The following is a 144,179-nucleotide window of genomic DNA, read 5'->3' as shown; positions in this document are numbered from 1 at the left end:
AGTATCTAACGCAAACGATCGTTTCATTGTGTCAATGAGGTCAAAGGTTAAGGAGATTATCAGTCCTTCAGACTTAACCAGAATGTTCGAGATGGACTTCATTGAACATAAGAACTATGAGAGACCGCTCTCACACGATGACAGAAAGTTTCTAACAACCTTGCAAGAAGGAATTCATGTAAACGATTCACATTACGGAATGCCCTTACCGTTCAGAGCTGGTCCACCGAATTTGCCGAAAAACACGTGTATTGCTATACAGAGATTGACGTATTTGAAGAAAAGGCTCCGTAATGATGCAACGTACGCTGATCATTACCAAACCTTTATGAACAATAGAATCCGAAATGGGTTCGCGGAAAGAGTCCCGGAAAATGAACTGAATCAGGATAGCGGTCAGGAATGGTACATTCCACATCACGGAATCTATCACCCGCAAAAACCAGGAAAATTGCGAGTAGTCTACGACTGTAGTGCTAGATACATGGGACAGTCGTTAAATGATCATCTATTGCAAGGCCCAGACCTTACGAACTCTCTCATAGGCTTATTATGTCGATTTCGTAAAGAATCTATTGCGGTCGTTTGTGACATAGAACAAATGTTCCATCAATTTAAAGTAAATACTGAACATCGGAATTATCTGAAATTTCTGTGGTTCGAAGATGGAGATCTTACTCGGGACCCAGTAGAGTATCGTATGAGTGTTCATCTTTTCGGTGCAGTTTCGTCACCAGGGTGCGCGAACTTTGGACTTAAACAACTTGCGAACGATTATGAAGCTGACTTTGGACAGGAAGTAGCAAACTTCATTAAGCGTGATTTTTATGTTGACGACGGGTTGAAATCTCTGTCAAGTGTCGAAGAAGCTATAAGTCTTATCAAGGGAAGCATCGAAATGTGCAGTAAGCGTGGAATTAGACTACATAAGTTGTTGTCAAACTCGAAGGAAGTATTAGTTCAAATGCCCGAGAAGGATTGCGCCAAGGAATTGAATTTGAACCTCTCTTATGAAACGTTACCAACGACAAAGACTTTGGGAATTCAATGGTGTATCGAATTGGACGCTTTTCAATTTAGAATATCACTTAGTAGCAAACCACCTACACGTCGTGAAATGTTATCTACGCTAAGTTCAGTGTACGATCCTTTAGGTGTCATCTCACCAGTTATTCTCGTTGCGAAACAACTGCCACAAGAAATGTGCAAGGATCAAATTGAATGGGATAGCCCATTACCAGACAGTGTTCAGATGAAATGGGAAAGATGGAAACGCGAGTTGCTAGCCCTCGAATCTTTGAAAATAAACCGAAGCCTTAAACCCGTTGATTTTGGAGAAGTTAAGACAATTGAACTGCATCACTTTTCTGATGCGAGCTCAACAGGTTATGGACAGTGTTCCTGTGTTCGACTAGTCAACGCTCAGCAACAAGTACATTGCTCACTTGTTATAGGAAAGTCTCGTGTAGTTCCGTTAAAGTCCATTACTATTCCTAGGTTAGAACTTACTGCAGCTCTGACTTCCGTGAAGATCAGTACACTACTTCACAACGAACTTGACTATGCGAATGTTGTTGACTATTTCTGGACTGATAGTAACGTGGTCCTCGGGTACATTGCGAATGACTCGAAGCGTTTTCATGTTTTTGTTGCAAACAGAGTTCAACAGATCCGTAGCGTTACAGATCCCTCACAGTGGAACTACGTAAACTCTATTAAAAACCCAGCTGACATTGCGTCTCGAGGATCAACGCCAATCGAATTAGGTCGATCGAGTTGGTTTTCTGGACCAGATTTTCTATGGAAGACCGAAATCGATTTCAGAAAGGACAATCCGGATACTTCACACATTTTATTGAACGACCCGGAAGTTTGTTTGTTGGGGTTTAACGTCCGAGCAGCAATATTTCAGCTATATTCAGACGATGAACATGAAATGGATGATTAAATGAACATGAACATGAAATGAAAAAAAAAGGATGGGACACAAGGATAATAGGGTCGACAAATTTTGATTGCCACTGGAAAAAGGGGGGAAGGGTAAGGTCGGGCAATTTAGACTCCTGTGGCGGAGCGCAAAGGTCCCTACTCCGATCGAATACCACAGCAGGGTTATTTAACGTGCGAGGAACGTGGCATCTTTCCCAACACGGTGCACCACTATGGTTTGCGGTCAGGTTTTCCGTATTATAGCCTGACAACCCCAGCATGTAACACGCCAGGGGTACCCCATTCCACCACCTGGGGCACACATCCCAGTTGCTCTGTGGGCAGAGCGCCTAGCCCCCGGCTAGGTTTCGGAGCACTATTTAGTCGCCTTGTACGACAAGCTCAGCGCTGCTGCAGGCCTATTCTTTTAACACCCGGACCTGCACGGGGACCCGGAAGTGAGAAAGGCCAAAGTGTTTTCCGCAAGTACAAGCTTACCTAGTCACAGTTCGATACTGCAAAGTCTGGAATACTTTTCGAATTGGAGCAGAGCCAAACGTGTGATTGCAATGTGCCTTGATCAAAAGGATACGTTGCTTGCGAAACGTCCTAAAGTTGGTTGTGCTTCGATAACTGTGAATGACCTACACCGCGCTGAGATTGAAATTGTTAAACACGTTCAAAGCATTGCATTCAAAGATGAAAAGGAAACATTGCAATCATTGCGTTCAAACGGAGAGTTTAGTGATAAGGAGTCGGCTAGAAAGCGAAACGGTGTTATGAAAGGAACGTCGTCATTGTATAGACTTGACCCTTTCCTGGATCCGGATGGATTAATTCGCGTTGGTGGTCGCATACAACGTGCAGATCTCGACTCAAATTTGAAGCACCCAATTATCTTACCAAAACGTTCTCATATCACGGACCTTGTCATACGTCATTACCACGAGCAGTCACAGCACCAAGGACGTGGAATTACTACGATCACGATACGTTCGCATGGCTTTTGGATAATTGGATGCAGTTCTATCGTCTCATCCCTTTTGTCAAAGTGTGTTATATGCCGAAAGTTACGTAGTCAGACACAGATCCAAAAGATGGCAGATTTACCATCCGACAGACTTGAAGATGTACCGCCGTTCACATATTGCGGAGTTGACCTATTCGGGCCTTGGTACATTAAAGAATCTCGAAAAGTACTCAAGCGTTACGGAGTTTTGTTTACCTGTTTGTCATCACGCGCTATTCACCTCGAAACCGCCAACTCCCTAGACACAGACTCTTTCATCAATGCCTTGCGAAGGTTCGTTTCGTTGCGTGGACCTATACGGCATATTCGATGTGATCAAGGAACTAATTTCGTAGGTACTGAAACAGAATTCAGAAACGCCATGTCTGAATTAGACTTCGATCGAATTCGTCAATATCTACTCGATGGAAATTGCGATTTTGTACAGTTCAAAATGAACGTTCTCTCAGCTAGCCACATGGGTGGTATCTGGGAGAGGCAGATACGTACGGTGCGAAATATTCTTTCAACACTCCTGTCACAACTTGGAACCCAGTTAGATGATGAATCCTTGAGGACTTTAATGGCCGAAACTACAGCTATAGTGAACAGCCGACCACTAACAGTAGATAATCTAAACGACCCGCTTTCTCTCGAACCTCTCACACCGAATCATATATTGACTATGAAAACTAATGTTGTCTTACCACCACCCGGACAGTTCATGCGAAACGACATCTATTCAAGAAAGAGGTGGAGGCGAGTACAGTTTCTTGTTAACGAATTCTGGAATCGATGGAGGAAATAATTTCTTTCGAAAATTCAAGCTAGACAGAAGTGGATTGCTCCGAAACGAAATTTGCGTATTGGTGATATTGTCTTAATTAAAGATGACAACCTAGCGAGGAATTTGTGGCGCTTAGGTCGAGTGTGTGATGTGTATAAGGATAATGACTCTTTAGTTCGTAAAGTTAAACTGATCGTTGGTTCGCCAAAATTGGATCGTAGAGGTGCTCGTAAATTCAAACTATCGGAACTTGAAAGACCTATACACAAATTGGTGTTACTTCACGAGACCGAGGATGATTCCCAGCCGAGGAGCTAACTGATTGGCCCCGTGCAGGTCCGGGTGTTAAAAGAATAGACCTGCAGCAGCGCTAAGCTTGTCGTATAAGGCGACTAAATAGTGCTCAGAAACCTAGCCGGGGGCTAGGCGCTCTGCCCACAGAGCAACTGGGATGTGTGCCCCAGGTGGTGGAATGGGGTACCCCTGGCGTGTTGCATGCTGGGGTTGTCAGGCTATAATACGGAAAACCTGACCGCAAACCATAGTGGTGCACCGTGTTGGGAAAGATGCCACGTTCCTCGCACGTTAAAGAACCCTGCTGTGGTATTCGAGAAGAGTAGGAACCTTTGCGCTCCGCCACAGGAGGCTAAATTGCCCAACCTTACCCATCCCCCCCTTTTCCAGTGGCAATAAAAATTTGTCGACCCTATTATCCATGTGACCCCACTATTTTTTTTTTCATTTCATGTTCATTTTATCATCCATTTCATGTTCATTGTCTGAATATAGCTGAAATATTGCTGCTCGGACGTTAAACCCCAACAAACAAACAAACAAACAAGCTAACTGATTGACTCAGAGACTATGTATTGACGATAGTGAATTTAGATTATGCGAAAATGGACTTTGAGATCGTGCGTTAAGTGCTAGAATTTTCAGTGTTGGTAAATCTATTCAGACGTTCTTAGTTTATGATAATCATAGTCGAGAGTACTAGTATTTTTATATGCGTAGTTTTTGTATCTTTACTTTCGTGGGAAAATTAGTTAACTAATTTTAGGGAGCCATGTAACTGCCACGCTGCAGCAACTGTATTTTAATCGAGATTTCACCATTTCCGGTTAAATGATTTTGTAAATGGTCACTCGACACGTTCGACACGAGGCATCATAAATGACCCATAGAGGTAAATAATAATTGTTCTATACATTTTCCATATCATTCGAATTTGTTATATGAATCTTCGATAACTTTGATACATTTTCAAGAATTGTTAACAATGTTTCTTTGATCTTTTCAGGTTTTGCGTAACTTCAGTTCTGTAACTTTGTATGCGTACATGCGATGTAATGGTTTTGCAGAATAAAATCGGGTTTATCTAAGTAAAAGGTAAACCAATTTAATAAAAGAGAAATTAATCTGTTCTTTCACAACGTTAAACCGGAATCCGTTCCGGATGTATCCCGATTTTATATTTACGTCTAACGCTGCCATATTTTTTGAAACACCACATCAAAACAGATAATCAATCCAAGCCATCCTCCTTAAAACGCAGCATGAAACCTGCCAAAAGAAAACGAGCAGCCCCTAGAAGGAATCAACAAGACGGAGATGCTACAAAAAACCAGAAAAAGAAGAAGACTTTGCAGACTGCTCAGACGTCATCGTCGCCACGCCAATCCAGAAAAATACCCTCGACAGCTTCCACGTCGTCCAGCGAAATTGATGCCACTGATGCCCCTACTCAAGGTCCCTCGACCAGAAAGTCAACTTTATCTGTGAGCCATGGTCCGGTCGTCAATATCATAGCCGATGAAGCATTGCCTCCCATTCCTGATGAGTCTCGTATGCCTGTTCCTGTTACCGCACAAGAGGTCCCACCCCAGCAAAGCTCGAGTGGAATTGGTAGGTTTATCAATACTTCACAAACCTTAGCACGTCCATTTTACTCTGGGTCTCCTGTTCCCCCCTTTCCGATCCTGATACACAAAGGTGTGGCGATATGTCGTACATCAATCAATCGCCCGATTCTGTGTCTAGTGTCTTTACTCCTATATCATCTCACGTCCCAAGTAAAATAAAAGAGAAAGTATGGGCAGGTGAATTTGTAGATCTAAACTTGCTTCTCAAATCAGCTCGAGATTTAGCAGATAACTGTGAGTTAGATGGAGAGCTCACTATAAAAGGGGGTACCCTTGCCGTTGTAAAACAACAAAAAACACAGTTTAAAAACATTGAAACTTGGATTAATGCATTCATGATATATGCAAGCATTATTTTAGAGAAATGGCCCCAAAAAGGGTTAGAACTTTTCAAATATATGCAAACAATTCGACTTGCAGCCTCCAGGGGCTATTTTCGAGGTTGGGTTCACTATGATGAACAATACAGGTTGCGTAAAGCGGCGTCCCCAACTTCTTCTTGGGGAATAGTTGATATGGAACTTTGGATGATATGTGTTTCAACCCCTTATACACCCCCTTCTCAGTCAGTAGGTCATGGGTCGGTTCAAGACCCTTCAAATCATAGACCTGGACATTCCTCACCAACTTCGTCTGTTTCTGTGGTCAGTTGGGGGCAAAACAAGACTAGCGCTGGTCAAACAACAGGCCCATGTAGAATGTTTAATAAGGGTTATTGCAAGTTCGGGTCAAAATGTATTTTTACCCATCAATGTAAAAAATGTAGAAAATATCACCCAATAACAAAATGTCCACAGAATCAATAAATCGATTTGATTTCAAGTCTGACATTAATGACAATGTAATATTGTAAATATGTTGTGATTACAAATTTATAAATCGAACTTTTTCATTTCAGGATTGACCCGTTTATATACACTAGGTAATTCTCCTATCAGAGTGAGCGAAGTTAAAAAAGCTCTGAAAAAGTACCCATGTCAAGAAAAAGCATATGCTTTAATTAATGGATTACAATATGGCTTTGATATGAAATACTCAGGTCCCCGGAGACCCTTTGAAGCTAATGGCACATAAATTTTTGGCGAACGTTTACTCGCAGCCAGACAAAAAATTCAGAAAGAAATTTCAATGGGTAGAATAGCCGGTCCATTTATTAACCCCCCTTTCCCTACATTTCGAACTTCACCAATCTCTGTAATTCCAAAAAAATCAAGTTCAGAATTTCGTTTAATACATAATTTGTCATTCCCTTCCCAGAACTCAGTAAACGATTTTATTGAGAGAGAATTCTGTTCCGTATCCTACTCTTCGATCGACGATGCGGTGGACATGATTCAGAAGCTTGGCCCAAATTCCTTTCTTGCCAAATGTGATATAAAATCGGCTTTCCGACTGCTCAGAATTTCGCCACAGGATATTGATTTGTTTGGTTTTAAGTTCGAAAATTTGTATTACTTTGATAAGTGTTTACCTATGGGGGCCTCTATAAGTTGTGCCCTATTCGAATCTTTCTCCACTGCCCTTCATTGGTATGTAAAAAAAGAATCAAACTCTGAGAATATTCTTCACTATTTAGATGATTTTCTATTTGGGGGAGTGTCAGTTCCAGAATGTAAAGAGGTTTCAATTTGCTTCCAGGACTGCTGTAAGTTGTGGGGCGTTCCTTTAGCGGATGAAAAGACAGTTGAACCTACAGAAATATTAATTTTCTTAGGAGTAGAGTTTGACACTATCAATATGATTATGAGACTCCCTTTGGAGAAAATAACTGAACTTCGGGAAAAAATTCTGTACTGTCTTGGTTGTTCAAAAATTACGTTAAAAGAATTACAATCCTTATTAGGGTCCCTTAACTTCGCTTGCCAAGTTGTGGTTCCTGGTAGAGCATTTTGTCGTAGGCTCATTGATGCAACTTGTAACGTACAAAAAAGTTACTATAGAATAAGAGTCACCAAGGCTATGAAAGACGATTTAGAGGTTTGGTTACAATTCTTGTCGGAATACAATGGGACTACAGTAATTCTAGATAAATTTTGGTCTTCCAATTCTGATTTGAATCATTTTTCGGACAGTGCAGGAGGTAAAGAAAAGGGATTTGGTATTTTCTTTGATAACAGATGGGCTCAGGCCTGTTGGCCTAGTTCTTGGGTTAACTCTGACATTTTAACCGACATTACCTTTCTGAAATTATTCCCTGTTGTAGTAGCTCTGAACATCTGGGGAGAATTGTTAAGGAATAAACGAATTTTATTTCACGTCGACAATCAAGCAGTTGTTGCATCCCGTTCTCCACGAGTTATGCCCCAGGTGGTTGAATGGGGTACCCCTGGCGTGTTACATGCTGGGGTTGTCAGGCTATAATACGGAAAACCTGACCGCAAACCATAGTGGTGCACCGTGTTGGGAAAGATGCCACGTTCCTCTCACGTTAAAGAACCCTGCTGTGGTATTCGATAGGAGTAGGAACCTTTGCGCTCCGCCACAGGAGGCTAAATTGCCCGACCTTACCCATCCCCCCTTTTTCCAGTGGCAATCAAAATTTGTCGACCCTATTATCCTTGTGACCCATCCTTTCTTTTTTTCATTTCCTGTTCAATATATCATCCATTTTATGTTCACTGTCTGAATATAGCTGAAATATTGCTGCTCGGACGTTAAACCCCAACAAACAAACAAATCCACGAGTTATGTCATTAGTCAGGAAACTTGTTTTGGACTGTTTAAAATATAACATACTAATAAAATGTGAACACATCCCCGGAGTTATGAATAAAGTATGTGATGCTCTTTCTCGTTGTGATTTTCAGAAGTTCCAGACTCTTTGTCCGACTGCCGAACCACGTCCATGCGCCATTCCATCCCATCTTTGGAAAATTTAAAAGTCGAAACGAATTCTTTATTCGATAGTTCCATGGCTTCGAGTTCCTGGAAGACTTATAGAACAGCAGTCGCTTCTTTTCAAAATTTCTGCTCGCTTTATAATTTTGATGTTATTTGGCCAATCCCCGTAGAGTTATTGTCCCATTACATTGCATTCCTTTCTTGTGAGGGTAAATCTGTTTCAACGGTCTCTACTTACCTTTCAGCTCTGAGTTACGCTCACAAATTAAATAATGTTATTGACAACACTAAATCTTTTCTCGTTACAAAGTTGTTACAAGGTTTTCGCAGGAAAAATCCAACAAAACCCGACATAAGAATTCCGATTACTTTTGATCTACTAAAAAAGCTTATTTCCTCGTTACAATGGATCTGTCACTCCGATTACGAATCATACATGTTTGCCTCCACCTTTTCTCTAGCCTACTTTGCCTTATTAAGGGTAGGAGAATTTGCCGTAACAACAACTGACAATGAAAGTGGACACGCTCTCGATCTTCGAGATATCTCTTTTTTAGATAAAAATACAGTTTTGCATGCCAATATTCGCAGTTCTAAAACAGATCAAAAGCGATCCTCAATTAAGCTTATATTAACAAAGCAGGAAAATGTATCAGTTTGTCCAATTTTTCTGTTACATCGTTATTTGTCTATCCGTTTCTCGGGTCAAAATGGTTCTGAAAAACTTTTTGTTCATTTTAACGGCAAGCCTTTGACAAAATATCAGTTTTGTGCTATGCTGGAGAAATCTCTAAAGTTTTGCGAGATACCATTACACATTCGCTCACATTCTTTCAGAATAGGCCGTGCGTCCGATCTAGCTAAAGAGGACATAGACGACGAGGCAATTAAAAAATTGGGTCGCTGGAAATCTAGTTGTTTTGAGAGATATATTCGTCTTTAAATTCGATCTGTTTTGCGAGTTTACATGTACTTCTGACTGATTCATTTTTATTACAATTTCCTAATTTTTAGGTTCAAAATCTGTTTGGATTTTTGGCTCATCGATTGTTTATTGAGCCCGTAGACGAGCTGACTCTCGCACTGGGGGGATCTTCCTTGGACTGCAAAGGCTAGGATATGTTGTTAGATGGTTCGGGGAAAGAGGAATGAAATGGAGTGAGTTGTCGGCCACAGTCTCGCGTGCTAGAGAGAAATATCCACTTCCCGCTATGATCGTAATACACCTTGGGTCTAATGATATTGGTTTACGGCCTTGTTCTGATATAATAGATGATATCAAAACAGACACCCTTATATTTAAATTATTATTTCCTAATACCAGAGTCATTTGGAGTGAACTTCTGATGAGACGGTACTGGCATAGCGCAACAAAAAGTGGCACTCGCTTAGAGAAGGTCAGAAAACGCATAAACACTGCAATAAAAAATTTCTATTTAACTGAGGGCCTTGCCGAGATAAGACACCCGAATATTAGAGCATCTGAGATCGACCTCTACCGGTTTGATGGGGTTCACTTGACCGATCTCGGAAATGACGTACTTCTAAACAACTTTGAAGGTGCTTTGGAAACCTTTTTATCCTCACCCGATGTTCGTTCATTCCCTTAGGATTGTCACATTCGTTAATATATGTTATCAAATGTTGAAAGGAATATAAATGATTTATTATTTGAAGCGGTAGGGCCGCGGGGGGGGGGGGTAGATATTTGAACGTGTATAGACACGCCCATTTGGCGGAATCTGGCAAGATAAGGGGACACTATCCTTTCCTTAACTGTACGTCGGGTCATATCAATAAAACTTTCCTACGCTTTACCGTTGGAAGTTGGTCTAGACCATCTCATGCCTCCATGAGTGGTCGGTTCTTTTCTGATCACCAGATTGAATTTGGCCAGGGTATTCTAAATACAAATAAATAATCAAAATAAATAATAAACTCACTCCCATGTTTTTATAAATATTAAATGAAAAAAGTGGTTGCTACCATGGGGTGACAAATGGTATGGGCTGGCGTACTGGAAAATCGTGTCCCTCGTTCTCTCAAGGTACCTTGAGGAATGTGAGCATCCATTGTTTACCAATGGTGCACAGAGTTGTCCGTGTACCCCTGCGTTTGGCATTCTGTTTCCCTATCTTGTCAATTCCTCTCTTGCAGTGAGCTGTGGCCGTTATTAGCCATTTATATTGTTTCTTGAATTTTTATAAGCCAAACAATTGATTCTTTGATTAATCGGGTTTATCTAAGTAAAAGGTAAACCAATTTAATAAAAGAGAAATTAATCTGTTCTTTCACAACGTTAAACCGGAATCCGTTCCGGATGTATCCCGATTTTATATTTACGTCTAACGCTGCCATATTTTTTGAAACACCACATCAAAACCCCTCCATCCTCCCCTTCCACATTTACCACCTGTTGCTGCTGCTGTTTTATAATTTTTTCAGGGTCAAAACATTCGATCGACTTAAACTTCCGGGGATCTGAGAGTTTCGAGCAGAGTAGACTGTTAAATGAGGAAATCCACATGAACTTTTGTGAATACAGACTCTGGACACTCAAACTGGTTGTGAATCCGACAGATCAGCTCGGAGAATATGAACTCATGGACAACAACATTGGTTTGGAGACTGTTTCTTTAATTGGATTTGTTTAATGATTTTGATTTATTTTATGATGCACCAAAGACTGACTTAAAACGTTAAATTTTAGCTAATTTGATTTCATTTTTATTTTATTATTATATATATATATTTTCAGAATAACTTGTGTCATAAATATAATTAATAATAAACAGTTCTTGTCACAGTCTGTCTGGGCGGAATCTGGCAAGATAAGGGGACACTATCCTTTCCTTAATTGTACGTCGGGTCATATCAATAAAACTTTCCTACGCTTTACCGTTGGAAGTTGGTCTAGACCATCTCATGCCTCCATGAGTGGTCGGTTCTTTTCTGATCACCAGATTGAATTTGGCCAGGGTATTCTAAATACAAATAAATAATCAAAATAAATAATAAACTCACTCCCATGTTTTTATAAATATTAAATGAAAAAAGTGGTTGCTACCATGGGGTGACAAATGGTATGGGCTGGCGTACTGGAAAATCGTGTCCCTCGTTCTCTCAAGGTACCTTGAGGAATGTGAGCATCCATTGTTTACCAGTGGTGCACAGAGTTGTCCGTATACCCCTGCGTTTGGCATTCTGTTTCCCTATCTTGTCAATTCCTCTCTTGCAGTGAGCTGTGGCCGTTATTAGCCATTTATATTGTTTCTTGAATTTTTATAAGCCAAACAATTGATTCTTTGATTAATATGAACATTATTTGCGTCAATTTATAGCCACAGTGCAATGGCTGCTACATCTACTGTGATATTCTCCCGGTGTAGGAACCATAGGGGTCCGCCACAGGAGTCTGAATTCCCCGGCCCTACCTACCTCTCCCGATTTCAAGTGGCAATCAAAAATTTATCGACACCCATTATCCTTGTGTCCCATCACAATTTTCATTTCATCATCATTTCATGTTCATTTTATCATCCACTTCATGTTCATCGCCTGAATATAGCTGAAATATTGCTACTCGGGCGTTAAACCCCAACAAACAAACAAACGAAATATTCTTTTGGAACCCGCACAGGGCCTTTAAATTAGATTAATTGTTTGGGTTAATGGGATCGACAAATTTTAATTCCCACCGGAAAGCGGCAGAGGTGGGTAGGGTCGGGCAATTTAGACGGAGTCCAATGGTTTCTACTCCGAGTGAATACCACGGAACGGTTCTTTAACGTGCAAGGAATGTGGCATTTTTTCCAACACCGTGCATCACTACGGCTTGCAGTCAGGTTTTCCGTATAAAGGCAAGATGATCCCAGCATATAGCAAGCCAGGGTGCCCCATTTTTCACAACTGGGTTGTGTGCCCACTTATCATATTTACAACCGGAACCGCACGGGGTCTAAAGATTAAAAATAATTTCATATTTGTATAAAAAACTTTTGTACTTACCCATTTGTTTGTTCCTGGTCATCTTAAATTACAGGAGAAAACAATTTATATTGGCTATCATTAATATATATATATTTGAATTCGTGAAAGGCAGGCAGCTAAATACCTGTTTTGTAAGTGACAAATAACTCTTTTAAAATTTCAGATAAAGTACAAATTCATAAAGACAATTTTTGTTTGTTTGTTTGTTTGTTGGGGTTTAACGCCCGAGCAGTTATATTTAAGCTATATTAAGGCCATGAACATGAAGTGGATGATGAAATGAACATGAAATGATGAAATGAAAAATGGGATAGGACACAAGGATAATGGGATCGACAAATTTTGATTGCCACTGGAAATAGAGATTGATTAATTGTTATCTTTTAATGTCGTTTCGGCGACTAGGGCCATATTACGGCAAGAACATTGAATGAAGTGGAAAATATTAAAAGCAAGATCAAAGTCTCTTCATAAAATAACGAAATTAAAACAAACAGCTATTTACATATAAAAAGGTACATAAAAGTGGAATGCCACTGGAAAGAGGAAGAGGTGGGTAGGGTCGGGCAATTCAGCCTCCTGTGGCGGAACCCTGTGGTTCCTACTCCGGGACAATACCACAGTAGGGTTCTTTAACGTGGGAGGAACGTGGCATCTTTCCCAACACGGTGCACCACTATGGTTTGCGGTCAGGTTTTTCGTATTATAGCCTGACAACCCTAGCATGTAACACGCCAGGGGTACCCCATTCCACCACCTGGGACACACATCCCAGTTGCTCTGTAGCCATCGTCTGAATATAGCTGCTCGGACGTAAAACCCCAACCAACGAATTCAGTTAATGTACAAACAGTTCTTAATCGTATTAAACCTTTTTACGGGGATTCAAAAGACATTAAAGGTCGGGATAAGGCTCTAGAAAAACATGCTTTTATCAGCAAGATACCTGCTATTGAAATTCAACAATTACCTTTCTTGACTTCGAAGGGTTATGTAAGTGACACAATTCAACGTAGGCTTACGAATTTTCCAGAAGAAACTTGGGAAGGGTTAAAGAAAGAAAGATTGATTGATTGATTGTTACCTTTTAATGCCGTTTCGGCGACCAGGGCCATATCACGGCAAGAACATTGAATGAAATGGAAATATTAAAAGCAAGATCAAAGTCTCTTCATAAAAAAATGAAATTAAAACAAGCAGCTATTTACATATAAAAAGGTACATAAAAGGTGAACCCAAGGCATAAAATACATATAGAAACATAAATTCGATAAAACATTTAAAATATTGAAAAACTAAGGAAGGTATCCAATTTAGATTTTATTAAATAAACCGATGTCCCGCAAGAAATCGATAATGTTTTTAGATGAAACGGTCTTGAACAAATCAAACATATTGGCGCAGGCAAAATAATTTTGCCTGGTGTTGGCAAAATCCACACAATCTAGAAGAACATGTTTGATAGAGAAAGGGCAATCACATGGGATACACTCAGGTGGAGGATCACCAACAAGCAAATGGCCATGTGTAAATCTAGAATGTCCAATGCGGCATCTAGTCATGACCACTTGCTCTTTGCGATTCCCCGACCCGGATTGATGAACGCCTAGATCGGGTTTTATGGAATTGAGTTTGTTGTGTTCAAGACCGTCCCATCGGTCCTGCCACATCTTTAAAATATATTTCCTTATTAAAGGTTTAAAATCGGTGTATGGCAAACTAACGTCCTTTATTATTTCATTTAATGCCTTTTTGGCAACCCTGTCTACAACTGAATTCCCCTGAATACCAACATGACTGGGTACCCAGAGAAAAAACAATCTCTTTATCAAATACCCGAAGTCGATGAATAAAATACAAAATTTGTAAAATAAGAGTTTTTTCAGTTTGTGATTCTTAATTGCCGAAAGACAGCTCAAAGAGTCAGAACAAATAATAAACTGTGACAGATTAGATTGAGTAATCAATTTAAGTGCTAACAATATGGCTCGAGCTTCAGCTGTGAATATGGAAGCGCTCGATGGCAACCGTTCAGTTACAGTTCTGTTTTGTTTGTTTGTTTGTTGGGGTTTAACGTCCGAGCAGCAATATTTCAGCTATATTCAGACAATGAACATGAAATGGATGATAACATGAAATGAAAAAAAAGGATGGGTCAAAAGAATAATAGGGTCAACCAATTTTGACTGCCACTGGAAAAAGGGGGGATGGGTAAGGTCGGGCAATTTAGCCTCCTGTGGCGGAGCGCAAAGGTTCCTACTCCTATCGAATACCACAGCAGGGTTCTTTAGCGTGCGTGGAACGTGGCATCTTTCCCAACACGATGCACCACTATGGTTTGCGGTCAGGTTTTCCGTATTATAGCCTGACAACCCCAGCATGTAACACGCCAGGGGTACCCCATTCCACCACTTGGGGCAACATCCCAGTTGTTCTGTGGGCAGAGCGCCTAGCCCCCGGCTAGGGTTCTGAGCACTATTTAGTCGCCTTATACGACAAGCTTAGCGCTGCTGCAGGCCTATTCTTTTAACACCCGGACCTGCACGGGGCGTTACAGTTCTGTCACCATGGACAGCAGCACATGCAACGCTATCGTCATCTGTATACACCGTCAAAAAATCTGGATAATTTGCTTTAATTTCAGAAAATTTTTGTTGTAAAAATAAATGATTGGTATCGGACGTTTTATATTCACGCAGATCAAAAATGAAAGAAGGGTGTGGAAGCTCCCATCAAAAGTTAAATAAAAAAATTATCAAAAGTTGGAAATGTTTGACAAAACAGAGTAAATATAAGTACTCAAATCCCACGGAAACCGACTAGGAAAAGAAATATGTTCAAAAAATATCCTTCCATAAATGATATACTGGACGAAATGGAATCGACCAGTAGCATTATTGATTGGGCCGAACGAAACGAACTGCTCTATCATCCTCTAGTAATAAAGAAATTGAAACGAGAGACAAACATATGGGACATTGTAAATGCAATATCCGACCCAGACGTTCTTATAGAATGGGCCATAGACATTTGCTTTTACAACACGACAAAGTTTTGAAAAGACTAGAAACATTACTGACATGTGTGAAATGTAAAGCAAAAATGAATTCTTCCATAGATTTAAAACACCAACAAATGTGTCAGATGCAAAACACCCCTCAGGCATCTGGAAGTCTAACATGCTCGTGGTGTAGATGGCAACTACCTTCATACGCGCAGTTAAAAGAACACGAAGAATTTCACCAGTTTATAGAAGATTTAATTGCAAATGACAGTAGTGACACGACTAATACTGACTATTCAGCTTGCAACGGTGAAAGCAATAAAAAGTCGGACGACTTGTGCGACAAAGATCGCACTCCATTAGATACTGTGATCGATATCGTACAGTACGGAGGAGGAAAGGAGTATGAAGACTTACCATACATCTTTAATAAAAAAGGACAAAATTTGATTTAAACTTGATCAAAATTTGAAAAATTAAATTCTCTTTAATCATTTTTTTTTGATAGGTTATATGGTATGGGGTGTTCTTAGTACCCTTTTGATTGTTATTGGATTATTCATGTTCGTCTTCAAGAGGTATAGGAAGTATTACATAAGAAAGCATGGTGGACAAAATTACACTGCGATACCTGACACAGCACCTCATACACCCCCAGCTGAGTCACCTCATCGATTTCCTATAATGACACCCTCACCGTCACTTTCACCACCACAAACACCACCACCTGCACTGCCTTTAATAATACTATCACCACCCCCTCGCACTAGTACACCACCTAGAATGGCGATTTTAACCATGGAAGAGGACGAACCAATTGCCAAAAGGACTAGAAGTGCTCAGAAGAAGAAGAAATTGCAGGAAGAGATCAGTGAAGTGTAGATGAGCTAGACAAATTCTAATAACTCTACCTCACAATAAGTATTGTAAGTTTTAGAAAATGATAAAAGAGATCCATTAATTATACCCCCGCTTGATTGATTGATTGTTGGGGTTTAACGTCCGAGCAGCAATATTTCAGCTATAATCAGACGATGAACATGAAACGGATGATAAAATGAACATGAAATGATGATGAAATGAAAAACGGGATGGGACACAAGGACAGTAGGGTCGACAAATTTTGATTGCCACTAGAAAAAGGGAGGGATGGGTAAGGTCGGGCAATTTAGCCTCCTGTGGCGGAGCGCAAAGGTTCCTACTCCTATCGAATACCACAGCAGGGTTCTTTAACGTGCGAGGAACGTGGCATCTTTCCCATCACGGTGCACCACTATGGTTTGCGGTCAGGTTTTCCGTATTATAGCCTGACAACCCCAGCATGTAACATGCCGGGGGTACCCCATTCCACCACCTGGGGCATACATCCCAGTTGCTCTGTGGGCAGAGCGCCTAGCCCCCGGCCAGGTTTCTGGGCACTATTTAGCCGCCTTTTACGACAAGCTCAGCGCTGCTGCAGGCCTATTCTTTTGTCACCCGGACCTGCACGGGGCACCCCCGCTTGAAGAAGAGGGGGTATACTGTTTTACCCCCTTTCCGTCCGCCCGAACATAACTCCTAACAGTTTTCTTGCAATTGCTGATCAGTGACTTGAAATTTTGTAGTAGATTAGATTTATTTTCATTCCATCTATTTTGGTACTTAAATGTTGATTTTCTTCATTAAGTAAGAAAAAAAATGCCAGAAATTTTTAAATTGTAACTTCTATATTGATAAAATTACACTTTTATTATTGGTGATTTAGATTAAGGCCTTGTTTTTTTTTGATAAAATGTTTGTTTAAAAATAAAATTCTATTGGGTGATTCCCATTTCACAGTAGTGCCTTCCCCCCTGTGCCATCATGATCAACCCTTAGTGAATATTGATCTTTTAGAATTATCAATTATATAAATACTGTACATGATTTGTTATAGAAATAACACAAATATATGTTTAGTTGAGTTGTAGTACATTTGTTGCATGAAAATGTTACTTAGATTTCTTTTTTTATTTTGTTTGTTGGTGCAATATTACCTTCATTTAATTTATTTAATTTTTTTTGCATTTGTCATAAATACTCAGGTATTGATTTTAATATTGATATAGAGAAATTATTTCATGTTTATTTTATGAGTAAGACATATTCTAATAATTCTACCTCACAATAAGTATTATAAGTTTTAGAAAATGATAAAAGAAATCCATTAATTATACCCCCGCAACTGTTGATCAGTGACTTGAAATTTTGTAGAAGATTAGATTTATTTTCGTTCCATCTATTTTGGTACTTAAATGTTGATTTTCTTTATCAAGTAAGAAAAAAAAATGCCAGAAATTTTTAAATTGTAATTTATTACACTTGTATAATTGGTGATTTAGATTAAGGTCTTATTTTTTTTTTGGAGAAAAAAGGTATTTTTTTTTAAATTTAATTAAATTACCACTATGGGCAGGTATTAAAAAATTGTGTTAGGTTAATGAAAATAATGTTTGTTTAAACATTAAATTCTAGTGGGTTATTCCCATTTCACAGAAGTGCCTTTTATTTCGTTTGTTGGTGTAATATTACCTTTTGTTTATTTTTTTTAAATTGTTTATTGCATTTGTCAAATACTCAAGTATTGAGTTTGATATTGATATAGAGAAATTATTTCATGTTTTTTTTTCACATTAGGTAGGTGCTTAAATGTTTAATAGTTAGATTTCTTTTTTTTTTGTTGGTGCAATATTACCTACATGTATGTTTTAAATTTTTAAATGTTAATTGCATTTGTTATCAGATATTGATTTTATAATTGTTGTACATATTTGTTTTTTTTTGTTTTAAATAAAAAAAAACAAAAAAAACAGGGGGTATCTTTATGCTCAAGTTGTGAATATTACAGATTTGACATTTAGATGCCTCCATGTGGATTTTGTTAAATATCAACTTTTAGATGTATAAAGACTTTTCTCTATGTGATGACAACATGTTTGAAAACAAAGGGTGTTTAATTATTCATGCATGATGGATGTTTTTAAATGTATTTAATATGTCAAGTAGGTAGGCCATAAAATTAACATTGTTTATTTTATATAGTTAAACAAACCATTGAGTGGCATCTTTATGTTCAGGTTGTCAAGATTGCAGATTTGACATTTAGATGTTCTCATGTACATTAACATATTAAATGTTGGTTTCTGTCATAAATAAAATGTGTTAAAGTAATACTTGAAGTACTCCTATTAACCATTTAACAATACTTTGTCGCTTATCTATCATCGTTTGACAGTTCAGGCATAGTAATTTTATTATCTTCGATCTCTTCTTTGTCCTTATGTTCCTCAGATCTGCCTTTGGAGTAAGACATGTTAGCTAGATGGTGTTGGGATCTTTAATGAAAAAGTAAAACTGTAACACTAATATTATATTTACTGTTAAATGATTTAATAGGGATACCATATTTATTGAATAAAATGGGGGTATCCAAATCTGTAATAGGGGTCCATAGATTAAACGGGCGATACCGTAAAAGGGTTTTTCTTAAACGTATTACAAATGGAATGTGTTGAAATTATACTCAAGTGCCGATTTTTTTTTATCTTATTATAATATATGTTCTTTTAGATAATGAATAAGAATAACAATATGGTACAATTTTCTTCTCAAACAGGATGGTACTCAAGTTTATCAATGATTCCAAAACAATGTCTGTTTTTTTCCTCAGGTTTTCATTTAGGTAAAATTCCAACACAGCATATATGATGTTTGTTTGTTTGTTGGGGTTTAACGTCCGAGCAGCAATATTTCAGCTATATTCAGACGATGAACATGAAATGGATGATAAAATGAACATGAAATGAAAAAAAGGATGGGTCACAAGGAAAATAGGGTCGACAAATTTTGATTCCCACTGGAAAAAGGGGGAGATGGGTAAGGTCGGGCAAATTAGCCTCCTGTGGCGGAGCGCAAAGGTTCCTACTCCTATCGAATACCACAGCAGGGTTCTTTAACGTGCGAGGAACGTGGCTTCTTTCCCAACACGGTGCACCACTATGGTATGCGGTCAGGTTTTCCGTATTATAGCCTGACAACCCCAGCATGTAACACGCCAGGGGTACCCCATTCCAGTTGCTCTGTGGGCAGAGCGCCTAGCCCCCGGCTAGGTTTCTGAGCACTATTTAGTCGCCTTAAACGACAAGCTTTTATGATGTCCCATCCCATTTCACTGACTAGTATTTGTTGAAGTGGCGGCTCAATATTTTCATTTCTGTTTATTTTTGTGTATTTCATCTTTTGTTTACAAATTACATAATAATAATTCAAGAGTTTGTTTCTATACAGGTACACACTCGATTCTGTTAATGCATACAGAACATCCAGCTCTGCAGGTTGTTCAGCAATATATTTTTCCATTGTTGCATACACATTATCAAAATCTATTTCCTCATTAGACAGTTTTTCATAGAATTGTTGAACAAGATTCTTATTTTGATTCATGACTTTTTGGTTGAATTATTCAGATATCGTTCATAAATATATAGTAGTTTTAAGGTCACAGTTTATGATTTTAAAATGGTGTTGATTACAGGGTACTACATCAATTTAAAATCTGAGTATCTGACAAAGGATACCATTTGATATTTGTATAAAGAAACAATACAGTAAATAAATAGGGGTACTATGCATAAACATATCAATGGTATCCCTTGTTCAATAGAAGAAAAATGGAGATACAGATCGAGTCCTATTAATAGAGTTCTGTTGTGGGTACCGATAAGGTCCTATATGGGTACCCTATTGTGTTGTCCTATATGGATACCCTATTGTGTTGTTCTATATGAATACCCTATTGTGTTCTATAAATAGAAAAAGGATTCTGATTTATAAATAGATTAAAATAGGGATACCATATTTTATAGAATAAAATGGGGGTACCGATCACTCTTTGTCTTTATGTTCCTCACAACGATTTGTCTATAAATAGAACAGTACCCCCTTTTGTTCTATAAATAGATATGAATAGGGGGGAGACCCCGACTTTTGTTCTAAAAATACATATGAGGATTTTCTATATCTCTATAAATAGAACAGAACCCCCTTTTGTTCTATAAATAGATATGAAAAGGGGGTCCCCGATCAACCCCTTTTGTAGTGAGCCCTATGGTTCCTACTCCCGGAAAATACCACAGTAGGGTTCATTGTTTGTTTGGGTTTAACGTCCGAGGAGCAATATTTCAGCTATATTCAGACGATGAACATGAAATGGATGATAAAATGAACACGAAATGATAAAAAAAAGGATGGGACACAAGGATAATATGGTCGACAAATTTTGATTGCCACTGGAAAAAGGGGGTATGGGTAAGGTCGGGCAATGTAGCCTCCTGTGGCGGAGCGCAAAGGATTCTACTCCTATCGAATACCACAACAGGGTTCTTTAACGTGCGAGGAACGTGGCATCTTTCCCAACACGGTGCACCACTATGGTTTGCGGTCAGGTTTTCCGTTTTATAGCCTGACAACCCCAGCATGTAACACGCCAGGGGTACCCCAATCCACCACCTGGGGCACATATCCCAGTTGCTCTGTGGGCAGAGCGCCCTAGCCGCCGGCTAGGGTTCTGAGCACTATTTAGTCGCCTTTTACGACAAGCTTAGTGCTGCTGCAGGCCTATTCTTTTAACACCCGGACCTGCACGGGACCAGTAGGGTTCATTAACGTGCGAGGAACGTGGCCTCTTTCCCAACACGGTGCACCATTATGGTTTGCGGTCAGGTCTTCCGTATTGTAGCCCGACAACCCCAGCATATAACACACCAGAGTTGCTCTGTGGGCAGAGCGCCCTAGCCCCCGGTTAGGGTTCTGAGCACAGTTTAGTCGCCTTTTACGGGAAGCTTAGCGGTGCTACGGACCTATTCTGTTTAAACCCGGACATGCACGGGGCTAATATCTGAGTTGAAGAAGATTGAGAAGATTACATTCGAGTCAGAGCCCAAGCCATTGATTCCTTCTTGGGTTTCAATTATGTTAACTATTTTTATTACAATCCTTGTAGTTTATTTTATCTTGTTTGGGTAAGCACTGGTGAACCCTACACCTAGCAAGAACAAGCCGGACATCCGAACCTGCACGGGGCATTGTGTTTCCAAGATCCACGCTTGGATCCTCGCTTTAACATCTTAATTAAAGTCGCAGTTACAGGACTTTTCTTTTACCTTTCGGACCTGCATGGGGCGCATGATAAAATCATTATCAGTGAAGATGATAGATTGGAGCTTCCTAGGTCGGTACAGCATGATAAAGTTGTATTCAGTAAAGATGATGGGTTGGAGCTTCCTAGGTCTGTACAGCATGATAAAGTTGTGTTCAGTAAAGATGATGGGTTGTAACTTCCTAGGTATATACAGTGTAATAAAGTTGTCTGCAGTGAAAATAATTGGTTGTGAGTTCCCAGCGTAACAGTTGACAACCAGCTCACAAAAAGAAAGATAGAAATTTAAGGTAAAATCAAATCACGCTAAATTCATCTGATTAAATCATGTTTTACTCTTAATTCCAGTTAAAGTCTGACCGTTTGGTCGATCTGCAGTGCACGCTTTCATGCAGCGATATATTATGACTGATTGTTGGAGTTTAATTGTTTGTTTGTTTGTTTGTTTGTTGGGGTTTAACGTCCGAGCAGCAATATTTCAGCTATATTCAGACAATGAACATGAAATGGATGATAAAATGAACATGAAATGAAAAAAAGAAAGGATGGGTCACAAGGATAATAGGGTCGACAAATTTTGATTACCACTGGAAAAAGGGGGAGATGGGTAAGGTCGGGCAATTTAGCCTCCTGTGGCGGAGCGCAAAGGTTCCTACTCCTATCGAATACCACAGCAGGGTTCTTTAACGTGCGAGGAACGTGGCTTCTTTCCCAACACGGTGCACCACTATGGTTTGCGGTCAGGTTTTCCGTATTATAGCCTGACAACCTCAGCATGTAATACACCAGGGGTACCCTATTCCACCACCTGGGGCACACATCCCAGTTGCTCTGTGGTTGGTTTATTGGGATTTAACGTCCGAGCAGCAATATTTCAGCTATATTCAGACAATGAACATGAAATGGATGATAAAATGAACATGAAATGAAAAAAAGAAAAGGATGGGTCACAAGGATAATAGGGTCGATAAATTTTGATTGCCACTGGAAAAAGGGGGGATGGGTAAGGTCGGGCAATTTAGCCTCCTGTGGCGGAGCGCAAAGGTTCCTACTCCTATCGAATACCACAGTAGGGTTCTTTAACGTGCGAGGAACGTGGCTTCTTTCCCAACACGGTGCACCACTATGGTTTGCGATCAGGTTTTCCGTATTATAGCCTGAGAACCCCAGCATGTAACACGCCAGGGGTACCCCATTCCACCACCTGGGGCACACATCCCAGTTGCTCTGTGGGCAGAGCGCCTAGCCCCCGGCTAGATTTCTGAGCACTATTTAGTCGCCTTATACGACAAGCTTAGAGCTGCTGCAGGCCTATTCTTTTAACCCCCGGACCTGCACGGGGCAGTAGGCAGAGCGCCTAGCCCCCGGCATGTTTATTAATGTGCTAAATAGAAAATATTTTCATAAACAGAAACATAGGTACAGCTGCCAGACAGATTTATATTTTTATTTGTTTAGTCACAATTGAGTTTCAAATAAGAAAGCGGTGTCGTCCCCAACACATGTAAATGTAAATATATGTTCGTCCTTAATTTTGTAAATACGCATTTGACAAATATCGTAAATACATATGAAACTAAGAGGAAAGGCTAAGCTCCCCAACAGCAAGTAATAGTACTCAAATTACAAAGCGAGTAGCTCCCCTTTATATGAATTTAACAATATATGTGATTTATAAATTGTTTGTTTGTTGGGGTTTAACGTCCGAACAGCAATATTTCAGCTATATTCAGACGATGAACATGAAATGTATGATAAAATGAACATGAAACGAAAATAAAGGATGGGACACAAGGATAATATGGTCGACAAATTTTGATTGTCACTGGAAAAAGAGGGTATGGGTAATTTAGCCTCCTGTGGCGGAGCGCAAAGGTTCCTACTCCTATCGAATACCACAGCAGGGTTCTTTAACGTGCGAGGAACGTGGCATCTTTCCCAACACGGTGCACCACTATGGTTTGCGGTCAGGTTTACCGTATTATAGCCTGACAACCCCAGCATGTAACACGCCAGGAGTACCCCATTCCACCACCTGGGGCACACATCACAGTTGCTCTGTGGGCAGAGCGCCCTAGCCCCCGGCTAGGGTTCTGAGCACTATTTAGTCGCCTTTTACGACAAGCTTAGCGCTGCTCCAGGCCTATTCTTTTAACACCCGGACCTGCACGGGGCGATTTATAAATTGTGTATGAATATTGTTTATGTTATGTTAATATGTGAATTATTAATGTATTGTGTATATAATAACATTCGATCCTTGGTTGCTAATTAAAGAAGATCTAAAGAGAATTTCTGGTATCTTTTATAGACCCGAATAATCAGAATAAAAATTATATTAAAACCTCAAACCGCTAATTATTGGTATTTTATTTTTAGCGCCTAAATGCAGCACTATCGTAATGTTTCACTACGTTCTTCCTTTCCATCTACAGTGATTAAATTTTAGAATGGAATAGATTCAAAGAACGGTGAACAAAATATAATGATTGTTGCGGTTAAACGCCCGAGCAGCAATGTTTCAGCCATATTCAGGCGATGAACAGGATTGGTTGTTGGGGTATATCGCCCGAGCAGCAATATTTCAACTCTGTTTAGGCAATAAACATGAAATAATGATGAAATGAAAAATAGGATAAGACTCGCAGGATAATGGGGTTGACAAATTTTGATTGACACTGGAAAGAGGGAGAGGTGGGTAGGATCGGGCAATTTAGCCTCCTGTGCCGGAGCCCTATGGTTCCTACTCGGGAGAATACCACAGTGGGTTCTTTAACGTGCGAAGAACGTGGCATCTTCCCCAGCACGGTGCATGTCTTCCGTATTATAGCCTGACAACCCCACCATGCAACACGCTAGGGGTACCCCATTCAACCACCTGAGGCACACATCCCAGTTGCTCTATGGGCAAAACGCCCTAGCCCCGGCTAGGGTTCTGAGCACTATTGAGTCGCCTTTTACAAGCTTGGCGCTGCTGCAGGCCTATTTTTTTAACACCCGGACCTGCACGGGGCGTTTGAGGAAAGGTTTTTATTCATGTTTTGTTGACAACATTGCTACTATGCTATGAAACTGATTTGTTTCAAAAGATTAAGTTTTCTCCTGTGAAAATCGTGAATTGTGGGGCATCATTCAGGATATAAATTGGATATCCTAAGTGTGTACATTATAATAAAGGCACCAATCTTCTCACTGTAGTTGATAAGGAACTTTAATTTATATCGGATTGATATATCGTCATAACAACTAATTGGAGGTACCGGATTCATATTTGTATACCTCAGCTTCCCTGAATAAAACTAATATCTGATATATAAGAACCGGAAGTCTGACAATAACTATGTTTGAGAACCCATGCATCCTGAATTCCATACTGTGAAAGGTCTAAATGGCCTGGTACCACACAAGTATAACCACTTGAATATCAAGCGAAGTAACCTTTGTCACCCTATAAAGAACTAAAGAACTATACTTCACACGAACAGCATAGATTTCCATTTTATTACATCATTAACATATTCAAATTGTCGAACATGATTGATTGTTGGGGTTTAACGCCCGAACAGCAATATTTCAGCTATTTTCAGGCGATGAACATGAAAAGGATGACAAAATGAATATAATTGTTGATGAAATGAAAAAGGGATGGGACACAAGAATATTGGGTCGACAAATTTTCATGGCCACTAGAAAAAGGAAGGAGTGGGTAGGGTCGGGTAATTTAGCCTCCTATCGAATACCACAGAAGGGTTCATTGACGTGCGAGGAACGTGGCATCTTTCACAACACGGTGCACCACTATGGTCTGCAGTCAGGTTTTCCGTATTATAGGCTGACAACCCCAGCATGATACACGCCACGGGTACCCCATTCCACCATCTGGGGCACACATCCCAGTTACTCTGTGCGCTGAGCGTCTAGGCCCCAGGTAGATTTCTGAACACTATTTATTCGCCTTTTATGTCAAGCTGAGTGCTGCTGCAGGTCAATTCTTTTGACACTCGGACCAGCACGGAGCATGAGAGGAACCTGGCATCTATCCCAACACGGTGCATCACTATGGTTAGCGGTCAGATTTTCCCATATTATAGACCGACAACCCCAGCATGTTACACGCCACGGGTACCCCAATCCACCACCTGGGGGTAACAACCCAGTTGCTCTGTGGGCCCCGGCTAGGGTTCTGAACACAATTTAGTCGCCTTTCATGACAATCTTAGCGCTGCTGCATGCCTTTCCTTTAGTTTGTTTGTTTGGGTTTAACGTCCGAACAGCAATATTTCAGCTATATTCAGACAATGAACATGAAATGGATGATCATATGAACATGAAATGATAAAAAAAAGGATGGGTCACAAGGATAATAGGGTCGACAAATTTTGATTGCCACTGGAAAAAGGGGTGATGGGTAAGGTCGGGCAATTTAGCCTCCTGTGGCGGAGCGCAAAGGTTCCTACTCCTATCGAATACCACAGCAGGGTTCTTTTACGTGCGAGGAACGTGGCATCTTTCCCAACACGGTGCACCACTATGGTTTGCGGTCAGGTTTTTAACACCCGGACCTGCACGGGGCGAATTTGTTATTAAAATATTTATCAAAATGTTATACTTATTTTTGATAGCATTACTAGAAATGAAAGACAAATGTACACTTTAAATAAAACACGCTATCAATACTAAAACAAACCTGAACAGAATGCCAACATATATTTTCTGCAGGTAAAATAAAAATATTATGCATTTCATTGTACATATTTAAAACTATAGGTCTTCAAGGTGTATGAACCCATAGTCTTTTTTGTATATTTAAATATTTAATTAGTATGGTAAGTAAATGTATGCAAACCAGGATGACACCGATCCGCGATAACCAAATGAAGGCGATCCCATTCAACGCTTGATCATTTACCATCAGTTGTACTATAGGCCTATTAGAAACCACATCGACCTTTCCCTTCCATTTCCTTGTAAAATATCCTTTCTCCCTTTATTTCGTTGAAAATGCGAACAGGAAGTTTATTTAACATGTAGTCATAAAGTTCAAGATAAATCGCAGAATTAGTAATATTAGATAAAATTATCATGAATTTTGTTCGGTATAAAACAGTAACTATTGCTAGTGTCGCTATGTTTGGAACACCTCAAGCACTGTCGATACACTCACTTAGCTTCGAATTATTCCTTGTTCGATGATAGATATAATTTAATGGAACATCTCCATATCGACACTTTCGTAACGGTTGACAAGTAACCTAGGTCGTTTTTCAATGACGTAGTTTTTTGTACAACACATTATAAGAGTTTAAATTCACAAAGTTCAAGATTAATCATTCAATATAAAGTAAAGTAAATGTATGTATAAATAAAATAACACGTGCACCGAAGTGCTCTTTAACCGACTACAAATAAATTAAGAACATGCATGCCCAAACTAAAGAATGGAAACAAGTTTTCTTATCTTACAATGCCAGTGAGCAGATAGCTAAGCCTCGCTGATCAGTGATTACTGTAACACCAGAAAATAATCCATAATAAATTGGAAATAAAACAATAAAACAAAGAGGTTAACTAAAATATAAAATAAGCATGGGCAACTAAAACTGTGGAGTTTTAATAAAGGGACAGATAGCAGAGCAAAATGAAACACGTTTAAGTTTCTCAGGCAGGAGGCTGACCACCATGAAACTTGCATGAACTACAAAAACATTTTTTGCCCCGTGCAGGCCCGGGTGTTAAAAGAATAGGCCTGCAGCAGCGCTAAGCTTGTCGTAAAAGGCGACTAAATAGTGCTCATAGTAAATTAGTCATAAACAAACTCAATAATTCACAGAAAAAGATGGAATTAGTTATGACAAAGTACGACCAAGGGCGTTCATCTCGGTACCCAGTTTGGGAATTGACGTCGAGCACATCAATGTTTCGTTTGATATAAACAGTTCGTATCCAAGTGTGGCAAAAGCCTACAACCTGTCCACAATGACTGAGGTGTCGTATGAATATGTCAAACGTCACGCCTTAAAACCGGGAGTCAACTTTCACGCGTGCCAAAAGCGTAGATACGACGATTTTGTTCCGTTTGAGGAGTATGAACAAATTGAAAAGTTACACGGTATCGACATGACAAATTTCATCAAGTTATATTACATATTTTTTCTCACCCAAAAGGAGGACAATTCCAGAAAGCCGTCTCCTCTCGTCGATGACACTAGATTGATTGATTGATTGTTGTTGTTTATTGCCGTTTCGGCGACCAGGGCCATATCACGGCAAGAACATTTAATGCAAGGAAAACATTAAAAGCAAGATCAAAGTATCTTCATAAAATAATGACATTAAAACAAACAGCTATTTACATATAAAAAGGTACATAAAAGGTGAACCTAAGACATAAAATACATATAGAAACATAACTTCGATAAAACATTTAAAATATTGAAAAATCAAGGAAGGTATCCAATTTAAATTTTATTAAATAAACCGATGTCCCACAAGAAATCGATAATGTTTTTAGATGAAACGGTCTTGAACAAATCAAACATATTGGCGCAGTCAAAATAATTTTGCCTGATGTTGGCAAAATCCACACAATCTAGAAGAACATGTTTGATAGAGAAAGGGCAATCACATGGGATACACTCAGGTGGAGGATCACCAACAAGCAAATGGCCATGTGTAAATCTAGAATGTCCAATGCGGCATCTAGTCATGACCACTTGCTCTTTGCGATTGCTCGACCCGGATTGATGAACGCCTAGATCGGGTTTTATGGAATTGAGTTTGTTGTGTTCAAGACCGTCCCATCGGTCCTGCCACATCTTTAAAATATATTTCCTTATTAAAGGTTTAAAATCGGTGTATGGCAGACTAACGTCCTTTATTATTTCATTTAATGCCTTCTTGGCAACCCTGTCTACAACTGAATTCCCCTGAATACCAACATGACTGGGTACCCAGAGAAAAACAATTTCTATATCGAATTCCCGAAGTCGATGAATAAAATATAAAATTTGTAAGATAAGAGTTTTTTCAGTTCGTGATTCTTAATTGCCAAAAGACAGCTCAATGAGTCAGAACAAATAATAAACTGTGACAGATTAGATTGAGTAATCAATTTAAGTGCTAACAATATGGCTCGAGCTTCAGCTGTGAATATGGAAGCGCTTGATGGCAACCGTTCAGTTACAGTTCTGTCACCATGGACAGCAGCACATGCAACGCTATCGCCATCTTTTGAGCCATCTGTATACACGGTCAAAAAATCTGGATAATTTGCTTCAATTTCAGAAAATTTTTGTTGTAAAAATAAAGGATTGGTATCGGACTTTTTATATTCACGCAGATCAAAAATGAAAGAAGGATGTGGTAGCTCCCATGGAGGGCATTTCGAAGTAACAACAGGTGTCATTGCATTGGTCTCCAGATGAATTGCTTCCAAATGAGGTTTTATTCGAATTCCAAAAGGAGGGGTTTTGCTTTCATGTTTTCGATAAATGTCGACATAAATAGGATTAATGACACAGTCGTAGGCAGGGCTATCTGGGTAGGCCATAAGTTTACTTACATATTGAAGACCTAATTTCAAACGTCTGTCTCCAAGGGAGGGTTCATTTGCCTCGGCATAAAGGCTCTCAATAGGAGAGGTTCTGAAGGCACCAAGGCAAAGTCGCAACCCCTGGTGGTGAACAGCGTCTAAAATTTTAAGGTAAGATTTTTTGGCGGAACCATAAACAATAGATCCATAATCAAGTTTAGACCTTACCAAAGATCTATATAAATTTAATAAAATTGAGGTATCAGCACCCCAATCGGTACTGGACACCATTTTTAAAATATCTAGTGCCTTAAGACACCTAGATTTAAGTAATTTGATATGGGGAAGAAAAGAAAGTTTACTATCAAAAAGTAATCCAAAGAATTTTGTTTCTTCTACTATTTTGATTTTATTACCATACAGAAAGAGATCTGGGTCCGGATGCAGCTTTCGCTTTCGACAAAAGTGCATACCAACAGTTTTAGATGTAGAAAACTTAAACCCATTCTCCAAAGCCCATTTCTCAATTCTTTTGAGGCAAAGTTGTAACTGCCTTTCAATATTACTCATATTTTGTCCCCTGTAGCAGATCAAAAAGTCGTCTACATACAAGGAACCGTCAATATTGTCCTTCAAAACTTGGGCTAAACTATTAATTTTAATACTGAAGAGAGTGACAGAAAGAATACTTCCCTGAGGAACTCCCATTTCCTGTTCCTTCTCCTCAGAAAAAGTCGAATTTACCCTCACATTAAAATAACGATCTGACAAAAAATTAGACAAGAACAGAGGAAGTCTTCCTTTCAACCCCATATCAAATATATCTTTTAAAATACCGTATTTCCACGTCGTGTCATAGGCTTTTTCTAAATCGAAAAAGACCGAAACAACATGTTCATTTTTAGCAAATGCATTTCTGATGAGCGTTTCAAACCGGATTAAATGGTCAAGAGTACTTCTGCCTTGCCTAAAACCACACTGAATATTAGTGAGTAAGTTGTGCTTCTCAAGGAACCACACAAGGCGATCATTGACCATTCGTTCCATTGTCTTGCAGACGCAGCTTGTCAATGCGATCGGGCGATAATTTGAAGGATCCGTATGATCTTTTCCTGGTTTTGGAATAGGGACTACTGAAGCCGTTTTCCAGATGGACGGAACGTTACCAGAAGTCCATATCTCGTTCATTAACGTGAGAAGTGTATGTAGAGATGGATCAGGAAGATGTTTTAAAAGTTGATAGTGAATATTATCTAGCCCACTAGCTGTATCGTGGGCTTTAGCCAGTGACGATTTTAGTTCCTCTATAGAAAATTGAGAGTTGTAAGATTCCGCATTATTTGACTTGAAGTTTAATTTTGTCTTTTCTGCAGATGATTTAATTTTTTGAAAATCCGGTTTGTAGTTAGATGAGGATGAATGTTTAGCGAATGTTTCAGCTAGCTTATTGGCGATATCTTTTTCGGTGGTTAGAGTGGTATTACCAACCTTAAGGTGTTTTACTGAAGAATTCGAATTTTTTCCTTTTACTTTTCTAATAAAATTCCATACTTTATTGAGGGGAGTGTGAGATTTAATACTAGAAACAAAATTTTTCCAAGAGGTTCGTCTGGCTTGTTTACATGTACGTCGAGCTTTTGATCGAAATATTCGGAAGTTTGACAGATTTGCTGGTGTAGGATTTTTGTCAAACCGGCGATGGGCCTTGTTGCGTTCTTCGATCGCTTTGTCGCACTCATCAGTAAACCATGGTTTACTAGGCCTTTTTGGATTTGTCGAGGTTTTAGGTATTGTTTTATTAGCAATTGATGTCAGTCTTTCATTAAATAATAAAATGGGATCTTCAACATCCTTCATCGCTTCTAATCGTAATTCTTCAAGACAGTGGGCTTCAAATGAAGCCCAATCTGCTTTCTCAAGTTTAAAACGAGGTTGACGTTTACACTAGAATTATCGACACTCGTCTCCAATTCAAGCGAATGATAAAAGAATCGGATCCCGGTTCCGAACAGGAACTGAATTACACTGAACGATCTAACGCGTGTAAGATTGCTATCAATGCCTGGTACGGCGTTTTGGGCAAGTCTGTCGGAAGACCAGGATTCCAAGCTGGTGTGACGGGTGGAGGACGAAGTGTGATCCACAACATACGTAAAACCCTGGACAACATATATGGCGACCGAATAGAGAAACAGTATGGTGACACGGACAGCGTGTTTATAACGTTTGTCAAGACGTACAAAGAAATATTGTCTATGACCACGGAAGAAGCCCATGCTTATTTTAACGGAAACGGTAAATCCACAACAACAGACGACGACGACAAGCAGATCATAACCCTAGATGCAATTGCGGACCTGTATAAGGAGGCTGATGATATAATGAATAAAAAAAGTCAAACTAAAAAGCACAAGGCTTGTTATAACGTTCATAAGTTTTGCAACAGATACATAGTACCCTTAATAAATGCCGGCACATTTGGAAACATAACAGTGGAACTGGAAAAAGTCATGATGGGATACATGCAGGTCGTACAAAAGAAATATCTGGCGTTTGATCCGCTAACCGACAAACTCGTAGTGCGTGGAATGAGCATTGTCACTTCGAATTCTTTTGTTGCCTCACAAAAGATTCTTGCCAAAATCAGCGAAATGATTCAAGCGGACGACAATACAATGCAAACAGTTGTTTGTTCGTTGTATCATTTCATTGGAGAAACGATAATACTGCCAAATTAAGAACAAGACAATCGACATTGGTGACATTTCAAAGAACAAGTCGCTTAACCGACATAAATTAAAGGGTAATGATGTAATTCGCTTTTGGTGTATTTTTCGGTAGAGCAAATTTTGGGAACTAGCTCTCAGGTGTTTGTGTAGAGGAGTTTTGTAGTAATGGTTGTTTGAGCCAGACGACAGAAACGACTCAAGGTCTTTGGTCGGTGGCCTGTTATAATAGAAAATAAAAGTTTGGTTCGTCCGATGCGTCATAAAAGTCCACATTTACAACAAATCATACATACAATAGTCAAACCAAAAATGCAAAATAACACAGACAATTTCATACAATTAAACATTCAGTTTCAACACTAAATTAAATAAGTTTTTCTCCTCATATTATAAATAACTTCCCCCTTTTCTGAAATAACATTTATTTAAAGTCACTACTTCCTATACTAATTATAACTTCAAACTTTCTTTAATTTTACCGTTTAATTATTATACTTGTTCTGAATATTTTCACTGTCTTTTTATTTCATTAATAATAATTTCTCCCTGAAAACTGTGCAATAACTGCTCCCTTCACTTGCAAAAACCGGAAGTGACCATATGACTTACAACTGTAACACAATATATTAACACTGACATTTTTAATCATTTATCAATGTGCATGATTAAAACATTACACCACAACACAACAACATATACATGTATTTACATAATGTGCACCTTAAATAAGAAATTGCCATATGCAGAACACAGAAAATATGACGTGTTCCCCTTTTGATGTAATTATTATTAATTCTTGATGAAAAGTAATCTTTTCGGAGCTTGAATGTAAACAACCATACATCGGAAAATATGCTTACCAGCTTTTGAGAAGCGTTCAGCCTTAGTTTTGGACATTGTGTCAGAAATACCTTGGCCGTAGCAATTTTCACCTTGACAGTGTCATTACAACAGATTATCTCCCTTTAAAAATTTTTGACATTACTTCTCATTTATAAATGTTGATGTCTTAATGCACATTTCATAAAGCAACTATAAAATGTTAATTATTTACAAATGTACCATATACTGAATGTAAACAGTAACTCTTACAGGTGGAATATCCAAACATGGATTAATTAAAGTTCCCTAACTCTTGTGCATAAACTGACAAAATCATTAAATGCAAATTAGAAGTGTAGAAGATATTTTACCGCGAATATTTAATTCCCTGAATACAAATTGAATAAAATTAAAATAAATGAATAAAAATATATAAAATATATAATTCACTAACCTGTTATAATAGAAAATAAAAGTTTGGTTTAAAACTTTATTTTCGTCCGATGCGTCATAAAAGTGCCGCACCGGACGGAACATTTCTTTTTATATGGAATTAAGGCCTAAATTCAAAATCAACCAATAAAAATAAAGAAATAATTTCGTACCTAAGGAAACGTGTAGGAATATAAAAAATATACTATTTCCTTTGCGGAACAAAGGTTGTGATGTGGTATTAATCTCCCATGTGTTTGTCACCTGTTCAATCTTAAGTAACACAATGGGCTTAATTAGATAGTTCATTTTACATCCGGATTAAGAATGTTTGGGAACAAAGGATTGACCCTAGAGTAAATAACTTCTACTAACACTCAAAAGATAATTTGACAACTTAGACTTAATTGTACAAATTTGATAAAAATGCCTTCAATAAGTAATATTTACAACAATGAAAAGCTAAATTATGAAACAAACTGAAACATAAAACGCAACACAATTTCCTTCAGAAATTGTGCTATAATTTATTTACACATATTATTTAGAATATAAAACAAATGAATTTTAAAGGAAATTCTGACTTTATATTAAAACAAGAAAATCTCCCTTACTATAATTCCCCTGTGCTCCAACTGCTTTGGACCCCAAAGCTAAATTATGAAACTAACCATCCTACCATTATAGCTATGTGTCCGTCATTTGTGAAGCATCCCCTGTCTTGCAGGTGATAGCATTAACCATCCGTCTGTACATGTCAACTATAAGGAAGAAGGGAAGTTAATCTGCCAAGTATCATGATAAATAACTTTTAAATAGAAAAAAAAAATATGGGATAGAACTGGTTGATCTTTTAGTACCAGGTTCAGTTAAATTGTCTGAAACATATAAAAGAAGATGGTAATGCATAATATATATATAAGAGACATAAAATGAAACAAACAATACTATAACACAATTATAACAAAATTTGAACATAATGTAATTGTATCAAAATTTTAGTATTGCAGATCAAGGTTTCACAAATGTACTGAATGTAGCTTACAATTGTGGATATAATGTCGATCCTTCTTTTACATCAATATCGTTAACATTTTTAGATTGATCAACTTGTTGGTTTTGTAACAAGGAGAGATAACCATGGTGAATAATAACAACATAAGCACAAAATGGCTGACTCAAAATTATTTTTAGTTTACGCCAAGTGAAAAAGTCAACATCAATAGCAGAAGGAACAGCAATAGACTGTCCTGTTAGTTTGTTTGTAATTTTAAAATTTCTCCATGTAGTAAACAATTTGCATGAAGGAAATGATGACATAGTTACCCGTGGGATATTTGGCGTGGTAATATCCCAGTAAGATGGGCACAGAGATAATGATACAACTGGCACAATAACACAATTCCCCCCAGAGGTAATTTCTAAAGCTATGATAGTAGCTTTTTTCGACTTCTTTTTATAAACAAATATCATAATAATGACCAACAATACAAGAACAGTTATACTTAGTACTACAGAAGCATGAATCCATGAAAATTCAGAAGAAATAAAATTGTTTATAATATTGGTTTCATCATCAGCAGAGTTTTGACGAGTAGTCGGGGCATGATAAATAAAGGAAGGCACAGTTTGTGACTTAGCTTGGGACACTTGTTGTAAAATAAACATGGCAGTTGCCATTTTTCTTACTTTGTAAAATAAGCAAATACAAGTAATAAATGACAAAAATCCAATGGTAAATGTAATAAAAATCAAAATTGCATTTAAATCTGGCCACTCAGATTGTAGTTGGATGTCCCCTGTTAGCAGTGGTTCTGTTAATGTTTGAAAAATTTGTGCATCCTTCTTTGCAGCTAGTGCCATCTTTTTAAGATTTAAGTGTTGTTCTGTATCTGCTGCAAGTAAGTTTGACATGTTGTGTGAATATATTCTAAAATCAGGTACCTCAAGTGTGACCTGTGATGGAAATGTAGTGTCCCCTAACAGATGTTTTAGTCTGTCCTCATCAAAAAACTGTGTCAATAATGCAAGATTTACTGGATGAAGCACTGAAAAATCTGATGTATCATTTGTTGGATAAAGTGATTTTTCACTGTAACACTCAACTAACCTTGGTGCAAAGTAAATAGTTCTAGAAGACAAAGAACATTTGCAAGGAATGTTAACAATGCACAGAGAACAAGGTGGTATTAATGTTTGGTGATCAGGGCAATTTAGTGTAATGGTATTGTTATTTCGGTAGACCAAAACAGAAGTGGGTGTCAATTCAACAATATTAGTAATAAGATGGTTATGAAAGAACCTGAAATTACAGTGCTTGTTAACTAAGTCCACATCATTGTTAAATAATGCAATGTTGCACCCTGGAACCTGTGTTGGTGTAAGTGCTACATTAAACGGACAGAAAATTGTCTGACCATGCACACAATTAGTAAGATCATCAGTAGTCAGAGTGGTATAATAGTCGTGACTGTTAGTAACAGCTAAGTAGTTAGCAAGGGAAACAAGCTTGGTAGCATGCTTGGATGTGTGGTTTATTGGGACAGGCATGGATATTATTTTGTACAAGTTTAGGGGTTTGGTATGTGAAGAAACAGGAAAACGTAGTGTTATGTAAAGTGCAGAGTGGTTTCGAGCAAACAGGAAATTAGAATGGGTATAGTAGTAAGAAGGATTAAAGTGTGTCAAATAAAAGCCTGGGTGTGACTCTGTTAGTATTCTTTGGATTTTGTGCAAGGTTTGAGTTAGCATGTGCTTTGGTATTAGAAAAGGAGAGATTCTACCTTCAACTAAGCTTTGAATACTTGATTGCAGTTGATTTAGCTTCTCTCTCAAAATGTTACCATTATTAACAAGGTTAATTAATATAATTGACATGTTACTCATAGATTGCTGAAAAGAAGACATAGTTTTATAAAAAATTATGTGTAACTTTTTGTATGTGTTCTGCATTTTGTTGTATGCCCTTCATCAAGTTAGATGTTCTGTTGTCAACTAGATTCATAAAGGATGACAAGTGTTCACCATGTTGATGTAATGCATTTGCAAACATGCGTGTCCTTGCATTTAAAGCATTTATGTGGTTAGCTAACAGGTTGACATCCCCCATTGTGGCTAATCCAAAAAATACCTTTGGCCAAGTTGCCAATAAAAGGTAAAAGAGACCTCGATAAACGAGTTTCCTTAAAAATATTTGACTGTGGCACCAGAGTGTGAATTGACCGAATCGTTTGTAATAACTGTGATTCAGTTGAATCATGTAAAAAGTGAATAAAATTTAACATATTATTAAGTGATGAACATTCATGAATTGTTTGGTTACACATCGACATCCTTGTCAGCCTAACATCTTTTGGTAAATCAATTCTGAATGTATGTAACCATGACTCAGATGCCAGGTACAAAAATGATTGTTTCTTGAAAACAACACCATAGTTTATTCTTTGCACGAGACCTTTATCTTGTTCTGTCTTCTGGGCTTTGACATATGTGGGTTTGTTCATCAGAACGGTTACAAGGACCATGATCATAAGGAAGAGACTCCGTTGAATTGTCCAAAATTTACCTACAACGAGACAAAATGGAAAAAAAATTAATGTGATGTTGAGTCGGGTGTATGTTGATCAGACATACAATAGCACTATATACTCACAACAAGTTGTGAAACGGTGACCACAACACATTATTTTTAGAAAATGAAATGAATTCCTGTATTTTTGAGAAAAATTGCCAAAATAATCGAAAGAACTTGAAAAATAGTATATGGACGCCCTGGACAATTCATCAAAATCTATGACCTTTAAATCATACATTGGGTCAGCATATCTGATTTCATGGAACAACCCTTATTATTATTTTGTTTTATTATTATTATTAATATTATAATTACATGTATTATGTTTTTTTTTTCTACTACTATTTGCTTTGAATATAATTCTTGACATAATTTTATATCATTTCCGAAATTAATGATATCTTGTTATATTTATCTACAAATGTATAACTGTTAACAGTAATTTTGAATTTCTACCTAAATTGAATTTGCCTTGATTTATTTTTGAAACAAGTTTTCCTTCTTGTTCCTTTACTGGTATACCTGTTGTTTAACTGAACAAGTATATCAGCATTAAAACTCTCATTTGGTTCCCATGAAGAAGAACCATCCGCCCATTCAACTTTAAATTCTCGTCTCCCTCGTCTAAACCTAGCACCAGCTATTTTATTATAATTATATTCTGTAATTTCCCTATTTTGATTTTCATGCCTACCCTGTACCTGAGGTTGAGGAGGTTGAGGAGGGGTTGGAGGAGGTTGATTATTTACAACCTGATCTTGTGGATCAACTTGATCTGGTTGAATTTGATTCTGATCCTCATTATCATCCACAAGATCCTCTTCATTTGGATTCCTTATGTCCAATTGGTCACTTGGGTCATTATAATGCTTTAAATGACAAGCATTTATAAGTGACTTATGGACCTTTTGAGTCCTAAGATCCAAAAGCTTGTACGTGTAGTTTGGACCTTTTTGTGTTATGAGGTACGGTCCTTCAAATTTGTCATATAATTTGTGAGACTGACCGACAGGAACCTTGTTGATGGCTTTTAGAACTCGGTTACCAACTTTAAAATCAGGAATTTTGGCTTTTTGATCATGAAGAGCTTTACTTTTTTCTTTATGAATTTTGTCATTTTTGGTTGCAATTTCATGCACAATTTGAAGATGTTCTTTTATTTCTTTCACATGATCTTTTGCCGATTGGCCTAAATTGTCTTTTGGTGTAAGAGCAATATCAAATGGTAAATTCATGTCTTCCCCAAACATCATGTGAAAGGGTGAATACTCCACTGAATTGGAGCATGGTGATTTTCTAAAAGCCATCATCACACTTGATAAATACAGTGGCCATTTATCTTGATTTTTCTCACAATAAATTCGCAGGGATTGCGCAATGGTGGAATTTTGTCGTTCCACCAACCCATTTGTTCTTGGATGGTACGACGATGTGTGATGCTGAGTAATATCGAAAATTTCGCACATTGATTGCACTAACTGTGACATGAATGATCTCCCTCTATCCGAAAAAAGAACCCTCATTGCTCCATAACGGCAAATAATTTCATTATAAATAACTCTTGCAATTTCCTTTGACTCTTGGGATTTCAAAGGAAATGCTTCTGGCCACCTTGTAAACGAGTCAATGGCAAGAAGAATGTACTGATAGCCTTCTGGGCTTTTTTGAATAGGGCCGAGAATGTCAATTTGCCATCGTTCAAATCTTCCTACTTCTGGCATTGCAGTTAGAGGAGGGTTGAACGTGTTAAAATTTCTTTTTGCCATTTGACAACGGTTACAATGCTTTACATATTGCTCAACATCACCATATATGGTAGACCACCAATACTTGCATTTAATCGCCGCATGCGTCTTAGAGATGCCCATATGGCCACCACCAGCCATCCCATCATGATAGCTGCGTAGAAGGTCTGGGCGTAAAGCATTTGGTATACAAAGTTGTTTTATATATTTCTTGTCCTCCTGCTGACCCTTGCACCTGCGTTGACCTAAATGGTAGAGTAAACCATTCATTATTTCATAATGCTCAGCTTCTGACACACATTTACGTCTGTCTTTTTCATTGTCTGGCAGGGTACCATTTGTTAGATAATCTACAATAAATTTAAAATCTTGGCTGTCTTTTTGCATCTGAAATAAAGTTTGACTGTCAGTTAGCACTTCATTTATTGGTGTTGTCTGTATAACACCAATAATTGGTGGTTCTTCACCTGGACGGAAGAAACGGATTTCAGTGTACTCTGTTTGACCCTTATTAGGATTGTCTGAAAGAGAAGGTTCTGTCATATTTTCTACTAGTTCTGAAACTGAATTTACTGTTTGCTGTTGATCTGATGGAACTTCTTGTTCACTGACTGTGTCTGAAACAGAAGAAACTTGTGTATCATTATTTTCAGGATACTCACGTCTGCTCAAAGCATCTGCAACAAAATTGGCTTTTCCAGGTTTGTGAACAATGTCAAAATTATACTGCTGTAATTTAATGGACCAACGCTGGAGACGCGCATCTTTTGAATTATATAAAAAGCAAAGAGCCCTGTGGTCAGTGTACACAGTAAACTTACCAGATGATAAGTATGTATGATACGCACGGACACCACAAAGAATAGCAAGACATTCTTTGTCTGTGGTGTTCCATTTTCGCTCTGCTTTATTCAGTGAGCGACCACCATATGCAATGACATGTTCCTTACCATCTGAGAAACTTGTCCCAGAATATAGCCAATTGCTTTATCTGAAGCATCACATGTCAAAATAAACTTTTTGGAACTGTCTGGATAAGACAAAATAGGAGCCGAAATCAGCTTTTCCTTTAAAATGTTAAAAGCTTCCTCACATTTCTCAGTCCAACAGAATTTCTTGTCTTTGGACATGAGTGCATTGAGGGGAGCTGCAATTTTTGAGAAATCTGGGATAAATTTCCTATAATAATTGGCCATACCAATAAACGATCTGACCTGTGTTTGTGTTGTGGGTCTTGGAAAGCTTTTAACAGCATCAGTCTTTTCTGGGTCTACCTCAACTCCATTTTTTGAAATAATATGTCCTAGAAATTTTAACTTTTTCACTGCAAAGTGGCACTTGTCAGGGTGTAATTTGAGATTGAATTTTTCCAAACGTTCAAAAACTTGTGCCAAGTGAGATAAATGGTTCTCAAAGGTGTCACTAAAGATTAAAATGTCATCAACATAGACCAGAACTGACTTCCAATTTAACCCACGAAGTATTGATGTCATCAAAGTCTGAAAACTGATTGGCGCATTTGTCAATCCGAATGGCATACGGGTCCATTCGTACACACCATTCTGTGTGATAAAAGCAGCCTTGTTCTTAGAAGATGGGTCTAATGGAATTTGCCAAAAACCAGACCTCATATCGACCGATGAAAAATACCTTGCCTTTGCATCACCTATTGCATCAAAGACACTCTCTAAATGAGGCAAAGGGAAAGACATAGGAATAGTAATTTTGTTGAGACGTCGATAATCGACTGCAAAGCGAAATTCATTATTTTTCTTTCGCACTAAAACAACAGGTGAATGCCAAACAGAATTTGATGGCTCAATAATACCATTTTGAAGCATCTCCTCAACCTGCCTATCTATCTCTTTTCGGTTGTGAGCTGAAGTTCTATAACTTGGTAAAGTTACAGGTTTAGCCCCAGGTACAGTTTCAATTTGGTGCGAGTAAGCATTTGTTACTCCAAGTTCACTCAAGTCTTTTGCAAAAACCTTTTTATGTTTGATTAATAAACTAAGAAGTTCCTTCTTTTGGCTTTCATTTAAATCTGAATTTGTGAAATCAAATTTTAAAGTTTTTGACTCATCAGACTTTGACTTTGATTTGTCACTTATAGCAACCTCTGTGTCTAAAGGTAAAACATCAGCCTCATTAATTGCTACTACATCTGCAAGGACTTGTCTTTTTGGTAACACAATGTCCTTGTAAGTAGGGTTGAGTAGTTTCATCATGGCTTTACCTTTGTTTACAGATACTACACACTTGGCAGCTACAAGATGTTTGATGGTCAATGTGGGCTTAGGTTCTAAAATAACTTGTGACCCATGATGATGTTTTGAAACTGAAACCGAAATAACTGTTTCTGACATTTTTGGTATAACAACAGATTCAACTGTTCTAGCTAAACCTGCTGCTTCATAAATAGCAGACACTAAGCTCACATTGTCATCTTCAATGTGGAGGGTTTTTGTTCCACAGTTTATTACTGCCTTGTAAAAGTGACAGAAATCTTCCCCCAGTATTAAAGAGTGATGGATATTTTCAATAACATGAAAAGGATATTCCAAAGCTTTACCTCCAATTTTTACCTCTAAAACAACTCTGCCAAGTACAAGTAATCTATCACCACCTACTCCTTTTATAACATTATATTTTGATTCATGCATTTGTGACTTAGCATAACATGTTTTGTCAAAAAACTCTTTACTGACAACACTAATTGATGCCCCAGTGTCAACTAAAGCAAAAGTTTTCTTATCCCCAATATGCACTTCAGTTGTATTCCTGTGCAAAGGCATTGTAAAATTTACATCTGCACAGTCATTATCTCTGTGCCTATCTCCAGACGGGTGTCTAAAGATAGGCGCGCACCCCTAATTCCTATTACCATTCACCATGTTTGCAGGGTTATACCAACAAGCCGCCCTAATATGTCCCCTTCTTTTACATTCAGTACAAGTTTCAAATCTTGCCAAACATTGATTCCTTGATCTACAATACTCACGATTACAACGGGAACATTTGGTATTGTGGTTCTGTTGTCTGTTTTGTGGCATTGGTCTGTAGCGATTAAAATTGTCTTGTCTTGGTCTGCTACCTCCTTGATTTGGATTACCACGTCTATACTGATTTTGCTCCGTCGGTTGGTGTCTGAATCGGCCCTGATCACTAATTGCTGCCATAACTGCTTCATTACCAGCTTTCAGTTCATTTATTTGTCCTATCAGATCTCTAATGACTGCATTTACATCACCTGCGGGTTGTGTTTTTGTCACAAGTAATGTCATCTCTGCCCTACAGGCTCGCACGCGAAGATCTTCCATGTTGACTGGATCCTGTGGAATCACTATGTTTGCCAAGGCTGGTTTTAGTCCTCTCATAGCTTTGGTCATCAATGAATTCTCAGTGACATCAGCATCAGCAAACTGTTTTAAAACCCTGTGAATATAGTCGTCCACTGTCTCCTGTTCGCCTTGAGAAATATCCATTAGCTCCACATTTAGCTGTGTTGGTCGAAATCTTTTCAAAAATGCCTCTTTTAGTAGATTGAAGGATTTTTTTATACTGTCGTTCAGATTGTTATACCAATATTCCGCATTCCCTTCAAGGTAACAAGGAAAATACTGGCATATCCTGGCTTCTGTAAGTCCTTGTAAAGTCATGTAAGTCAGGAATGACTTCCACCATTGCACAACAGAACCTTTACCACTAAATTTTCTCACTGGCATTAAATGCGGTGGTACCGGCATTTGAAATTGTGGCAATGGCTGTTGTAGCTGTGTAGCAGCAGTTGCTGCAATTGGCTGCACTTGGGGAGTTACCTCAGTTCTGGTCACTACAGGAGGATCTTGTCTTCTTGCAGTGTCACTTGTTTCATCCACCCTGCCATCATCATTGGTCTCCATCTCCTGGTGGACTTCAATGGTCTGGTTAATGGGTGCTCCTACAGGCATATTTTCGACTGTTCCAGAAGATCTTAACCAATATGCCATACACCGACACCTGACTCCGGGATTTTAAGTCCTCCACCACTTGATGTAATACGCTTTTGGTGTATTTTTCGGTAGAGCAAATTTTGGGAACTAGCTCTCAGGTGTTTGTGTAGAGGAGTTTTGTAGTAATGGTTGTTTGAGCCAGACGACAGAAACGACTCAAGGTCTTTGGTCGGTGGCCTGTTATAATAGAAAATAAAAGTTTGGTTTAAAACTTTATTTTCGTCCGATGCGTCATAAAAGTCCACATTTACAACAAATCATACATACAATAGTCAAACCAAAAATGCAAAATAACACAGACAATTTCATACAATTAAACATTCAGTTTCAACACTAAATTAAATAAGTTTTTCTCCTCATATTATAAATAACTTCCCCCTTTTCTGAAATAACATTTATTTAAAGTCACTACTTCCTATACTAATTATAACTTCAAACTTTCTTTAATTTTACCGTTTAATTATTATACTTGTTCTGAATATTTTCACTGTCTTTTTATTTCATTAATAATAATTTCTCCCTGAAAACTGTGCAATAACTGCTCCCTTCACTTGCAAAAACCGGAAGTGACCATATGACTTACAACTGTAACACAATATATTAACACTGACATTTTTAATCATTTATCAATGTGCATGATTAAAACATTACACCACAACACAACAACATATACATGTATTTACATAATGTGCACCTTAAATAAGAAATTGCCATATGCAGAACACAGAAAATATGACGTGTTCCCCTTTTGATGTAATTATTATTAATTCTTGATGAAAAGTAATCTTTTCGGAGCTTGAATGTAAACAACCATACATCGGAAAATATGCTTACCAGCTTTTGAGAAGCGTTCAGCCTTAGTTTTGGACATTGTGTCAGAAATACCTTGGCCGTAGCAATTTTCACCTTGACAGTGTCATTACAACAGATTATCTCCCTTTAAAAATTTTTGACATTACTTCTCATTTATAAATGTTGATGTCTTAATGCACATTTCATAAAGCAACTATAAAATGTTAATTATTTACAAATGTACCATATACTGAATGTAAACAGTAACTCTTACAGGTGGAATATCCAAACATGGATTAATTAAAGTTCCCTAACTCTTGTGCATAAACTGACAAAATCATTAAATGCAAATTAGAAGTGTAGAAGATATTTTACCGCGAATATTTAATTCCCTGAATACAAATTGAATAAAATTAAAATAAATGAATAAAAATATATAAAATATATAATTCACTAACCTGTTATAATAGAAAATAAAAGTTTGGTTTAAAACTTTATTTTCGTCCGATGCGTCATAAAAGTGCCGCACCGGACGGAACATTTCTTTTTATATGGAATTAAGGCCTAAATTCAAAATCAACCAATAAAAATAAAGAAATAATTTCGTACCTAAGGAAACGTGTAGGAATATAAAAAATATACTATTTCCTTTGCGGAACAAAGGTTGTGATGTGGTATTAATCTCCCATGTGTTTGTCACCTGTTCAATCTTAAGTAACACAATGGGCTTAATTAGATAGTTCATTTTACATCCGGATTAAGAATGTTTGGGAACAAAGGATTGACCCTAGAGTAAATAACTTCTACTAACACTCAAAAGATAATTTGACAACTTAGACTTAATTGTACAAATTTGATAAAAATGCCTTCAATAAGTAATATTTACAACAATGAAAAGCTAAATTATGAAACAAACTGAAACATAAAACGCAACACAATTTCCTTCAGAAATTGTGCTATAATTTATTTACACATATTATTTAGAATATAAAACAAATGAATTTTAAAGGAAATTCTGACTTTATATTAAAACAAGAAAATCTCCCTTACTATAATTCCCCTGTGCTCCAACTGCTTTGGACCCCAAAGCTAAATTATGAAACTAACCATCCTACCATTATAGCTATGTGTCCGTCATTTGTGAAGCATCCCCTGTCTTGCAGGTGATAGCATTAACCATCCGTCTGTACATGTCAACTATAAGGAAGAAGGGAAGTTAATCTGCCAAGTATCATGATAAATAACTTTTAAATAGAAAAAAAAAATATGGGATAGAACTGGTTGATCTTTTAGTACCAGGTTCAGTTAAATTGTCTGAAACATATAAAAGAAGATGGTAATACATAATATATATATAAGAGACATAAAATGAAACAAACAATACTATAACACAATTATAACAAAATTTGAACATAATGTAATTGTATCAAAATTTTAGTATTGCAGATCAAGGTTTCACAAATGTACTGAATGTAGCTTACAATTGTGGATATAATGTCGATCCTTCTTTTACATCAATATCGTTAACATTTTTAGATTGATCAACTTGTTGGTTTTGTAACAAGGAGAGATAACCATGGTGAATAATAACAACATAAGCACAAAATGGCTGACTCAAAATTATTTTTAGTTTACGCCAAGTGAAAAAGTCAACATCAATAGCAGAAGGAACAGCAATAGACTGTCCTGTTAGTTTGTTTGTAATTTTAAAATTTCTCCATGTAGTAAACAATTTGCATGAAGGAAATGATGACATAGTTACCCGTGGGATATTTGGCGTGGTAATATCCCAGCAAGATGGGCACAGAGATAATGATACAACTGGCACAATAACACAATTCCCCCCAGAGGTAATTTCTAAAGCTATGATAGTAGCTTTTTTCGACTTCTTTTTATAAACAAATATCATAATAATGACCAACAATACAAGAACAGTTATACTTAGTACTACAGAAGCATGAATCCATGAAAATTCAGAAGAAATACAATTGTTTATAATATTGGTTTCATCATCAGCAGAGTTTTGACGAGTAGTCGGGGCATGATAAATAAAGGAAGGCACAGTTTGTGACTTAGCTTGGGACACTTGTTGTAAAATAAACATGGCAGTTGCCATTTTTCTTACTTTGTAAAATAAGCAAATACAAGTAATAAATGACAAAAATCCAATGGTAAATGTAATAAAAATCAAAATTGCATTTAAATCTGGCCACTCAGATTGTAGTTGGATGTCCCCTGTTAGCAGTGGTTCTGTTAATGTTTGAAAAATTTGTGCATCCTTCTTTGCAGCTAGTGCCATCTTTTTAAGATTTAAGTGTTGTTCTGTATCTGCTGCAAGTAAGTTTGACATGTTGTGTGAATATATTCTAAAATCAGGTACCTCAAGTGTGACCTGTGATGGAAATGTAGTGTCCCCTAACAGATGTTTTAGTCTGTCCTCATCAAAAAACTGTGTCAATAATGCAAGATTTACTGGATGAAGCACTGAAAAATCTGATGTATCATTTGTTGGATAAAGTGATTTTTCACTGTAACACTCAACTAACCTTGGTGCAAAGTAAATAGTTCTAGAAGACAAAGAACATTTGCAAGGAATGTTAACAATGCATAGAGAACAAGGTGGTATTAATGTTTGGTGATCAGGGCAATTTAGTGTAATGGTATTGTTATTTCGGTAGACCAAAACAGAAGTGGGTGTCAATTCAACAATATTAGTAATAAGATGGTTATGAAAGAACCTGAAATTACAGTGCTTGTTAACTAAGTCCACATCATTGTTAAATAATGCAATGGTGCACCCTGGAACCTGTGTTGGTGTAAGTGCTACATTAAACGGACAGAAAATTGTCTGACCATGCACACAATTAGTAAGATCATCAGTAGTCAGAGTGGTATAATAGTCGTGACTGTTAGTAACAGCTAAGTAGTTAGCAAGGGAAACAAGCTTGGTAGCATGCTTGGATGTGTGGTTTATTGGGACAGGCATGGATATTATTTTGTACAAGTTTAGGGGTTTGGTATGTGAAGAAACAGGAAAACGTAGTGTTATGTAAAGTGCAGAGTGGTTTCGAGCAAACAGGAAATTAGAATGGGTATAGTAGTAAGAAGGATTAAAGTGTGTCAAATAAAAGCCTGGGTGTGACTCTGTTAGTATTCTTTGGATTTTGTGCAAGGTTTGAGTTAGCATGTGCTTTGGTATTAGAAAAGGAGAGATTCTACCTTCAACTAAGCTTTGAATACTTGATTGCAGTTGATTTAGCTTCTCTCTCAAAATGTTACCATTATTAACAAGGTTAATTAATATAATTGACATGTTACTCATAGATTGCTGAAAAGAAGACATAGTTTTATAAAAATTATGTGTAACTTTTTGTATGTGTCCTGCATTTTGTTGTATGCCCTTCATCAAGTTAGATGTTCTGTTGTCAACTAGATTCATAAAGGATGACAAGTGTTCACCATGTTGATGTAATGCATTTGCAAACATGCGTGTCCTTGCATTTAAAGCATTTATGTGGTTAGCTAACAGGTTGACATCCCCCATTGTGGCTAATCCAAAAAATACCTTTGGCCAAGTTGCCAATAAAAGGTAAAAGAGACCTCGATAAACGAGTTTCCTTAAAAATATTTGACTGTGGCACCAGAGTGTGAATTGACCGAATCGTTTGTAATAACTGTGATTCAGTTGAATCATGTAAAAAGTGAATAAAATTTAACATATTATTAAGTGATGAACATTCATGAATTGTTTGGTTACACATCGACATCCTTGTCAGCCTAACATCTTTTGGTAAATCAATTCTGAATGTATGTAACCATGACTCAGATGCCAGGTACAAAAATGATTGTTTCTTGAAAACAACACCATAGTTTATTCTTTGCACGAGACCTTTATCTTGTTCTGTCTTCTGGGCTTTGACATATGTGGGTTTGTTCATCAGAACGGTTACAAGGACCATGATCATAAGGAAGAGACTCCGTTGAATTGTCCAAAATTTACCTACAACGAGACAAAATGGAAAAAAAATTAATGTGATGTTGAGTCGGGTGTATGTTGATCAGACATACAATAGCACTATATACTCACAACAAGTTGTGAAACGGTGACCACAACACATTATTTTTAGAAAATGAAATGAATTCCTGTATTTTTGAGAAAAATTGCCAAAATAATCGAAAGAACTTGAAAAATAGTATATGGACGCCCTGGACAATTCATCAAAATCTATGACCTTTAAATCATACATTGGGTCAGCATATCTGATTTCATGGAACAACCCTTATTATTATTTTGTTTTATTATTATTATTAATATTATAATTACATGTATTATGTTTTTTTTTCTACTACTATTTGCTTTGAATATAATTCTTGACATAATTTTATATCATTTCCGAAATTAATGATATCTTGTTATATTTATCTACAAATGTATAACTGTTAACAGTAATTTTGAATTTCTACCTAAATTGAATTTGCCTTGATTTATTTTTGAAACAAGTTTTCCTTCTTGTTCCTTTACTGGTATACCTGTTGTTTAACTGAACAAGTATATCAGCATTAAAACTCTCATTTGGTTCCCATGAAGAAGAACCATCCGCCCATTCAACTTTAAATTCTCGTCTCCCTCGTCTAAACCTAGCACCAGCTATTTTATTATAATTATATTCTGTAATTTCCCTATTTTGATTTTCATGCCTACCCTGTACCTGAGGTTGAGGAGGTTGAGGAGGGGTTGGAGGAGGTTGATTATTTACAACCTGATCTTGTGGATCAACTTGATCTGGTTGAATTTGATTCTGATCCTCATTATCATCCACAAGATCCTCTTCATTTGGATTCCTTATGTCCAATTGGTCACTTGGGTCATTATAATGCTTTAAATGACAAGCATTTATGAGTGACTTATGGACCTTTTGAGTCCTAAGATCCAAAAGCTTGTACGTGTAGTTTGGACCTTTTTGTGTTATGAGGTACGGTCCTTCAAATTTGTCATATAATTTGTGAGACTGACCGACAGGAACCTTGTTGATGGCTTTTAGAACTCGGTTACCAACTTTAAAATCAGGAATTTTGGCTTTTTGATCATGAAGAGCTTTACTTTTTTCTTTATGAATTTTGTCATTTTTGGTTGCAATTTCATGCACAATTTGAAGATGTTCTTTTATTTCTTTCACATGATCTTTTGCCGATTGGCCTAAATTGTCTTTTGGTGTAAGAGCAATATCAAATGGTAAATTCATGTCTTCCCCAAACATCATGTGAAAGGGTGAATACTCCACTGAATTGGAGCATGGTGATTTTCTAAAAGCCATCATCACACTTGATAAATACAGTGGCCATTTATCTTGATTTTTCTCACAATAAATTCGCAGGGATTGCGCAATGGTGGAATTTTGTCGTTCCACCAACCCATTTGTTCTTGGATGGTACGACGATGTGTGATGCTGAGTAATATCGAAAATTTCGCACATTGATTGCACTAACTGTGACATGAATGATCTCCCTCTATCCGAAAAAAGAACCCTCATTGCTCCATAACGGCAAATAATTTCATTATAAATAACTCTTGCAATTTCCTTTGACTCTTGGGATTTCAAAGGAAATGCTTCTGGCCACCTTGTAAACGAGTCAATGGCAAGAAGAATGTACTGATAGCCTTCTGGGCTTTTTTGAATAGGGCCGAGAATGTCAATTTGCCATCGTTCAAATCTTCCTACTTCTGGCATTGCAGTTAGAGGAGGGTTGAACGTGTAGGATTAATGACACAGTCGTAGGCAGGGCTATCTGGGTAGGCCATAAGTTTACTTACATATTGAAGACCTAATTTCAAACGTCTGTCTCCAAGGGATGGTTCATTTGCCTCGGCATAAAGGCTCTCAATAGGAGAGGTTCTGAAGGCACCAAGGCAAAGTCGCAACCCCTGGTGGTGAACAGCGTCTAAAATTTTAAGGTAAGATTTTTTGGCGGAACCATAAACAATAGATCCATAATCAAGTTTAGACCTAACCAAAGATCTATATAAATTTAATAAAATTGAGGTATCAGCACCCCAATCGGTACTGGACACCATTTTTAAAATATCTAGTGCCTTAAGACACCTAGTTTAAAGTAATTGATTGATTGATTGTTGTTGTTTATTGCCGTTTCGGCGACCAGGGCCATATCACGGCAAGAACATTTAATGCAAGGAAAATATTAAAAGCAAGATCAAAGTCTCTTCATAAAATAATGAAATTAAAACAAACAGCTATTTACATATAAAAAGGTACATAAAAGGTGAACCTAAGACATAAAATACATATAGAAACATAACTTCGATAAAACATTTAAAATATTGAAAAATCATGGAAGGTATCCAATTTAGATTTTATTAAATAAACCGATGTCCCGCAAGAAATCGATAATGTTTTTAGATGAAACGGTCTTGAACAAATCAAACATATTGGCGCAGTCAAAATAATTTTGCCTGGTGTTGGCAAAATCCACACAATCCAGAAGAACATGTTTGATAGAGAAAGGGCAATCACATGGGATACACTCAGGTGGAGGATCACCAACAAGCAAATGGCCATGTGTAAATCTAGAATGTCCAATGCGGCATCTAGTCATGACCACTTGCTCTTTGCGATTGCCCGACCCGGATTGATGAACGCCTAGATCTGGTTTTATGGAATTGAGTTTGTTGTGTTCAAGACCGTCCCATCGGTCCTGCCACATCTTTAAAATATATTTCCTTATTAAAGGTTTAAAATCGGTGTATGGCAAACTAACGTCCTTTATTATTACATTTAATGCCTTTTTGGCAACCCTGTCTACAACTGAATTCCCCTGAATACCAACATGACTAGGTACCCATAGGAAAACAATCTCTTTATCAAATTCCCGAAGTCGATGAATAAAATATAAAATTTGTAAAATAAGAGTATTTTTCAGTTTGTGATTCTTAATTGCCAAAAGACAGCTCAAAGAGTCAGAACAAATAATAAACTGTGACAGATTAGATTGAGTAATCAATTTAAGTGCTAACAATATGGCTCGAGCTTCAGCTGTGAATATGGAAGCGCTCGATGGCAACCGTTCAGTTACAGTTCTGTCACCATGGACAGCAGCACATGCAACGCTATCGCCATCTTTTGAGCCATCTGTATACACCGTCGAAAAATCCGGATAATTTGCTTTAATTTCAGAAAATTTTTGTTGTAAAAATAAAGGATTGGTATCGGACTTTTTATATTCACGCAGATCAAAAATGAAAGAAGGGTGTGGAAGCTCCCATGGAGGGCATTTCGAAGTAACAACAGGTGTCACTGCATTGGTCTCCAGATGAATTGCTTCCAAATGTGGTTTTATTCGAATTCCAAAAGGAGGGGTTTTGCTTTCATGTTTTCGATAAATGTCGACATAAATAGGATTAATGACACAGTCGTAGGCAGGGCTATCTGGGTAGGCCATAAGTTTACTTACATATTGAAGACCTAATTTCAAACGTCTGTCTCCAAGGGATGGTTCATTTGCCTCGGCATAAAGGCTCTCAATAGGAGAGGTTCTGAAGGCACCAAGGCAAAGTCGCAACCCCTGGTGGTGAACAGCAAGGTAAGATTTTTTGGCGGAACCATAAACAATAGATCCATAATCAAGTTTAGACCTAACCAAAGATCTATATAAATTTAATAAAATTGAGGTATCAGCACCCCAATCGGTACTGGACACCATTTTTAAAATATCTAGTGCCTTAAGACACCTAGATTTAAGTAATTTGATATGGGGAAGAAAAGAAAGTTTACTATCAAAAAGTAATCCAAGGAATTTTGTTTCTTCTACTATTTTGATTTTATTACCATAAAGAAAGAGATCTGGGTCCGGATGCAGCTTTCGCTTTCGACAAAAGTGCATACCAACAGTTTTAGATGTAGAAAACTTAAACCCGTTCTCCAAAGCCCATTGCTCAATTCTTTTGAGGCAAAGTTGTAACTGCCTTTCAATATTACTCATATTTTGTCCCCTGTAGCAGATCAAAAAGTCGTCTACATACAAGGAACCGTCAATATTGTCCTTCAAAACTTGGGCTAAACTATTAATTTTAATACTGAAGAGAGTGACAGAAAGAATACTTCCCTGAGGAACTCCCATTTCCTGTTCCTTCTCCTCAGAAAAAGTCGAATTTACCCTCACATTAAAATGACGATCTGACAAAGAATTAGACAAGAACAGAGGAAGTCTTCCTTTCAACCCCATATCAAATATATCTTTTAAAATACCATATTTCCACGTCGTGTCATAGGCTTTTTCTAAATCGAAAAAGACCGACACAACATGTTCATTTTTAGCAAATGCATTTCTGATGAGCGTTTCAAACCGGACTAAATGGTCAAGAGTACTTCTGCCTTGCCTAAAACCACACTGAATATTAGTGATTAAGTTGTGCTTCTCAAGGAACCACACGCCCCGTGCAGGTCCGGGTGTTAAAAGAATAGGCCTGCAGCAGCGCTAAGCTTGTCGTAAAAGGCGACTAAATAGTGCTCAGAAACCTAGCCGGGGGCTAGGCGCTCTGCCCACAGAGCAACTGGGATGTGTGCCCCAGGTGGTGGAATGGGGTACCCCTGGCGTGTTACATGCTGGGGTTGTCAGGCTATAATACGGAAAACCTGACCGCAAACCATAGTGGTGCACCGTGTTGGGAAAAATGCCACGTTCCTCGCACGTTAAAGAACCCTGCTGTGGTATTCGATAGGAGTAGGAACCTTTGCGCTCCGCCACAGGAGGCTAAATTGCCCGACCTTACCCATCCCCCTTTTTCCAGTGGCAATCAAAATTTGTCGACCCTATTATCCTTGTGACCCATCCTCTTTTTTCATTTCATGTTCATTTTATCATCCATTTCATGTTCATTGTCTGAATATAGCTGAAATATTGCTGCTCGGACGTTAAACCCCAACAAACAAACAAACTCAAGGAACCACACAAGGCGATCATTGACCATTCGTTCCATTGTCTTGCAGACGCAGCTTGTCAATGCGATCGGGCGATAATTTGAAGGATCCGTATGATCTTTTCCTGGTTTTGGAATAGGGACTACTGAAGCCGTTTTCCAGATGGACGGAACGTTACCAGAAGTCCATATATCGTTCATTAACGCAAGAAGTGTATGTAGAGATGGATCAGGAAGATGTTTCAAAAGTTGATAGTGAATATTATCTAGCCCACTAGCGGTATCGTGGGCTTTAGCCAGTGACGATTTTAGTTCCTCTATAGAAAATTGAGAGTTGTAGGATTCAGCATTATTTGACTTGAAGTTTAATTTTGTCTTTTCTGCAGAAGATTTAATTTTTTGAAAATCCGGTTTGTAGTTAGTTGAGGATGAATGTTTAGCGAATGTTTCAGCTAGCTTATTGGCGATATCTTTTTCGGTGGTTAGAGTGGTATTACCTAATTTAAGGGGTTTCACTGAAGAATTCGAATTTTTTCCTTTTACTTTTCTAATAAAATTCCATACTTTATTGAGGGGAGTGTGAGATTTAATACTAGAAACAAAATTTTTCCAAGAGGTTCGTCTGGCTTGTTTACATGTACGTCGAGCTTTTGCTCGAAATATTCGGAAGTTTGACAGATTTGCTGGTGTAGGATTTTTGTCAAACCGGCGATGGGCCTTGTTGCGTTCTTCGATCGCTTTGTCACACTCATCAGTAAACCATGGTTTACTAGGCCTTTTTGGATTTGTCGAGGTTTTAGGTATTGTTTTATTAGCAATTGATGTCAGTCTTTCATTAAATAATAAAATGGGATCTTCAACATCCTTCATCGTTTCTAATCGTAATTCTTCAAGACAGTAGGCTTCAAATGAAGCCCAATCTGCTTTCTCAAGTTTAAAACGAGGTTGACGTTCCTCCGTTTTGGAGGATAAATGCTCCAAAATAATTGGAAAATGATCACTCCCGCACAAGTCATCATGAACAAGCCATGTAAACTCTGAAAGTACGAGAGGATCACAAATGCTTAAATCAATAGAAGAATACGATCCATTGCCTGAATGAAGGAACGTTGAAGATCCGTCATTAAATATGCACAAATCTTCTTGCTGAAGGAGCTCCTCAACTTTTTTACCTTTATCATTCGTATGATTACTTCCCCATAAAGGATTATGAGCATTAAAGTCACCCAAAATAATAAATGGTTTGGGCAACTGTTTAACCAAATCAACTAATTTATTTCTGCACAAAATTGAATTTGGGGGAATGTAAATGGAACAAACGGTTATGGTTTTATCAAGGGATAACCGAACGGCCACTGCTTGTAGATCGGTAGTTAAAGGAACTGAACTATGTATTACTCTGTCCCTAATAAAAATGGTAGATCCACCAGCAGCTCGTTCATTTGCCTCAGCAAATGTACTATACATTGTATATCCTTTTACGGAAATTTGATCCGTTTCTTTTAAATGAGTCTCCTGGAGACATAATGCAACTGGTAAAATAGACTGAACAAGAAGAGTTAATTCCAAAATATTAGCCTTTAAACCTCGACAATTCCATTGAAGTAATTTGGCCATTTTTATGGGTGACGAATGGGGGATATTTCCTCTGACTTGGATCCGCGACCACGACTCGATGACCTTCTAGTACGAGTGCCACCATTAAGGTCAATTCGAATTTACTGAGCGCGCTGCTCCTTGTATTTTTTCATGGCAACAGGATCTGTTTGGTCAATCTGATCAAGGTCGGGACCTAGCCAGTTTTCACCTGGACAAAGTCCATGATCTGTTGTTTCCATGTCCGATTCGGAATCCGAGTCCGACACCACAGGCGACACAATCTGTCGCCTAGACTTGGATTTCTCCAAGTCCTCCACACGGAAATTCTCCAACTTTTTTGGGGGTCGGACATTCTTCTGTTGAGATTTGGAAGACGATGACTTGTGATGATGGAGATGATTTTGAAGATGATCCGGAATTTTGGGATGACTGAGTCTGGGAACATTGGTGAGATTTCTTAGCTCTGGCCTTTTTAATTTCCTCTAAACATTTTTTGGATGGTTTCATTATTTTGGTGGATACTTCAGTGGGCAGTTTGGCAAGACCATTGATATCCTCTTTCCAACTCATGATCGTCTGCACCTCAACAGTCGAGGACAGACAAGCACGCTTTGCAACACTAGCATAAGATGTTTTGCCAGATGCAAGAAAATTGTTGGAAAGGGACCACTTCTGGCGAGCTTCACTATATGAAATTTTGTTTTCAGTTTTTATCTTTAAAATATCTTTTTCTTTCTTATAAAGAGGGCAATCTTTAGATGATGACATGTGAGCTTCCTCACAGTTTCTGCATTTCAGATCTTTTCTGCAGTCGATTCCCTCGTGTCCTTCTTCAGAGCATCGGAAACAAAACAGTTTTACTCTACACTGGCCCTTTCCATGCCCAAACTTCTGGCATTTAAAACACCGAAGTGGGTTAGGAATATACAGACTGACAGCTGTCCTGTATGGACCAATGTAGACATGAGATGGCACTGAAGTGGAACTAAATGTTAACAGGATTGTTCTCATTGGTGTGGTTGCATCTGCACGTCGAGAAGTAAATCTTTTCACTGACTTAACGCCTTGTGATTTCAGTTCCTCACAGATCTCTTCATCAGTCAAGGCGTCGAGGTCTCGACCCCGGTATTTAAGGACACCCTGTGACTGATTTAGTGACCTGTGTGCAGATGAAACCACATCAAGGTCACCAATCCTGGTTAATTTTAACAAATTTGATGATTGGCCAGGTCTGAGGCATTCAATTAAAATTCCTGATCTTATTTTCTTTGTATCTTTAACATCACCAGCTACACCCTTGATAGTTTTCTGTATTAAAAAAGGAGAAAGGTCATTAACATTTTTGTCTTTATCTTTTGCAGAAATTACAATAAATCTTGGCCAGTTTTTATCACTTTCGTCAGAAGAATTGCAGACATCACTTTTTCGTTTTTTTGAAGAAGAAACATTGGACTCCTCGTTGTTTTTTGTCGCCATGTTAAGTTTTAGTAAGTTTCATCGTCTCTGTTCCCCACCCGCCACCGAGTGCCAACACGGGCGATGCTAGGACTCTACGGATTTCCAGCAGATAGCATCAGGGATTCCAGAGACGACATACTCGAACAGAGCGTATCTATCAATGGCGCATAGACAGGGTACTACTCGATTGACCCATGAGCCACCGCCTTCTTCATTTGCCATTTGTAAGCTTTTGAAAATCTTAGAAACATTGGATTTAACAAAATGCCATCAGTAAAGCAGGTGGACAAATGAAGGGCATGGCGTGACCAGCCGATTGATCGAACCGGGTCCATCCGATCTCCCGTTTAGATGACCTAAGAGCCGAGTGGCATATACAGCCGTATCCTCGATCATCCAGCCATCGATGACACGGGGGTTACGTCACGACTGGAGTCTAGATACGACCTTCATCCACTAGGACCTCCTCGCCCACCAATAACTCACGGGTTGCAACTCACGGCAAACAAGTAGGTGAACCCACTTTTTACTTTAAACACCGGGCCCACGGTCGATGTTCGGATCGCTTTAGTCTGGCCTCTAACCTTTGACCTTTCCAGCATGGGTAACCCTACCAGGAGAAAAAACTCCAGCTGGCATAGCTCTTAGGATCACTGAGGCACGCAAGCCCCCCTACCACGACAAGGATAGCGATCCACAGGGGGGTGTTTTCAGATGAAACGGTCTTGAACAAATCAAACATATTGGCGCAGTCAAAATAATTTTGCCTGGTGTTGGCAAAATCCACACAATCTAGAAGAACATGTTTGATAGAGAAAGGGCAATCACATGGGATACACTCAGGTGGAGGATCACCAACAAGCAAATGGCCATGTGTAAATCTAGAATGTCCAATGCGGCATCTAGTCATGACCACTTGCTCTTTGCATTGCCCGGCCCGGATTGATGAAAGCCTAGATCGGGTTTTATGGAATTGAGTTTGTTGTATTCAAGACCGTCCCAACGGTCCTGCCACATCTTTAAAATATATTTCCTTATTAAAGGTTTAAAATCGGTGTATGGCAAACTAACGTCCTTTATTATTTCATTTAATGCCTTTTTGGCAACCCTGTCTACAACTGAATTCCCCTGAATACCAACATGACTGGGTACCCAGAGAAAAACAATCTCTTTATCAAATTCCCGAAGTCGATGAATAAAATACAAAATTTATAAAATAAGAGTGTTTTTCAGTTTGTGATTCTTAATTGCCAAAAGGCCCCGTGCAGGTCCGGGTGTTAAAAGAATAGGCCTGCAGCAGCGCTAAGCTTGTCGTATAAGGCGACTAAATAGTGCTCAGAAACCTAGCCGGGGGCTAGGCGCTCTGCCCACAGAGCAACTGGGATGTGTGCCCCAGGTGGTGGAATGGGGTACCCCTGGCGTGTTACATGCTGGGGTTGTGAGGCTATAATACGGAAAACCTGACCGCAAACCATAGTGGTGCACCGTGTTGGGAAAGAAGCCACGTTCCTCGCACGTTAAAGAACCCTGCTGTGGTATTCGAGAGGAGTAGGAACCTTTGCGCTCCGCCACAGGAGGCTAAATTGCCCGACCTTACCCATCTCCCCCTTTTTCCAGTGGTAATCAAAATTTGTCGACCCTATTATCCTAGTGACCAATCCTTTCTTTTTTTCATTTCATGTTCATTTTATCATCCATTTCATGTTCATTGTCTGAATATAGCTGAAATATTGCTGCTCGGACGTCAAACCCCAACAAACAAACAAACAAACATAATTGCCAAAAGACAGCTCAAAGAGTCAGAACAAATAATAAACTGTGACAGATTAGATTGAGTAATCAATTTAAGTGCTAACAATATGGCTCGAGCTTCAGCTGTGAATATGGAAGCGCTCGATGGCAACCGTTCAGTTACAGTTCTGTCACCATGGACAGCAGCACATGCAACGCTATCGCCATCTTTTGAGCCATCTGTATACACCGTCGAAAAATCCGGATAATTTGCTTTAATTTCAGAAAATTTTTGTTGTAAAAATAAAGGATTGGTATCGGACTTTTTATATCCACGCAGATCAAAAGTGAAAGAAGGATGTGGAAGCTCCCATGGAGGGCATTTCGAAGTAACAACAGGTGTCACTGCATTGGTTTCCAGATGAATTGCTTCCAAATGAGGTTTTCTTCGAATTCCAAAAGGAGGGGTTTTGCTTTCATGTTTTCGATAAATGTCGACATAAATAGGATTAATGACACAGTCGTAGGCAGGGCTATCTGGGTAGGCCATAAGTTTACTTACATATTGAAGACCTAATTTCAAACGTCTGTCTCCAAGGGATGGTTCATTTGCCTCGGCATAAAGGCTCTCAATAGGAGAGGTTCTGAAGGCACCAAGGCAAAGTCGCAACCCCTGGTGGTGAACAGCGTCTAAAATTTTAAGGTAAGTTTTTTTGGCGGAACCATAAACAATAGATCCATAATCAAGTTTATACCTAACCAAAGATCTATGTGCTGTAACAGTAAATAGATGAATTGTTCGTTTCTTTCCCCTTCACACTTTTTCCCCTACTTTTGGAAAGTTCTATTTTTGGGATGTTCGATATTTAGGAAAACATAGGTCCCCACAGGGTATGTATTATTCCTAGCCTGGTTTTGATTTACATTATCATATAGAGTATGTTTTAGAAAATGTCTTCAACAATGAAACATGCATTTTACATGTCAAAAGATGTTGTCATAGGTCGGTCAGAGATAACGACTTCAATGTCACATTTAAACAGCTTTGCAATACATACACACACAAACTACACATAATCGATGTACTTTTGCATGATTTTACATTGTATTTGGTCTGTATTTTCTACGTTTCGACACATTTTATAATTTTTGGACCCGGTGAGCAGGTCACATTTTAGGCAAAAATAAATGATAACTTACATCAATTTAGGACCTATTTAGGCGCCACGCTCAGATTGTTCATCGATTCATGAGACTAGGTATACTTTTAAGAGATATATATTCATACATGATTTGAGATGGGACGTTAACTCTGATGGTTTCTTTAGGTGTTATCGTTTAGTTTTGACTTTGTTGCAACTTGACTTCCGTAATTTGGCTTTGCTCACTGGGACACAAGGTACCATTTTTGCTCATTTTTTGTATTTTTGATTTTCAATGAAAACACATACAGGCACCTAGCATTTTGTTATATTTCAATGGTATTATTAATAATTAGGCATATTACATGTATTTTGTGAACTACAATATTCAATTAGATTGTGTTTTAAAACATATAGTTAGGATTGTTACATTGTATTTTGTAGCTTTTTACCTTCCTTCTTATGGGGAGTATGTGATGTTAATAAAGGATAACAAAATTAGTATAGACTTAGGCATTAGAACACCACAACCATTTTTAAAATATCTAGTGCCTTAAGACACCTAGATTTAAGTAATTTGATATGGGGAAGAAAAGAAAGTTTACTATCAAAAAGTAATCCAAGGAATTTTGTTTCTTCTACTATTTTGATTTTATTACCATAAAGAAAGAGATCTGGGTCCGGATGCAGCTTTCGCTTTCGACAAAAGTGCATACCAACAGTTTTAGATGTAGAAAACTTAAACCCATTCTCCAAAGCCCATTTCTCAATTCTTTTGAGGCAAAGTTGTAACTGCCTTTCAATATTACTCATATTTTGTCCCCTGTAGCAGATCAAAAAGTCGTCTACATACAAGGAACCGTCAATATTGTCCTTCAAGACTTGGGCTAAACTATTAATTTTAATACTGAAGAGAGTGACAGAAAGAATACTTCCCTGAGGAACTCCCATTTCCTGTTCCTTCTCCTCAGAAAAAGTCGAATTTACCCTCACATTAAAATGACGATCTGACAAAAAATTAGACAAGAACAGAGGAAGTCAACCCCATATCAAATATATCTTTTAAAATACCATATTTCCACGTCGTGTCATAGGCTTTTTCTAAATCGAAAAAGACCGACACAACATGCTCATTTTTAGCAAATGCATTTCTGATGAGCGTTTCAAACCGGACTAAATGGTCAAGAGTACTTCTGCCTTGCCTAAAACCACACTGAATGTTAGTGAGTAAGTTGTGCTTCTCAAGGAACCACACAAGGCGATCATTGACCATTCGTTCCATTGTCTTGCAGACGCAGCTTGTCAATGCGATCGGGCGATAATTTGAAGGATCCGTATGATCTTTTCCTGGTTTTGGAATAGGGACTACTGAAGCCGTTTTCCAGATGGACGGAACGTTACCAGAAGTCCATATCTCGTTCATTAACGTAAGAAGTGTATGTAGAGATGGATCAGGAAGATGTTTCAAAAGTTGATAGTGAATATTATCTAGCCCACTAGCTGTATCGTGGGCTTTAGCCAGTGACGATTTTAGTTCCTCTATAGAAAATTGAGAGTTGTAAGATTCTGCATTATTTGACTTGAAGTTTAATTTTGTCTTTTCTGCAGATGATTTAATTTTTTGAAAATCCGGTTTGTAGTTAGATGAGGATGAATGTTTAGCGAATGTTTCAGCTAGCTTATTGGCGATATCTTTTTCGGTGGTTAGAGTGGTATTACCAAATTTAAGGTGTTTCACTGAAGAATTCGAATTTTTTCCTTTTACTTTTCTAATAAAATTCCATACTTTATTGAGGGGAGTGTGAGATTTAATACTAGAAACAAAATTTTTCCAAGAGGTTCGTCTGGCTTGTTTACATGTACGTCGAGCTTTTGCTCGAAATATTCGGAAGTTTGACAGATTTGCTGGTGTAGGATTTTTGTCAAACCGGCGATGGGCCTTGTTGCGTTCTTCGATCGCTTTGTCACACTCATCAGTAAACCATGGTTTACTAGGCCTTTTTGGATTTGTCGAGGTTTTAGGTATTGTTTTATTAGCAATTGATGTCAGTCTTTCATTAAATAATAAAATGGGATCTTCAACATCCTTCATCGCTTCTAATCGTAATTCTTCAAGACAGTGGGCTTCAAATGAAGCCCAATGTGCTTTCTCAAGTTTAAAACGAGGTTGACGTTCCTCCGTTTTGGAGGATAAATGCTCCAAAATAATTGGAAAATGATCACTCCCGCACAAGTCATCATGAACTCGCCATGTAAACTCTGAAAGTACGAAAGGATCACAAATGCTTAAATCAATAGAAGAATACGATCCATTGCCTGAATGAAGGAACGTTGAAGATCCGTCATTAAATATGCACAAGTCTTCTTGCTGAAGGAGCTCCTCAACTTTTTTACCTTTATCATTCGTATGATTACTTCCCCATAAAGGATTATGAGCATTAAAGTCACCCAAAATAATAAATGGTTTGGGCAACTGCTTAACCAAATCAACTAATTTATTTCTGCACAAAATTGAATTTGGGGGAATGTAAATGGAACAAACGGTTATGGTTTTATCAAGGGATAACCGAACGGCCACTGCTTGTAGATCGGTAGTTAAAGGAACTGATTGATTGATTGATTGTTATCTTTTAATGCCGTTTCGGCGACTAGGGCCATATCACGGCAAGAACATTGAATGAAATGGAAATATTAAAAGCAAGATCAAAGTCTCTTCATAAAATAATGAAATTAAAACAAGCAGCTATTTACATATAAAAAGGTACATAAAAGGTGAACCTAAGACATAAAATACTTATAGAAACATAACTTCGATAAAACATTTAAAATATTGAAAAACTAAGGAAGGTATCAAATTTAGATTTTATTAAATAAACCGATGTCCCGCAAGAAATCGATGATGTTTTTAGATGAAACGGTCTTGAACAAATCAAACATATTGGCGCAGTCAAAATAATTTTGCCTGGTGTTGGCAAAATCCACACAATCTAGAAGAACATGTTTGATAGAGAAAGGGCAATCACATGGGATACACTCAGGTGGAGAATCACCAACAAGCAAATGGCCATGTGTAAATCTAGAATGTCCAATGCGGCATCTAGTCATGACCACTTGCTCTTTGCGATTGCCCGACCCGGATTGATGAACGCCTAGATCGGGTTTTATGGAATTGAGTTTGTTGTGTTCAAGACCGTCCCATCGGTCCTGCCACATCTTTAAAATACATTTCCTTATTAAAGTTTTAAAATCGGTGTATGGCAAACTAACGTCCTTTATTATTTCATTTAATGCCTTTTTGGCAACCCTGTCTACAACTGAATTCCCCTGAATACCAACATGACTGGGTACCCAGAGAAAAACAATCTCTTTATCTTTATCTTCTAGTACGAGTGCCACCATTAAGGTCAATTCGAATTGACTGAGCGCGCTGCTCCTTGTATTTTTTCATGGCAACAGGATCTGTTTGGTCAATCTGATCAAGGTCGGGACCCAGCCAGTTTTCACCTGGACAAAGTCCATGACCTGTTGTTTCCATGTCAGATTCGGAATCCGAGTCCGACACCACAGGCGACACAATCTGTCGCCTAGACTTGGATTTCTCCAAGTCCTCCACACGGAAATTCCCCAACTTTTTTGGGGGTTGGACATTCTTCTGTTGAGATTTGGAAGACGATGACTGTTGTGATGATGGAGATGACTTTGAAGATGATCCGGAATTTTGGGATGACTGAGTCTGGGAACATTGGTGAGATTTCTTAGCTCTGGCCTTTTTAATTTCCTCTAAACATTTTTTGGATGGATACCTCAGTGGGCAGTTTGGCAAGACCATTGATATCCTCTTTCCAACTCATGATCGTCTGCACCTCAACAGTCGAGGACAGACAAGCACGCTTTGCAACACTAGCATAAGATGTTTTGCCAGATGCAAGAAAATTGTTGGAAAGGGACCACTTCTGGCGAGCTTCACTATATGAAATTTTGTTTTCAGTTTTTATCTTTAAAATATCTTTTTCTTTCTTATAAAGAGGGCAATCTTTAGATGATGACACGTGAGCTTCCTCACAGTTTCTGCATTTCAGATCTTTTCTGCAGTCGATTCCCTCGTGTCCTTCTTCAGAGCATCGGAAACAAAACAGTTTTCCTCTACACTGGCCCTTTCCATGCCCAAACTTCTGGCATTTAAAACACCGAAGTGGGTTAGGAATATACAGATTGACAGCTGTCCTGTATGGACCAATGTAGACATGAGATGGCACTGAAGTGGAACTAAATGTTAACAGGATTGTTCTCATTGGTGTGGTTGCATCTGCACGTCGAGAAGTAAATCTTTTCACTGACTTAACGCCTTGTGATTTCAGTTCCTCACAGATCTCTTCATCAGTCAAGGCGTCGAGGTCTCGACCCCGGTATTTAAGGACACCCTGTGACTGATTTAGTGGCTTGTGTGCAGATGAAACCACATCAAGGTCACCAATCCTGGTTAATTTTAACAAATTTGATGATTGGCCAGGTCTGAGGCATTCAATTAAAATTCCTGATCTTATTTTCTTTGTATCTTTAACATCACCAGCTACACCCTTGATAGTTTTCTGTATTAAAAAAGGAGAAAGGTCATTAACATTTGTCTTTATCTTTTGCAGAAATTACAATAAATCTTGGCCAGTTTTTATCACTTTCGTCAGAAGAATTGCAGACATCACTTTTTCGTTTTTTTGAATAAGAAACATTGGACTCCCCGTTGTTTTTTGTCGCCATGTTAAGTTTTAGTAAGTTTCATCGTCTCTGTTCCCCACCCGCCACCGAGTGCCAACACGGGCGATGCTAGGACTCTACGGATTTCCAGCAGATAGCATCAGGGATTCCAGAGACGACATACTCGAACAGAGCGTATCTATCAATGGCGCATAGACAGCGTACTACTCGATTGACCCATGAGCCACCGCCTTCTTCATTTGCCATTTGTAAGCTTTTGAAAATCTTAGAAACATTGGATTTAACAAAATGCCATCAGTAAAGCAGGTGGACAAATGAAGGGCATGGCGTGACCAGCCGATTGATCGAACCGGGTCCATCCGATCTCCCGTTTAGATGACCTAAGAGCCGAGTGGCATATACAGCCGTATCCTCGATCATCCAGCCATCGATGACACGGGGGTTACGTCACGACTGGAGTCTAGATACGACCTTCATCCACTAGGACCTCCTCGCCCACCAATAACTCACGGGTTGCAACTCACGGCAAACAAGTAGGTGAACCCACTTTTTATTTTGTTTGTTTGTTTGTTTGTTGGGGTTTAACGTCCGAGCAGCAATATTTCAGCTATATTCAGACAATGAACATGAAATGGATATAATGAACATGAAATGAAAAAAAAGGATGGGTCACAAGGATAATAGGGTCGACAAATTTTGATTGCCACTGGAAAAGGGGGGATGGGTAAGATCGGGCAATTAAGCCTCCTGTGGCGGAGCGCAAAGGTTCCTACTCCTATCGAATACCACAGCAGGGTTCTTTAACGTGCGAGGAACGTGGCATCTTTCCCAACACGGTGCATCACTATGGTTTGCGGTCAGGTTTTCCGTATTATAGCGTGACAACCCCAGCATGTAACACGCCAGGGGTACCCCATTCCACCACCTGGGGCACACATCCTAGTTGCTCTGTGGGCAGAGCGCCTAGCCCCCGGCTAGGTTTCTGAGCACTATTTAGTCGCCTTATACGACAAGCTTAGCGCTGCTGCAGGCCTATTCTTTTATTACCCGGACCTGCACGGGGGACTTTTTATTTTAATCACCGGGCCCACGGTCGATGTTCGGATCGCTTTAGTCTGGCCTCTAACCTTTGACCTTTCCATCATGGGTAACCCTACCAGGAGAAAAAACTCCAGCTGGCATAGCTCTTAGGATCACTGAGGCACGCAAGCCCCCCCTACCACGACAAGGATAGCGATCCACAGGGGGGTACTACTCGATTGACGAGGTTCCGTCTGGAGGAAGACTTTGCATGAAGGTACTGACAACACCGAATTCGTTTAATCGACAGATACTCAACGATTTTCAGGACGTGTTCACGTTGGAAGTGTTAAGAAACATGACAAAGCTCATAACCAACACGGACATTTCAAACGATCCGACAATGTTTCTGGTCAGGATGTACGAAAGGACCCTACCCACGCCGTTGGCGTTCGCTCACAATTGCATCCCATACGGAATATCCTCGTTGTCGACGATAAAGAACTTCGTTCGAAAGAGGGGTGGAGCATTCAAGGAACACTCGGTATGCATATCTGGTCAGGTTGACGACGTAAACAACATGACCTTCATGGACGACGCGTTGAGAATACCGCACGACTTATTGTTCGATCAGGTGTCTGATCATTTTGCTGAGGAGAACATGAGATCGAATGTGTTTTTGATCCTGGATGACAATTACCAATTTAAATACGTTGTAACCAGCTATGAGCGGTTGGAGGATTGGGTCCAATTGGTTCCCGACGCAAGAAAGTATGCATCTGGAGTCAATCATTACATCCTTGGAATAAGACTGGGTTACACTTATGATCGCGCAATGGTTCGTAAGGCTGATTGATTGATTGATTGTTACCTTTTAATGCCGTTTCGGCGACTAGGGCCATATCACGGCAAGAACATTGAATGAAATGGAAATATTAAAAGCAAGATCAAAGTCTCTTCATAAAAAAATGAAATTATAACAAGCAGCTATTTACATATAAAAAGGTACATAAAAGGTGAACCTAAGACATAAAATACACATAGAAACATAAATTCGATAAAACATTTAAAATATTGAAAAACTAAGGAAGGTATCCAATTTAGATTTTATTAAATAAACCGATGTCCCGCAAGAAATCGATGATGTTTTCAGATGAAACGGTCTTGAACAAATCAAACATATTGGCGCAGTCAAAATAATTTTGCCTGGTGTTGGCAAAATCCACACAATCTAGAAGAACATGTTTGATAGAGAAAGGGCAATCACATGGGATACACTCAGGTGGAGGATCACCAACAAGCAAATGGCCATGTGTAAATCTAGAATGTCCAATGCGGCATCTAGTCATGACCACTTGCTCTTTGCGATTGCCCGACCCGGATTGATGAAAGCCTAGATCGGGTTTTATGGAATTGAGTTTGTTGTGTTCAAGACCGTCCCAACGGTCCTGCCACATCTTTAAAATATATTTCCTTATTAAAGGTTTAAAATCAGTGTATGGCAAACTAACGTCCTTTATTATTTCATTTAATGCCTTTTTGGCAACCCTGTCTACAACTGAATTCTCCTGAATACCAACATGACTGGGTACCCAGAGAAAAACAATCTCTTTATCAAATTCCCGAAGTCGATGAATAAAATACAAAATTTGTAAAATAAGAGTGTTTTTCAGTTTGTGATTCTTAATTGCCGAAAGACAGCTCAAAGAGTCAGAACAAATAATAAACTGTGACAGATTAGATTGAGTAATCAATTTAAGTGCTAACAATATGGCTCGAGCTTCAGTTGTGAATATGGAAGCGCTCGATGGCAACCGTTCAGTTACAGTTCTGTCACCATGGACAGCAGCACATGCAACGCTATCGCCATCTTTTGAGCCATCTGTATACACCGTCGAAAAATCCGGATAATTTGCTTTAATTTCATAAAATTTTTGTTGTAAAAATAAAGGATTGGTATCGGACTTTTTATATTCACGCAGATCAAAAGTGAAAGAAGGATGTGGAAGCTCCCATGGAGGGCATTTCGAAGTAACAACAGGTGTCACTGCATTGGTTTCCAGATGAATTGCTTCCAAATGAGGTGTTTTGCTTTCATGTTTTCGATAAATGTCGACATAAATAGGATTAATGACACAGTCGTAGGCAGGGCTATCTGGGTAGGCCATAAGTTTACTTACATATTGAAGACCTAATTTCAAACGTCTGTCTCCAAGGGATGGTTCATTTGCCTCGGCATAAAGGCCCTCAACAGGAGAGGCCCCGAAGGCACCAAGGCAAAGCCACAACCCCCGGTGGCGAACAGCGTCCAAAACTTTAAGGCAAGTCTCCCCGGCGGAACCACAAACAACAGATCCACAACCAAGTTTAGACCTAACCAAAGATCTATATAAATTTAATAAAATTGAGGTATCAGCACCCCAATCGGCACTAGACACCACTCCCAAAACATCCAGCGCCCCAAGACACCCAGACTCAAGCAATCCGACATGGGAAAGAAAAGAAAGTCCACTATCAAAAAGCAATCCAAGGAATCCTGTCCCTTCCACCACTTTGACCCTACCACCACAAAGAAAGAGATCTGGGTCCGGACGCAGCCCCCGCTCTCGACAAAAGCGCACACCAACAGCTTCAGATGCAGAAAACCCAAACCCATTCTCCAAAGCCCACCTCTCAACTCCCCCGAGGCAAAGCTGCAACTGCCCTTCAACACTACTCATACCCTGTCCCCTGCAGCAGATCAAAAAGTCGTGCACACACAAGTAACCGTCAACATTGTCCTTCAAAACTTGGGCCAAACCATTAATTTCAACACCGAAGAGTGACAGAAAGAACACCTCCCTGAGGAACCCCCATCCCCTGCTCCCTCTCCCCAGAAAAAGTCGAATCCACCCCCACATCAAAACGACGATCCGACAAAAAACTAGAGAAGAACAGAGGAAGTCCTCCCCTCAACCCCATATCAAATATATCCCCCAAAACACCACACTTCCACGCCGCGTCACAGGCCCCCTACAAATCGAAAAAGACCGACACAACATGTTCATTTTTAGCAAATGCATCTCTGATGAGCGGACCAAACGGCCAAGAGCACCCCCGCTGAACACCAGTGAGCAAGCTGCGCCCCCCAAGGAACCACACAAGGCGACCATTGACCACCCGCTCCACCGTCCCGCAGACGCAGCCCGTCAATGCGACCGGGCGACAATTTGAAGGATCCGCATGACTCCCTCCCGGTTCCGGAACAGGGACCACCGATTGATTGATTGTTGTTGTTTATTGCCATTTCGGCGACCAGGGCCATATCACGGCAAGAACATTTAATGCAAGGAAAACATTAAAAGCAAGATCAAAGTATCTTCATAAAATAATGAAATTAAAACAAACAGCTATTTACATATAAAAAGGTACATAAAAGGTGAACCTAAGACATAAAATACATATAGAAACATAACTTCGATAAAACATTTAAAATATTGAAAAATCAAGGAAGGTATCCAATTTAAACTTTATTAAATAAACCGATGTCCCACAAGAAATCGATAATGTTTTTAGATGAAACGGTCTTGAACAAATCAAACATATTGGCGCAGTCAAAATAATTTTGCCTGGTGTTGGCAAAATCCACACAATCTAGAAGAACATGTTTGATAGAGAAAGGGCAATCACATGGGATACACTCAGGTGGAGGATCACCAACAAGCAAATGGCCATGTGTAAATCTAGAATGTCCAATGCGGCATCTAGTCATGACCACTTGCTCTTTGCGATTGCCCGACCCGGATTGATGAAAGCCTAGATCGGGTTTTATGGAATTGAGTTTGTTGTGTTCAAGACCGTCCCAACGGTCCTGCCACATCTTTAAAATATATTTCCTTATTAAAGGTTTAAAATCAGTGTATGGCAAACTAACGTCCTTTATTATTTCATTTAATGCCTTTTTGGCAACCCTGTCTACAACTGAATTCTCCTGAATACCAACATGACTGGGTACCCAGAGAAAAACAATCTCTTTATCAAATTCCCGAAGTCGATGAATAAAATACAAAATTTGTAAAATAAGAGTGTTTTTCAGTTTGTGATTCTTAATTGCCGAAAGACAGCTCAAAGAGTCAGAACAAATAATAAACTGTGACAGATTAGATTGAGTAATCAATTTAAGTGCTAACAATATGGCTCGAGCTTCAGTTGTGAATATGGAAGCGCTCGATGGCAACCGTTCAGTTACAGTTCTGTCACCATGGACAGCAGCACATGCAACGCTATCGCCATCTTTTGAGCCATCTGTATACACCGTCGAAAAATCCGGATAATTTGCTTTAATTTCATAAAATTTTTGTTGTAAAAATAAAGGATTGGTATCGGACTTTTTATATTCACGCAGATCAAAAGTGAAAGAAGGATGTGGAAGCTCCCATGGAGGGCATTTCGAAGTAACAACAGGTGTCACTGCATTGGTTTCCAGATGAATTGCTTCCAAATGAGGTGTTTTGCTTTCATGTTTTCGATAAATGTCGACATAAATAGGATTAATGACACAGTCGTAGGCAGGGCTATCTGGGTAGGCCATAAGTTTACTTACATATTGAAGACCTAATTTCAAACGTCTGTCTCCAAGGGATGGTTCATTTGCCTCGGCATAAAGGCCCTCAACAGGAGAGGCCCCGAAGGCACCAAGGCAAAGCCACAACCCCCGGTGGCGAACAGCGTCCAAAACTTTAAGGCAAGTCTCCCCGGCGGAACCACAAACAACAGATCCACAACCAAGTTTAGACCTAACCAAAGATCTATATAAATTTAATAAAATTGAGGTATCAGCACCCCAATCGGCACTAGACACCACTCCCAAAACATCCAGCGCCCCAAGACACCCAGACTCAAGCAATCCGACATGGGAAAGAAAAGAAAGTCCACTATCAAAAAGCAATCCAAGGAATCCTGTCCCTTCCACCACTTTGACCCTACCACCACAAAGAAAGAGATCTGGGTCCGGACGCAGCCCCCGCTCTCGACAAAAGCGCACACCAACAGCTTCAGATGCAGAAAACCCAAACCCATTCTCCAAAGCCCACCTCTCAACTCCCCCGAGGCAAAGCTGCAACTGCCCTTCAACACTACTCATACCCTGTCCCCTGCAGCAGATCAAAAAGTCGTGCACACACAAGTAACCGTCAACATTGTCCTTCAAAACTTGGGCCAAACCATTAATTTCAACACCGAAGAGTGACAGAAAGAACACCTCCCTGAGGAACCCCCATCCCCTGCTCCCTCTCCCCAGAAAAAGTCGAATCCACCCCCACATCAAAACGACGATCCGACAAAAAACTAGAGAAGAACAGAGGAAGTCCTCCCCTCAACCCCATATCAAATATATCCCCCAAAACACCACACTTCCACGCCGCGTCACAGGCCCCCTACAAATCGAAAAAGACCGACACAACATGTTCATTTTTAGCAAATGCATCTCTGATGAGCGGACCAAACGGCCAAGAGCACCCCCGCTGAACACCAGTGAGCAAGCTGCGCCCCCCAAGGAACCACACAAGGCGACCATTGACCACCCGCTCCACCGTCCCGCAGACGCAGCCCGTCAATGCGACCGGGCGACAATTTGAAGGATCCGCATGACTCCCTCCCGGTTCCGGAACAGGGACCACCGATTGATTGATTGTTGTTGTTTATTGCCATTTCGGCGACCAGGGCCATATCACGGCAAGAACATTTAATGCAAGGAAAACATTAAAAGCAAGATCAAAGTATCTTCATAAAATAATGAAATTAAAACAAACAGCTATTTACATATAAAAAGGTACATAAAAGGTGAACCTAAGACATAAAATACATATAGAAACATAACTTCGATAAAACATTTAAAATATTGAAAAATCAAGGAAGGTATCCAATTTAAACTTTATTAAATAAACCGATGTCCCACAAGAAATCGATAATGTTTTTAGATGAAACGGTCTTGAACAAATCAAACATATTGGCGCAGTCAAAATAATTTTGCCTGGTGTTGGCAAAATCCACACAATCTAGAAGAACATGTTTGATAGAGAAAGGGCAATCACATGGGATACACTCAGGTGGAGGATCACCAACAAGCAAATGGCCATGTGTAAATCTAGAATGTCCAATGCGGCATCTAGTCATGACCACTTGCTCTTTGCGATTGCCCGACCCGGATTGATGAAAGCCTAGATCGGGTTTTATGGAATTGAGTTTGTTGTGTTCAAGACCGTCCCAACGGTCCTGCCACATCTTTAAAATATATTTCCTTATTAAAGGTTTAAAATCAGTGTATGGCAAACTAACGTCCTTTATTATTTCATTTAATGCCTTTTTGGCAACCCTGTCTACAACTGAATTCTCCTGAATACCAACATGACTGGGTACCCAGAGAAAAACAATCTCTTTATCAAATTCCCGAAGTCGATGAATAAAATACAAAATTTGTAAAATAAGAGTGTTTTTCAGTTTGTGATTCTTAATTGCCGAAAGACAGCTCAAAGAGTCAGAACAAATAATAAACTGTGACAGATTAGATTGAGTAATCAATTTAAGTGCTAACAATATGGCTCGAGCTTCAGTTGTGAATATGGAAGCGCTCGATGGCAACCGTTCAGTTACAGTTCTGTCACCATGGACAGCAGCACATGCAACGCTATCGCCATCTTTTGAGCCATCTGTATACACCGTCGAAAAATCCGGATAATTTGCTTTAATTTCATAAAATTTTTGTTGTAAAAATAAAGGATTGGTATCGGACTTTTTATATTCACGCAGATCAAAAGTGAAAGAAGGATGTGGAAGCTCCCATGGAGGGCATTTCGAAGTAACAACAGGTGTCACTGCATTGGTTTCCAGATGAATTGCTTCCAAATGAGGTGTTTTGCTTTCATGTTTTCGATAAATGTCGACATAAATAGGATTAATGACACAGTCGTAGGCAGGGCTATCTGGGTAGGCCATAAGTTTACTTACATATTGAAGACCTAATTTCAAACGTCTGTCTCCAAGGGATGGTTCATTTGCCTCGGCATAAAGGCCCTCAACAGGAGAGGCCCCGAAGGCACCAAGGCAAAGCCACAACCCCCGGTGGCGAACAGCGTCCAAAACTTTAAGGCAAGTCTCCCCGGCGGAACCACAAACAACAGATCCACAACCAAGTTTAGACCTAACCAAAGATCTATATAAATTTAATAAAATTGAGGTATCAGCACCCCAATCGGCACTAGACACCACTCCCAAAACATCCAGCGCCCCAAGACACCCAGACTCAAGCAATCCGACATGGGAAAGAAAAGAAAGTCCACTATCAAAAAGCAATCCAAGGAATCCTGTCCCTTCCACCACTTTGACCCTACCACCACAAAGAAAGAGATCTGGGTCCGGACGCAGCCCCCGCTCTCGACAAAAGCGCACACCAACAGCTTCAGATGCAGAAAACCCAAACCCATTCTCCAAAGCCCACCTCTCAACTCCCCCGAGGCAAAGCTGCAACTGCCCTTCAACACTACTCATACCCTGTCCCCTGCAGCAGATCAAAAAGTCGTGCACACACAAGTAACCGTCAACATTGTCCTTCAAAACTTGGGCCAAACCATTAATTTCAACACCGAAGAGTGACAGAAAGAACACCTCCCTGAGGAACCCCCATCCCCTGCTCCCTCTCCCCAGAAAAAGTCGAATCCACCCCCACATCAAAACGACGATCCGACAAAAAACTAGAGAAGAACAGAGGAAGTCCTCCCCTCAACCCCATATCAAATATATCCCCCAAAACACCACACTTCCACGCCGCGTCACAGGCCCCCTACAAATCGAAAAAGACCGACACAACATGTTCATTTTTAGCAAATGCATCTCTGATGAGCGGACCAAACGGCCAAGAGCACCCCCGCTGAACACCAGTGAGCAAGCTGCGCCCCCCAAGGAACCACACAAGGCGACCATTGACCACCCGCTCCACCGTCCCGCAGACGCAGCCCGTCAATGCGACCGGGCGACAATTTGAAGGATCCGCATGACTCCCTCCCGGTTCCGGAACAGGGACCACCGATTGATTGATTGTTGTTGTTTATTGCCATTTCGGCGACCAGGGCCATATCACGGCAAGAACATTTAATGCAAGGAAAACATTAAAAGCAAGATCAAAGTATCTTCATAAAATAATGAAATTAAAACAAACAGCTATTTACATATAAAAAGGTACATAAAAGGTGAACCTAAGACATAAAATACATATAGAAACATAACTTCGATAAAACATTTAAAATATTGAAAAATCAAGGAAGGTATCCAATTTAAACTTTATTAAATAAACCGATGTCCCACAAGAAATCGATAATGTTTTTAGATGAAACGGTCTTGAACAAATCAAACATATTGGCGCAGTCAAAATAATTTTGCCTGGTGTTGGCAAAATCCACACAATCTAGAAGAACATGTTTGATAGAGAAAGGGCAATCACATGGGATACACTCAGGTGGAGGATCACCAACAAGCAAATGGCCATGTGTAAATCTAGAATGTCCAATGCGGCATCTAGTCATGACCACTTGCTCTTTGCGATTGCCCGACCCGGATTGATGAAAGCCTAGATCGGGTTTTATGGAATTGCGTTTGTTGTGTTCAAGACCGTCCCAACGGTCCTGCCACATCTTTAAAATATATTTCCTTATTAAAGGTTTAAAATCAGTGTATGGCAAACTAACGTCCTTTATTATTTCATTTAATGCCTTTTTGGCAACCCTGTCTACAACTGAATTCTCCTGAATACCAACATGACTGGGTACCCAGAGAAAAACAATCTCTTTATCAAATTCCCGAAGTCGATGAATAAAATACAAAATTTGTAAAATAAGAGTGTTTTTCAGTTTGTGATTCTTAATTGCCGAAAGACAGCTCAAAGAGTCAGAACAAATAATAAACTGTGACAGATTAGATTGAGTAATCAATTTAAGTGCTAACAATATGGCTCGAGCTTCAGTTGTGAATATGGAAGCGCTCGATGGCAACCGTTCAGTTACAGTTCTGTCACCATGGACAGCAGCACATGCAACGCTATCGCCATCTTTTGAGCCATCTGTATACACCGTCGAAAAATCCGGATAATTTGCTTTAATTTCATAAAATTTTTGTTGTAAAAATAAAGGATTGGTATCGGACTTTTTATATTCACGCAGATCAAAAGTGAAAGAAGGATGTGGAAGCTCCCATGGAGGGCATTTCGAAGTAACAACAGGTGTCACTGCATTGGTTTCCAGATGAATTGCTTCCAAATGAGGTGTTTTGCTTTCATGTTTTCGATAAATGTCGACATAAATAGGATTAATGACACAGTCGTAGGCAGGGCTATCTGGGTAGGCCATAAGTTTACTTACATATTGAAGACCTAATTTCAAACGTCTGTCTCCAAGGGATGGTTCATTTGCCTCGGCATAAAGGCCCTCAACAGGAGAGGCCCCGAAGGCACCAAGGCAAAGCCACAACCCCCGGTGGCGAACAGCGTCCAAAACTTTAAGGCAAGTCTCCCCGGCGGAACCACAAACAACAGATCCACAACCAAGTTTAGACCTAACCAAAGATCTATATAAATTTAATAAAATTGAGGTATCAGCACCCCAATCGGCACTAGACACCACTCCCAAAACATCCAGCGCCCCAAGACACCCAGACTCAAGCAATCCGACATGGGAAAGAAAAGAAAGTCCACTATCAAAAAGCAATCCAAGGAATCCTGTCCCTTCCACCACTTTGACCCTACCACCACAAAGAAAGAGATCTGGGTCCGGACGCAGCCCCCGCTCTCGACAAAAGCGCACACCAACAGCTTCAGATGCAGAAAACCCAAACCCATTCTCCAAAGCCCACCTCTCAACTCCCCCGAGGCAAAGCTGCAACTGCCCTTCAACACTACTCATACCCTGTCCCCTGCAGCAGATCAAAAAGTCGTGCACACACAAGTAACCGTCAACATTGTCCTTCAAAACTTGGGCCAAACCATTAATTTCAACACCGAAGAGTGACAGAAAGAACACCTCCCTGAGGAACCCCCATCCCCTGCTCCCTCTCCCCAGAAAAAGTCGAATCCACCCCCACATCAAAACGACGATCCGACAAAAAACTAGAGAAGAACAGAGGAAGTCCTCCCCTCAACCCCATATCAAATATATCCCCCAAAACACCACACTTCCACGCCGCGTCACAGGCCCCCTACAAATCGAAAAAGACCGACACAACATGTTCATTTTTAGCAAATGCATCTCTGATGAGCGGACCAAACGGCCAAGAGCACCCCCGCTGAACACCAGTGAGCAAGCTGCGCCCCCCAAGGAACCACACAAGGCGACCATTGACCACCCGCTCCACCGTCCCGCAGACGCAGCCCGTCAATGCGACCGGGCGACAATTTGAAGGATCCGCATGACTCCCTCCCGGTTCCGGAACAGGGACCACCGATTGATTGATTGTTGTTGTTTATTGCCATTTCGGCGACCAGGGCCATATCACGGCAAGAACATTTAATGCAAGGAAAATATTAAAAGCAAGATCAAAGTCTCTTCATAAAATAATGAAATTAAAACAAACAGCTATTTACATATAAAAAGGTACATAAAAGGTGAACCTAAGACATAAAATACATATAGAAACATAACTTCGATAAAACATTTAAAATATTGAAAAATCAAGGAAGGTATCCAATTTAGATTTTATTAAATAAACCGATGTCCCGCAAGAAATCGATAATGTTTTTAGATGAAACGGTCTTGAACAAATCAAACATATTGGCGCAGTCAAAATAATTTTGCCTGGTGTTGGCAAAATCCACACAATCCAGAAGAACATGTTTGATAGAGAAAGGGCAATCACATGGGATACACTCAGGTGGAGGCTCACCAACAAGTAAATGGCCATGTGTAAATCTAGAATGTCCAATGCGGCATCTAGTCATGACCACTTGCTCTTTGCGATTGCCCGACCCGGATTGATGAACGCCTAGATCGGGTTTTATGGAATTGAGTTTGTTGTGTTCAAGACCGCCCCACCGGTCCTGCCACATCTTTAAAATATATTTCCTTATTAAAGTTTTAAAATCGGTGTATGGCAAACTAACGTCCTATATTATTTCATTTAATGCCTTCTTGGCAACCCTGTCTACAACTGTTTGTTTGTTGGGGTTTAACGTCCGGGCAGCAATATTTCAGCTATATTCAGACAATGAACATGAAATGAAGAAAAAGGATGGGTCACAAGGATAATAGGGTCAACAAATTTTGATTGCCACTGGACAAAGGGGGAGGGTAAGGTCGGGCAACTTAGCCTCCTATGGCGGAGCGCAAAGGTTCCTACTCCTATCGAATACCGCAGCAGGGTTCTTTAACGTGCAAGGAACGTGGCATCTTTCCCAACACGGTGCACCACTATGGTTTGCGGTCAGGTTTTCCGTATTATGGCTTGATAACCCCAGAATGCAACACGCCAGGGGTACCCCATTCCACCACCTGGGGCACACATCTCAGTTGCTCTGTGGGCAGAGCGCCTAGGCCCCCGGCTAGGTTTTTGAGCACTATTTAGTCGCCTTATACGGCAAGCTTAGCGCTGCTGCAGGCCTATTCTTTTAACACCCGGACCTGCACGGGGCACGACTGAATTCCCCTGAATATCAACATGACTGGTTACCCCGAGAAAAACAATCTCTATATCGAATTCCCGAAATCGATGAATAAAATATAAAATTTGTAAGATAAGAGTGTTTTTCAGTTTGTGATTCTTAATTGCCAAAAGACAGCTCAGAGTCAGAACAAATAATAAACTGTGAGAGATTAGATTGAGTAATCAATGTGGCTCGAGCTTCAGCTGTGAATATGGAAGCGCTTCATGGCAACCGTTCAATTACAGGTCTGTCACCATGGACAGCAGCACATGCAACGCTATCGCCATCTTTTGAGCCATCTGTATACACCGTCAAAAAATCAGATTATAAACAATAGATCCATAACCAAGTTTAGACCTAACCAAAGATCTATTTATATTTAATAAAATTGAGGTATCAGCACCCCAATCGATACTTGACACCATTTTTTAAATATCTAGATAATTATCTGGATAATTTGCTTTAATTTCAGGAAATTTTTTTTGAAAAAAAATAAAGAATTGGTATCGGACTTTTTATATTCACGCAGATCAAAAATGAAAGAAGGGTGTGTGGCATCTTTCCCAACACGGTGCACCATTATGGTTTGCGGTCAGGTATTCCGTATTATTGCCTGACAACCCCAGCATGTAACACGGCAGGGGTACCGCATTCCACCACCTGGGGCACACATCCCAGTTGCTCTGTGGACAGAGCGCCTAGCCCCCGGCAAGGTTTCTGAGCACTATTTAGTCGCCTTATACGACAAGCTTAGCGCTGCTGCAGGCCTATTCTTTTATCACCCGGACCTGCACGGGGGTAAAAATGAGTGGTAGATGATTGACTGTTGGGGTTTCACGCCCGATCAACAATATTTCAGCTATATTCAGGTGATCAACATAAAATGCATTGAAAATGAAGGTGGAATGATTATGAAATAAAATGTGGGATGAAATGCAAGAATTCTGATTGCCACTGGATATAGGGAGAGGAGAGTAAGGTCTCGCAATTTGCCTCCTGTGACGGACCCAAAGATTCCTACTCCAAGAGGACACCACAGAAGCGTTCTTAAACGTGCGAGGTACGTGGCATCTTTCCCAACACGTTGTACCACTAGGGTTTGTGGTCCGGTTTTCCGTATGATGGCCCGACGATCCCAGCATGTAACATGTCAGGGTAACCCCGTTTCACAACCTGGGGCACACAGTTATGTTTGTGAGCACTATATAATCGCCTTAACGACAAGCTTAGCGCTGTTGAAGGCCTATTCTTTTGACACCCGGACCTCTACGGGGCAGGTGGTCGATGATCCTACGCTATTATGTTTTCCGGATTGGTTTTTATTCATGTTTTGTTTACCATATCTCTTATATCCTATACAACTGATTTATTTCAAAAGGTGAAGAGCAAGTTTCCTCCAGTAAAATGGTGAATTGTGGACGCACATTCAGGATATCAATTCGATATCGTAAGTGTGTACATTATAATAAAGCAACCAATCATCTCACTGTATTTAATAAGAAATTTTAGTAGTATAGCACCGCTTTAAACCCCAAACCCTATTACAGAGAATAGGGGTCATACTTTTATTGTTTGTTTGTTTGTTGGGGTTTAACGTCCGAGCAGCAATATTTCAGCTATATTCAGACAATGAACATGAAATGGATGATAAAATGAACATGAAATGAAAAAAAAAGAAAGATGGGTCACAAAGATAATAGGGTCGACAAATTTTGATTGCCACTGGAAAAAGGGGCATGGGTAAGGTCGGGCAATTTAGCCTCCTGTGGCGGAGCGCACAGGTTCCTACTCCTATCGAATACCACTGCAGGGTTCTTTAACGTGCAAGGAACGTGGCATCTTTCCCAACACGGTGCACCACTATGGTTTGCGGTCAGGTTTTCCGTATTATAGCCTGACAACCCCAGCATGTAACACGCCAGGGGTACCTCATTCCACCACCTGGGGCACACATCCCAGTTGCTCTGTGGGCAGAGCGCCTAGCCCCTGGCTAGGTTTCTGAGCACTATTTAGGCGCTGCTGTAGGCCTATTCTTTTGACACCCGGACCTGCACGGGGCCCCTTCAACGTACTTTGTGTTATTTTCGGGGGTATTGTGTCTCCGGAAATTACAGGTATCATTTGGATGATGTATCGTGAGGGTAATCCAGATCAGTCGAAGGCTGAGCACAGGCGTCAGGGGCGAGATTGTAATTTTGAATTGCAGATTGCGGTCGCGGCCTGTGTATCTTTGATACTGACTTGGTTGCACTGCCTTCGGTCTGTGGCTATTCGGAACCGCGTGCTTTTCTTTCGGGCATACCATGGCATTCGGTGGGACAGACTGGACGAGGAGACCCTTCGCCATTGGGTGTCGCTCAACTAACCAAGAACAATTCACGAATTCCGCGAGTGTTTGAGTGTTTCGGCACGGTTAAACACTTGTCGAGCCAACAGGTCCCATACTGCCAACCGCCTCCTGCTGCTGACTGCAACGTAATGCTAGTAATGTGTTTCAACATTACTCTTTCCACTATCCAAGTGCGACATTTTTTGAATGAAGAAATTTGTTTTTCCTTAACATTCGTATATTCTTTGTATTACTGTTGTGATTTTAATTTTACTTAGGCGTCACATTCGCTTTCATGCTTGCGCCTTGTTCTTATGGTCTTACTTGTGGAGTGGTATGATTATTATGTCTGACGCATGTTTTGTGTGTATAATTTTATTAGTTATGGGTCTTGTTTATTGTAGAGATGGTGATGTTCCATCTGGTTGTCTTCCTGTTCATTGGAGGTGCGGTAGGCGTCACGACTCATGAAAATGTAGTTTTCCAAAAGGTTAATACGGTCACCATGAGCAAGTCGCATTTGTCATAGATTTACAACCTTTTCTGACATTTCTAGATTCATTATCCATATATTTAGGTCAGTGTACCATTGCAGTTCGTCAAATGTTTAATTTAGCAGTTGATCGTAGCAATCCTTTGTATGCAGAAGTGTTACCTGCTTATTCGTCACTTACTATTGAAATTGCGAGATTAAATACTACTAAACAACTAATTCAAGATAGTTTCGTTGATTTTAGCATCTTAGGGAATAGAAGGAAAAAAAAGCCTTATTCCAATCATAGGTAAAGCTTTAAGTTTTCTATTTCGTACAGTCTCCGAGTCTGATTTGAGTTGTATTCGGCGCAATATTGGTAATTTGGCCCGTAATCAGAACAAGATTACACATGTAGTGTCCGAGAGTATTTCAATTTTAAATGTTACGAGTTTGTTTGTTTGTTGTTTGTTGGGGTTTAACGTCCGAGCAGCAATATCTCAGCTATATTCAGACGATGAACATGAAATTGATGATAAAATGAACATGAAATGATGATGAAATGAAAAAGGGATGGGACACAAGGACAATGGGGTCGACAAATTTTGATTGCCACTGGAAATAGGGAGATGTGGGTAGGTTCGGGCAATTTAGCCTCCTGTGGCGGAGCCCTAAGGTTCCTACTCCCGGAGAATACCACAGTAGGGTTCTTTAACGCGCGAGGAACGCGGCATCTTTCCCAACACGGTGCACCACTATGGTTCGCGGTCAGGTTTTCCGTATTATAGCCTGACAACCCCAGCATGTAACACGGCAGGGGTACCCCATTCCACCACCTGGGGCACACATCCCAGTTGCTCTGTGGGCAGAGCGCCCTAGCCCCCGGCTAGGGTTCTGAGTACTATTTAGTCGCCTTTTACGACAAGCTTAGCGCTGCTGCAGGCCTATTCTTTTAACACTCGGACCTGCACGGGGCTAAATGTTACGAGAAATGAGATTGATTGTTATCTTTTAATGCCGTTTCGGCGACTAGGGCCATATCACGGCAAGAACATTGAATGAAGTGGAAATATTAAAAGCAAGATCAAAGTCTCTTCATAAAATAATGAAATTAAAACAAGCAGCGATTTACATATAAAAAGGTACATAAAAGGTGAACCTAAGACATAAAATACATATAGAAACATAACTTCGATAAAACATTTAAAATATTGATTAATAATTGTTGTTGTTTATTGCCCGTTTCGGCGACCAGGGCCATATCACGGCAAGATCAAAGTCTCTTTATAAAATAATGAAATTAAAACAAACAGCTATTTACATATAAAAAGGTACATAAAAGGTGAACCTAAGACATAAAATGCATAAAATACATATAGAAACATAACTTCGATAAAACATTTAGAATATTGAAAAATCAAGGAAGGTATCCAACTTAGATTTTATTAAATAAACCGATGTCCCGCAAGAAATCGATAATGTTTTTAGATGAAACGGTCTTGAACAAATCAAACATATTGGCGCAGTCAAAATAATTTTGCCTGGTGTTGGCAAAATCCACACAATCTAGAAGAACATGTTTGATAGAGAAAGGGCAATCACATGGGATACACTCAGGTGGAGGATCACCAACAAGCAAATGGCCATGTGTAAATCTATAATATCAAATGGGCATCTAGTCATGACCACTTGCTCTTTGCGATTGCCCGACTGCCCGACCCGGATTGATGAACGCCTAGATCGGGTTTTATGGAATTGAGTTTGTTGTGTTCAAGACCGCCCCACCGGTCCTGCCACATCTTTAAAATATATTTCCTTATTAAAGTTTTAAAATCGGTGTATGGCAAACTAACGTCCTATATTATTTCATTTAATGCCTTCTTGGCAACCCTGTCTACAACTGTTTGTTTGTTGGGGTTTAACGTCCGGGCAGCAATATTTCAGCTATATTCAGACAATGAACATGAAATGAAGAAAAAGGATGGGTCACAAGGATAATAGGGTCAACAAATTTTGATTGCCACTGGAAAAAGGGGGAGGGTAAGGTCGGGCAACTTAGCCTCCTATGGCGGAGCGCAAAGGTTCCTACTCCTATCGAATACCACAGTAGGGTTCTTTAACGTGCAAGGAACGTGGCATCTTTCCCAACACGGTGCACCACTATGGTTTGCGGTCAGGTTTTCCGTATTATGGCTTGACAACCCCAGAATGCAACACGCCAGGGGTACCCCATTCCACCACCTGGGGCACACATCTCAGTTGCTCTGTGGGCAGAGCGCCTAGGCCCCCGGCTAGGTTTTTGAGCACTATTTAGTCGCCTTATACGGCAAGCTTAGCGCTGCTGCAGGCCTATTCTTTTAACACCCGGACCTGCACGGGGCACGACTGAATTCCCCTGAATATCAACATGACTGGTTACCCCGAGAAAAACAATCTCTATATCGAATTCCCGAAATCGATGAATAAAATATAAAATTTGTAAGATAAGAGTGTTTTTCAGTTTGTGATTCTTAATTGCCAAAAGACAGCTCAAAGAGTCAGAACAAATAATAAACTGTGAGAGATTAGATTGAGTAATCAATGTGGCTCGAGCTTCAGCTGTGAATATGGAAGCGCTTCATGGCAACCGTTCAATTACAGGTCTGTCACCATGGACAGCAGCACATGCAACGCTATCGCCATCTTTTGAGCCATCTGTATACACCGTCAAAAAATCAGATTATAAACAATAGATCCATAACCAAGTTTAGACCTAACCAAAGATCTATTTATATTTAATAAAATTGAGGTATCAGCACCCCAATCGATACTTGACACCATTTTTTAAATATCTAGATAATTATCTGGATAATTTGCTTTAATTTCAGAAAATTTTTTTTGAAAAAAATAAAGAATTGGTATCGGACTTTTTATATTCACGCAGATCAAAAATGAAAGAAGGGTGTGTGGCATCTTTCCCAACACGGTGCACCATTATGGTTTGCGGTCAGGTATTCCGTATTATTGCCTGACAACCCCAGCATGTAACACGGCAGGGGTACCGCATTCCACCACCTGGGGCACACATCCCAGTTGCTCTGTGGACAGAGCGCCTAGCCCCCGGCAAGGTTTCTGAGCACTATTTAGTCGCCTTATACGACAAGCTTAGCGCTGCTGCAGGCCTATTCTTTTATCACCCGGACCTGCACGGGGGTAAAAATGAGTGGTAGATGATTGACTGTTGGGGTTTCACGCCCGATCAACAATATTTCAGCTATATTCAGGTGATCAACATAAAATGCATTGAAAATGAAGGTGGAATGATTATGAAATAAAATGTGGGATGAAATGCAAGAATTCTGATTGCCACTGGATATAGGGAGAGGAGAGTAAGGTCCCGCAATTTGACTCCTGTGACGGACCCAAAGATTCCTACTCCTAGAGGATACCACAGAAGCGTTCTTAAACGTGCGAGGTACGTGGCATCTTTCCCAACACGTTGTACCACTAGGGTTTGTGGTCCGGTTTTCCGTATGATGGCCCGACGATCCCAGCATGTAACATGCCAGGGTAACCCCGTTTCACAACCTGGGGCACACAGTTATGGTTGTGAGCACTATATAGTCGCCTTAACGACAAGCTTAGCGCTGCTGAAGGCCTATTCTATTGACACCCGGACCTCTACGGGGCAGGTGGTCGATCATCCTACGCTATTATGTTTTCCGGAAAGGTTTTTATTCATGTTTTGTTTACCATATCTCTTATATCCTATACAACTGATTTATTTCAAAAGGTGAAGAGTAAGTTTCCTCCAGTAAAATGGTGAATTGTGGACGCACATTCAGGATATCAATTCGATATCGTAAGTGTGTACATTATAATAAAGCAACAAATCATCTCACTGTAGTTAATAAGAAATTTTAGTAGTATAGCACCGCTTTATTGTTTGCTTTTGGGGTTTAACGTCCGAGCAGCAATATTTCAGCTATATTGAGACGATGAACATGAAACGATGATGAAATGAAAAAGGGATGGCACACAAGGACAATAGGATCGACAAATTTTGATTGCCACTGGGAAAAAGGGGGGATGGGTAAGATCGGGCAATTTAGCCTCCTGAGGCGGAGCGCAAAGGTTCCTATTCCTATTGAATACCACAGCAGGGTTCTTTAACGTGCGAGGAACGTGGCATCTTTCCCAACACGGTGCACCACTATGGTTTGCGGTCAGGTTTTCCGTATTATAGCCTGACAACCCCAGCATGCAACACGGCAGGGGTACCCCATTCCAACACCTGGGCCACATATCCCAGTTGCTCTGTGGACAGAGCGCCTAGCCCCCGGCAAGGTTTCTGAGCACTATTAAGTCGCCTTATACGACAAGCTTAGCGCTGCTGCAGGCCTATTCTTTTATCACCCGGACTTGCACGGGGGTAAAAATGAGCGGTAGATGATTGACTGTTGGGGTTTCACGCCCGATCAACAATATTTCAGCTATATTCAGGTGATCAACATAAAATGCATTGAAAATGAAGATGGAATGATTATGAAATAAAATGTGGGATGAAATGCAAGAATTCTGATTGCCACTGGATATAGGGAGAGGAGAGTAAGGTCTCGCAAATTCCCTCCTGTGACGGACCCAAAGATTCCTACTCCAAGAGGATACCACAGAAGCATTCTTAAACGTGCGAGGTACGTGGCATCTTTCCCAACACGTTGTACCACTAGGGTTTGTGGTCCGGTTTTCCGTATGATGGCCCGACGATCCCAGCATGTAACATGCCAGGGTAACCCCGTTTCACAACCTGGGGCACACAGTTATGGTTGTGAGCACTATATAGTCGCCTTAACGACAAGCTTAGCGCTGCTGAAGGCCTATTCTTTTGACACCCGGACCTCTACGGGGCAGGTGGTCGATGATCCTACGCTATTATGTTTTCCGGAAAGGTTTTTATTCATGTTTTGTTTACCATATCTCATATCCTATACAACTGATTTATTTCAAAAGGTGAAGATTAAGTTTCCTCCAGTAAAATGGTGAATTGTGGACGCACATTCAGGATATCAATTCGATATCGTGTGTACATTATAATAAAGCAACCAATCATCTCACTGTAATTAATAAGAAATTTTAATAGTATAGCACCGCTTTAAACCCCAAACCCTATTACAGAGAATAGGGGTCATACTTTTATTGTTTGTTTGTTTGTTGGGGTTTAACGTCCGAGCAGCAATATTTCAGCTATATTCAGACAATGAACATGAAATGGATGATAAAATGAACATGAAATGAAAAAAAAAGAAGGATAGGTCACAAAGATAATAGGGTCGACAAATTTTGATTGCCACTGGAAAAAGGGGCATGGGTAAGGTCGGGCAATTTAGCCTCATGTGGCGGAGCGCAAAGGTTCCTACTCCTATCGAATACCACAGCAGGGTTCTTTAACGTGCGAGGAACGTGGCATCTTTCCAAACACGGTGCACCACTATGGTTTGTGGTCAGGTTTCTGAGCACTATTTAGTCGCCTTTTACGACAAGCTTAGCGCTGCTGTAGGCCTATTCTTTTAACACCCGGACCTGCACGGGGCGGGTCATACTTTTAACCCTGTAAACAATTTTGTTTGTTGTTTGTTGGGGTTTAACGTCCCAGCAGCAATATTTCAGCTATATTCAGACAATGAACATGAAATGGATGATAAAATGAACATGAAATGAAAAAAAAGGATGGGTCACAAGGATTAGTGGGTCGCCAAATTTAGCCTCCTGTGGCGGAGCGCAAAGGTTTCTCCTCCTATCGAATACCCCAGCAGGGTTCTTTAACGTGCGAGGAACGTGGCATCTTTCCCAACACGGTGCACCACTATGGTTTGCGGTCAGGTTTTTCGTATTATAGCCTGACAACCCCAGCATGTAACACGCCAGGGGTACCCCATTCCACCACCTGGGGCACACATCCCAGTTGCTCTGTGGGCAGAGCGCCTAGCCCCCGGCTAGGTTTCTGAGCACTATTTAGTCGCCTTTTACAAGCTTAGCGCTGCTGCAGGCCTATTCTTTTAACACCCGGACCTGCACTTGGCAACCCTGTAAACAAAACCCCTTAACTATAAAAACGGTTCCCTTGTAACCTCCATGATCAAGTTAAGAAATTTCAACACCCCTTCTCGCAAAATCGATGTATCACAAGAACAGTACTCCTTCATTTCCTTTTCAAATTCCCCCGTGCAGGTCCGGGTGTTACAAAAATAGGCCTGCAGGAGCGCTAACCTTGTCGTAAAAGGCGACTAAATAGTGCTCAGAACCATAGCCGGGGTCTAGGGCGCTCTGCCGACAGAGCAACTGGAATTGGGTTTGTTTTTGTTTGTTTGTTGGGGTTTAACGTCCGAGCAGCAATATTTCAGCTATATTCAGACGATGAACATGAAATTGATGATCAAATGAAAAAGGGATGGGACACAGGTACAATGGGGTCGACAAATTTTGATTGCCACTGGAAAAAGGGAGAGGTGGGTAGGGGTCGGGCAATTTAGTCTCCTGAGGCGGAGCCCTATAGTTCCTACTCCTATCGAATACCACAGCAGGGTTCTTTAACGTTTGTTTGTTGGGGTTTAAACACCCGGACCTGCACGGGGCGAATGTAATAATATATTTCATTTTAAATGTTGGATAAGTATTTGAAAGTAAAAATGATAGATTTCATATTTTGAGTAAAATCGGTTCAACAAGAATTAATTTAGGTTTTCACTTTCTTAAAGGGAGTTAACTTCACAATTTTCGGAAGATAAACTTTTCTTAAGCTTAGCGCTGCTGCAGGCCTATTCTTTTAACACCCGGAACTGCACGGGGCCGTTTAAAAGTGAGTCATGGATGATTCTATCTTGTCAAACCGGCGATGGGCCTTGTTGCGTTCTTCGATCGCTTTGTCGCACTCATCAGTAAACCATGGTTTACTAGGCCTTTATGGATTTATCGAAATTTTAGGTATTGTTTTATTAGCAATTGTTGTCAGTCTTTCATTAAATAATAAAATGGGATCTTCAACATCCTTCATCGTTTCTAATCGTAATTCTTCAAAACAGTGGGCTTCAAACTTCATCATTTATTATCTGTCGTAACGTAGGCCTGTCAGACCCTACATCCTCCTGTGACCTACCATTTCCTTGAAAAATGTAAACAGGAAGTTCATTCAAGATGTAATAATAAAGATCAAGATCAATCGCAGAATTTGAAATATTACAGTAAAACCTGTCATGAAATTTATTATATAAAAAACTATTGCTAAGGCCGTCCCCTTCCTTTTTTGAAAATAGCCATAATTTAATAGGACCTCTCTTTATCGACATTTAAAAAGAGCACGCTTTTGTATCGATTGTCTTGACTGGGTCGTTGTTATATGACGTAATTTTAACTATATATTAAGCTGTATTAAACTAAATTTACAAAGTTCAAGATCAATCATTTAATTAATGTTTCTTTCATGTGGCGATCCAATGGGTAAGTTAGTAAAGGTAGTAAATAAATTTTATATAAAGTCGGCAGATATATGTACAATATAACAAATAACGTGAGCTCAGTAGAGCTTTTAACCGACTGATATTTTAAAACAAATAACAGGTATTCATGGACATGGTAAAAGACATACATTTACATGCAGCACATTAAACATGAAATCAAATAAGCAATGCAAGCACATGCACACATACACAATTCTCACATTGGGAACATTAAAACATAGCACAATCACATTGAGCACGTTTAAAAGCAAAAGCATATATTCGGGCATTAAATATTTAACTTGTCTGAATATACAGTCTCGTGCCTAAAGTATTCGCGGTAAAATGGCGGACGTCATGACGAAGTTGTCTCGCTTTGTACAATAAAAATACAATGCTGATACATAAAACGATCAAAATAAAAAAGAAACTTACCTTCAATACTTTGTCAGGTGCCCCTTCGATCTTATGCAGGCTAAAATTCTCCTCGGAATGGAATAATACAGGTTTTGCACATATTTTACTGAAAAACTTTGCCAGATGTCAAAGATAGCATTGAAAAGTTCCTCCGGTTTTGTTATTCTGTGGGCCCGAATTTGCAGCCCCGTGCAGGTCAGGGTGTTAAAAGAATAGGCCTGCAGCAGCGCTAAGCTTGTCGTGAAAGGCGACTAAATAGTGCTCAGAAACCTAGCCGGGGGCTAGGCGCTCTTGCCCACAGAGCAACTGGGATGTGTGCCCCAGGTGGTGGAATGGGGTACCCATGGCGTGTTACATGCTGGGGTTGTCAGGTTATAATACGGAAAACCTGACCGCAAACCATAGTGGTGCACCGTGTTGGGAAAGATGCCACGTTCCTCGCACGTTAAAGAACCCTGCTGTGGTATTCGATAGGAGTAGGAACCTTTGTGCTGCGCCACAGGAGGTTAAATTGCCCGACCTTACCCATCCCTCCTTTTTCCAGTGGCAATCAAAATTTGTCGACCCTATTATCCCTGTGACCCATCCTTTCTTTTTTTCATTTCATGTTCAATCTATCATCCATTTCATGTTCATTGTCTGAATATAGCTGAAATATTGCTGCTCGGACGTTAAACCCCTACAAACAAACAAACCTCTCCAAGCAGGAAGTTTAACACAATGCAATGAAGGCTAATATGAATATATTATCGAAAATTTGAATTGAAATGGGGATTATATCACGGAGACAATAACTTGACCAAATAAACAGACAGTTCAATACAGTTGGACACATCAAATTAATCAAAGTTGAATTGCAACCTTGGAAAAAAATTACACAAACTATATTTCTAGTGTAACAACTACATGTACCTTATTTATCTTCATCCTTTCAATATCTTCCCTGGCAATGTTTCTCTCTTCTAAAAACTCTTCGAGGACATCCATCTCTCCTGTAAAGATAAGAAGGTTGTATGCAACTTCTCAGTAGGTGAAACAGCAGTTGACAGATAACTTTTGAGGGCTATAACTAAAAATTGCAACAACAAAAAAGGAAACGTTGATAGGGTATGCAACATAATCATTACTGACATTAGCACTAAAGTTTCATGAAAATTTTTCTGGCAGCTATGGATCTTGTGATATTCATCACTTAAAATACATTTTTGCGATGTGCAATGAAAGATTACTTTATCTTTTTCCGACCATAAAGACCCGTTAAAATAATTCCCACCTGTTTAAAAGGGGGAATAAAAGACAGGGAAAATAACGTCAGAACTGGCGCTTTTAAAGTTTCAGCCAATCACCAATGGAGAATAAATCAGAGGTATTACCAGCTTTTCATTTTTCTCATGAAATTCATTGGAATAAGGAAAAATAACAATAACGGCGTCATAAATCACAAGTTTAAAGCTTTCTCTGTGATTTTTTTTTTTAAAATCAAATACAGCATAGTTAAAAGTATACAGCCTCCTACATCTGGAGATCCGGTAGATCCTTTATTGAATTAATTTCTTCAATTATTCAATGACCCAAACACTGCACTTAAGTCTTTTTGATCAGATCAAACTGCAGCGGTGGATACAGAAATTTACACGAGAGGCGTTCCGATCCAGAAAGTAATAAAAGGGGATGGGGTCCAGTCATTCATTTGCCCACTTTTGCCCGAATTCTGCACAAAATTTAATTTTCAAACAAAATGGGGTTCAACAGCCGAAACTCCTCACCATTGGATCCGCTATCGCGAACTGTTCTCAGTTTCGGACATTTTGAAAGTTAATAAAAAAAAATTTAGATGATAGACGTGTATCGTGTAACTATATAATTGATTGATACTGATTACGAGCAGTTATCTTAATATGGATAACATATCATCAGTTACCTTAACTATATTTCAACGCGTGCATGTATAGAGTGATAAACGCATTGCTCAAACTATTGCCAATCAATGTAAAAAACACACTTAAGTTCCGCTTTTTACCAATAATTTCAATCAGAATTATACTTTAAGTTATTGATAAATACGAAAGAATGGTGAGATAACAATATAAAAGAGGTAGGAATCGGATTATGAGGCTTACTGCTTCATGTGATTTTAAACAAAATTTTCCGGTTTCGTCCGGAGGCTTCCGAGTAAAAATGTCAGATTTCTACCCTAGATATTCTGTGCAAAGCAAACATCCCACCCTTATATACAAAATGTATTTGCAGCAAACACCTAGATATGATATTTTAAACGACTTAATTTTGCTTCAGCTGCTCTCTGTTTTCAGACACAATCAAAATTATTCTAATTGCTCCTTGCTCTATCTAAACGCAAAATTTGCCTCGAAAAAGTGCTATTACACTGTATTCATACAGTTTCCATCGAGTCGTGTATTTCACAGTTTGAACAGGAACTTTAAATTTGAATTTTATAATTCAAACTCCTTGAATTGCTTTGGGATATAAAACATGTTAGATTCCGTACAGCAAGCAATATGGGATTTTTTAACCAATTGTTTCAGGTAATGCAGGTTATGACTTCATCAAAACAAAAGAAATTAAAATGAAACAATTTCAAGTGTGATTCATACAACATGGTATACTGTGTAAACTTTCATGTAATTATCACAAAAGTTGGATACAGCTTCAAGCGCGGATCCAGTGATTTTGTAAAGGGGGCTCCAGGAAAAGAGAAGTCTCAGGCGGCCATCATTTGATTTTTTTAGCCAAATTTGGCACGAAAATGTCCCAAAGGCTGAAGGGAAGGGGTTTCCAACCCCTCATACCCTGGATCCGCAACTGAGCTTAGTGTATACGACCTTTACCGTCAAGGGGTCATTAGTCAGACTTTCGGCTGATAGTCTTTGTTAGACAACTGAAAGGACCGAGTCTCAGGATTTTAAGTGATATATACCGATCACAGAAATAGGAAATGTAGATTTCCGCCTCTGTTTAAACTGTACTGACGACACAGTGATCCTAAATAAGTCGATTGAATCTCTTGTTTAAAGTGGAATACGTGTATGATGCCTTCATATTTTGATCTCGAAACCCATTATAATGATTGGAATATTAGGAAATTGTGTTGTGGTGTGAACTCGTTTGGACGTAAACTAAAATGTACATAATAACTTACCGCCCCGTGCAGGTCCGGGTGTTAAAAGAATAGGCCTGCAGCAGCGCTAAGCTTGTCGTAAAAGACGACTAAATAGTGCTCAGAAACCTAGCCGGGGGCTAGGCGCTCTGCCCACAGAGCAAGTGGAATGGGGTACCCCTGGCATGTTACATGCTGGGGTTGTCAGGCTATAATACGAAAAAACCTGACCTCAAACCATAGTGGCGCACCGTGTTGGGAAAAATGCCACGTTCCTCGCACGTTAAAGAACCCTGCTGTGGTATTCGATAGTAGTAACCTTTGCGCTCCGCCACAGGAGGCTAAATTGCCCGACCGTACCTATCCCCCCTTTTTTCCAGTGGCAATCAAAATTAGTCGACCCTATTATCCTTGTGACCCATCCTTTTTTTTATCATTTCATGTTCATTTTATCATCCATTTCATGTTCATTGTCTGAATATAGCTGAAATATTGCTGCTCGGACGTTAAACCCCAATAAACAAACAAACATTCAATCAATCAATCAATTAATATCTATGATTTGGTTATATATATATTTCTTAGATCGTTAGATTATTTTGAATATGATAACTATTTTAAAAAAATGATCCAGGGCACTGTTGAAGCTCTTGTCTCAGCACTAAGCAATTTATAATAACAAATAACGCAAATTAACTTAAGACAACCCTTTTTAATTATAATACAAATAAATCGATATCATATGACACATACCTTTGGCCAAGTTAACACACCAGTAAATAGACATCCTTGTTCATCTGAAAGGTCACTTTTATCGGTGTCGGGGTTCAAATCACAGGATTTCCAAGCATGTCTGTAACTTACAGAGTTGCAGCCAGAAGTTAACATGCATTCCTTAATACAATCAAGTAAGTCAACATTAATTATGCGCGTCAACGCAGCAGTTTTTGCACATTTTCCATGAAGAATTTCACCCATTCCAGTATCTGAGATAAGACATTCACTATCATCTTTGTGACAGATAGAACTCTTGGTAAAACAGAAAACTGAATATCTAAGTAAAGTTAGTAAAAAGACCGCGATAAACCACCATGCTGCTATTTTGATTGATGTTTCAATACCAGATTTCAAACATTTAAAATCAAAATTAAATTTTACATACTGTTTGAAAGATATGCATTTTAATTTTGAAATACAGATATTGATATGCGGATAATCAATACTATAACAAATATATCTTTCATTAGGAATGCTTTATGCTTTACAAAATTGCACGTCAATGCCCCTAAAAAAATTACATCGAACAGCTTATTAAACAAATCACTTTCTGTTACAACAATGATCCCAACAAACGAACATTATTTGATGAAAGATGCTTTTTTACATTAAACAAAGAATATTTCGTAAATATTTCTACGATTCTGTTTATCTAATCACCAAAACATGTTATCTTGTCAAGCTTACAATTGCACGAATGATAAAAGAAATATTTTTAAAAAAATTGACCGGCAACACGAACATTCTTTGGAAGTAGCCATTAGATTTTCCTCTGAGTTACAAGTCTCCTGGCTGCAAATCCCATTGTTCGTCAATCTTGTCTAACATTTGCTTACATGTTGTGCCTTAATCTCTTCTTCTGTTTATTTTGGGTTTAAATTATAGGGAAAAGTCCCAAATTTGCGATTTCTTCGGACATCGTAATCAATACCTACTTACTTTCACTTTACAAAAGGACTTCGTTACGTCACAGATCGACCGATCATAGTGGCGCCCACAGGGGCTAGAAATTCAGATTCCCTAATTATAAATGCCCCGTGCAGGTCCGGATGTTAAAAGAATAGGCCTGCAGCAGCGCTAAGCTTGTCGTATAAGGCGACTAAATAGTGCTCAGAAACCTAGCCGGGGGCTAGGCGCTCTGCCCACAGAGGAACTGGAATGTGTGCCCCAGGTGGTGGAATGGGGTACCCCTGGCGTGTTACATGCTGGGGTTGTCAGGCTATGATACGGAAAACCTGACCGCAAACCATAGTGGTGCACCGTGTTGGGAAAGACGCCACGTTCCTCGCACGTTAAAGAACCCTACTGTGGTATTCGATAGGAGTAGGAACCTTTGCGCTCCGCCACAGGAGGCTAAATTGCCCGATCTTACCCATCTCCCCTTTTTCCAGTGGCAATCAAAATTTGTCGACCCTATTATCCTTGTGACCCATTCTTTTTTTTTCATTTCATGTTCATTATATCCATTTCATGTTCATTGTCTGAATATAGCTGAAATATTGCTGCTCGGACGTTAAACCCCAACAAACAAACAAAACAAATATGTAAATAGCATTTTGTTTTAATTTTATGAAACACTTTGATCTGGATTTTAATATTTTCCTTACATTAAATGTTCTTTCCGTGATATGGACCCGGTCGCCGAAACGGCAACAATATACCAATCAATCAATCAATCAATCAGAAGTTTCCATATTCGTAATGATATAGTGAAATTCGTCCAAGTCTTAACCTTGATATATTGACGTGACCAATCTGAAATTAACCAAATATTTACTAAGATTTTGCTTATAAAGATATTAACGCAGGTCGGTAACTTACAGAGTTGCAGTCTAATAAATAATTATTACCATTTCACATTTTCGTAATTCAAGAAGCACGTTCCACTGAAAAATAGATTTTATTTACATTGAATAGTCATGCAAGAAGCCGGATTTGGTTGTTCTGTTTGTCTGTTTTAAAACGTGTCTGTCATCCAATATAAAGATTCTTTCTTATTGTTTAAAGTAGGAAAAAGTGCTGCGTCAAATATTTTGGTTAAAAGGAATTACTTTATTGATAGTTAAAGACGCAATTTAAGGGAAATAATTCAAAGTTGGTATGCTGTCATTATACAAAAAAAGTATTGGAATTTAATTTCATCGACAGCATCAAAATCTATTCTGATATCTGACTAAGTCTAATCCATTTTTTTTTTAACTTGGTTACTTGGTTACTGAGGTAAACTAAAATTTCCTCAAATATCCTTTTCGAAGACCTTAAATTTGTTGCTATTGTTGGAGTGCCCCGGGATAGGCGGAATATAAGATAAATAGTAGGGAATTGTGGGACAACTGAACTGGACTCAACGAGTTATTCCTGGGATCTTGAACTGGTCGGACGTGTATTCCAACAACTCCTATCAGATAACTCCAGTGTGTGGCATTTATATATAGTACAGGTAATTGTGCATACTTGTAGTACGCCCACACGCATACATGCCCCTATCTTCGACATTGGTGTCAGGTGTAAATTCACGGTGACATTACTGTCATTCTTTGTTTTCATTACCTGTCAAATTTACGCGGGAAAATGTGTAAAAATTTATTTTGATTCTCGTGTTTGGAATCGATTTTGTATTTTGTTCATTTCACCAGATTTGTTTTGGTGGCGTGATATTTATTTGCCACTTTATACGTGCAGGTTACATTTTCGTTGTAACCCCCCTCCAACCGCAAATAAAAAACAATCAAATAGTATGCATACACACAATGACAATGTGTAAATATCCTCAATTATATTGTCAATAAAGCTTGATACCGGTTGACTCTCAGCAAGTCTGCTGCCAGTATTGTAGTGTGTCAGGAATTACTTCTGATACGGATTGTGTTTATTTTTGAGTACACAATTTCGCACCAATTAAAATAGCCCACCCCATTATGTTAGTGCATACACAGATTGAACATCGAATAGACACGGGAGCTGCTTTACCAACCAAAGAAAGCATTAGAAGAACACCGCTAGGGTTTGAGAAGGAGGAAGAGAACCATCTACAAGATCTGCTGAACAAGAAAATCATTCAGCCCTCCTCATCCAAATGGGCCGCAGCCCCTGTCATCTGCAGGAAGAAGGATGGAAAGATACGGTACTGTATAGACTACCGGAAGTTGAATGCCGTTACAAGGAAGGATGCTTTTCCACTCCCAAGGATTGAATCATGCATACAACAACTGCCTGGTGTTAAATTTATGTCCTGCCTAGATATGTCCTCTGGATATTATCAATTCCAGATCCATAAGGATGACAGGCATAAAACAGCCTTCATAACAAAGTATGGGCTGTTTGAGCATGTACGACTAAGTTTTGGACTGTGCAATAGTCCAGCCTTCTTCCAACGTGTAATGCAGTTGATTCTGTCTGGGTTGACTTGGTCTCAATGTTTGGCATACCTGGATGATGTAATTGTCTTAGGGAAAAGCTTTGAGGATCATCTGAAAAATCTTGCCATGGTGATAGCCAGATTCCATGATAACAACCTGAAACTTAAGCCGAAGAAGTGCTCTCTTTTTCAAAAAGAGGTTGTATATCTTGGAAAGCTGATTTCGGAACATGGCATTTCGATTAATCCAGAGAACGTTGACACCGTTAGAAAATTGCCACCACCTGCCACAAAGAAGGATGTTCAATCTTTCCTAGGATATGCGAACTATCATCGGGATCATATTCCCAACCTGGCAGAATTGTCACAGCCACTACACGCTTTAACAAAGAAAACAGCTAAGTTTGAATGGACTAGCCAACAACAAGCCGCCTTTGAAACCATCAAAGATGCAATAGTTCGCGCTGTCACCTTGGCTTTTCCTTACCCTGATGAACTGTTCATCTTGGACACTGATGCATCAGACACTGCAGTTGCTGCCGAACTATTACAGGTACACGATGGAAAGGAGTGTGTTATAGCCTATGCCAGCAAGGTATTAACACCTGCCCAAAAACGCTACTGTACCACCAGGAAGGAGCTGTTGGCTTTAGTTATGTTTACCAGACAATTTCGGACTTATCTAATGGGTAGGCAGTTTGTAGTCAGGACAGACCATCCATCATAGCTTGTTGTGGCTCTTGCGCTTTAAGAACATAGAAGGACAGTTAGCTAGATGGTTAGAGGAGCTTGCCCAGTATGATATGGTCATCCAACACAGATCTGGACGTGAGCACATAAACGCTGACAGCCTGAGTCGCATCCCAGATACCATAGATCCCTGTGACTGCTATTATGCAGGAGCTGAACTTGCGGTGGATGTAACTACTGCTCCAGAGCCCACCATCAGTGGCGGAAATTTGAAGATGATGTAGACAATGTTGTCCCATTAGCTGTCAGAAATCTGGAGCAGCAGTCAAAGGAAAAGCCTGGAAGTTCAGCCATCAATTGGATGGTTGGCTTTAGTAGTGCAGACATTGGCAAGAAACAGGAAACTGACCAAGACCTGGGAAAAGTAATGATCTGGTTACAGGAGAATGGTCCACCCTCACAACTTGAGCTTCAGTTGTCCAGTGCGGCTATTAAGCACTGATGGAGCTGTAAACAACAGCTGGAAATTGTCGATGGATGTCTTGTGTATCATTGGATCGAACCTGTCGGATCCCGTTTCCTGCTTCTTGTTCCACAGGAATTGAAGAAGGAGGTCCTTAAGTACTGTCATGACAATAAATCCGCGGACCATTTAGGTAGGGACAAAACTTTGGGCAGATTGCAGGAACGGTTCATTTGGCACGGAATGCGACAGGATGTCGTTTTGTATGTCAGATCCTGTGAAGCGTGTAATGTTAACAAGGCTGCTTCCAGGAACGCGAAGGGTGGTTTAGGTCAGTACCATGCCGGCATACCCATGGAACGAGTCCATATGGATATTCTAGGACCACTTGTGGAAAGTAAGAGTGGCAACAAATACATCTTGTCCATGATAGATCAATATACTAAGTGGATTGAGATCTTCCCCTTGCCCAATCAAAATGCAGAGTCAGTTGCAAAGACGGCCGTTAATAACTTTTTCTCAAGATTTGGATGTCCTCGTCAGATCCATACTGACCAGGGTCGGAATTTCGACGGACAATTATTTCATGAGCTCTATAGCCTACTGGAGATAACAAAAACAAGGACAACACCATACAGACCTTGTTCCAATGGCCAGGTGGAAAGGTATAATGCCGTTATCATGAGCACAGTCCGGTGCTACCTCAAAGGCAAACAGCGAAATTGGGACGACAATTTACCATTGCTGGCGGGAGCCATTCGTTCCTCATTTTACAAGAATACAGGGTTCTCTGCTAATATGATGATGTTGGGCCGTGAGGTAATGCAGCCAGTTGACCTTGTCCTTGGAACAGCCATGGTGAATGTAGATCGCAAAGAGTCCAGTGTTTACGTACAGGAGCTTCGCAAATCGATGCAAGAAGTACATCAAATTGCACGCGAAAACCTGAAAGTTGCTCAAATGAGACAGAAGAAGGACTACGACCTAACCCTCTCTCAAAAAACCTACAACATTGGGGGTGTGGTGTACAGACTAAATGCAGCCACCAAGATTGGCCAGAGCAAAAAGTTGAAGCCACATTGGCATGGACCTCTGGTAGTATGCAAAGTGTTGTCACCAGTGTTATAAAAGGTCAAGAACCGAAAGCGGGAAATTACTATACATCATGACCAACTCAAGCCTTGTGAAGACAGGAATTTGCCGCAGTGGGTAAAATACGTCCGTCACAAGCTTTCCAATGCAGTCCGTGAGGAGACTGATGAGACTTTTGACTGTGAAGAAGAGGTGGACTTGTCAGGCTTGTTTGCTGAAGATGAGAGTGATCCGGAGGAGGTACATCTCACTCAAGTTGGCCCAGATTCCATTGAGGTGGATGCTGCATTTCCACAACTATATGAGGAGGATCTTGGTGATACAGAGGACATAGATAGACAGCGCAAAGTCATTACTGATTTGTCAGAATTGCAAGACTTTGACGCTACCATAGGTTACTCAGTCGCGAATGATTTTGAACCTGTGCCTCGCTCTGATGGTAGGAAGGTTAGAACCAGGAGACCCCCTGCCCATCTGGCCGACTATGTATGATCCTCTGATATCTAATCTATAAATAAACACAGATATAAACAGACTGTACATAGGATCGTCTAATTAAATGTAAATAGATTAATATGTTTTATTAATATTTGTCTAAAACAATATATACAACACGATTATATCTGTCTTTCCAGAGGAAGTATGTAGACGCGGCCATCCTCATTAGAAGAAGAATTGGATTATGTGGAACACTACAAGTGTACTTGGGAAGATAAGGACGATGAAGAGGCCGAGCCATCGGATACAAGAATTGTTATAAGGAAGAAGAGAAGGAAAAGGACCAGTACATGTGGGGCTTGCCATCAAGAATTTCGACACATAGGTAGACATGTGATAGCAGCATATTTGCCTTGGTTTTGGGCTTGTAGGACGAGTTGTTGGGAGTTCAAAAAACAGTTTGGAAACAGGAATGTACTAGAACAGCACATCAAGGACAAACACCATGGAGACGATTCCAGGAAATTTGATCCCAACACACAGAAGGAAGAATGGGTGCAATTGGTGAATGGTTGTCTATGGGAAATTGCAAGACTTCTCTCAACTGATTTTCCATATGGACTAGTGGAACGTTTGAATGCCATGCCAAATCCTGGTGACTTTCATGATAAAGTTTTCAGTGATCAGGAGAAGGAACTTGCTAGAGACTTTATCGTGTACCATGGTCACCCTGATTTTGGACATTCCGTGCTGTCGACTAATGCTACTTTTGCCCTACAGTCCACGCTAGACTGGAAGCTGATCCTAACATTAATATTAGAGTTGCCACGCGATAATCAACAAAGGATTATCAATTTCGCAGAGAGAAGGGATCACAATGGAAACTTAGTCCAGTGTCCTGTATCCGAAGAGTCAACACTTATCCCTATCTGTGACGCCCACTTCCACTATGACAAGCTCATGGCTAGAGGCGGTTTTCCTGGCCTTCATGAGCTCTGTCATTCTGAATCAACTGAACAGTATGGAACTGAACTAACCCTCGCTGTGGCCAATATCTGTTTTCCATAGCGTTACCCGTCTTCGGCCGAACGCTCCATGGTCAGAAAAAATAAATCGGTGGTCTTCTTCTATGGAGTCCATCCACGCATAGTTCATGCTGGGAGTTCCACAACGCTGGATAATTCTTTTGCCAAGCTCAAAACTTTGGTCAAGTCAACAAGAACCGTCGCAGTTGGGGAATATGGAATGGATACGACAGATAAGCCGAACACCCATGAGCTAGAAAGACAACACCGCTACTTCGAAAAACAACTTAGTCTGGCTGTTCAACACAACCTTGCTGTGGTAGTGCACTGTAGAGGGGACACCAACTTACACCAGACAGTTCTCCAGTCACTGGTGAGAATATGTTCTCCAGACATTCATGTACACTGGCATTGCTTCTGTGGCAATCAAGCGATCTTCGATGCTGCGAAAAAGTATTTTAATAACATTGTTTTTGGAGTAACGCCATTCATCCTTTCCCATCGATCCTCGGGAGTAGAGGAGATAATTGCTAAAAATGGAGTAGACAATCTGGTATTGGAGTCTGACGCCCCCTTCATAAAGAATTCGAGCCCTTCCGATGTCAACCTTGTGGCACAAGCCATAGCTGGGATTCTACAGATATCTTTCAAGGAGGTGGTCACCATAACTAGCAGCAATACTAGGAGGATATATGGGTAAGGGTAGATACCATTGTGTACATCATGTATATATTGTACATATCCGCACATTAATTTTAAATGTATGTGTAAATAGAGGACAAGGAAAAGTTGGGTGTTCTGCATTTCAACTTTTAACTGTAAATATCTATTTGAATTACCAGACACCTGCTGACAGGACTTAAAGGATATGAAGGGGAGGAGTGTTGGAGTGCCCGGGATAGGCGGAATATAAGATAAATAGTAGGGAATTGTGGGACAACTGAACTGGACTCAACGAGTTATTCCTGGGATCTTGAACTGGTCGGACGTGTGTTCCAACAACTCCTATCAGATAACTCCAGTGTGTGGCATTTATATATATTACAGGTAATTGTGCATGCTTGTAGTACGCCCACACGCATACACGCCCCTATCTTCGACACTATTGGTATTTATCTTGTATTCCAACAAATAAATTGTAATCGTTTATATTTCACATATTGAGGACCATATTTTCCCCGTCTTTATCAACACTAAGAGAGGATAAAAAAGTGAAAGTTCTGAGTATTTAGTAGATGAATTTAAATGTGAATAATGTAAGCATGGTAATTGATAGAAAGATAAACTAATAGAGACCCACCATTTCACATATTGTTGATAAGGATATATCGGGACGAAATAGTATGGTAATTGATAGAAAATTAATCTCATAAAGACCCAAATCACAACGCACTCCCGCTTCGATTTTGTCGTCCAAGGAAAGAGCCCAATATAGTGGAAACTGTGTAAAACGAATCTTTTTTCTTTGCTTTAATTTGGTTCGGTTTACACAGGTGTTCGGTAAACCAAGTTAACCAGTATATTTAAATTGGTATAAAAGGACTTCGTGTGTAGTTTAGGTATGTCTCCGGATTTTTCAATATGTGGTAAAACATTAAATGTACCTTTAAGAATGTACATGTACTTTTTACCAATTACCCTACCGGTGCACCTTGTCCATGCTGCCATTTTTTAGTGGAATCTGAGTTGCTCATTTGCTTTTGTAACTTTGTATGTATGATTTTAGATACTTTATGTTCTTTGTTGTGTATGTCTGTTTTCCATGTTTGGTCCTTGACCCTGGATTACAATCTTTTGATTACCGCTATAACCTTGGTTCCCTTGATTATTCTTTTACAATGTGACTGCATTTAATGTGGCGTGCAAAATCAATTTCTTCATACTTAACTTACATGAAATCAAAAACGAATATTTTTTTTTTTTAAATGTAGTTAGAATAATTATGCAAAGTTGGTACAGAGTAAACAACATTTTGTGGATAATTTGTTGAATTACCGTGCTCGCCCATCCGAATGTCGTCACTTTTATTAAATTCAAATGTTTGGATGATCGCTATCTTGTTTCACTATGATGGATCATGTATTGTAAGCGACTTTTGTTGCTATTGGATATCAACTGATTGTTTCGATTGACTTCTCCATTTTGCAACGTTTTGAACGAGTGAGGTGTCTCTAGTTCAGTGCGTGAAAATCACTCACGTAATCGTAGATCTCGAAAGCAAGTTAAGTTTATTCACTTATAGATTGGACTGTCTAGTAAACAAATAGGTTTTTGTTAAAGTGTTACAGTTCCTGACATGACGTCAGGGATAAGTTTTTGTTAAAGTGTTACCGTTCCTGACATGCCGTCAGGGATAAGGTTTTTATTAAAGTGTTAACGTTTCTGACATGCCGTCAGTTTTTGCAGGTAGGTTATTTTTGCTACCAGAGTTTTGACATCTTTGTTGTGTCCAGTTTTCCGGAGATTGCAGAAGTCTCCATATTCAGGATGATATAGTGACTTTCATCCAAGTCATTACCGTATTATATTTATGTGAATAATGTTAGAAGTCTGAAATAACCAAAATTTGTACGATTTCACTGAGAAAGATATCATTCACATCACTTCTCGATGGAATTAATTCCCTCTAGTTATGCAACATGGTAAGTTTTCAGTCGGGTGCGTTTCTATTCAAGTAATTTAAACTCCAAGACTTTCCAATTTTGTGTTGGATCTAAGGATGAAAGAAGTTTTGGACTGCATTCATGAAGCATTTATAAAATGTAATCGATACAACCATTTTTCAATGGGTCTATATAGTTTTCTCTCTCAGCAAGCATCAATTGAGTTGAAACAATCTTCTATGGAATCATTTAAAATTGAAATAACTAACAAACAGATAAAGCACTATAGCCATCGTTTGAAGAGATAACATCTATGACAAAGTGCACTTAAATATCGATTGTTTTCAATTCCATATCAAATGGCAAAACAAAGACCCGAAAAACATTTTGTTGTAAATATGTAATGATATGTAATTCATAATTTTGGTTACGTCAAAACTTAATTTCAATCGAGTCCTTGTTTGTCTGATTTCTCACATGTTGAAACCATGGAGATAAATTGCCTCCCTACCCTATCCATCCCGTTTTCTAGTGGCAATCAAAATTTGTTGACCCTATTATCCTTGTGTCTCATCCTTTTTTTCATTCCATCATCATTATTTTATGTTCATTTTATCATTCATGTCATGTTCATCGTCTGAATATAGCTGAAATTTTGCTGTTCGGGCGTTAAACCCCAATAATCAATCAATCAATCAAATCTCAACAAAATTTTTCACCCCAACATTCATAAAACAATACTGTCATCATTGAATTTTAGCCCCGTGCAGGTCCGGATGTTAAAAGAATAGGCCTGCAGCAGCCATAAGCTTGTCGTAAAAGGCGACTAAATAGTGCTCAGAAACCTAGCCGGGAGATAGGCGCTCTGTCCACGGAGCAACTGGGATGTGTGCCCCAGGTGGTGGAAGGGGATACCCCTGGCGTGTTACATGCTGGGGTTGTCAGGCTATAATACAGAAAGACTGACCGCAAACCATAGTGATGCACCGTGTTGGGAAAGATGCCACGTTCCTTGCACGTTAAAAATCCTGCTGTGGTATTAGATAGGAGTAGGAACCTATGCGCTCCGCCACAGGAGGCTAAATTGCCCTACCTACCCATCCCTCTTTTGTTCTAGAGACAATCGAAATTTGTCGACCCAATTATCCTTGTGTCCCCACAAATAACCCCATAATTTCGACTGATTGATTAGTAGCATGCTAATTGAATAAGAGAGGCTGTTAAAATGTTTGTTTGTTGTTGTTTGTTTTGTTATTATTTGTTTTTTTATTACTTTATAAAGAAATTCGTTTAGATTCTAAGGATCAACCATTTGAACTTCTCATACCCAATTTACGTTTGTTGCACATTTAGTGGAAAATTTTGCGAGCATATTTGACCGCTTTTTATGTCTTTATTAAGAGCCTGTCTTCGAGAAAACCATGCAAAAGTGGACAATCTGATATTTAGGAGAAATTGTTGCTGCCTTATAGATGTTTTACAGTACCTTTTTTTAAAGTGCAAGTGTTTAAGGTCAACAACTCTGGAAAGCTATATTCCTTTGATAATCTACCCACATTCCAAATATCAGATGGCTACAGCTATTTGTATATGTCAGAAGATAAAAGAATAATAATATATTTACGTCCGGGGTATAATTTGTTACATGTACATTAGAAACAGCCACATTGAACTCAAAATTTTACCTAAAGGTCAAAGTCCAAGGTCAGTTGTCACAAATCCTGGTATTCAACACATCATCTTGAGGTTGTATCTAACAACCACCAAATATCAAAAGTCTATCTTGAAAGGAAAAGAAGTTAAGAGAAAAAGCGTTGACATGGTTTAAAGGAGCTAGATGGACGCACAGACAGATTGAGGGTTGTATGGCATCCACTATATTTTGATACTACTTACGATTTTTGTTTTTATATTATAATGTTTAACCTTCTCCATTAATTTTCTTTACGCTTCAAGTTAAAAAAAAGAAACAAGCACAAATACAGGAGGTAGAAAACTGCCATTTTCTCATTTTCATGCTTCCACCCAATCTTGGCTTCTTTAAAGTGGCCTTTTATTGTCATATCTGAAATGCCCAGCATGAAGTACTGTCTAGTTACTATATAAGGGTCCATCTTATTGGGTATGATCACGTCAGCTTGTTAAAAGTGTTATTTTAGGAAATACAGGGCATTGAAATGTGGTAAAAATGACGATTTTCTAAATGTTGGCATTTGGCTAAAATTTAAGGTTAAATATCTTTTTCAAGGTCATTATTAGAACATATATATGCGTTATGTTTGATAGAGTTGAATATACTTAGCTGAAAAACATTGGTTTAGAAAAGGGCAATTATAGGCTTAATACTTAACTTAAGATCTTCTTTTGCATATCTCAACCACGAAAAGTTACCATTTTTCAAGGAAATTTCCTTTAAACAAGACGGTAGCCATATCTCCGCCATCTTTAATTTTTCGAAAAAAAATTTTGCTATTATAAGTTTCTCATGGGGTACTACCAGATGTTATTGCCAATATCTCTTTCGAACGGTTTTGCATGGTTTTCTCATGGACAGGGTCTTAATTGGTTGCTCTGAAATGTTGGATATTCATGTCATGTTTTATGGGCATTCATTGTTCAACATTTTTTGGATTTTTTATCCATGCTGATTTCGACCGGAGATAGTAAGCATTTGCATTCTCAAATTCGATCTCATTTGTGGTCGAGGGATGGAGGATAAACTTCAGATTGATATGTGTATGAGTATATTCACATTCATATGTAATGCGCATTCCATCAACACAAGTTAACACTTATCAATAACAAATAGTGAAAGAAGTTTTGTAACTGTGCAAATCTGTAGTCATACAAATATGCACCGAAACATGCTATTTGTAATCCAACGCTCACATCAACACAAAAAACTTCTTACAAAAAAAAACAATCATTCCTCATTTTGCTGAGAGGAGTCATTAATATTTTATCTCAAGTCTACATACCTCTGCGGTTTTGAATTGTTGTTAAAAAAATAATCAGAATGGAAGCATAGGTTACGACAAAAGAAATATTTTCCGAAACTCGTTAAAAATTGCAAACGTTTGATTTTCACGAAATCAATGATTTAATAAGTGCATCCAGTATTTTACCTTAGTCAGTTCCAAACGTTCGTTGTTTATTTTTTATTTATTTATTAAGTTGTTTAATTGTTGTTCTTTTTTTAACCTGAATACATCAACGAAACAATTGTGTAAAACATGAGAACATTTTAGTGTTTATTCACTATTTGTTATTATTTACAAACAAACAACAAAAACAAAAGCAAAAAGGACAGTTCAGCCGCGTCATACACGGAAAGACATGGATAAAGATGTCGATTAGATCACTCCAATGCGTAAACCTCAACTTCAGCAAGATGAAAATACTCTGCAGGTCCTTTGCGGCTTAACAGAACGATGTGTCCTGTTGTTTGATTCTCGCAAAAGATTGTTATCACCTGGCCATCGGTACCAGGGCCTGAGAAATAGCCACATAATGTCATGGTTTCAATAGTAGTGTCGTTACCAACATAAACAGAATGACCTTTCAAACGATTTCCTGAAACGTAGTGTAAAACATACATATACACGTGTTTATAGTGTCTTTATAAATTGTAGACATCGCTTCTCTGTAAATCACGCGGTATGTAACGCTTCTCTGTAAATCACGCGGGATATTGTGACAACTGATTGGCACAGAGTCAGAATAATGAATCCTAGTCGGATGGCATGCCCACCTGTTTGCTATTGCTTCTGTGAGCTAGCATAACAAAGAGACGACTCAGCGTGTAGAATTAGTACAATGCATGGTCTGAGCGATTGGCCAATTGTTCCCGTTCGTTACTACATTTGATAGCTGCCACACGACGTTCGACCATAATCAGTCAATCATTCAACCATTGTCAGTGTCAGGTAAAACCTTCAAAAAACTCTTTTGACAAAATGATTGTAAGCAGAATATAGAGCATGATTGGCATATAAATAAATCTTGTAAAACTTAAAGTATCTAAGAATTTGAATAACATTTATTTTTAAAGCAAACCTTAATTATTGAAAACAAAAAACAATGCATAATTCTCCCACATTTTTGTAAAAGATAGACTTAAACACATTGACTTGAAAATGTAAAACAGAGTGGCATTAACAAAAAAAAAATTCATGTAGTCTATTTTAACATAAGATTCACTAGATAGGATGGCATCAATAATTTGATATGTGGACGTGAACCCAGGACAATAGTTATCAAATTATAAGACCTTATTCAATTGAAGCTGATTAGTGTAATGTTTTCAAAATTCGGCGTATTTATTTTAAAATCTCTTAAAATAAAGTTTTCTGATGGTCATCTTTAATCAGTTGAACACACAATTGAACATAGCAAAAATAGCACGCTCCAATAAACCACAAACAAAAAGTGCTAGTCAGTCAATCAAAATATAATTGGTTCTGATTTTGAAAGCATAATATGCAAAATAAAGGATAAAAATTCCCCGATTCAACGCTCGTTCATGTGATAGTACAAGCAAAGGGAAATTCGTTAAACAAAAAATTGGGGACACCAAGATTTGAGGGTACTCATCTGCACGATCACATCTATCTATACATATGTATTGCAATCAATTGTATGTACTCACTACCATATACATTTCTTATACACTCACCAAAACAATCAGCTCTGTTTCTCAAAACAACTCTTTCAATGATGTAATCTGTTTGGAGATCAACCCACCATCTTGGTTTTATTTCCTTTTTTGTGTGAAATATACTTGCAATGTTGCCATCTACTCCTAATGATGCATTGGCATTACAGCTTTGGCATTGGGCATAGGTAGAGCTCTGAAATGCAGGCTTGTTCCCGGAAACAATCCCTAAGATATATATTTATTAACATGTAAATTGTTCGCTTCGTCGAGACCCAATGGAAATTAAACTGATATAAATTCATCTTCAATGTTCAAAATGTGGGTTTATTACATTTTCTAGCGCAATATAGTAATGTAGTGAATGAAGAATCACTGAATACTTGGTTTCCTTAAACTTCTGAAAGGGTTTTGAATGTTGAATTGTAAGCGGGTTGTGTTGAGATTTAATCACACTCTTACTTTCATCATTTGAATAAATAAAACGACGTTGGAGTAATTAGTTTTCTTTAAGGTAACTAAACATTTGCCCACATGTACAACTACTGAACGAAGTTTGCCATGTTCCTTTGAGAAACATCCGGTAATAATCTTAATATTTTATTTGAATTTCTATATAGTTTTTCGAGGTATTCAAAATTGGATATTTCGATAAAACTTTTGTGTTTAGTATGTTAGGCTTTTTCGAATATAATTGCCGAAACTGGGACTTTGCAAGATTAAACTACATGTACTCACAATAGTTGAATAAAGTCTTCCATTTTCCAATCTATTGACACAAAGCCCAGGGATAACCTTTCATAGTTCGTCCAGGCTTACAGCGGTACCTCAAGCTAGATCCAAGATTCCTATGAAGTCCAAATGTCTCAACCAAATCTGCATTGTTTACAACTGGTTCCCCAACACAGTCTAAAATGGGTAAAACTAAAAATATTTAACAAATGAAATGAAAATGGAGGATTTTCTCTCATTTTCATTGCTACCACAATTCATTGAGAAAAATACAGTCCTTGAACTGATCCGCGCAACGATTTGACAGATCGATGACCGTTGACTGATTGATCGCTGACGGATCGAAGACCGATGACTGACTTGATTGCAGTTCCATTATGTAAAATCACGTAAGATCTGTTTGAAATAAAAGAAATGTAAAATAAAAGTATAAATTGATGTTTAAATCTATTACATTATGTAAATATGTGTAAAATTGACAAAGAAAACAATGAAAACAGTAAAGTACAGTGACCGCTTTGTGGTTACGTGATGCGACCAACGATTTATACTTATAACAGAGTAATCAAGGAACCAAGGTTCCAGCAGAAATAAAAAGACAAAGACCAGACAGGGAAAACAGACACAACAAAGAAACAAAAGCAAATGAGCAACTAGGACTCCACTAAAAGTGGTAATATGGACCAGGGGAAACGTCCTTTGCTTTTTTCGAAACATCCGTCGATTTGCTCATAAATAATCAAGTCCGGGGTTCTCATGGTACAGACTATGAAGTTGATAGAAAAATGAAAGATTCCAACGTATTATAAAATTGAAAGCACTAAATATTTTAATTATATTCAAAATAAAAAAAAAAAGACTTACAAGAGATTTCACAAGTTGGTTTATCTCCGTCGTAGACACACTTATAACACTTTTCACATGTGTAACCTAAGCAGTTTCCTGCAATATTCTGAAAAAGGGACAAATATTAGTAGAAAAAAATGAATGAATAAAAATCAATCTTGTGACAGTACAAAAAACAAATGTATGAAAACAAAAACTCTCTACAAAAAAGATGTCCCGCGCATGGTGTGCGATAACATTTCAACAATTATTTTGAAACGGGGCAGACATTTTAGATTTTATCAAATATCCAAAACTACAGTATTTACTACTTTATATCTGATCAAGCGGGATACAATCCCGCGACCGATCCGTCATATTTTCTGTCATAGTCACAAACCGTAGGAACATAATGATAAATAGATTGACAGGTAAGGTGAAAAAATAAAACGAAAAACAAATTAAAATCGCCACCATGTTCTTTACTTAGAACAGGCATTTCAAAGTGAAATTATTACTTAAACTAAGTGTTATTGCACAGTGGCCATAAAAGTCCCGGTGTAGATTTGTGTAATAAAGGCTTATCAGCGTATGAATACACGTTCCATCAGAAGATTCCCTTATTTTATCTTTCACAGTGGTTCATGAATACTTTGTATCTATCATATCATTCACAACAAATAAACTATCGAACATTTTCTATTTATCATATTAGTCACAACGAACAAACTATCGAAGACCGTATATACATTGTATCATTACAGTGAAAACAATAAAATACAATAATCAGTAATAGTATAAATTGTTACCATAGGTGGTCTTTGGTTAGAAACAAAATAAAGTCAATCAATCCCCTCAAACAACAACAGTAATAATAGTATACAACGTTGATGTTATATTATATAACGCAAACCTTGTGCCACGTTGATACATCTGTAACTAAGCATCCTTGTTCATCTGACAGGTCTTTTCGATCGGCATCCGTATCCAAGTCACACATTTTCCACTCATGTTGGTAACTCACCCGTGCAGGTCCGGGTGTTAAAAGAATAGGCCTGCAGCAGCGCTAAGCTTGTCGTAAAAGGCGACTAAATAGTGCTCAGAACCTTAGCCGGGGGCTAGGGCGCTCTGTCCACAGAGTAACTGTATGCCTCAGGTGGTTGAATGGGGTACCCCTGGCTTGTTACATGCTGGGGTTGTCAGGCTATAATACGGAAAAACTGACCGCAAACCATAGTGGTGCACCGTGTTGGGAAAGATGTCATGTTCCTCGCACGTGAAAGAACCCTACTGTGGTTTTCTCCTGGAGTAGGAACCATAAGGCTCCGCCACAGGAGGCTAAATTGCCCGACCCTACCCACCTCTCCCTATTTCCAGTGGCAATCAAAATTTGTCGACCCCATTGTCCTTGTGTCCCATCCCTTTTTCATTTCATCTTATTTTCATGTTCATTTTATTCTCAATTTCATGTTCATCGTCTGAATATAGCTGAAATATTGCTGCTCGGACGTTAAACCCCAACAAACAAACGAACAAACATGTCGGTAACTAACAGATTTGCAGTTCGTAGTTACTTTGCATTCCTTGACACAATCCAGTAGATCAACATTAATAAGGTGTTTCAACACAGTTTTTTGCACATTTTCCATGACTTAGATCACCTAAGGTTTTAGTATCTGCGTTGAGACATTCCCTATCATCTTTGTGACAGACAGAGCTCTTGTCAAAACAGAAAACAGAATAACTTAGTTCATTTATTAGAAAGACAGCGATGAACGACCATGCTGTCATACTGACGTGTGTCGAACGTCTAAATCCAGATTCCAAAACACTTAAAATCAATTTTTGATGTTATACAAGGCTTTTAAGATTAACAATGAAATGTTTAACAACAACACAGTAGATTGTATTGCCAATAATCATTACTTTAACCAGTAAATCTGTAAATATTTCAGAAAACTAAACAGTAATGAAATTTATGCAATTGTGAAAAGTAACGCTTGCAACATGAATCATCTTTCATGTAATAACAAAGGACGTTTTATTTGTGAATAGATGTTTTTTTTTACTTTATATAGTAATGCATTGGGTCCAATCTATAATTTGTTCTCTATTTCCGATTTCAGACATCGACAAAAGTTAATTTAAATTATTTGAAGTAGGGGATGATGTAGGTCAGACATATTGGTGAAATTTTGGTCATCTAATAAAATGGTACCAATTTAATGTAGTTACGATTGGTCTATCCGGTTTCAACAATTGGTTTTTCATAATTCACCATTGAATACACATTGAAAAATCAGTATACCCTGAAAAATAACATGGTTTAAATGGTAATGTTTAAGACAAATTTGATATAAATTTATGTAGGGTTAGTAGGTTCTACTATTTGATTGACACCAGCATTATGGCTTGCTGATGTTCTGGTCGGAGATGGGAAAATCTACAATAGATGGAGGCAGGTGGCAACATTGGAAACTGATACTGCACATCGGTTAATCAGAACATAGTAACGACCGTCGTCTTGTTTCTGTGGGCAACAAAACAATGTCGTAATAGTTGTTCTGAGGTCAATTAATTCTATCCTGGAGATCTACGCAATTGTCTTAGTTTTGTTGCTAAGACTTAACCTTGTCATATAGTTCCGTCATGGGAGTAGGCTTGAATAATTTAAAAGACTAAAAATAAACTGTAATTTGAGTTATTATTTATTCAAGCAACAACGCATGATTCGGTTCGTATATATCTTTCTTTTGTCAAAACAAAACCAGTCATTAAAAAACTCAATGCTGTCAGATTCAACTATTGCATAATTCACTGTCATTGCAATTCAGCATATTTGTAGAAACGCAGTCAAACTTGTCTGCAGGTCATATTACCGCTTCCAGATTTATGACGATAAATCCTATATATGAGGTATTTGTCGTCATGTGAAGTGGTTGGGACAGGTAATTTCATGTAATTCTGTAAATAACAAATGGACAAAAGTAAAACAGTATACCCAGCTCCGAATGTAACACTATAGAAACAGAATAACAGAGACAGAAGCAATCGTCACCTTTGAAAAGCAATACTTAATTTTTTTTTAAAAAAAGCAAAACAAAAAAAAACAAAAAAAAACAAAAAACTAAACAAAACAAAAAACAAAAAAAAAACAAAACAAAACAGCACACACAATAAATAAATAAAAAAAAACGAACAATAAAAACAGGACATTTCAGAGTCACCATAATCCCAAATTATGGTCAAGACATCAGGTAATGGACACGGCGCTGTGTTAACCGTACACACAGCTAGTGATATTACACGTAGGTCCTGACCAATGCTGTATTATCATTCACTTGGACCTACCTTTTTTTCGTTTTGTCACCTTATGATTGTATTTACTTCCTTCTTAGGTGTGGATACTATTCGCTTATTTATTACTTTATGATATTTAGAATTACCGTCGTTTCAATGAAATTTAACTTTAACATATAAATGATCCAGCCACTTCTTATAAACTATTCACTTTTATTTTGTACCTAATGTTATACGCAAGATTCTGTTAGGTGTGCATCTCAAGCGTAGTGTTACAGGCTGGTGGCAAGAATAATCTGACACAGATAACTGTACCAGATTAGCCGCATCTTTTTTATATGCACACCTCAACTAAAAATTAAGGAAAAACCTGTTTGTCTGAAACTGATAGGAAGTCATTAATATTTTATCCCATGTCTTCATACCTCCACGGTTTTGAACTGTTGTAAACAATGATGATCAAAAAGGAATAATTGATGCATATTGGTGAATATTTCAAACCAGTTATTAATCTGTAAATGACTTGAATACACTCATAAAAATCGAACATCACTTCATCATTGACATATCCGATAGTAAATATTATTAGTGTAACGAACAAGTATGTAAGCATAATTTACAACAAAAAAGAGTATAGCCACTCTAAACATAATCTGGAACTTTTTTTACAACCGTAGAATTTTTTTTTTTATTTTTCCCCTTAATATACGCATCCTATACCACGCTCAGTTTTCAAATAGAGCACAGCTCATTTTGGTCGTTGAATTAATTTTATTGTTGTTACATGACATACACATTATTCTGCATTCTCTACACTATTTTCACAAACACACAACAAAATCAACAACAATAAGAACAGTTCAGCAGCGTCATACGGGGATAGACATGGATAATGATGTTCAGATATTTACAATGCGTACCTCAACTTCAACATGATGGAATACACTGTGCAGGGGTCCCGCGGCTCAAAAGAATTATGTGCCCTGTTGGTTGATTCTCGCATGAGATGATTATCACCTGGCCATCGGTACTCGGGCCCAAGAAATAGCCACATAATGTCATGGGTTCAACTGTAGTGCCGTTACGAACATAAACTTAAAGTTATCTCAAATTGTATCCTGATATGTGGTGTAAAACATACACATATAAATGTTTACAGTGTCTTTATATGATTGATTGATTGATTGTTGGGGTTTTACGAGAAGCATAGCCTATTATTTTGACACCGGAATCTGCACGGGGCCATTGCCTTTATAAAGTGTAGTTATGGCTTCCCTGTAAACCACATGGTATGTAAGGGGATATACCGACAACTGATTGGCATGGAGTCAGAAATGTGACTACGAGTGGGATGGTATGCCTATTTGCTGGTTGTTGCTTCTGTGAGCTAGCACAATAAAGAGCCGACTCAACGTGTGGGATGAGTAAAATAAGAGTCTTTTTTCGGTAGTATATTTTTTTTTACAAAAAATAAAAGTTTTGGAGTTAATTTGATTTATTACTATACTAAAGTTTATGAAAGATCTTGGATTGTAATCAATGTTAAAGTCCATCTAAGGGAAGATTTCCTCTGTCAACTGTTATATTACGTTTTACTTGTATTTCATATACCTGTTTTACATTTGTATATCAAAGGAACTCTATGAATACGCCATACATTAAGCTGTAACAGGCCGTTAATAACTGACTTAAGCTTTGATATTTCTCAAAATTATGGAAAATTATATAGACGTGCAGCTTAACTTGCCCGTGCCATTTTTTCTGCTTTTTAAAAAAAAGTCAGTAAATGAGTAAAATCTGTAAAGTTGACAGTACCTTGTCTTTATATCAACAACCAAACGTATGGCAAGCCAAAGTGGACAAAAATGAGTATTTTCTAATATTAAAAATGATTTTTTATCATTAAAAATGATTTTTTTTATCATTAAAAATGATTTTGTGATATTAAAAATTCAATTGAATTTCTAATATTTAAAAATGGATTTGTTGTATTCAATTACAATATTTTAATTTTAGAAAATCATTTTATAATATTAAAAATGTGACTGACTTTGCAATATTGGAAAGTGATTTTTAATATTACAAACTTATTTTCTAATATTATAAATTTAATTTGTAATATTACAAAATGTGTGATATTTAATAATATAAATAAAGCAGGATTTTATAATATTAAAGAACCCTGCTGTGGTTTTCTCCCGGAGTAGGAACCATTGGGCTCCGCCACAGGAGGCTAAATTGCCCGACCCTACCCACCTCTCCCTATTTCCAGTGGCAATCAAAATTTGTCGACCCCATTGTCCTTGTGTCCTATCCCTTTTTCATTTCATCATCATTTCATGTTCATTTTATCATCAATTTCATGTTCATCGTCTGAATATAGCTGAAATATTGCTGCTCGGACGTTACACCCCAACAAACAACAAACATTTCTGACGCAAAATTTTCACTGGTATTGATAAGGTATGTTTTCATGTTCATTCATGTCCGTTTCACATCCGTTCATCATCCGTTTTAACCGTTATACGTCTGGTAAAAGTCAGTTTGTAAATTTGGTCTACCTTACCTCCAATAGATGAATACCGGACAAGTTACGAATACTAAATGGAAACGGAATGGGCAAGTACCGTAGAAACGGACGCCTACCAGACGTTTTACGAAACTTCATCCGTTATTCAAAGTTTTGAAATAGCTCAAAATTTGCAATCGGACAAAACGGACGTCAACGGATATACATGACGCTTAATGGACATGAAATGGATATGGACTGAAGTCTTACGGATAAGAACGGATTGGAAAAAAGTTATCCGTTCGGCGTGCGTTTGTACTATCCAGTAAGGGGCTTAATATTGACATACTGTAAGAATTGATTTAAAATAAAAAAAAAACAAACCCAAAAAATTACAAGGCAGAGCTTACATGAGAGCTCATATTGTGGTCGGAGGTCTGATACAATACATTTGTAGCCTTCTCTACAATCATGCCTTTCACAAAGTCCAGCCAAACTCTGAAAATATTTAAATTTAAGAAAGACAATTATTATAAGTCCTTCATAAATTCCTTCAAATATAAAATAATTAATTCATTTAATATGACTTAAATTTGATTTCATTGGGTGTTAAACAGAACACACAACATTATAAATCTACTACAGACAGCATCATCGAATAAATCAAGGGAAACAAGATTCTAATGAGAATCAAAGAAATACAGGGACAAAGACCGGTCATGAAAAACAGACACACAAATCACAGAACACGGAACAACCAATATGAGTAAAGATAGTTATATTATTAATATTTTTATGAACATTTTATGTTTCTTTGCTTTTTCTTTTGTAACAGTAATCGAGGGAACCAAAATCAAAAGAATGTAATACAGGGACAAAGACCAGACATTGAAAAAAAGACACACACAACAAAGAACATTAAATAACCAAAATAGTATTTACAAAGTAAAACAAAGTAAACGAGCAAAACATTAAACACTGGGAGCTTCGACCAGGCCAGGTGAACCGATAGGATTACCGTCCTCTGCTTTTCTAAAAAAAAAAACGACCGCCGAATTGATGATATAAAGTCAAATCCGGGGTAGACAAATGAACAAAATGTAATAAAAAATCAGGAAAATGAAATTAAATGAAGAATTGAAATAACATGAAACAGAATTGACAAATGTAAAGAAAAGATGCTAGGTGGCACAGGTTATTTTTTTTCCTAGTTACAGAACTTAAAAAATGACAGCATAAATATTGAACAGAACAAAGAGCAAGGCTTATTCAACGAGAAGACAACAGTGCAAAACACATGGAATAGGCACTTATCACTGTCGTTTTATTGAAGAAGAAACATTGATCAGCAGATTTATGGTAAAAACTATGCAAGATGCACTTTTGCATTTTTTCTCTTGATTTACGAGTTTTGGGTATTTGATAATCATATAACCCTAATTTTAAATTTAAAGTGAATCATTATAAAATTAGAATCGAATTCACTGAGGCTAAGTAAACTTAAACTTAAACTTCATCTAACCTATAAAAAAATTATAAAGTAGGTGAGAGGATTTTTGTCATTTCGTACAAGATATTTGCTAGTTCTTTTTTTTTAGCTATTTGAAGAATAGACATCTTTAGCAGTGCATTCTACATTCAGTAGACGCAGTTGTCTACTAAATATTTTCTAAATTAATTACAAAGTCTATGTCTACGTGTGTAATTTTAACTTCACCTTTAGTTCATAATACTTTAAAGATATTTTAGATATGAATCAATTATTAATATTTAGACTCAAACTTTGTTAAGCTAGTCTTATTACACTGGGTTTCCATGTCATAAAATACTTGACACTCATATGATTCTCATTATGAAATAAATTACAACTATTTCTGACCTTATTCCACCCGTGTCATAATAAACACGTTACTTTCTGTTTACTATAACATATCAAACAGAATATCAAACATAGAAAAATGCAGACTCCCATGCCATGAATCACATTTTGAATTATCCTTATCTGGAGCATTCAAATAATGATACAAAAAGTTGTTGTTATATGCAACATACCTTTGGACATATTGCTACATCAGTAAATAGGCATCCTTGTTCATCTGAAAGGTCATTTTTATTAGAAACTGTATTCAAGTCACACGTTTTTTACGCAAACCGGTGACTTACGGATTTGCAGTCCGTAGTTTCTTTGCATTCCTTGACACAATCCAGTAGATCAACATTGAGTATACGTCTTAATGCAGTAGTAACTGCTTGTTTTCCATCAAGGAGTTCAACAAACATTTATATTCTAACACTCAAGTGCAATACATAAACGCATTTTGCTGATAATCATATCATGACTATAATAAGTAGATCAGACGTGAGAAACGTCTTAATATTTTACAAAAACTGATCATGAATGCTAATAATGCTTCATTGATTATAGAAACCCACTATAAATAATTATTTACATTTCAACTTTTCGTTATTCATGAAGCACGTTCCACTTAAAAATAGATGTTATTTACATTGAATAGTCATGCAAGAAGCAAAAAAAATTGGAATCAAATTTCATCGGCAGCATCAAAAACTATTTGGATATTTGACTAATTCTAATCCATTTTTAATTTGGTAACGGAGAAACTAAAATTTCCCTCCTATATCCTTTTAGAAGACCTAAAAGTTGCTGTTATTGGTATTTATCTTGCTTGTACTCAAACAAATACATTGTGATCGTTTATATTTCATACATTGAAAACCACACTTTTGTGAAGGAAAAAAAGTAAAACTTATGATGAATTAAAATGTGAATAGTGTAAGCATGGTAATCGATAGGAAATTAATTTGATAGAGACCCACCACTTTACATGTGGTTGAGAAGGATATATCAGAACCATATAGCATAGTAATTGATGGAAAGGGAATCTTATAGAGATCCAACACTACCAATCATAAAATTAAAGTTCGGTTTTGTTATCCCATGAAAAAGCCAATGACATATGAATTTTTGTAAAATTAATCCCCATTTTGCTTTGATTTTTTTTTAGTTTCCACAGATATTCGGTGAATTAAGTAAACCAACTAATCTAGTATCCTTAAAATGGGTATAAATGGACTTCGTGTCTTCGAAGTGAAGTGCAATATGTGGTAAAACATTAAATGTACCTGTAAAATTTACATGTGCTTTTTACCGCTTACACTACCGGTGCACCTGGTCCATGCTCCCAGGTTTTAGTGGAGTCCGAGTTGCTCATTTGCTTTTGTTACTTTGTATGTATAGTTTTAGTTATTTCATGTTCTTTGTTGTGTATGTCGGTTTTCCATGTCTGGTCTTTGTGCTTGAATTACAGTCTATTAACCGATTCGCGCAACGATTTGACGGATCGATGACCGGTGGTCGATCTGATCACAGTTTTGTTATGTAAAATGACGTAAGATCTGTTCAAAATAAAAGAAATGTAAAATAATAGTATAACTTGATGTTTAAATCTATTACATTATGTAAATATGTGTAAATATGTGTAAATTTTACAAAGAAAACAACGAAAACCGTAAAATACATTGACCGCGCTGTGGTCACGTGATGCGATCAGCAGTTTAAAGGATCTGTTTGACGGACCAATGACCGACAGGAAACTGATTGGTGATCGATGACCAATCGCAATTTCTATTGCACGGATCGGTTCAGGTACTGTACATTCTTTTGATTACCGCTATAACCTCTGTTCCCTTGATTATTCTTCTCAAATGCGATAACTATATCGATTCATTCAAAGGGTTGCATTTAATGTGATTTGCGAAATAAATTTCTTCATACTTAACTTACATGAAACGTAAAATGAATATCTTTTTTAAAAGGTAGTTATAAAAATTATGCAAACTTGGTACAGAGTAAACAACAGTTTGTGGATGATTTTTTGAATCACCGTGCTCGCCCATCCGAATGTCGTAATTTTTATTAAATCCAAATGGTTGGATTGTCGCTTTTTGGCTTTATGTGATGAAACATGCGTTGTAAGCGACTTTGATTGCTGTTGGATATAAACTCAATGCTTCTTGAATTCTGTATTCTAAAACACTCTAGTTATGCAACATGGTCAGGTTTCAGTTTTGTGTTGGTTGTAAGGAAGAAAGAAGTTTCGGACTGTATTCATGAAGCATTTATAAAATGTAATCGATGCAACCATGTTTAAACGGGTCTTTCTAGTTTTCTAATATCTATGACAAAGCGAACTTAAATATCGATTGTTTTCAATTACATATCAAATGGCAACCCCCCCCCCCATAAAAAAAGAAAATACATTTTGTTGTAAATATAATTGGCACCCCCCAGCATAAAAAAGCCAAAACATTTTGTTGTAAATATGTAATGATATGTAATGCATATGGTAAATTAATACCAGTATGGTATGCGGTCAGGTTTTCCGTATTATAGCCTGACAACCCCAGCATGTAACACCCCAGGCGTATCCCATTCCACCACCTGGGGCACACAACCTTAATCTTGACATACTGTCTGATAATTTAAATTTTTAAACGATGGAAGTTAAATTGAGAGTTACGTAGTTACGCTTTGACGTTGTGTTGTATTTAGCGATATATATCAAACGGCCACAATTGAACGTCTCATTTCAGCTTTTATACATTTAAAATGAGCAACTTTACATATAATTAGAACTTCTAATTTACTACAATATGGCACTTCTATATAAAGCATTTATCGAAATATCTAGTAGCTGTGACGGGTATATTGAAAGAAAACTATTTGACGGATAGGCAGACAAAGGTTAAACTTAAGTGTTAGGACAATAAAGACATAAGCTATCGCAAAAATCGAAAACAAAATGAAGCATTAAAACAGGACAATGTAGAGGCATCATTATACCAAAACAAAACCAAGACCGTCAACTTGTCAATCATACACAATGTAGAATAAAATACGAAAAGAAAATAAATAAAAACAAGCCAGTACACATCGAAATCTACAGCACTTGCCATATACAATACATTTAAAAATCCGAGAGTGTTACCAGGTGCTCCAGAAGGGTAAACATGGAAGGAAGCAAAATTACATTTAATGTTTTATCATTTTGTACAAATTGTCAAATTTAACAAAATTTTTCATCCCAACAATCATAACACAATACTGTCATCACTGAATTTTGAAAAAAAGAACGACGAGGAACGCAAAAATGACCAAACATACTTCCGATTCGGAATAATCTGACAGTTTTGTAGCTGTCAGGTTTAGAAAAAAATACAAACCAACAAAAAAAAAAAAAACAAAAACAAAAACAAAACAAAAACAAAACGAAGAAAAAAACAACAACAACAAAAACAAAAAACAAAAAACAAAAAACAAAAAAATCAAAAAAACAAAAACCCAATAATTTCGACTGATTAATTAGTTGTATAAAAAATTAAAATTAAGTATGACAAGCATTATTGCAATATTTCTTGGTACATTAAATAGAGAGAATTGATACTAATGAATATAAGAGGCTGTTAAAATCTTTGTTTGTTTTTGTTTGCTTTTCATCACTTTATAAAGAAATTCGTTTAGATCTAAAGATCAACCATTTGAACTTGTTGGACATTTAGTGGAAAATATTTGTTGGCATACGATACCATTTCTGTTTTTTTTTCTTTATGTGCCGAAAGTTATACACATTTTGCCTGATTCTTAGACAGAGCATTACTTGATTATGTTAGGTATATTGTATCCTTTAAGCCAAAATTCTCAGAAATCTTAATTTCATCTTGCACATTTTTGTGAATGCCCAGTAGGTTGAATTCTGGTATTTAATGTCCTGAAAGTGGATTAAAAATACACAGTAGTTTCTGATATTGAAATATTATGATAGTATTTATTTCAAAGATGTATAGAGAATTTGAGCATAGAGAATATCAACATAAATAAAATTATGTTTCCTTGATTAAAAACAGTGTTTCCACGCAAAATCACAGAATAAAACAACAAAAGAATTTGTCAATATTTCAGTATTATTGTCTCTCCGGTGTGTAAACTTCAACTTCCATAAGATGAAGAGGTTCGTTATTGTTAATCATTGATATTAAAACAATTTGTCCTGTAAGATTGTTTGGGCAGCTAATAGTAATGTCCTCATTATTCCAACCAGGTCCAGGAAAATACCCACAATATACCATGTCTGCAATCAAGCTAATTCCTACATACACGGTGGCATTCTGTAATCGTTGACCTAAAAATTTAGTAAAATTTATATATAATATTTAATGGAAATAACTTAATGTGATGTCAAGGAAACATTGCAAACAGATGTGTTATCTGTCTACGGAAATTAAAGTGTCCGCATACTAAAAAATTTTAAAAAATACTGTACTTGCAATATAATTTATCGGTTTGACCCTTTTTTTTATATAAATTATCACATAGGTACCGTTTCAATAATTGATTTGACAGGCTGACTTTTCGCATTTTGGGCGGGTAAACAAATAAAGAACTTGCAGTGTAATTTATCTGTTTGAATCACCAACAACCATTTTGAAAATTCTCACATGTGTACGTTTTCAATATTTGTTTTGAGAGGCTGTGTTTATGAACCTTTTGGCGGATAAACGAAAAGTGCGTATGTTTTCACACAAAGGTTTTGACTGAATCATTACTTCTGAAAAAAGTAAGTACACTGTTATAGAGCGCATATTATTCATATGATTCTTTTTAGATTGACTCTACCAAATTTATCTTCATTCAAAGACATTTGCATAAATTGAGAAATCTTTGAAAACAGATTCGGTGCACCTGTTCCATGCTCCGAGTTTTGGTAGAGTCCGTTTTGTTTTGTTTGTTTGTTGGGGTTTAACGTCCAGGCAGCAATATTTCAGCTATATTCAGACGATGAACATGAAATCGATGATAAAATGAACATGAAATGATGATGAAATGAAAAAGGGATGGGCCACAAGGACAATGGGGTCGACTAATTTTGATTGCCACTGGAAATAGGGAGAGGTGGGTAGGGTCGGGCAATTTAGCCTCCTGTGGCGGAGCCCTATGGTTCCTACTCCGGGAGAATACCACAGTAGGGTTCTTTAACGTGCGAGGAACGTGGCATCTTTCCCAACACGGTGCACCACTATGGTTTGCGGTCAGGTTTTCCGTATTATAGCCTGACAACCCCAGCATGTAACACGCCAGGGGTACCCGATTCCACCACCTGGGGCCCACATCCCAGTTGCTCTGTGGGCTCTATTTAGTCGCCTTTTACGACAAGCTCAGCGCTGCTGCAAGACTATTCTTTTGACACCCGGACCTGCACTGTTAGTAGAGTCCAAGTTGCTCAATTACTTTTGTTACTTTTATGTATTATTTTATGTTCAATGTTGTGTATGTCTGTTTTCCATGTCTGGTCGTTGTCCTGGATTACATTCTTATGATTTCTTCATAAATCTTGGTTCCTTGATTGCTCTTTTAAATAGTTACATTTGTGTCTGTTTTTTCTGTCTAGTCTTTGTATTTGGATTATATTCTTTTTTTATTGCTGCTCGAATATTGGTTGCCTTGATTACTCTTTCAAGGACAAAATTGATATAGCCCTCCTAAATTATATTTAGTATTGAAATTGAATTTGTCAAAGAACAAATAGTAACATAACAACGCTTTACCCACCATTTGTATTTCTGTTTTTTAACTCAACTCTGTCGACGACAATCGGTTTTTGGAGATCAACCCACCATTTGGGATTATGTTCGTGTTGTGTGTGAAACATAGTTTGTAAGTTGCCATCTACACCGTTTGATGCAACACGATCAATCGTAGAGCTACCGGATGTAGTGCTCTGAAATGCAGGCTTGTTTTTTGATACAAGCCCTGAATAAAAAAGTGTATATGTGAATTAGATTGTAATATAGACTTAAAGACAATCTAAAACAAATCGTATATTACAAAAGTAGTTGAGAAGTATTTTACTACATAAATCTTTATTCCCTATATCAAAGATTTAGAATCATATCATACTGAGTGAACAATCCTCCCTATATTTTAATACCACCTGCCTCGTTCAAGTGAATTGATTGTGAGGCATTTAAACATGTACGAATGCAAAGGTTATTAAAAAAATGAGAAGTATATTTTAGGTCTGAAGATTCAGAGTTTGCTTTAAAATTGAAACAATGTAGTTTATTGTTTTAATGCTAAATCATTTGGGAATGTATAGTATAACTTTCTTTACAAGTATGTTGGTCAGTTGTATTTCTGTACTTTTTGACATAAAAACATTTGTTAAAACCGCTAAATTAACCCAATATGATCTTTCAGATGTTCAATACTGGTAAAAAATGAGAACTTAGATTAACTGAATGTTATTGACAAATTCACTTATGTGAAGTGTATAAAAAATGAGTGATATTTCGCAAATAATTCAGAATAATTTTCACAATTAAAAAAACTGACGAAAAAATTACCAAACTCGCAATTCAAGCCTGTGTTTTTTGTTCTACAACTGCATTGATACAGATCTTCACCATTTTGACATTTACCGCCGTGTTGACATGGGGAGGAAGCACAGTGATCAATGTCTGAAATATTAGTAGGTCACCTTCATAGGAAAAATAGTACTGTGCGTTTTACACGTGTTGGTTTACAGATGTATGAAAACAATACATCAGAATAAATACATATTACATCCGTTTAAAACACATTTAAGCACATATTAACTCGAAAATAACAAACTTAATTAATTAAGTATACTCCACATATTTCGGCAAATATTTCCATGGAAAGCTGCTATATCAAAATTTAATTGTGTATGCTTTCCAACCATGAATTACATTTTACACGTATTAAGGCGAGGTTGAAAGGTGCGTTTTGTTTCATCGCATATTCTGTAGAATTATGGATGTAAAAAGGCTTATATTTATTTTCAATTGGAACAGTTATTGAGTAGAAATATATGAATGTAATGTAATTTGTTTAAAACTGTTATTTTATCTTCCCAATCTTCGTTTTTTAATCTAAACACTAATAATTTAATATAACAAAATATGTCATACAGTCAAATAAATGCTTTAACTTTTTTTTAAAAATGTGTGCATACAATTTCTTTTTCCAAAGTAATTTCAAATTGAAAAAGATATGAATAATCATTTGTTTATTCGAGTTTAGTTGCCAAATCTTAGTTATTACTAGAATAAATTAAATGCACTCACAACAGCTAAATAAAGTCTTCCATGTTCCATCCTGTTGACATAAAGCCCATGGATAACCTTCCATAGTTCTTCCAGGATTACAACGGTACCTCAAACTATATCCAAGATTCTTATGAAGCCCAAATGTCTCAACTAACACTGCATTGTGTACAACTGGTTCCTCAGCACAGTCTATAAAATAATTGAATGACAAAAATATCTTCAAATGATTTAAGGAGGCTGACCTAGGGTAAGGGACACAACTCTTATAAATCAATGGAACGTTTGTATTCAGCATTTGACATCAATCTCATGTAAGCATCAAAGTAGCTTCAGAGGCTTTGTTGAAATTGAATATGAGACGAAAATAGCACTGATTTCAAGAGTTATGTCCCATACCTTAGGTCCACGTCATTTATTTGATTTGTAATTTGCATCCTTTTTTCTGGTCTCTTTTTGCAGCATAGGTTATTTTGTATAAATTAACCTGGTTTTGCGTCAGTTGGTTAGTATAGCACGTTTCAAATATTCCTAAACTAAATAACCCTAAAACGAATTTTTGCTGGAGGTGTTTCCTTTATTGTCATTTTTGCAACGATTAAGCAAAAATACGCATTCATAGAGTTTATTTGATCATGATATCGGGATAAAAAATACCGAAGCATCAGATTCGGGAACAAAAATACCAAAGCACCAGATTCGGGAACAAAAATACCAAAGCACCAGATGATTTAAATACGTCAAGATTCAACGACCTTGTATGAACGTGAACACATGATGCAAAGACGATCTTCATACAAAATAACAAATAAAATAAAGATTACATAAAAACTGAATATAAGGGAAACACAACTTAACCCACCAAAAGAAAAAAAAGGGAGTAACACCAGGTGCTCAAGTAGGGTAAGCATGTCCTGTACTACCAGCGGCAGTTATCATATTTCAAGACATAAAAATACAGTGTTTTCGCCAAAAAATGAATTATATCATATTTAGTTATTAACGTCGAGAAGAATACTGTATTGATGTCATAATGAATTACCCTAACGGGGCACCTGGTTCATGCTTCAAGGTTTTGGTGCTATCCGATGTTACTCATTTACTTCTTGTTCTTTGAACGTGCTATTTTTGTTATTTCTTGTTCTTTGTTGTGTGTGTCTTTTTCCCCTTTTAGTGTTTTCCCTGAATTACATTTTTTTTAATCTCGTTAGAATTATGGTTCCCTTCCTTACTATAACGACGAATTTCGAGACTCGTAGGTAATAACATACTGTTTTTAGGCTTAGACATCTATATAAATGATAAAGATACAGCATTTTGAGTTTAAAAGAGCCTCAGAGAATAAAAAAAATTGACTTACAAGACAGTTGACAAGTTTGTTTGTCTCCGTCGTAAACACACTTATAACCTTTTTCACATGTGTGACCTTGGCAGTTTCCTGTGATACTCTAGAAAAAACAAAGTGACAGGAAATCACTTATTTCCATTTACCTAGCAAATGCTGACTATACAGATCTTGTTTGTGTGCTAAAATACTGTCCACCATATTATCAATCGTAATGCTAGACACATGGTTACTTCTTTATTCTCAGAAACAATGGAATGTGTAATTTTTTTGTTGTTGTAATTTTTTTTGTCAATAATTATATCTTCTTTCTCTTAACCATTTTTTCATCTTTCAAGATTTAAAGAAAATCTAAGTGGCTTTAATCAAATCCATTCTTCCTATCAAATCATCTACGATTTACTTGCTGTTTGTTTTTTTTGGCAATAATACTAAAAACCTCACCCCAAACCATAGTGGTGTACTGCGTTGGGTAACAATATCACGTTCCTCGCACGTTAAAGAACTCTGTTGTGGTATTCGATAGAAGAAGTAAATTCGGCTTCGCCCCTTCCAACCTCCCCCAACTTCCAATGGCAATCGAAACTCATCGACCCTATTATATATCCTTTTGTCCTACCTCAAATTTCATTTCATCAATTTATGTTCTTTTTATTATCCATTTCATGTTCATCACCCGGACAAAACTGAAATATTGCTGCTTGGGCGTTAAATACACAAATAAATAAATCAATCAATCTCACTGTTGAGTATATGTACGAATAAACGAGAAGTTCTTGTCTCAGCACTAAGATCTTTAAAATCAAATAACACAAATTAACTTAAGGCAACCATTTATATTTATCATAATACAAATAAACATAGAACAGCTAGTTACACGAAACAAACATATGACGCATACCTTTGGCCAAGTTAAAACATCAGTAAATTGACATCCTTGTTCATCTGAAAGGTAACTTTTATCGGTGTCAGAATTCAAATCACAGGTTTTCCACGTCTGTCTGTAACTTACAGATTTGCAGCCAGAAGTTAGTCTGCATTCCGTGATACAATCAAGTAAGTCAACATTCATTATGCGTCTCAACGCAGCAGTCTTTGCACATTTTCCATGAAGAATTTCACCAAATTTTTGAGTATCTGGGATAAGACATTCACTATCATCTTTGTGACATACGGAACTGTTAGTAAAACAGAAAACTGAGTATCTAAGTAAAATTAGTAAAAAGACAGCGATAAACCATGCTACCATTCTGACTGATGTTTCGAATTTAGATTCAAAAACATTTAATATCAAATTAAAATTTTACATGTTGTTTCAAACACATACATTGTAATTTTGAAATACTGAAATAGATTTTCGAATTATCAATACTATGACAAATACTTCTTTCATTACGATCGCTTTACATAATTGCACGTCAATGCTCCTAATAAAGTTTACATCGAACAGCTAGTTACACGAATCATATTTCAGGTTACAATGCAATGTCAGTTTCATGTCATAAAACAAGAATTTTACATTTAATAGTAAGGCGTTGAGTCAGAACTGTTGGTTGTTCTTGGCATGTATTTCCGATTTCATCATGTGTGGTATTCAAAGTGAATGTACATTTTAGGTAGCTTGATGTAGTTTGTTTGTTTGTGTGTTGGGGTTTAACGCCCGATCAGCAGTATTTTAGCTATAGCGATGAACATGAAGTGGATGATAAAATGAACTTGAAATGATGATGAAATAAAAAATGGGATAGGACACAAGGACAATAGGGTCGAGAAATTTTGATTGCCACTTGAAATAGGGAGAGGTGGGTAGGGTCGGGCAATTTAGCGTCCTGTGGTGGAGCCCTATGGTTCCTACTTCGGGAGAGTACCACAGTAGGGTTTTTAACGTGCGAGCATCTTTCCCAACACGGTGCACCACTATGGTTTGCGGTCAGGTTTTCCGTATAATAGCCTGACAACCTTAGTCAAAAAATATGTGTGTATGCGAGAGAATTTTTATTTTTTTACAGAATTATCTACCCTTGAATTTTTACGTGCATTTCGCTGAAACTGAAAAAAAAATTGACAAACTCGGCTTCTTATTTAAAAATCTGATGGTACAAATTGTCATTTTTTAGAGGTTTTATTCTAACTAAGCATGTTTAGTCCACTGCCTAATTCTTATTTCCTGCCATCAAGGTTTCCTTTGTAAACTATCATTCATCCTAGAAACAAAACGTTGAGTGTACTTCTTGATTTGAAATTTGTGCCTGTTATGTTAAGTACAACTCTGTCTTAAAACTAGGCAGAGGCTTACAATAAATGATTCATGCAATTTTAATTCCAAATACTTTATGCTTGGAACGGCCACATCAAATCTGCATTCAGAAATAAAAGTGAAAATGAAAGTTGCCCACTGGAGTCATTAACAATTTGTTTCGTTTTCTCCTTTAGTTTATTTATATGTTTTTAGTATATAGGGGCAACTGTACTTGTGTATAATGATTGTTTTTGGTCGGCCGTATCCAGCCCTGTGGTGTGAGGGTTTCCTTGTTCATTGAAGACCAATGGATGGCCTTGGGCTGACATTTTCACCCCCGGTGAGGTTGAACTTTGGTTCCCTTGATTACTCTTTGACATTTTATACCTATTATTGTTAAATACTTATGTTTTTGTGTGCAAAGTATTTATTTCCATATATGTATTTATGCATTATTATCGTCTTTGCTTTATTAAATTAAGATTTGTTGGCCCAAATTGAACATTTTTCCATTAAACTCTTAAAGTTATAACGATAATACATGTATCAACTGGAATACATGCTTTTTTTGGATAAAAGAATAATAAATATCCTTTATGCCACTATGCCGCTGAAATAATAGGTTATTAAAATCAATTTATTCAACTTATTCAATTAGTACTATAAAGTCCCACAGTAAAAGCTATCTGGGTGTTTTATCAAACAATAAAACAATGTGATCATTACGAAGATTCAAATGATCATTCCAGTGGCAGTTAATTAATGTTCAAATGACAAAGAAAGATCCCAATATTTGATGTAAAAAATTATCAAACATATTAACTGACGTCATACTATTTCTGAGTTCACATACTTATCGTTAAAAACCAACAAGCTGAAGACAAATATGGAACCATATTTCCGTTAAATTGACCTCACGATTCAAAACAATTTAGATCAGGAAACAGCATTTTTGAATATTCTAATTAGGCGTAGTAGTCGTTTGTACTCTACATTCTTGACTATTTTACACGTAAAATAGGTTACATATTGTAATTTAAAGTATTTTAATTGCGAGTGTAAGTTGCCATGGTTACTACTACTGAAAGGACTAGTGAGGTTTCATGTTAATCTTTTTTTTTATCTTGAATAATTCTATCTTTTAACATAAACCGAAGTATTTACTTATTGAATGAAGGAAGGTAATTTTCAGCAATTCATATAGTTTATACTACGCGACAGGCCAATTTCCCTTTTAATTACGATTATTCATATCATTAAAATGCAACTATTACGGCACATTAAGAACTGGTCACCTGGTCACCTGTGAGCTCATTTGCATCATAATAACAGATTAATTCGAATAATCATAATTTTTTTTTCGCAGTTCGTTCTAAATTTAAGTTATATTGAATCTGAGCATCATTATTGTTTATCTCTCACTTTTTATCACCCTCTCTAAGCACCATAATAGTATTTCTACGTAGTAATTTTGATACTGGCTTAGATCTTGGTCTAAGGCTGTATAAACTGGCTTGACACAACAGAAAAGGCTAATATGACCAACTGAGGACCAAATACTCAATATCAGTATCTTTACTAATAATTTAAACCAAAACTTTATATTGCCTAAAATGTTATTTAGTTATTTTGAATAAAATGTACAACTTTACTTCGATGTGACTTCCCCTATACTTATGATCGTCTTAAGAGTACGGACGCACAATTTTCCTAAAGATGTTTATAGCCTCTGAAATCAAACTCAAGGTCTTCAGATTCTTTTACATGCACCTCAAAAAAGGTGAAATATAATGTCAATCATTTACTTTAAAAAATAATTTTTCCACCTCCCCACCCCATACACTACCCCCATTCCCATATACTATATAATAGGAAGTTTACCTCATAAAAGTACCCTACCAAGTGCCCGATTCTTATTATTGATAGTGTACCTTCTATTTGTTGTATAAAAAATATTACCAATCATAATTCATGATGTCTGTGCCTTGTTACACTTCTATTAGTACATTTTTTTTCCGATTTAAAGTATAAAGACACATTAATTTGATACATTGTTTTATAACTCAATTATAAACAAATTTTTGTCTTATGAACATTCGGGCGTTTTATAGCCTTCATGCTATTTATCAGCTGTAAGTAGTATTTAATTGAAACTAATAGACCAAATTGTTATTTCACAGTTTAATTAATTAAATGCTGCAATATTGTACGAAGGGACTAGTTGAACTTTAACGCAGCTTTAGGATACTAATAATACACCATTAAAAGAACAAAACAGAGAAATCCCAGACACCAAAGGGTGTCTCTGTAGAGTTACAGATTGATTGATTGTTGGGGTTTAACGTCCGAGCAGCAATATTTCAGCTATATTCAGACAATGAACATGAAATGGATGATAAAATGAACATGAAATGATAAAAAAAGGATGGGTCACAAGGATAATAGGGTCGACAAATTTTGGTTGCCACTAGAAAAAGGGGGGGATGGGTAAGGTCGGGCAATTTAGCCTCCTGTGGCGGAGTGCAAAGGTTCCTACTCCTATCGAATACCACAGCAGGGTTCTTTAACGTGCGAGGAACGTAGCATCTTTCCAAACACGGTGCACCACTAAGGTTTGCGGTCAGGTTTTCCGTTTTATAGCCTGACGACCCCAGCATGTAACATACCAGGGGTACCCCATTCCACCACCTGGGGCACACATCCCAGTTGCTCTGTTGGCAGAGCGCCTAGCCCCCGGCTAGGTTTCTGAGCACTATTTAGTCGCCTTTTACGACAAGCTTAGCGCTGCTGCAGGCCTATTCTTTTGACACCCGGACCTGCACGGGTTCTGTAGAGTTACAGAACATTGTATTTCTTACCAGAGCCTGTCTGAGATTTCCTAGTCTAGCAATTCCTAGCTGTAAGTAGTATTTAATTGAAACTAATAGACCAAATTGTTATTTCACAGTTTAATTAATGAAATGCTGCAATATTATACGAAGGGACTAGTTGAACTTTAACGCAGCTTTAGGATACTAAGAATACACCATTAAAAGAACAAAACAGAGAAATCCCAGACACCAAAGGGTGTCTCTGTAGAGTTACAGAACATTGGAATCTTACCAGAGCCTGTCTGAGATTTCCATGTCTGAGATTTCCATGTCTGAGATTTCCTTGTCTGGGATTTCCTAGCGATGTTTGATTATATTTGATTTTGATTGGGACCTCTTTTCCGATTTTTTGGTATTATCATGACGTCTTTAAATGTCTCATTGTGACGTCATCCTTGAATGAGATAAGAAAATCACGCATTGCTTATCATCATTATTTATAATATAGCTACTTTTAAATACAGTAATTTTAATTTATAAATAATTGCAAGTATATATATTTATTGATTCATTACAGGCATCCAAGACCTGAGCAACTCTCATTAGAAAATGACCTTTAAAGGAACAGAAGTCACTCTAACGTCTATAGTGACATTCAAAAGAAAGCGTCCGTTGTTAGCAAAACAGTCGACACAAAATCTATCAAATAAAAGTGATTGAGATTCACAAGTTTACATGGTTTATGTGACATATTTTAAAAAAATATATGCTTCTAAAGATCATACAACGGAAGATCAATCATTAATGTGTTAATATAGGTTGGGTTATACTGACCATCTTTGCAGAATTTTACATTACAGTTATTGGTTATATTTTTCTTGTATGCAACTGGATGTTTTGGCAAATTATGTCGTCAATATGAGGTAAATAGAACACTAAACTATTGTTATGATTAAGAATCTAAAGTGTGCAAATCAAATATTTATTCGAACATTTATCAAGCATAATTGATCCTCACTCACATTGATCCTTTACTACACAATTGAGATTACTAAATCTCGTACGACATTGAATTGTCGAAAATGTGAGATAAGTTATTATATTTGTATTTTTAGCTTTATTGTCAATTATGTATAAACATACTGTAAAGTATGTTGAAGGTAACGTGTGTAACTTATCAATAACGAAAAAACGACTTCAGAGTTGACAGAATATACATACAATCAATAGAAGATGATTTATTTTCCATTTTAAAGAGGTAGACCTAGCGTACGATGTAAGGAAGGTGGCCCTAGGGTAAGAGACACAACTCTTAAAATCATTTGAGTGTCGGTTTTGTTTTACAAGAATGATTACCTTGGTGGAAAAGTGATCAGCGTTTTCAAATAGATAAGATAAGATCTAATTACATTCATAAAAACGCACGAATTAATCTCCTTCAGTCAAGAAAATAATCCTTTGACTTTTTAACAGATTGCAGATGTCCAAAAATCATTTCAGTACGAGTTACAAATGATTGAAGTTGAAAGAAAGAAATGTGAGCAGACCATCAATATATCAAAAATATCAAACAGTAAGTATAATTTAAGAAGCTAATACTATCGAGATTGCAAGACAAGGAAATCTCAGACGCCCATAGGCAAGATTTCGAGATTTCTTACTCTTGAATTTTCCAGTGTTGATTCAGTTTTCCTCACTTAAAAAAAGCATTTGTTATAGAGAGTAATCAAGGGAACCAAGGCTACTACGGTAAAGAAAAAGAATGCAATCCAGGGACAAAGACCAGACATGGAAAACACACATGGAAAACAGACATACACAACAAAGAACACAAAGCAACCAAAATCACACATACAAAGTAACAAAAGCAAATGAGCAGTTAGAATGCCGAATTCCTTTTAATTTACGAAATGTGGTAAAACGGTTTGTAGTGACTTTTCAAATGTCACGCATTTCATCAAGGAAATCTCATGGGCCTAAAATAGAAATAGCCGTGTCTCTTTATTGATAAACTTATATCCTGATTCTTTGAATTTTAATATCCATCTCGTTATTTTGTTCAAACAAACACCAACATAGTATGATTATTTGATATTTTGTTTGGTAAAAAAAAAACAACAAAAAAACTTCAAAACTTCCATTTGATATGAAATTTCTATGCAACGAATTATTATTTTTTATTTACTAGTTTCAATTTAAATGATAAGATGATGAAGATGTACAAAACATTAATAGAATATTGTTTAAACAAAAACCAACTTAAAGAGGTCTGGATACTTCAGTCCTCTTTCATCACTTGTGAATACAGTATATTTTAACATGTACGACAAACAATATATAGTTAATAATCCTAATATAAGTAAATTTGAATATTGCATTATTGCCAAACAATTTTAGTCACATTTATCTACAAATTAAAGATAATGGAACAATGCTTTCCTACTAATCACTTGGGTAAAAGACGTCAATGGCGTTTCACAAGGTAATTTCGATGAGGAATATTTTACACTACTTCTTTTGGTATTTACAGTTTAATATAACGAAAGTAGAGTCAGAAAAGTTAACTTTTGATATGAAATCTTAGCTTACCCGGATGTCTTTTTCTTTGACATACCCAGGTGAATCCAGGCATTGATTTATTTTTCTTTAAGGGGGTATCTAAAATTTTTCTCTATATTCTCTTAATCCGTTTGGCTGGTTTACATTTCTTGAAATTGTATTCAGTCTTTTACTTTAATAAAAGAAGCAAAATAAATAAATTTCAAGAAATTTTAACCACATATTTCATGGCAATAATTTCAATGAAAATACAGTAGCTCCACCAACAGACTTTGGATCACTATGATCCTTTGAACTTGATATCATAATGTCATAAATAAAATGTTTCTGCTTTATTTTACAGAGTTGTTCCCCTTAGGTGTTGTGTACTCCCTTAAATAGCAATGCCCGATAAAAATGTCCATATTGCAGTCATCGACCAATAACTCAGTACAGACGCATTTATGATAACCTTCGATTTATTTATGTGTCATATAGTTCCAACAAGTAACTGTAGTCAGGTATTCGATGGAATTATGTGTCCTTCTTACATGACAAAATCACTTCCGAATGGTGAGTTTATAAAACTTAACCTTACTTAAATATTTGGCAGTTGTTACTTGTAAAAAGACACGGAGATGGACAATTAAACAATTAAACTCTTATAATAACATTTGACATGTTCCTCTAGTCATTTTATATTTGTATCATATCGTCCGTGATGGCAAACACAGTTTCGGCTACATGTAATTTGATTTTCGAAATGTTATAAGCAGCGATCAGTTAACGTTGTCCGGTAATGTAAAGCACGGTTTATATCAAGAGCTTGAAATGCATTTCATCGTCCATGTGTACATTAGATTATCCAGTCAGATTAGGATGTCTTAATATTATATGCGGACACAGTAAGTGTATTAATATACATGAATATCTACTTCTTACTTCAAACAAAAATGAATCTCCGATCTAAGAATTAGACTTCGTGGCAAAATGACGAAGTTTATCGAATGTTTATGTTCTATATAACATGCACAATCTGTATCATATGTCATATCAACCAACGACTCCCAAATCATCCAAGTACTACCGACCTGAGGGTGATAAAAGTTGATACGGCATATGATTCAGAAATTGACATGTCATGTTCATTATTTCATACATTCTAAATTGACGTCAAGTGTGTTCCAAGATGGGCAAACTATATGGGTTTAACAGTCACTTATAATGCATATATAGAAAAACATATATTTTAATCTAAACATATGATATTCAGTTATATTAATGTATGAAAAATAAAAAATGAACCGAATAATTGTTGTCACAGCAATTGCTTTAAAAGTATGCCATTTGAATGGCGAATGGTTTGTACACCCTTTATACAACACGACGTGGACAAATCTATCAGATTGTTATGACTCGAGTACGCAATATGGAGCTACATTGCAAACTGGAATGCAGGTTGGTCTTGAACAGCTTGATGTGAAGTACACTGTAAAACAGGTAGACCTAGGGTAAGGGACACAACCCTTACAAATCATTAGAACATTTGTATCCAGTATTTTACATCAATGTCATGTAAGCATCAAAGTAACTTAGATTGATTTCATTATGCGTCAAATGAAAGCTTGTTAGCCTTTGGTGAAATTGAATATGATACAAACATATCACTAACTTCATGAATTATGTCCCTTACCCTAGGTCTACCTCCTTAAGCAGCCCCGTGCAGGTCTGGATGTTAAAAGAATAAGCCTGCAGCAGCGCTAAACTTGTCGTAGAATGCGAATAAAAAGTGCTCAGAAACCTAGCCGGGGGCTACAAACCCCTGGCATGGTATATGCTGGGGTTGTCAGGCTATAATACAGAAAACCTGAACGCAAACCATAGTGGTGCATCGTGTTGGGAAAAATGTCACGTTCCTCGCACTTTAAACAACCCTGCTGTGGTATTTGATAGGAGTAGGAACCTTTGCGCTCCGCCACAGGAGGCTAAATTACCCGACCTTACCCATCCCACCCTTTTTCGAGTCGCAATCTAAATTTTTCGACCCTATTATCCTTGTGTCCTATCCTCTTTTCATTGCATCATCATTTCATGTTCATTTTATCATCCATTTCATGTTCATCGTCTGAATATAGCTGAAATATTGCTGCTCGGACGTTAAACCCCAACAAACAAACGAACAAACCTTCTTAAGCAGCAGCACGACATCCATTGACCTTGTCTTACATTTATGTTCGTCATATAATAAGCGTATTTCGAAATCCTAATCCTATTTTTTTTTTCTAAATGTATGTTAATCCTTTGTTGATCATATATTCGCGTTGTAGCGTTTTTCTACAGCTCTTCTATGTCTGTATTTAACTCGTTTATTTTTAAAATGTTATATCAAATCTATTTAGTTGAGTGATATATACAAGATATATTCAAATTCATATTCAAATTCATATTCATATTCATATTCATATTCATGTTCAAATGCATTTTCACATTCATATTCAAATTCATATTCATATTCATATTGGTTTTGCAGATCAACTTTTTCTTCTTTGTGAATATCATTCGACTATTATATACAAAGTTGTCTGCATCTAACAAAGAAAATTCCCATAGATACAGGTAATATTATTTAACTTTATTACGGTTTGCATATGCCAGGTCTTCTTATTCTATTTTGAAAGGTCTTTAAAAAAGTCATTACTTTACTATCTTTGTTTCTTCATGTTTGTCAATTATATTTAAACTATAATATTTGAACAGTTAATATTTTGACAAAAAATAAAACATTGTTTTTCATAAATAATATTAACTGTTCTCAAGTCAAATTTTCTGATAAGGTTATATACTGTTTTCTCGTATTATATCAGAAAACTTGCCAAATCTACACTGATTTTAAGTCCTTCATTCGGATTGTACTATATTGCATTTATCGCAATACCAGCTTGCATAGAGCCTGTTCTAGAAGTAATATGGATGTATACAGAAAGCCTCTTAAATTCTTTTCAGGTATGTCATTCGTTTTAATAGTAATAGTTTTGTATTTTAAATCAATGTATACATTTTTCGTATACTTTTGTGATCCAAACACTTTTTAAAGTGCGTCAAAATGTGGATCCGTTCGCTTAACACTGTACAATATCAAACTAGCATAAAAGTTAAAATCTAAAAAAAAAGATACCAAAAAAGAAAGTACTCTGATAATAGGGCCAAAATGTGTCGTATGATAAAAATATGAATATAAACAGAGATCAATACTTCGTAAGGCTAAAACTGTCAAAATGTTGACTTTTTAGGGTTTTGCCGTTGGATTATTATTTTGTTACATGAATGAAGAGGTTATTTATATATGTATATAACTATGCTTATTTCAGACGTAATCCGTAATCGATTCGCATTATCATATCTGCATTGGATAAAAATTGCTTTCAGGATTATACTGTCATTTCGACTTTGTATTGAATACACAAATTCAAATAAGAATTCCATAACCGTTCACATATAAATGATTTCCTATGAAACTGTTCTTTTGTTCCAATATTTCATGCTGGATAACTGTAATACTTAGTTTGACAAGAAATGTCTTTAGGTACAATTTTTCTTTAATCCCCATTAACAGAAAGTTTCAATTCATTTTTTTTTACCGCCACTAAAAGAAAGATTGTATATCTTTCTGATGAATCTCTGCATATTCCTTTTAATGTTATTGTCAACAAAATATATCTTTCATGTTTTTTGATCAAATACATTCATTTCAGGTTAAAAGAGAAATTTTGAAATTACACAGAAACCTAACGTTTCGACGGAATAGTCATATATCAAACAGGACAGTTAGTCGATCAATATGTCACAGTGTGTAGGAACTCCAGATATAGGGATCACCCTCTGGACGATATAATGGACCTTCTGACTCAGAGTCTAGAGAGTCTACAGTTCATTTGAGTAGTACTGACAGAGGCAATATTTGTGAAAAGAAATTATCAAACGGTTGTGTGCGTTTAGGTGATGAGCGTATAAGAATGTTTAATGCCTGATCTTTATATTGTATGTATTAGAAATTTTGTCAGATATTTTTAGATCAGTAAAGTGAGTACTAAATTATATAAAAATCAGGAAGACCATTTAATTAGAGTGATACATAGAATGGGTTTATGTTACAAAATATAATGGACTGAAAAATGTTAAATGCATCACTGAAAACATCCTTATTCACATTGTGTGCGGTTGAGTAAGAACGAGTAATTGCTGACAAATAATTAGAAAGCATTTCAAATACTTCAGCACGCTATCCAGTAACTCCAGTATGTCTCTACATCTTTTTATTGACATTTGTGATGAATGCGTTTCACCAATAAATCGTTTAAAAAAAAGGGGAGCACCACTTGTGTTTACAGGTATAAATATTATATATACTAATTGACGTGTAAACTTTAAAGTTTGATAGCAATTTAAATGGGAAAGCAGCATAATTTAAGATGTAAAGTATCCGGTTCTTTCATCCGTTTGTACTTTTGTCATATATCTCTTTTACAACATTTGTTGTACTGATATAAAAAAAGAAAGTGATAAATCTGTCGTTTGGTTTGTATCCAGTGTAGTTTTCATGACATACACAGCATGCAACGTAAAAGATTTAAAATATTCAAATAATATTAACACACAATTTTATAAGAAATTAATAAGCATCTACAATTTCTATTAGAAATACGAACATGCCATGATACATGTTTTGTACCATTTATAACATTTCAAAGTTTAAAATTGATTGTATACTTTATTATGAAAACTGATTTGTTCAACGTGCCATAGTTTTCCTTTCCTCTTTCGTCTACCCTAGACTTGACTTTTATGAGCTACACGGTGGATGAATCTAGAAATGCAGAGGACGATTACTCTACTAGTGCACCTGCTCTTAGTAGAGTCCGAGTTGCTCATTTATTTTTGTTACTTTGTATTATTTTGGTTATCTTATGTTCTGTGTTGTGTGTGTCTGTTTTCCATGTCTGGTCTTTGTCCCTGAGTTACATTCTTTTTGATTTCCGCTAGATTCTTCTTTCCCTTGATTATTCTTTCGCGATTTTGAGTGTTCAATATCAAGTACGAGAGGGAGTGCATCTAGCACGACAACGCCTAGTGAATGGAATCTTGCTATAACAGACTCATTAAGTATTTCTTTAAGCTATCACCTAAGATAAACAATTTAAAGTACTAGTTCAAAGGGACTTCATTTTCATACGTGCGAACTGGGTTGTCTGAATATAGAGTATCCTATAGTTGCATTGATAATGGTACGGACTCTTAATTTGCGGAAATATCACTTTATTAACGGATGCTTCTTTTGTAGCATTGATGCGGTTATTTGCTGTAACGCTATTCAGCTTCAACAATTAGTCACAATAAAGTCATTGGTTGTAAAAAATAGCGTTTTAATAATATAATTGTATTCGACTTGTTTGTTTATTCAAGCACATCAGTTCGCATAAGTGGGTTATTTTATGTCAACTGCTTCTTTAAGATGTTATGTCTGTTACATGCAGAATTTAAAATACATTGTTTAATTTGAGATTCCATAATTGATAAGTTGAAATAATACGCAAAAACAGCTGAATTGGTGTGTTTGCAAAGTTGTATGCCTAATTTGGTTGAATTACTGTGAAATTTGATCTCATAATTTATTTGCTTATTTTGTCATTAAACAATCATTAATTGAGCCAAGAGGCTTGTCGGTGCCTGACCTTTTGACACCTTATTGTAACAATACCAATAAATTATTTTGGTTGATGTTAGTTCATAATTTCAATAAAACTTTCATTCGAACGGAAACATGAAGAAAAACCATTGCTGGTTATATTTACGGCAGGCATTAGTTGAAAGTGCCATTTTCCTAAACAACTATCAAACTGTTTAAATTTGTTCCAATGTCAATAATGTGAGTTCATTCATACCAGAATTTAATGGTGATTGACTTAATCTACTATATACTCGAAGTGTAATTTTATATTAAACTCGGGGCCATATTCCACAGAATGAACAATGTAACACTATGATATAGAAATAGTAACATGTGTTTTATATATGCTGACACTTTTAAGATACAGATGTTACATTAAATTTGTATTGAATAATGTAAACTTTGAAATCTGCAAAAATCAGGAAAAAAGTACGTGATACCAATTATCATGTACCTTGCCATAATATAAAGACATCTGCTGAACTGTTTTTTTTTTTTGCATTATGCCTAATTTCAAACATTCTTGTCTGCCTTTAATATCAGAAAATGTTTTATCAACAATAGATTCTTCATTTTTAATCACTATAGCAACCACCGGTTTCCATTTATGTCATTTTTCATCCCTAGCCAAAAGTGCGAAACTAAACTAAACTGTGGAGTGCTGGCTTTACCTTCATAAAATTTGGCATTTAGTAGAATTATGGCGATTCAACAAAAAATAAATTGCTGTGTTCAAAGTAATGCATCAATGGAGATTAAATTGCATATGAAGTTTGTAAGTTAAGTACATATGTTTAACACTAAAGTGTCAGCGCGAGTTATCTAAACCGAATATTTACAACAATGTAACAATGTTATTTTCGAGGATTTTTTAAAAATTGTAGTAACTTACATTGATGAAAAAAAATCCCGGCGTGTCTTGTTTTACGTTTTTTTGTATAGATTAGGTCGATTGAATACATCATTTATTTTGGGGCCCTTTATTTGCCCATCATTGACTGTCTGATGACCTGTAGAAGTTTAATTTGTTCGTTGTTTAGCTTTAGATGACTATCTTCTACCACATATCCTATTTTCATGTTAATTTCGTATTTCGGTTTTATAACACTGAAAACAGGACTCAATTTTTTAAAAGGAATTGTCATATATCCTCTTGGAAAACTTAATTAGTTTTTTTATTAATGCATATTCGGCTCTATCGAATCAGTGTTACCAGCATTTTCAAACACAAACGTTTATTTATATCACATCGTTTAGTATCTAAGGAGAATTCTGAAGATCAATTGCCACAAAAAATTACAAACGAAGAAGTAAGGGCAAGAACCGAAATATAAAAAGAATATCAGCATTACCATCAAAAGAGGAAGATGAAATGGTTGGGACAACTTCTAAGAATGGAAAATACAAGATACGCCAAACTAACGCCAAAATAAAGACCAGAAGGAAAAAGAAAAAAAAATAAGAAATCCAAAAGAAACATGAAAGAGACCTTTAGAACGAGAAAAGAAAGATCTGGGACTTCACTCTCGGACAGATGCAACCAGAGTAGTAGAGAACGGAAGCATATGGAGAAGACTTGTAAATGGTCCAATTCTCCTAACGGAGAAACTGAAATAAATCAAGAAATGTAGCTGTTAGAGTTTACCAGAAGTTAAAAGAACCTTTGCTATGATAAATGATTCACTGATTCAGTAGCACTCCAGATTAGAATCATGCAAAATGTTATTCATAGTTGGAAAGCCTATGTAAATTTAATTTTGATATTGTGTTTAAATGTTATAGTACAAACAAATCAACGTATTGCTTTTCGTATATCCTTTGTTCTTATTCGATAAAAACAATTATATAGAACGTACTGAAGAATTCAAAATTAAATATGTAAATGTCACAACAATATAATAGAAACTGTTTTACTTTTAATGTAGGTTATCTCCTATGAGCAGGCAGATTGGAATGAATAATTATACAGTTCACCATATAGACGTATAAAGCAATTTAATACCAAAAATACATTTTGAGGTGTATCACATATTTCAGAATTTGCATGATTTTTACAACGACTACTACTTAAATCATTTATGTTATAAATTACTGTAAACGAACTATTATAGTGACGTGATTTGTTGTAGGTCGTTTGATTGAATTTTTTAGAGTCCATACACCTAACTACAGTACATACATCAGGCGCCTTATTTCAAAGAGGAAATAGTAAAGTTATAACTTTAAGATTTTTAGTAATAAGGAGGTAGACCTAGAGTAAGGGACATAAATCTTGAAATCAGTGATATGTTTGTATCATATTCAATTTTACCAAAGTCCAAGTTACTTTGATACTTACATGAGATTGATGTAAAATGTTGAATACAAGAATTCAAATGACTTGTAAGGATTGCGTCTCTTACTCTAGGGTGACCTCCTTAAATCATTTAGAAAACCAAAGAGAAATTCAAAATATTATCTTTTATAATTGCCCTGGAGGTTTTTATGTTTGTAAGAACAGTACAATCTGCAAACAAATGCTTATTCGAAGATATTTTTTGAACGCAAAGCCGATGTGTCAACTGTTACGAAATATAAGAATAAAGTGAGTATTTCATTAGCTTTACGTCACACCATTGCTGTGTTATATATCAGACAGTAGTTTTCAACAAAACACACACACTTTTACACTGCAATTTTGAGATTAAAGACAAAATTGAAAATAAAACAAAGTCATTACGAATTTCTTACAACACTTATGGAAACTAAATTGTAAATTAATGATAAACTAAAGTATTTTGAGAGAAAGATGATTAAACTTAATCATGACACACTCTCGGTACAATTAGTTTAAGAGTAATGACAGGAACTAAGGTTATAGCGGTAATCAAACGAAATTGTCCTTAACTTTTTACTTCAAATCACGTAATCCAAAGTGTAAAAGATTTGTACTCTAAAGAAAATATGTTTGTTTGTTGGGGTTTAACGTCCGAGCAGCAAGAAAATACATTCAGAACAACATTACATTTTATGGCAACGTTAGTACTCTTTTATCTCTTTTAACAAATGATGTTTTGGTGGGCGTTTTTAAAACACTGAGGGTTTTGTTACAGTACTTAACAATTTAACAGCACAAATTGGTCACAGATTTCAAGAAAGAACAGTGTTACTTTGTTGGAAAAGGCGTTGTAATACATACACAGCAACATAATAGCTCCAACAACATACGATTGTAATGAAAATAATAACAATGAAAGTTAACGTTTCGCAGAACATGGGGCGATTCACCTCCTGTGCACATTATTGCTTCAAAATCTTAAAATTTAGATGCGACACATTATTTTCGCCCTAAAAACTAAATTATGCTAGATTCGAAGCATTTTGATAACTTAAGGTACAACTCCAGATGGTACCGGATATGTGTGCAAAGTTTCGGCCATACGGTTTCTGAGAATTTTCCTGCAAAAGTTAATTGATAGGAAGATGGAAGATGACGAAAGAAAAATAATAATAAAACGCAGTAAAATAGTAAGTCACCGATACTTCTAATAAATATTAGATATTGGTGTTGACAAAATATCCTTATACAGGAATAGCGATACACATTTATTCTGCAATAAGTTCATTAAAAGGCAAATAACGGGTGTGAAATAAGTTTTTGCTTTATTTGTAAAGTAGCGAATAAAGCAATCAAGCTCCGTTCACCATTATGACGTCACAAGCCGCACTACTTCTTTTAAAATTTGATCTCTTGTTTGTAAACATGGTAATTATGTCAACAAGCACGGTCTTTGTTTTCAGTTGTCGGAACAAAGATTTTAGACACATTTTTTGTTATGAAATTACCTAAATAAATGATTGAATATCAAAATGTTGTTGTTATATGTTTATCTTCTGTCAATTCTTGGTTATTTGTTACATTTTGACACTTTTCAATTGTTTTAACAAAATTCGTCTGTTAAATTGTAAAAATATGAATATGGATGAATCAGACCAGAAATAAGCCTAGAATTAGAAGGGGATATGGAAGTGTCACAGTTTAATCTGACATGGTCACCCTGTAACTCACCTAACATTGAAGAAGACACCAATGATACTCTAATGCAGCTGGAAATGCTAAATCCGTCACCTAAAACTATTGATTTGATCGAAAACATTCAAGAAAACTACCAACCTGACCCTCCAGCTGCAGACACACCACATTCTACACAAAACAACCCCGGAAATGTTTCTGAACCAGCCCAAGATACTGTGGCAAATTCGAATCTCTCCAGAACAAGCCCAAGTGTCCCCAAATGCAACAAATTTGCCAGAAATTTCATTAACATGAATCAAGATGATATTAAACAGTACATAGATGGCCAACAAAACAAAAACCCCATGAAGAAAACTGCTAGAGAAATTGCTCAAGTAACAAAATTTCTCAAACTTAAAAATGAACACAAAGAGCTTCACCAGATACACTCAAATGAGCTTGATCCGTTGCTGGCCACTAACAATCAGAAAAAAAGACGGAAGCGAGTTTGAACCAAGTACTTTAAGATCCATCGTCAGCCGCATCGATTCAAAACTCAAAAGACATAAATATGGACACATCATTATCATCGACAAATGATGATGCATTTCGCCTTCCACGGGAGGCTCTCCTGGCAAAGTAACATGGTAAGGGAAACAAATCTCGACGGACAGAACCAATTACTGATGATGAGATCAACCTCCTCTATGAAAGGAACCTTTTGGGGGACAGAAATCCAGAAGCTCTGCTAAACACAGTGTGGTTAAATAACCGTATTCACTTTGGGTTACGTGGTGTACATGAACACTATTCTCTTCGGTTAGTATTTCAAACAAGAATTGGTTTAAAAAATACTATCATTATAAATTTTCTTTACCACAAACATTTTATGCACATACTTTAGCGCATCACTTTTGCAGTTTAAAAAAATCCATTGAAATACACAAATTTGCTGAATAACTTGACAACAATTTTCAATTGAATATTATCAATTAATCATTATGCCTTTGTTCATTGTTCTTCTATATACTATTGGATATTTTCCATATTCATCCATCGGTTACAGCATTGGTCCCATATTCATCCATTGGTTACAGCATTGGTCCCCTATTCATCCATCGGTTACAGCATTTGTCCCATATCATCCATCGTGTTTTTTGCATTTTTCCTGTATTTATTAATCTATTAAAATGTTTGTCCTCAAATTCATCCACAGATTATTGCGTTTGTATATCTCATGACAGTCAGTCCTGTGTAAAGTCAGGAGCTGATTTTGCTGATATATCAATCCAATTTGTCCTGAAATATATATGAAATAGTTATACATTTTTTTTATTAAACTTTAATAATAATAAAAACAATAAAAAAACACACCATAAAATGACAAAATTTACAATTACAAAGTTCCTGTTTAATCAGGAACTGACGTAAACAGTGTATCTTTCAACATTATTGTTGAAAACGCATTTTCTGTATATATTTTCTCAAAAAAATGAAACAGATCGCTGACGGATGTTTTTATTATTTATTTCAGATGGTGTGACATGTCCGTCCACACGTCATCTCATGATATCCGGTATTTGAAGCTAAATGAGCGACAAACCAAAACAAGGACAGGTGCGAATATATCAGATGTGCGTGAGGTCTCAACTAGAATCTATGAATGTGAAGGGGATCATTTTCCACTAAGATTATATTATATTTATACCTCTAGAGTGCCAGAAGGATTTAGTAACCCCCATGATCCCTTTTATCTGGCAGTTCATACCCTACCATTGGATGACGCGAGAACCAATCTATGGTATTATTGCCAAAAGGTTGGGGAAAGGAAACTCGGGATGGTTGTTAAAACAATGAAGGAAAAGGGTTATTTGGATGCAAACAAAAGGTTAGCAAAGCACAGCGCAAGAAAATATCTTGTTCAAAAACTTCGAAAGAACAAGGTGGAAGGGACGGACATCATGCAAATTTCAGGACATAAGAATGTTGCATCTATCAACGATCACAGTGCTATGAAAGAGACCCAACAACATCTTAAGTGACACGACAGGGGCAAGAACAAATCAAATGGCGCTCTTACCTTCCCAACAACATGCTCGAAGAACATGCACAATAACGCATCCCGTCGAATCTCCTCTGTCAATCTGTCCGTCGCAGCGTTCCAAAGACATTGTGCCATCCTTCTCCCAAACAAACATGTCTAGCCATGTCAATTCAGTGTTTTCCGACGCAACTTTGAACATTGCCACTTTAAATGTGTACACACACTATCAAACAAATCAATAACTTTGTCAAAATTGAAAGTAGGTCACGTAAGAATTTATTTCACATCAGAAAAACATGTTAAATGACGGAGATTATTGTTTAATTTTGAATATTTATGTTATGTTTATGACTCGTTTAAAAGTAAAAGTTACAATTTACAATATTCCGTCAAAAAATGTCCATCTCTCAGAACTACTTTTTGTCGCGGGTTTTCAATGGACGGCAAATGCTCGGGGGCCCACGATAGGTTACTACTTTCAAATTAAATACTCTTAACAACACAAAATCAAAATTGATTTATTGCAAGATAAACACAATATTAGTGTATTACAGAAAATATATAAAAAGTATATATATTCGGCTCGGAAGGGGAGTTCTATATTTTTTCTGTAATACACTAATATTGTATATGTTTTATTAGCTACTGCACACTTAACATACCTTCTTTTCTACTGATACTAGATTTAATAGTAATTAAACATGAAATGATATTTAAAGACTTTTAAGGAGGCAGACCTAGGGTAAGGGACATAATTCATGGAATCAGTGACATGTTTATTTCATATTCAATTTCACCAAAGCCTCTCAAGCTTTCGTTTGAGGCAAATAAAATGAATCAAAGTTAATAAGATGCTTACATGAGAATAATGTGAAATGCTGGATACAAACGTTCCAATGATTTTTAAGAGTTATGTCCCTTACCCTAGGGCTACATCCTTAATTACATATATTTCAGTCATATTTTTGGTGCAGCTTTATACTTCCATGTTTACCAACACAAGATCAAAAGTCCGGCTTGTGACGTCACGACACAATTTTATTTCTGCTTTGCCGGTGTTCCCGCGTTAAAAACAAAACTATAACTGCCGCAAAAATGTCTTGCAGTAACACAATTATCCTTCTAATTATATATGTTTTGTTTACCCCCTGAAGAGGGCATCAAATTTCGTAACATTATAGAAATATGTTAATAACTGTTGAAATTTTATCTCTTAAACGATCATTATATCTTGATTAATGATTTGACACCTAAGTATAAAAAAGAGCACAACTTTATTTATTCAACTTATGGTACGTTTAGTGTTAAATTTGATTAAAATAACCAATTAAGGTCATCTTATGAATGGTCATTAGAATATCAGTTTAACTCTCCTATCGGGTACATTAAATGATCGAATGCAAATTAATCATAAGCGTTCCAGGGGTTGGCCTTATTATTGGACAAGTTCTATTGATATATTTTTTTTGTTGAAAATTCAGAAGAATAATCATGAGGCCTTACATAGATGTATCTTGATATATGTCGCATTATAAAGTTTTTATTTTTATCCTTTTGACAAATTCCTACTAAGGTCGTTTTATTTATAAATCCAATCTTAAGCATCTTTTTTGGTTTGGGAATGATGCCACGTTCCTCGCACGTTAAAGAACCCTACTGTGGTATTATCCCGGAGTAGGAACCATAGGGTCCGCCACAGGAGGCTAAATTGCCCGGCCCTACCCACCTATCCCTATTTCCAGTGGCAATCAAAATTTGTCGACCCCATTGTCTTTGTGTCCCATCCCTTTTTCATTTCACCATCATTTTATTTTCATTTTATCATCAATTTCATGTTCATCGTCTGAATATAGCTGAAATATTGCTGCTCGGACGTTAAACCCCAACAAACAAACAAACAATAAGCATCTTTTTCCGACGTTAAAAGCGGAAGATAAATATCAATTGATATTTTGTTTAAATGTAAATTTCGAGGAATTGATAAATATTTTTAACATCCTAATGCTAAAATATATTCAATGCAGGCTGTAGTGATATGGGTTAAGATCATAGTGACATTTCCGATTGTTTTATTTTTATTTTATTTCTTTTTAATATTTACGAATCGTTTAACACCCTCTCGTTATACCACTTATATAATCATAACTGATCATTGTGTACTTGCCTTGATCACAATCAACATTAATTTCGAATATATCATTATAATCTGCCTCCTTAGATTAGTTTACAGAATGACTAATTTTCTGAAACTATTATTTTACTATATATACCATTAATTTTAGTGTATAATTTTTATTTAGTATTTTATATTTAGTATGTTTATCAAATAAACACACATTTGTCTTCAATTGTCACACACAACATCATGAAATGTCTCAAATAGGAAGAAGAGAGTGATAGAATATATAAAAAAAGAAAACACTAGAATGAGACCTTTCACCTTTAGGTAATTCAGTGGACTCCTTTTTGGGATCTGCCATTGCTAGATAACCGTCATAAACAAATAAAATATAACGAAAGGAAGTTTGACCTTGATTA

The 144,179-nt window shown here is 37.5% G+C and overlaps 7 protein-coding genes and 2 long non-coding RNA genes across 9 annotated transcripts in view; 4 read left to right on the top strand and 5 right to left on the bottom strand.

Moving 5' to 3' along the window:
- Positions 1 to 3,746, top strand: part of LOC148596775 (uncharacterized) — a 4,015-nt gene extending 269 nt beyond the window's left edge. Inside the window, exons 1-2 of the mRNA XM_088564321.1 lie at positions 1 to 1,870; positions 2,517 to 3,746. The exon at positions 1 to 1,870 is cut by the window's left edge and continues 269 nt beyond it. Coding sequence (XP_088420447.1) covers positions 1 to 1,870; positions 2,517 to 3,746 — 3,100 coding nt within the window. The remainder of the gene's footprint in view (positions 1,871 to 2,516) is intronic.
- Positions 3,747 to 5,100: 1,354 nt separating this feature from the next.
- Positions 5,101 to 6,470, top strand: LOC148596774 (uncharacterized). Its single transcript, XM_088564084.1, has one exon. It carries the CDS (start codon positions 5,728 to 5,730, stop codon positions 6,451 to 6,453), a length of 726 nt encoding a protein of 241 aa, XP_088420210.1. The 5' UTR covers positions 5,101 to 5,727; the 3' UTR covers positions 6,454 to 6,470.
- Positions 6,471 to 18,297: 11,827 nt separating this feature from the next.
- Positions 18,298 to 27,022, bottom strand: LOC148596773 (uncharacterized). The gene is made up of 2 exons (XR_015918940.1): positions 26,504 to 27,022; positions 18,298 to 18,835 (listed from the first exon to the last, which is right to left on the bottom strand). It is a non-coding gene; the product is annotated as an uncharacterized LOC148596773 (long non-coding RNA).
- A 7,081-nt stretch (positions 27,023 to 34,103) lies between these two features.
- LOC148596772 (uncharacterized) lies at positions 34,104 to 42,440 on the bottom strand. Its single transcript, XM_088564320.1, is given in 7 exon segments — positions 34,104 to 36,090; positions 36,092 to 36,295; positions 36,297 to 36,736; positions 37,440 to 37,614; positions 37,915 to 39,240; positions 39,441 to 41,224; positions 41,363 to 42,440. Coding segments are annotated over 7 exon segments (6,885 nt in total). The 3' UTR covers positions 34,104 to 34,212.
- Positions 42,441 to 44,331: 1,891 nt separating this feature from the next.
- LOC148596771 (uncharacterized) lies at positions 44,332 to 46,929 on the bottom strand. Its single transcript, XM_088563163.1, has one exon. The coding sequence runs from the start codon at positions 46,816 to 46,818 to the stop codon at positions 44,752 to 44,754; it is 2,067 nt and encodes a 688-aa protein (XP_088419289.1). The 5' UTR covers positions 46,819 to 46,929; the 3' UTR covers positions 44,332 to 44,751.
- A 10,846-nt stretch (positions 46,930 to 57,775) lies between these two features.
- LOC148596770 (uncharacterized) lies at positions 57,776 to 78,569 on the top strand. The gene is made up of 3 exons (XR_015919001.1): positions 57,776 to 57,885; positions 76,907 to 76,975; positions 78,262 to 78,569. It is a non-coding gene; the product is annotated as an uncharacterized LOC148596770 (long non-coding RNA).
- Positions 78,570 to 97,249: 18,680 nt separating this feature from the next.
- Positions 97,250 to 97,879, top strand: LOC148596769 (3'-5' RNA nuclease TATDN2-like). Its single transcript, XM_088564319.1, has one exon. The coding sequence runs from the start codon at positions 97,250 to 97,252 to the stop codon at positions 97,877 to 97,879; it is 630 nt and encodes a 209-aa protein (XP_088420445.1).
- Positions 97,880 to 103,076: 5,197 nt separating this feature from the next.
- On the bottom strand, positions 103,077 to 123,609 carry LOC148596767 (uncharacterized). The gene is made up of 8 exons (XM_088564318.1): positions 123,193 to 123,609; positions 122,307 to 122,394; positions 120,968 to 121,138; positions 120,224 to 120,337; positions 119,430 to 119,630; positions 117,787 to 118,002; positions 104,458 to 104,664; positions 103,077 to 103,355 (listed from the first exon to the last, which is right to left on the bottom strand). Exons 1-8 carry the CDS (start codon positions 123,538 to 123,540, stop codon positions 103,141 to 103,143), a joined length of 1,560 nt encoding a protein of 519 aa, XP_088420444.1. The 5' UTR covers positions 123,541 to 123,609; the 3' UTR covers positions 103,077 to 103,140.
- Positions 104,527 to 108,296, bottom strand: LOC148596768 (uncharacterized). The gene is made up of 4 exons (XM_088563560.1): positions 106,907 to 108,296; positions 106,033 to 106,120; positions 105,175 to 105,345; positions 104,527 to 104,664 (listed from the first exon to the last, which is right to left on the bottom strand). Exons 1-3 carry the CDS (start codon positions 106,991 to 106,993, stop codon positions 105,206 to 105,208), a joined length of 315 nt encoding a protein of 104 aa, XP_088419686.1. The 5' UTR covers positions 106,994 to 108,296; the 3' UTR covers positions 104,527 to 104,664; positions 105,175 to 105,205.
- Positions 123,610 to 144,179: the final 20,570 nt, after the last annotated feature.

This window comes from Perna viridis, chromosome 15 (genome assembly GCF_037379345.1).
Source record: "Perna viridis isolate PV_CMFRI_1.1 ecotype Kerala chromosome 15, ASM3737934v1, whole genome shotgun sequence".
NCBI lineage: Eukaryota > Metazoa > Mollusca > Bivalvia > Mytilida > Mytilidae > Perna > Perna viridis.
Note: the sequence above shows the minus strand (reverse complement) of the source record. Positions and strands in the feature narration are given on the sequence as shown.

Bases quoted from the DNA above. Each gene is read 5' to 3' on its own strand.
- LOC148596769 (XM_088564319.1), top strand. From the start codon at position 97,250: ATGGTCAGAAAAAATAAATCGGTGGTCTTCTTCTATGGAGTCCATCCA.
- LOC148596768 (XM_088563560.1), bottom strand. From the start codon at position 106,993: ATGTGTGACTTGGATACGGATGCCGATCGAAAAGACCTGTCAGATGAA. The intron at 106,121-106,906 runs GTTTGCGTTATA...TCCCTTTTTCAG, and splicing joins ATGTATCAACGTGGCACAAG to AATATTGCAGGAAACTGCTT. The intron at 105,346-106,032 runs GTAAGTCTTTTT...TACCCATTTTAG, and splicing joins ACCAACTTGTGAAATCTCTT to ACTGTGTTGGGGAACCAGTT.
- LOC148596774 (XM_088564084.1), top strand. From the start codon at position 5,728: ATGTCGTACATCAATCAATCGCCCGATTCTGTGTCTAGTGTCTTTACT.
- LOC148596771 (XM_088563163.1), bottom strand. From the start codon at position 46,818: ATGGGGGATGTCAACCTGTTAGCTAACCACATAAATGCTTTAAATGCA.
- LOC148596767 (XM_088564318.1), bottom strand. From the start codon at position 123,540: ATGGTAGCATGGTTTATCGCTGTCTTTTTACTAATTTTACTTAGATAC. The intron at 120,338-120,967 runs GTGAGTGCATTT...CTAATATTTCAG, and splicing joins GAAGACTTTATTTAGCTGTT to ACATTGATCACTGTGCTTCC. The intron at 119,631-120,223 runs GTAATTTTTTCG...TTTTTTATTCAG, and splicing joins AGGCTTGAATTGCGAGTTTG to GGCTTGTATCAAAAAACAAG.